General features: G+C 43.3%; 1 protein-coding gene across 1 annotated transcript; it reads right to left on the bottom strand.

Moving 5' to 3' along the window:
• Window positions 1–15,526: 15,526 nt before the first annotated feature.
• On the bottom strand, window positions 15,527–118,156 carry Maml2 (mastermind like transcriptional coactivator 2). Its single transcript, XM_036192368.1, has 6 exons — window positions 118,127–118,156; window positions 117,756–117,791; window positions 111,314–112,936; window positions 27,996–28,199; window positions 22,859–22,970; window positions 15,527–18,094 (listed from the first exon to the last, which is right to left on the bottom strand). Exons 1-6 carry the CDS (start codon window positions 118,154–118,156, stop codon window positions 17,082–17,084), a joined length of 3,018 nt encoding a protein of 1,005 aa, XP_036048261.1. The 3' UTR covers window positions 15,527–17,081.
• Between the last annotated feature and the right edge of the window lie 3,740 nt (window positions 118,157–121,896).

Genomic DNA, 121,896 nt, shown 5'->3' with positions numbered 1-121,896 from the left:
TTGAAGCACCACTTCATTTGAATCTTAATTCTTTTCTAAATCAGTGTCAATTGCCAGGCCTTACTTAAAGAAAGGTCAAGAATAAAAGGATGCTAATTAAAAAAAACTTTCCACAGGAAATGAAAGGCTGTAGATTCCTTCAAAATTAACAAAGACCAGATTTGATTGGGGGATACTCCCTGAAAATCTTGGCTACAGACAGAAAGAAATAAACCTAGAAAAACTATAAGACAGGTAACATATATGCTGATCCCTTGACATGGGAACGACTCTGAGACTGGATGAGACATCATAAATCATGTTGGTTACAGAGTCCTTATTATTACATACCAGCCTTTCATATGGCATGGACAGAGGTTTCATTATAAAGTTGACAGATGTCTTTTACCTGCTTAAACATAAAAGAAAAATCATCTTTGGCTGGCTTGTATGCACAGTCCACACTTGTGTTAATGCAGACATGTATCTTAACCTTTGGCTGTGTGTTTTCAGAAGAAGGGGACAAGACACCAATGACAATGAGTGGCCCAGGTGATCCAGCCTTTCAGAGTGCCTCTGTTGCAGTTTCCCCAGAGTTCTACATTCAGAACAACTTTTAGGTTGCTGAATGAGAGGTCCAGCCTTCCAGACTGTTCTAGCCAGGACTTCAGATAAGGCCTACACTTTCCCATTGCACAGAGAACGGACAACAAATGTCACAGCTAGCTCTCCCAGGACTTGACCACTATCACAATTTTCCCAGGATCCCCTCGGGATGCCATCACCTCCAGACAACTGGAAGCAGTCTAGACAACACAATGCCCATATTCCCAAGAGGTGGTGTGGGTGGTTTTTGGTCACTTGGTGGGTTATGAATGCTTATCATCATTACTGGGGATATAGGGATATAAGATAAAAAGACTGATGAGGGGCAGGACCAGCTCTCCCACCAGCCTCAGGCATTGATGGGCTATGGGTTGGGGGTGAGAGGGTGGGTTGGATGGGTGGGGTGGGGGAGGGTATTTCTCCCCTGCCCATGGCCCATGCTGCCACATGATAGATGAATAATGGGGACTGCTCTCCCATGCTCACAACTTTGGGGCTGGCTCACCACACCTCAACCAACAGGATTGGCTCTATAGACAGAAGGATTTTAAAAGTCTAGTTCATAATGTACTGTTGTAACTTAAACTGAATTTTTAAGATCACATAGTAGTTGACTGCTGAACTTAAGCCGGAGTTCATTGCATGTACAGTTCCAAAAAAAAAAAAAAAATGCCTCAGCTTCTCTTTGCCTCAGTTTCTGCTTCTGCACAAAAGGAGGAATATTTGTCTCATAAAGTCTCGGGAGAGCAAATGACTCAGAGCACACCATATGCTTCCAATAATGGCTGCCACATCGAATGTGGCATTAGTTGTTCTAAGAATGTTAGATGAGTGATACTTAGTAATGTGTCTGCTTAACATATAACACATTTTATACTGCTCAAATGGATTTCCTATAGATATCTGTAAGCTCAAAAAATTTCAACATTAGACAGAATGAAGACCAAAATCTTCTAAGGGAAGATGGAAGGGTGGACTGAGAAACAAGAAAGAAAGATTCAAGTAGCTTTGGCTCCTTAGGATGAGGGCTGCCCTCAGCTTCTGCTTGGACTACTGTCAGGCACCTAACAATTCTCAGGAGCAGAAGGAAATAGTGATGATATATTTATGAATAAAAAGATCATGCAAGCTAAGTGATTGTTGAGATTCTTGTTAAGCAATATAAAAGAAAAATACAAGAGACTGAGACAATTATATGATAAAATGGGGTTTAGGGAATAAAATGGAAAAAATATTAAGAAACATTGATATAGAAAAAATGATTACAACTAGGTAAACAGAAGGTACAAGTTAAAGATAATAGAATAAGTGGGCTGGAGAAACAGCTCAGTGCTTAAGAGCACTGGATGCTCTTCCAGGGCCCCTGGGTTTGATGTCCAGTACTCATATGGCAGTTCATAACTGTCAGTAACTCTAGTCCCAGGAGGTATCATGTATGCCTTCTCTGGCCCCTGTGGACACCAGGCATACATGTGGTGCACATACACAGGCAACACACACATACACACACATAATAAAAATAATAAAATCTTAAAAAAATTGAAAACTGAACCCATACTTGACAGGTAAAATAATGTCCATGTTGTATCCTTGGACAGTGTTGGGGCTGTAACAGAGGGAAGTGTAAGTAGATAGACACCTCTGAAACTTCCTACAACCTTTCTCAAATGACAGGGACCCAACAGCCTCTTCTGGCCTCCAAGACACCAGGCACACTGTAGTACACAGACATACATGTAGACAAAACATCCCTACACATAAATGAAAATGTATACAATAGAGTAAAAGTGGTAGGAGTGTGGAAGCAGCGCTTGGCAGCTGATTTCTCCAGTATGGAGACAAGAACATATGCTGTTTTTTAAGGAGGAAATACATCCACACTGACAGTTAAAAAGCTAGCGAGAGATCTCAAACTAAAGTAGATGTCCAGAAAATGTCTTACTTTTGTTCTCCTTAGTGTCCCTCAAAGATTCTTTTGGCTTAGAATGGGCACCAGCCTCCCTCCCTCTCTTATGCCCTGAGTCTTAAGTGCAGCTTTCTAAATGCCAGTTTTCAAAGCATGCTGCCCCAAGCACTTCCTCCCCATCCCGGCCCTTTCATTTAAAACTTTGATTTCTTGATGCCTTTATTACCGGAAACGTGTCCCAGGGCTGTGTGGAGTGCTCTACCCTGCTCTGAGATTCAGCAGGTAAACCAAAGCAAACTCTGGAGAGATTGATTGGCCTTGAATGCAAACTGATAAAATTTCAGTTTTTAAACTTATGTATAAAATGTTGTTTCATTGCAAATACATCAATGCTCAGCATTTTATTTTTTTAAAAAATCGTATTTTCTAAAAGGCCACTGAGAATACATTCTTATATTAAATGACACCAAATGGTATTTGTCTAACTGTACCACAGACATCCACTTTTCAACTGACCTAGAAAATTTTAAGTGTTAAGAAAAATTCCCCAAGCAGAAAAATTCCCCAAACATGGACCCTCGTATATTCAAGATGATGGTCAAGTGGTAGGACCTGAATTCTTAACCAAGGCCCTGTTCAGGCGTCTGCACTAAGTGGCTGTTGGGAAGAATTCATCAAGGCACCTCCAGAAAAGAAACATCTTCTTTGGAGAAACTCTAGAACTAAATGAATTTTTTAAGAATTGGACTTTCTGAACAAAGCAGCATGCATTCTAACTTACAAACTTGAAATTGTTCGAGCATGCTTCTCTGAGGTGAAACGTACCCTAAAGTATTCTGAGCATTTGAAATAAAATAAATACACCTGTATTTGTTTCATAACTCACTTCTGGTGTCAGCTAACCTTAGACATCTAAACCCTTTTGGAGATAATTTTGTCTGTGTTCCCTAATGAGATGCAAATGACTTTCTGGCAGTGTGAATGACATCCTTAAATGTCACGGGATGTCTGTGTATAGTCAGAGTGGAGAACACACTGGTGTATATTATTTTATATGTCTGTTATTTAGCTTTAATACCCTGTAATTATGGGATTTAGAAGAAATGAAACTCCCTTTCCAGATGTTATCCTCTGTCTTTGAAATGCTAAAGAGACAGGCTTTGGAAGGAGCTTTGGGGATGGTCTTGAATAACTCATCACCATAGCCATGTGTCACTCAAATCAACTCACTCAGCCTCAGGCCTTGCACAGCTGTGTCTCTTCTTCTGCCCTCTCATTCCCAAATGTGATACTGCACTAGGATGTCGCTACAGTGCCACTCTCTCCATATAGTTTCTGGGTTAGAAATAAGAGATGGGGTATTCTTCCATAATAAAGTGGTCATCTAACTTGAGTTGGCAAAATCTAATCCTCACAAACACCATTGGCATTTGGTTTTATACAATGAACAAAGCTATCAGTTTTGCCACTCTCCAAGCAGGAGTACAAGCATTCTTTAAGCCACTGAACATCCCAAAGATTAAGAAAAATGCCCTGATAACTTTAACCAAAAGACCACATAGAGAATAATAACCTGTCATCCCAAGAAATGATAACAGGCAGAATTATGCAGGCAGAGACAGACACACGTTACACAGGATGGAGTGATCTTCGTTCCCTGCTCCATTTGCTGGTTCTGAAATGCTTTGAGGCAACACATGGCTTTAAAGTCACTATAAAACAAGTAAGAAGCAAACACCGCCTCAAAGACAATTTAATGTTATATTCATTCATGTTCCGTATAGTCTTTCTTAATACTTAAGGAGAAAATCTACTCTTAAAACATGGGGCCTCCACACCATTCTAACCTCACCTCCCGTTACTACTGGGACTGTGTGAGAACTTCATTTTCTGTTTGCAGATATTTCAAAGCTATATGCAAACTTCAGCCTGCTTATTATTTAATAAAACAGATCCCCTCCTGTCTCTCACATGATGTGAACAGGAGTAATAGCAAGTTAATTTAAGAAATAAAAATAAAACTGGAGTTACTTATGTTTTTACACGCATGGTATAAAAATAAATTTATATGACCTAAGATGTTTTTATTTAAAACTTTCTTTTTTGTTCAAAGCTTATTAAGTACCATTATTCACAACTGTTGAGACTTGTGAAACTGGGACCTTTCTTTTAGCTATGGCTTTAACTCTCTGATTCTTTCTGGTGTGGCCGCATTTTTCTATTATTTCAAACACAGGTTTTTATTAAAATGAATGAACACCCAAAGACACTTAAAACAATCTGAGTGCAAAATCTTTAGTGATTGAAATATTAACTTATTGCAATCTCTCACCCTATTTTTCATCTATATAATAGCATTTGATAGTATTTAGAAATGATTTCTTGTGAAATATGTCAGACATGCACAGTGTATATGTACAATTTCAGGAACAGTATGACATGGTGGAACACACTGTGTAAGCTTCTATGACCAAATGCCTTACAAGAAGCAACTCAAAGGTTGTGGTTCAAGAGATGTAGTCCTTTGTGGCAGAGAAGGCATAGCCAGGGACCTGCCCCTGCCTATGGCAGCTGGAGCCAGCTCACCAACAGAGCCTGCTCACTCACTTTAAATGCTTTCCCATTTTAAATTTTGGCTCTTATTCTTATTTCTTGCTGTTGAGCTTTTGGGGTTCTTTATATATTCTGGCTACCAATACCTTGTCAGGTATATCGTCTACCATCTTTTCTCCCATTCTGTAGGCTGTTTCCCTCTGTGGACTATGTCCTTTGCGGCCCTGAGGCTCCCTCATTCAACACAGTCATCCATGTCTGTTTTTACTATGGTTTCCTATGCTTTAGGAACCTTGTCCCCAAGTGTCTGTCTGTGTCCATCACCATGTCATGGAGCATTTCTCTTATATTTTCTTCTATGTATTTCATAGCTTCAATCACTTGAACTGATTTCTTTTTAATTGGTGAGAGCCATGTCTCTAGATTGAATACTGTGCAATGGCCATCCAATTTATTCAGCAGTGTTTTTTTAAAAAAGAATATTTGTCAGGTGGTGGCAGCTGTGCATGCCTTTGATCCCAGCACTTGGGAGGAAGATGCAGGTGGATCTCCGAGTTTAAGGCCAGCCTGGTCTACAGAGTGAGTTCCAGGACATGCAGGACTACACACAAAGAAAGCTTGTCTCAAAAAAGTATATATATATATATACCTTATCTAGTCCATGTTTCTAAGGATGCATCATTGTTAAAATTAGCTGGCTGTAGATATGTGGGCTTGCTTCTGAGATCTCTGTTTTGGTCCATCAGCCTATGTCTGATTTTATGTCAGTACTATGCTGTTTTGATTATAGACATTTGCAGAAAGTTTTATAGTTATACAGTATAATGACCCTTGCTTTGTTCTTGCCTCAAATTGCTTGGCATTTTGGCAGTTTTTCATGGTTCCATATAAACTTTCCATGAACATTGTTATTGGTATTCTAATGGGAGCTACATTAAATCTGTAAGTCACTTTGGGTAGTATGTATTTTTTTTAAACAAAATTGCATATTTCAACCCATCAGAATAGTAGCTCTGATCATGAGTCTTCTTTAATTTCTTTTCTCTCCTTGCCTCTTCCTCTTCTCAGTCTCTCTCTTCCTCCTTCAAATCCTTGGCTATTGTGACTAGAACAATGTCTCTTCAACATGTTTTCATTCTTTGTGACTCCTCCTCCTTTCCTTCCTCATGCTGGGGATTGAACCCAGCAGGCCAGGGCTAGGCCAACACTTTCCCACAGAACTTCCACGTAGCAGCTCCTCCAGATCACACTCCTGCTGGGATCAGCTGTCCCTAGCTGTCCCCTGTCTTGGGCCATGAGTTATGTTCAGCAACATAGGCCTGAGGCCAGGCCTAGCACTGTGTTGATCTTGCTGGGCTCAGGTCATGATAGAGTTTTGTTTATTGAGGGCTGTGGTTTCACCTACCCTAAGAGCTTGGGGCTGCTCCCTTCACAGAAACCACCAGATCGCACAGTTCTGTTGACAGCTTCCTTAAGTTGGAAGATAACTGTTGGAGACAGTCCTTTGTCCACAAGGCTGACACAAAGCTGGAAGCACCTGAGACTTACCAATGCTGAGAGCTGCAGTCTCTGGAGGAGGGTACAGGTCTCTCAACCTAATGTGGTCACCAGTCTATGTTTGCTGTCTGTGAGCCCCAGTCCTATCATGGGCTTTCTGTTTGTGCTGGGTGCTTTGCCTTGCGTTGTCAGGCAAGCTCTGAACTCCACCACAGTCCTGTGCTGACTTTTGAGTGCTTCTCCCCAGCAGGTGGCGATATGCCTGCTACTCTGGAGCCCAAGGTTGAAGGAAGTGTGGTGGAAGTGACCACAAGCCTGACTGAGTTAGCTGCACTTGAGTTTCAACTGCAGGAGTCTGTATGGTCTGTGAAGGAGGACAGGTGTGTCCCTGGCATGCTTCAGGGCTAGGAGGAGACTGGGCATTGGTATGCCGGCAGGGGATACCTATGAGTTTACCTATCTCCGGTTTTCACCATGGGGGACCTGGTGCGGGCTTTCTGGTGTGTTCCTGGACTTCAGGATTTTTGATAAGGGATGTGATACTGGTTATCATTAAAGCTTTGTAGGGATGTCTGAGCCTGCTAAGAGGACTGGTGCTTATTTCTATGCCAGGGAACATTTCACGTACAATTTTCACTCAGGATCTATTTTACACACAAAATTCACTCGGGATTTTGCTTATGGACACATACATTTTTAATGTTTTTATTCTTTGAGATTTTTATATGCATACAATGTATTTTGATCATATTCATCACTCAGTCTTCCCCTAACTCCTCCCAGATCCACTCTACCCCCTCCCAGCTTCATGTCTTCTCTTCCCTCCCTCCCTCCCTCCCTCCTTCCCTCCCCATCTTCCTCTTTTTCTCTCTTTCCCTTCCTCTCCTCTCTCTGCTTCTCTCTTCCCACCTACGTGACAGCCCACTGAAGGAGCATGGACTCAGACTCACATGAACGTGTCTTGTGGTCACATGACTTCAAGGATTTACTTCATTTTCACTGTTCTCGGATGGCATACTGTGGAATAGCAACCCTATTCTGTCTCTAGTGTAATAGTGCTGGGTTTCCACGGGGGTCTTAGTATTGCAGCTCCTGTCTAGAGCAAGCCCTCCATGTACATCCTACACATTGTCACCTGTGCGGTTGCCAGAATGCAAGTTCAAGGCTTCCCAAACCCAACAGTCAGGAAGAAGCATCACTCACGCTTACTTATTGCACATTATGGGGTTCACCTCATCTCTGGGCTTGCCATATCTTTACTTCAGTGGCTGTGTTTGTAGAAACTTTTTTCTTTTTAGAACAACTTCATTGAGTTAAAAGTCACAGACCATAAGCATTTATCCCTTTAAAGAACACTATTCAGATAGTTCAGTGGGTAAAGTGCTCGAGAATCCAAGTTCCACCCATGCACCCACTTAAAAGCCAGGCTCAGGAGTGGACATCTCTAACTACAGTACTAGGGGGGCAGAGACAGGAGAAGCCCTGGGCTCATGGGCCAGCCACTCTAACTGGATACCCATTCCTAGTGAAAGACTCCATCTTTAAAAAAATACAATTCAGTGATTTTGAGTATTTTTCAGAATTTTGCAACCTTTGCCATGACAGAATTTTAAGACATTTTCTTCTTTCCCAAGAAACATCTAGAAACTATTTTCCAAAGACTGTTTTGGTTCCCTTGAATTGCCTTGGTGCTCTACCAGAGGTCAGTTGACCATAAACATGGGTTTTCTTTCTGACCGTGGGTTTATGCTTGCATAGTACCACACCATCTTTGTATCTGCAGATTTTCAGGAAGCTTTTTTTTTTTTTTAATTTAGCATTTTAATTCTTTCTATTAGAAGGTGATTTTGTTATCTATCATCTTCATATTGTTACATGTTCAAGATGCTAATTCTTTATTCACAGCAGACTGCTACAGCAAGAGTTCAGAAGCATTTGGCTCAGCTTTGTTCTCATTCCTCATCCTATACAAAGGCATAAAAATATACCAGCAGAGCAGTCTTCTTCCGGTGGGAAGCAGGGCAGAGTTCTGTTGCCTGGTTCTGTGTGCCCGCATCGCATGGCTATGTATTCCTTCACAGACTGTCAGTATCTAGAGTTTATGGTTCTCATTCCCACTGTGTCTTTATTCTCTCATTCACAACCACCTGCCCCTTGTCATTTTTTTTCTATAGAGGAAACAACTCTATATACTTACCATTCAGCCTCTCCCCAAAACCCAAAGGCCACAAAACAGCCGTGGCTGAAGAGGTCTCTGGACTGGCTGTCTTTCCCAAATGAGAAGGCAGAGGCTTGCTACACACAACAAATTTGTTCTGCTGTTCATAGTTTTTCCTTTTCCTCTCTTATGTAGGTTCAAATGCAGACTAGAAGCTGGAGCAACCGTGTTGTCCCCATAAGGTGACAAGAAGGAGGAAAAGGCTCCTGAACATCCTCATGGTGATAACGCCTCCTCACGTCAGCATTGTCTGAGTGCTACAGTGAGTCCGGGTTGCCCCCGAGAATGCTTGATACATCAAATAAATATTGCATGCTACCAAATCAAAGATGCTGTCTACTGTAAATCCATCATTGTTCTGTTAAGTCTAGCTCCCACTAAGAATGAAAAGGAGCTGACCGGGACACAATAACATGATGCTTTCCCTCACATGGGCTGGACGTGATGACTAGCTCTGTAGAATACACATGGAAAACATGTCTTCTTGGAGTCAGTGAAAAGAAAATGCTCTTCTTGGAACCATTATGCTACGCATGTGTGTGTGAGGGAGTGTCATGTACTCACAACTGGTTTTCCTAAATGATATCATTTTATAGTAATAAATAGACTGGGATTAACTGATGTATTCAAAAGCACAGAAGGCGTTTTCTCAGCAGGCTTTGCTGAGAAAGTTAGGTTTTGCTCTAGGTCTGCAATCCAACTGGACATCAGTGTCTGCAGGCTCCTCAGGCTTGTTCCAGGCGTGTTTCTTTGTAACAGTACACTCTTGCAGGTGATATTCCAGTGGAGTTCAGCACATGAAATGAGTTTCCTGAAGAGTGGAAGAAGAAAGTTTGGGATGGAGGTGACATTGCTTCTCCGCTGCCAGTGACATCTTCATTAGCAGCTGAGACTCCAGATGCTGCTGCTGCATCTTCTCCAGTGATCCTGGGTTCCTCTCCTTTTGTCCTTCCTTTGTTCAGATAGGGTGCTCTTATGTGGCTGGGGCTGGACTCGCACTCACTATGTAACTGAGGATGACCTTAAACTCTGAATCTTCCTGCCTCTGCTTTTCAGTACTGGGGATCAAAATCAGTGCTCCATATGGCTAGGCAGGTGCCCTAGCAAATGAACTCCATCCTGGGCTTTTTGCCCTTCTCCCTCGGGAATTGTAATGGCTTCCTCCTTTGTCATGCCTGGGTAGCCCTCCCTTCTATGGCTTTCCAACCTGCCTGTCACCCGAGTACTCAGCTTCTTATATTAAAACCACTCTGCCCCCTTGAAGCAGTGATGGGATTTTGTTTCCCTTAGCAGAACTTTGAAAAAGGTTGTGTGCTGAGTCTCACGCTGGAGGTTATTGCCCCAAGCCAGAGAACTGGGAATTCTACCAGAGGATGAGTGAGGCTGGAGAGACGCGGCTCCCTGGTTGCCCCAAGTACAGAATACAGTGAAGTGACGGGAACATATAAGGAGACAGTAATTCCCACTGGAAGGCAGCTGGCATGCACCCTAAGCAAATGGGGGTGGGAAGGCTCAGTACTTCCCTTTCCTGGATGTTGCTCAAAGGCAAACTAGTTCAGGGGGAGTGGCTAATGCATGTTAACTTCTCATCTGTATCAGCTACTTTTCTGTTGCTGTGATAGAACACCATGGGCAAGGCAGCTTACAGAAGGAAGTTTATTTGGGTGTATGGTTCCAGCGGACATGGCAGGGAAGCAAGCAGCAGACAAGGCAGCAGGAAGCTGAAAGCTCACCATCCTCCACCATGAGCTTGAAGCAGAGACAGAAAACTGGAAGCAGCAGCGGAGGCCTTTTGCTCTCAAGCCTGCCCTCAGGGAGTACTTCCTCCAGCAAGGCCACCCCTCCTAAACCTCCCCAAACAGTGCTGGCAGCTGAGGTCAAATGTTCAGAGCCTAAGGCTATAGTGGACATCTCATCCAAACCACAGCACCCAACTGCTCATTCTTCACACACCCACATGCCTGCTGTTTACACTGGGTGTTCAGACATCTTTTGGGCACTGGTTCATCTCAGCCTGGCAGAAGACTTTGCCTCCCCCTGATGTGCTGAACTTGGAGATGGATGCAGCAAATAGATGAGCATTAGAATACCTCTTTCTGGTGGCATTCTGAAGGGGGTGGAGCTGTCAAGACTATCAGTGAGATTTCGAAACTGGAGTGTGTGTGTGTGTGTGTGTGTGTTGGGGTGGGGGGGTTGTGAATGGAAATGGACAGCCAAAAAGAGTAAATTTTGTGATGTACATGGTTTTTTGTTTTGTTTTTCTGGTAGGAAAGCCTTGACCTTCCTTTGTGAGGAAGGTCTCCTACTCTCAGCCCACACAATTTGGGTAAGGTAAACGCAACCCTGTTCATGGGAGGAGACTCAGCCTAGTCAGTCAGTGGGTAGCCAAGGTAAACACTGTGCAAGAGGAAAACTCTGCCTTATCTGTGCAGACGTGAAGATGCAAGTGTGGAAATTCTATCACTCATCCTTGCCATCAAGAAAGAAGAGCAGTCAGGCTGTGTGAGACCCAGGAAGCTAGCAGTCAGGTAAGCAGTCAGGCTGTGTGAGACCCAGGAAGCAGAGTGAGAGAGAGCATCAATGCCCAGTGACAGTGTGAACTGCTGCATCAACTAGGCCCCAACCCAGGACTATCTTCTAGGAATTTCTGTTGTGCCTCCCAGTAAACCCTTTTCTCTAAGCCTGTCTGAATGCATTTTCTCTCCTTCTCTTTCTCTCTCACACACACTGAAAGATTCCTATGGGGGACATCTCTGTGTTCACATAGAGTCATTCATATATATCATTTTTATCCCTCCCTTCCTTCTTTCTTCTATGAAAAAATTGTAACCACTATTAAATACATCCATGTATTCACACACATCTTGGCACTGGAAAGCACTTACACTTGTCAGATGGGACACTTAAAATACCACTTGCATAACTGAAAGTCCTCTGTCAGTCAGTGCTGCATACAGGCTAGGGGTGGCAGGATTTGGTTTCAATACGCTTTCTTAATTTTCATAGTACAGGGTGTTAGATACATCATTAACTCGAATCTGATTGGTTCTAGGGTACTACCCATACATATGAGGAACTTAGGAATGATATTCAAAGATTTTTTTAAAAATCAAAACCAAAAGAGGCTGGGAATGTTGCTTAGTTGGTAGTCTTTGTTTAGTATGCACAAGGTTCAAGGTTCAATCTCCAAAACTGAGAAAAACTAGATATAGTGGAGCATGCCTGTAATCCCAGTATTTCCAAGGTGGAAGCAGAAAGATCAAAGTTCAAAGTTCAGGGTTATCCTCTGCTACATAGTGAGTTCAAGACCTAACTGGGCTACAGACTTGGAACAGAATAGAGAATAGAATAGAAATTGAAAAAGATTACATGGTTGTTTAAAACCCCCAGACACTTATTAATATTTAACTAGTGAAGTTTACTACTCAGAATGTGTTGGCAAATGTCTGACTGTCACATAGGTTGGGCTGAGAAGCGCCTAGGACTTTATTTAGCAAAGCTCACCTCTGGGTGAGGATGTTCAAGACTGGATAAACAAGGAGACTGACTCATCCTAAAGGCTGAGGCTTGGGAGGAGCAGGAGGGAAAGGGGAAGCAGACGGGGCACTCTCCTCCGGTGCTTCCTGACCGCCATCTGTGAGCCATGCTGCTCCCGCGGCCTCCTAAGAGATGGAAACCTCTGATCCTGGGAGTGAACAACGCTTTCCTTCTTAAGTTGCTCCCCTGGGTGTTTTGTTATGGTGACGGGAATCCGGAATCCGACGCTTTCCGCTCCCTAGTAGCCAGGTTCCCTTGAGGAGATTCTGTAATCTCATAGGACAAAGTGCATGGAGCGCCTCCTCTCACACACGCCTCGGGGCGTGGCCAGTGGGCGTGGTCAGTGGTGTGGGCATCAGTACCGGGTTCCTGTTTCTCTGCAACCTTGAGCTGGCCTCCTCCTGATGCATTCTTGTTTATGATTCAGCCTTAAAGGAGTTGGTTGCTGTGCTGACTGACGATCTGAAATTTTCTTAAAGAGCAACTGATTTTCTTCGTCATATAAAGGATGCTCCTGAGTCTTTTCAGTGGACTCTTTAGTTTTGTGAAATAACAAATAAGCCACAGAGTTCTAGACTAGGGATATTTTGTTTCAAACTCAAGCATGCTCCAACTTCCTTGGGCGATGAAACACAGTTACATAAGTATACAATGGGCATTGTAGATAAGGTGATGAAAAACTGTCCCTGCCTTTAATCCCTGTCACAAGAAGAGTCTACTGTCTGTTACTGTACTTCCACTTTCTCTACAGATCCAAGGCAAGAGGCTGGAGGTCAAAGGCAAGTTCTGAATGACATATTTCTTTCACCTCATGTACACTGATGTTATTCATTCTTTTTTATTCCCCTCAGGGCCTATGTAGCCCTGGCTGTCTTGGAACTCACTCTGTAGACCAGGCTAGTTTTGAATTTACAGAGATCCACCTGCCTCTGGCTCCCAAGTGCTGGGATTAAAGGAGTGCACCACTGTGCCCATATGTTATCCACTCTTATTGGTGTTGATTTTGTTTTCCATCCAATCATTCAGATTCTTTGAGATAAGGCCACATAAAATATCAATTTTACTATGATTCCATTGATAAAGTAGTAAAAATAGCTGTATTATACACTTCTATTTTTGGTGAGGGGAAAGGACATGGACCCCTCCCAGCATGATTAGGAAGGCAGGAGAAATGAGAGTGGTTATTTTTTCTTAGCCACCTTGGTTCTGCAGAAGGCTGTGTAAATCTATATAGTCAGATGTGTTTACTGAGCTGTGTTCACACAGCCTGTAACCAAAAAGGGCAGAAAAATGACCAAAGTGCCTAAAAATTAATCAGTCTATCCCCAGCATTTAGTGAGAGTTATGCATTTAAAATTTTATTATTTTATTTTTGTGCATGTGTGTGTATGTGCACTTGTATGTGTGTACATGTTGTGTGTGTGTGTGTGTGTGTGTGTGTGTATGTGTAAGCCTGACAGTGACCTCAGATATTCGCTGTTCACTTCTTTTAAGACGGGCTCCCTCACTGGTCTGGAGCACACTAGCTATGCTAGGTTGACTGTCTGCCTCCTCAGAGCTAGGATCAGTGGCGTGAACCACCAGCTTCTCACAAGAGTGCCGAGGACTGAAATGTCCTCATACTTTTGCCACAGTCATGGCTCCTGAGTCCTGCGCATACAATTTCAAGCATACAAAACACAACCTTTCTAGGTGAATGGAAGAACACTGAAAAGAGACGAGTCTGCATTCTACAATTATCTAAAGCTCCCTGCACAACAAGGTCTCACAGGGGCTGGCAAAATGGCTCAGCAGCTAAGAGTGGTACTCGCTGCTTCTTCAGAGGACCTGGGTTCTGGTCCCACTTCAGTTGGGTCATGACAGCCTGTGACTCCATCTCCAGGGCATCCTCCAGCCTTGGCAGGCACCAGCACACTCACATCCACATCCACATCCACACACATCCACATAATTAAAAAGTACAAAATAAATCTTTAGGAAAAGAGTGATTTGTGTGTATGTACCCATTGATATTAACATTGGTTATCCTAACTGTAATGCTGTATGACTTCATACAAGAAAACCACTTCTGAATTTTTTAACTATTTTTTTTTACACATGGAATTACACACAATACAAAATACTTGTATTACAAGTTGAAATCTTTACATTTGTGGATTCAGAACAGCAATGCAGGCAATGCCAGCACTTCACTTGGTGACTCAGTTCATTGGGTTGAACACAAAGCCAAGAAGGAATTATTTGCCTACATTACTTTCTTGTCTCTGAATTTAAAAAAAGAAAGAAAAATGACTCCTACCTTCTCTGTTATATGTCAGAATGATAAACAATGTCAGCAATTAAGTAGTCTGGCATTTCTGTAAATGGGAGTTTGGATCCCAATAGCTCTTACGCTGTAAATCTTGAGGCGCTTACTAAGCTTGTCTATCAAATTGTCATTATCTCAGCTTTCAGGAAAATTACATCATCTTTGGTAATAGGCTGCCAACAAACAGAAACTATAGATTACACCATCCCCCCAAAGAATCCTGTATTTTAATGAATAGCTGAATAAATAGACATTAATTATGAAATTCACATTAAGATAGAAGAAAAACCAACCATTCTGTTTGCTTTGCCTCTTTGTGAACAACTGGACAGCTGTTACAAAATGTACTACTCGTGTTAGGGTGAAAACAAGCTGAATTATGGGGGCTGAAACTGAGAAATCCTGCATATATGTACAGTAATCTGGAGACGCTACAAAATAACCTGTTTATATACACACTGTTTTCCTCTCTTTCTGCATGGAGAAACATTGTTTTGTATAATCAGCAAACGCCCAGAAGAGCACGTGTTAAGTGTTACGGGGACTGATACAATATGCAAGCAGAATAATCAAATAAGACGAGAGAACTATGGGCATAATAAAGAATTTAGAGCTGGAAAACACACCAGCAGGGAGGGATGGAAACCTGGAATGCTTTCATATTGAGGTTTCAGAACATAAATTCATCTCACAAGCCTCTTGGTAGTTCTTAAAAGTTTCCACTCCATCACCTATGGTTTAAGTGTAGAGCTAAAAATAAACCATCATATTATACAAAACTTTGTATATTAGCATACAAAAGGTAACAATTTACTTTTTGTATAAAATATAACCTTTTGATAGTATATTTATTTCACATATGTATAAATATAATCCAAAGAATATGTTTTAAGTATTTCTACCAAAATATTCTTTACAAAAGTTTACAAAAACAAGTAATTTATTAATATTTACAAATCAGCACAGGAAAGATTCTGGGCCAGCAATATTGGTGCAGCAGAAAAGAAGGAGAGAGACTAGAAGAGGGCTTCATGGAGCTTTAAAAACGTGTTCCTTTTCTGAACAGATTTGCGAAGATTTGGTGCTTCAAATGACTTGAGTTAAATCACACTTGATATTTAAGTGTGTGAATGTATATAACTCAGAGGTTGAGAGTAGCCTTTGATTCTCTGGATTTAGGAAAGTGGTGGTGGTATCTTAGACCCATCTCAAATCTGTACATCTCCACCACTTTGCAGTGGACATAGATGTGGGCACTGAGGTTCAGTGACCCAACAAAAACCCATGCTGTGCTATAGCACTCAGCCCTGAGGGAGGAAACCTGGGTAAAAAGGGCCCAGGCACCATATGGCAAAGATTCACCATATCATGAATGGAGTGAGTGGATGGCTGCATACAGACCACACTGGGCTCAGCTGTTGACCCAAGTACAGGTACTATGTCCAAGTAAGGCTCTGTTGTCTCAGTTATGACTTCCTCTAAACTCTGTGAAATAGCTCTGGGCCAACCCTCATACCCTTCTCGTGTTTCTTATCTCCAGTCAAAACAGGATACTCTAATCTTCTCACTCTGATCCAAACTTTCATTTTTTACAAACAAGTCTCAGGCTACCAAAAAATAGGAGGATAAGGCTCAATTTCATTCTGCTTGGGAACAGGACAGTGGGCCTCAGTCACAGCTAGAAACACCTCTAGGTATTTCTGCCCATGCTTGTCTCCTACATGACAAGGTTCGATTTTTTTTGGAGTGAAATTTGATGTACGCAACTGTGCACTGATATTTCAGTGTGGTCAGGGCAAGTCTTGGTTCTCTGCAGAAATCGGTAGGGAAGCCCCATTCAAGTTGTAAGCCCTGCATTCCTCTTTTATCTCAAGACACAGCATCCCACCAAAATACAAAATGTGGGAAAATTACAAAAATGAGGAGTGCATCTAGGGAAGAAATCATAGAATCTGCTGGATGGCTTCTAGGTTCTCTGGTTCTCTCTTATTCCAAACAACGACATAACATTTCAATCTTTCCTGCAGGTTTTAGGAAATGTAAATGGAAAGATAGTGGAGAAATCAAAGCATATTTATCTACTAGAGCAGACGACAGTCTGCTGCTTGTTGCTCAGAACAAACACCTGTCTACAATATGAGATTGAAACAAGTCTCAAGTTCCATTATATTTCCTTCACTGGGAAAAGGAACTTGGGAAGACCATTTTACAGAGTTAATTACACATCAACATCACAGCTGTGTTTGGATAAACTAGATAACACGTCCTGATTTTCAGGCAGGGAAAAAGGATCCCAGTGTTTTAATATCAGGCTCGAGATTTTTTTAAACAAGCACATGAACCAGAATGTTTATCATTGTGGTTACTGCCAGCTTTCTATTTTGATGCCTGTAGAGCACCCGGATGTCAACAGTTTGGCATTACAGTATCCTTGGAAAACATTGCTTGAAGCCTTGCAAACCACCTTCCCTTTCTCCTTAGGAATTGCTTCCCAGGATTTCATCAAGGTTGATGTCTTTCATCCAGTCATCATTGCCAGGCTCTGTCTTCAGTAAAGAATCGATGAAATCAGCATCACTGTTTAGCGCAGGGCCCATGCTGTCAGTCTGTTGGCTGAGGAAGTCAAAAGTTAAATCGCTGCTGTGGTCAGTTCCTTGAAAAGCCCTGGAACTTTGGTTGGATGAAGGAAAAGTGTTGGGCGTCAGGGATGGTGGCTGGTTGGTGCCTGTCCGCGGCTGATTTAGTCCTGTTCCTGGTGGATTCATATTAGATAGACTCTGTGAGCCCAGCTGGTTAGGTCTGAGGTTCAAACCCCTGAGTGGACCAAGTGTTTGCCCATTTAATGTCTGATTCATTTGGTTCATAGGTCTCATTTGCACTGCTGGCGTTAATTGGTTAGGGGGTGCCACTGCTCTCTGGGAAAATGGCTGGCTCCCCACTCCTGGTTGCAATGACTGGTTTGGGGTATAAGCTGCAGATGTCCCTGTTGGGAAGCGGGCACCTGTGGATTTGAGGGCTTCCTGTTGTTTGGCTGTTACATCTTGGGAAGCCCAGTTTGCTGCTGTAGTGTTAGATGTGATCATGACAGTTGATGACCTCTGGGCTGGCATACCTGCCAGACTGTGGGCCAAATTTGGCCTTAGTTGTTGTGAGCTGCCAACAGATGCAGCTCCAAAGGTGGCCACACTGTTGCCATTATTTGCCCCTAAGGGAGATGGCCGTGGCATCAGAGGGTTGTTCTGACTCATCAGCTGGGCTGTGTTTCTCTGTTGGGTCAGCTGATTCATTGCTGAAGTGACATTGTAGGTGCCAGGCTGGTTACAAGGCAGGTTTCCATACATCCCCATGTTCTGAACTGCTGTGGATAACAGTGGCATTCTCATCCCATGAGACGTAGACATGAGGCTGGAGTTTGGAGTTAAAATGGTGTGTGTTGAAGCTGGGTTTGTCAGAGCCTGGTTAGAGTTTAAATTCACTGTGGAGGAGCCACCTAAGGCAGAGAAGAGAATACATTCATTCATGACAGTATGGCATCTCCTGGCGCAGCTTGCAAGAACTTATTGTTAGACAAATAGCATATGAAACAAACTGTGTAAAAAGAACACAAGAGACTTGGGAGAAAACATTTCCCTAGGCCACTCCTAGGTTAAGAGTTTACACATCACAGAAAGAAGACTGAAATAGAGTGGTTCTATTTTATAGTTTTTATTTTGTCTTCTGAAGTCATTAAGGTGATAAGCATTCTTTCATTTTGAATTACTTTTATTATGTTCCAAGTTTGAAGACTACAACTTTGATTAGCTAGCTGTCATGAAATCCAGGTTACTCTTCACCCCGGGGTCCAAATGAGAAAGTGGGGGATAAATCCTATTCATGACTACTACACTAGTATTCCTAACTCTCGGCCTGGAAAATCATGTCTCCTTCTTTATCTGCATCATTCTCATTCAAGAAGATGCTCTGAGTGGCTTCCCTGCGTCCAAAGGGCAAAGTATCATCTCTTTAAGAATCCTGAATTAGATGTAATCTGTGCTCTGGTGATTGTTTCCATATGGGAAGCCTGCTGGAAGGTGTGCACTTACTACTGTACTGTATTTGAATACCCCACCAGCCACCTTTGTTCATCTGTCTCCTGCTCCCATGATGCCCCTTACCCCCCCCTCCAACCCCTGCCCCAACCCTATATTTTCTTCCGGCTAAGCCTGAACCTCTCATTTGAAGTTTTTCCTAATATCCTAGTCTCATTTCTTTGGAGGCCATTTTCTGTTTGATTCTTCTATTGACCACTGATGAAATCCACCAAGCCTCAAGAGAGCTGCCAGTTAAACTGATGCCTGTCAACAATTGATTGAATATGGGGCAATAACTGGATCCCAGGTTGCTGAACAAGATGGCTCCATACAACAGACAGTGACTAATAGATGCACTGAAATATCCCTGGCTCAGTAAGGTAGAAGTCACCCTGAGAAATCAGCTTGAGAGGCAAAAATGGAGGGAGAAGTTACCTTAGATGAGAAACTCCACAAGCGTAGGCATTTCCTCTGGTTTTTGTTTACAGTTGTATTCCAGGTCTAGTGGCTGACAGACCTGGTGTTCAACTCAATATTGAATGATTTAATGAAGGAGATTGAAGGAAGGACAAAACCCAGAGAAAGGTAACTCTCATGAAGATATTGAAACAGAGCTACACACACATGTATGAAATAAAAGTTAAGTGAAGAGCATGCCCACAAGTGACCACTTAGGATATCCCCTGTTGTTACGATGCATAACCCAAAGTCAAGGCCAAACTAACACTGTAGCTTTTCTCTTTACGGCAAGAAACATCCTCAAAAAGATCACATGCTCGCCAAGGCAGGAGAGTCTCTTGTACCTCCTTTCACGGGATCCTCTACTGTGTAGTGTACATAAGTTTTAAGTTTACAGTGGAGGTATCATTATGGATTTCTGGGGACCTCTCTAGCACTTTGATTATTCCTATTCTCATGTGGTCTTCATTTATCATGGTCTGTTATTCCTTGTTCTCCTTCTCTGTCCTTGATCCAGGTAGGATCTCCTGCTCCCCTAAGCTCTCTTCCCCTGGAACCTTGCCCTTCATTACCCCCACTCACGTCCAGGTTGTTCATGTAGATCTCATCCCTTTCTCTGTCATTGGGAGGCACCCAGGCAGTGGGACCTGGACCTGTCCTTGGTGCATGAGCTGGCTATTTGGAACCTGGGGTTTATGCAGGGACACTTTGCTTAGCCTGGGAGGAGGGGACTGGACCTGCCTGGACTGAGTCTGCCAGGTTGAGCTGAATCCCCAGGGGAGTCTTTGCCCTGGAGGAGATGGGAATGGAGGTGCGGAGCTGGGGGGAAGGCGGGGTTGGGGGTGGGAGGATGGGGGAACCTATGGCTGATATGTAAAATTAAATTAAATTAAAAAGAAAAAAGAAGTTTCAATTTGGAGATGTAGCTCCATGGGAAAATGCTTGCCCAACACAAGCAAGACCCTGGGCTCAGTCTCTCTCCCCACCAAAAGAACTATTTCTGGACTGATGTTAAAATTTAAAGGAATATCAAAGAGTTTGTTTTGTTGTTGCTTGTTTTATTTTCAGGGGGCATATGAAGTAAAATACCCCAGAGCAGTGACTCTTACCACTTGGGGTTGGCAGCGGTAGGCAGACTTTTCTCAGGAAATGCACATTTTATTTGGAAGGAGCTATTTGGGTATCCTTGTCCTGTCCCTGTCTTCCTCCGAATCAGAGCCTCGATATTTACAGCAATGTGTCCATGTGACAAAGCACAAATCCTGAGTGTTCTTGCTGATGGAAAATCCATGGGAACACATTCTGGCTAGAAGAAAAATGAGTGGGCAGGAGTCCCAGAAGTCTGCTTTATAAGGGGTCGTGGCCCCTCCAGGAAGCTACTTACCTTTTCCCCTTTCCTCTCACTGCCTGAAAAATGGACATGGAAGTTCTGGATGTGGTGGCTCCAGGGTCACCCTGAGGATGGGAGCCACGTGCTAAGGAAGCAGGAAGAAGCCTGGACTCCGGTGAAACTGTGGAGAGGTCAGTTCTGGACTCCCATTCTCCAGAGTCTTGTACAAGAATGGGGAAAGAAACCTTTAACTCCTACCTGGGGATGTGTATACTATTTCCAAAGGCTCCCAGGCTCCCTAAGGCCTGTTGATTGCCCATGGCATGAGTCCATGGTCCACATCAGATCTCGACTGTCTTTGAGGACAACCAAACTGAGAACTCAGTCTTTGCATTCAAACAAAATTATCTCAAGAGATGGAATACATACTCCCATTTCTAATTTCGTGGAGAGAGACAACCGGTTGCACTTTGAGACACTTGAAACAATTACAGCAACCTACTTAAAGTGTTTGTAACAGGACAGAAGAAAGGAGTGTCCAGAGCCTCTCACTTTTTAGAGAATATTCTTGATGACATCTTGGACAGATGTAGACATGTAAAGAAAAGAAAAGCTGGGAAACTGAAGACACTACCTTACTGTAACAAGATAAATCAGAATCATGGGCAGCAGTGTCTGGAATAGTTGCTCCACAGGAAGGAGCAGGAACAGCATGGGCTGTTTGAGGAAGGTTCTTTGGGGTTTAGAGAAGAGAGATTTTACCACAAGTACCACCCTGTGTCATGAGAAAGAGAGTGAGTGAAAAGCTCTGTTTTGTGACTTAAATAGAACAGAAATATGATTTGCTTTTAATTTTTCCTTGTTGACAGGGTGATTTGTCTTTCCAGGAGAATACTTGGGGAGATGGGTTCAGAGGTAGAATGAGGAAAGATGAGGTTCTATGCAAGTTTCCATGTGATGTTCTGAAAGGAGCTATTTCTACTTAACCTTATACTGCCTGGGCCAAGGTCACCATGAGGAGGAGGAGGAGGAGGAGGAGGAGGAGGAGGAGGAGGAGGAGGGGGAGAAGTGAACACAGCAGTTAGAAAATCTTCAGTTTTTTTTTTTTTTAATTCTCACAAGTAATTGGGAAAATAGTGAACATGTGAGCACAGAGCATAGAGAGTCGTGAACATGTGAACACAGAGCATGGAGAGTCATGAACATGTGAACACAGAGCCCAGAAAGTCAAGAACATGAGAGCACAGAGCACTGAGAGTCATGAACATGTGAACACAGAGCATGGAGAGCCATGAGTATGTGAACACAGAGCACGGAGAGCCATGAGTATGTGAACACAGAGCATGGAGAGTCATGAACACATGAACACAGAGCATGGAGAGTCATGAACACATGAACACAGAGCATGGAGAGTCATGAACATATGGAGACAGAGCATGGAGAGTCATGAACACATGAACACAGAGCATGGAGAGTCATGAACATGTGAACACAGAGCACGGAGAGCCATGAGTATGTGAGCACAGAGCATGGAGAGTCATGAACATATGGAGACAGAGCATGGAGAGTCATGAACACATGAACACAGAGCATGGAGAGTCATGAACATGTGAACACAGAGCCCAGAAAGTCAAGAACATGAGAGCACAGAGCACTGAGAGTCATGAACATGTGAACACAGAGCATGGAGAGCCATGAGTATGTGAACACAGAGCACGGAGAGCCATGAGTATGTGAACACAGAGCATGGAGAGTCATGAACACATGAACACAGAGCATGGAGAGTCATGAACACATGAACACAGAGCATGGAGAGTCATGAACATATGGAGACAGAGCATGGAGAGTCATGAACACATGAACACAGAGCATGGAGAGTCATGAACATGTGGACACAGAGCACGGAGAGCCATGAGTATGTGAGCACAGAGCATGGAGAGTCATGAACACATGAAGACAGAGCATGGAGAGTCATGAACACATGAAGACAGAGCATGGAGAGTCATGAACACGTGAACACAGAGCATGGAGAGTAGTGAGCATGTGAAATGAACATGTGGGCACAGAGCGTGGATGAGCAAGAACTCATTACAAGACTAAGTGTGGCCTTTTTGAGGGTGAAGGGATAAAGACAGAATCTCACACCATAATCTGGGCTAGCCTGGAATTTACTATGCAGCTCAGGCTGGACTGGCACTCACAGTGGTCCTCCTGCCTCAGGACTGCTGGGATTATGGTGTAAGTCAGAGTTCTCGATGTCCTTTGGATCTGAGTTATGGGGGGTTAGTGGAGGGTTTGGCAAGATGGATTACCCTGATGGGGAGAGAAATAGTAGAAGATGGAATAGTTTTTCTTTTTCACAGTTACGACTTGCATCAGTTTCGAGAACTCTTACCAGAGTACTGTGCAGCCGGAGGCAGGCTGCCTGGGTTTCTTCTTTGGTCTTTGTAGTCTGGGGGTGGCCTTGTCAGATGCCGGCTCATCTGGTCCTGAGGGGAAATTTTCTCCTTGAAAATAGAAATGAAAATGTTGAATTGGGTAAACACTTTTTCATTTATAGAAGTCTGTACGACGCTCAAAAAGGTACAAATACAAGAGCAATTTTTTCTGGGCATGGTGGTATGCACCTGGAATCCCAGTACTCTGGAAGCAGAGGCAGGAAGGTCATAGTTTGAAGCCAGCCTGGGCTGTCTAGTGAGAACTTGCCTCAAACAAACTGAGCTATTCTGCACCGTGGGTTTCAGATTATGATTTATTTGGTAGTGAAAATTCAGAAACAGATCTTCCGACTGGAATCACTTCCATTGTTTTGCTCCTCCACAGATTTCAGCACCTGCTTTGTGTCTACTGAGCATGCTCATCTCCTTCCTTTTGTAAATAGACTTTAATTATAACGAAATGTCTGTGGGTTTGGGGGTGGCACTTCATGTTTTATGTTGTAGCATGTCTGATGAGCGTTGGCATCTATATGTAACTCTGGCGTCATAGACTTTGGAAAATAGTTTTTGAGATAAAATGGAGAACACCTTTCAGTGATTTGATCTGGCATTTCTGCCTCCTCTCGGAAGAGATATTAGAGACTTGCTAACCTTCCAGGCACTGGAAGTATGCACAGCGCTTCCCTTCTACCTGTGCTTGACAAATCTTTGAAGGTAACTGTGATTATTGTCATGTAAAAAAGGACATGCAAGTTACATTAGGCTAAGGAACTTGCCCAGAGTCACACAGTAATACAACAGATGCCAATTCCAGAGCTAGGTCCTTCATGCCATTCAGTACAAAGACCTTCTCAGTGTCCTGTGTGAAAAAAAGACTGTTCCAGAATCAGCTACCTTTAGATTCTTTTATAGGTGAGTTTGGGTGGTAAGAGAGGAAATAGGGACATCTGTTTACTTTGGCCAACGCCTTGGCTGACCTTCAGGAACATCCCCTCTGCTGTCATTACTTAGAGCAACAAGGAGCAATGAGAGCCACAGTTGTCTCCGGAGGGCTGTGCGAGAGCCGGGTGACCTAGTGAAGTGGGGTCTTGTCCTAGACTGATGGAAGTAGCTGTTACCCCCTAGCTGGAGAGGGGATCACACAGTGACCTTGCTTGTTTTTAGATAAAATTACAAAGCAGTCTGTTTGGTCTTAGTTTATCATGACATCAGAATAACCCTGTCTAAGGTTGGCATGTGTTATGACTCGATGTTATACAGGGAACAAGATGCCCGGCCATGCCCCTCCTACCAGCTCGCGGTAGGGATTCCTGCTTTTTCTCTTTCTTGGTGTGCTTTGGAAACTTTCTGGAATGACTTCAGTGTAATTCTGTATACACTATAAAGCAATATCCATTTTTAAAGATAAGAATAATTGGCATAGGTAGATACAGAGGACTGTAATTATAGGGAAGTCAATACACAAACAGCTGTAACGGACAGATGAGGCCATTAGCAGGAGCCAAACGTGCGTTTGAACCATTCAAACTCCTCACAGCAGCCGCCCAGCTCTGAAATTGCCTAGTGGGATGTGTGGTCTCTAAAAGGGGCGGGAAAGAGCCTTAAAATAACCACAAACCAAATCCATTTCTTGTTTTTAAGAAAAGACAAACTTGAAAGACTCATAGAGTGTTTTTGAACACCAAGTAATTCATATAAAACATAATTTTGATGAGCTAAGCATAAATGAATCAGAAACATATGGATTACGTTTCTTCTTTTAAACTTGGGTTTACAAATTAAGGGAAAAACTGGTCAGTGAAACTCTTTTTTTCGGGGAGGTGTTGACCAAACCCTAATTGTTTAAGAAAGAGCCTGGGATCTTCCACCAATCCAGTGTGGCTGTGAGCAAGCAACCTTGTTGTAAACACTTGTGTAAACTGACAGTTCTGATTTTTAAGCCAAGAATGGGACTTTGTGAAATCTCTTTTCCAAGAAGCATTTTTCACGTGTAATTAGGTGTTACTACTGTTTGTATGATGACAGTGCTTGTGCGTGTGTGTGTGTGTGTGTGTGTGTGTGTGTGTGTGTGTGTGTGACAATTAGTCCTTTATTTCCAATCACACACTGTATTTCAAACCCAGGTTTACTTAATATATCTTAAGCAGTTCACCTTCTCTCTCTCTCTCTCTCTCTCTCTCTCTCTCTCTCTCTTTCTCTCTGTTTTTGGTTTTTTGAGACAGCGTTTTCTGTGTAGTTTTGCACCTTTCCTGGAACTCCTGGAACTCACTTTGGAGACCAGGCTGGCCTCTAACTCACAGAGATCCGCCTACCTTTACCTTTGCCTCCCGAGTGCTGGGATTAAAGGCGTGCACCACCACCACCAACCAGCTGACCTTTTCTCTTTCCAACAGATCAGTTGATTTGTTCAAAGCCTTAGAATATACATCTCTGAAAGCCTGAGTTTTAATACTCCATGTTTCCAAGAAAATTAGATCAAAGAACCTTGCCTGTAGATATAACATAGACTTGTCACGCTACAGACCAGTGAAGTCTGGACTCCAGCACTGAATGGAGGATGCTGCAATCAGGCTCCGGTGTAAATTCACACCTATCATGGAAATCACCTCTGTGTAAAATGAAACAAACTTTTCATCATGGCCCAGCCTCTCTTGCTTCAGTGATATCTGTCTTGCTTTCGTTTCCTTAGCCATAACAATGTAACATTTAGAAAGTTCTAGGATCTCTTCATATTCCTCGTGTAAGGATGAATCCTTTATTACTGCAAAAGCTCAGCATGGTGCCTGGCACACTGGAAGTGTATAGTATGTGTTAGTAATGATGATCAGTGTAGTAACTGCTACTCATCTCACTCGTGTGTGTGTGTGTGTGTGTGTGTGTGTGTGTGTGTGTGTGTGTGTGTGTGTGTTTCCCTGGTGGGGGAATGGTAGAGAGTAAGTCTAACAAACTTTTATAAAAAAAATACGCTTCTATTTAGGTGCCCATCTGGCCTTGCCAAGGCCTTGAATGACTACAAAGCATATGCTAATGTAAAGGGGCATCAAAGATTCCTTCTTCCTGGATATGCTAAGGAGCGTAGGCACCCTCAATGGCATCCAAACAAAGAGAAGTGTGGAGGCTTTGTAACAATCACAGAAAGTGCAGCTCCCTTCACATTCATCTCCCCACTGCCCTTTGCACCTGTCCAGTCAACAGCGGCTCAGTGGGAGCCAGACTAGCACCATTGCCAGGCCCCCAAGAATGTGTGTCTCACTTTTAATCAGGGGCTTTTAATTGAAGCAGAAAACCTGGAAACTCCATCTTGTAAAACTAATCAAATTTGCAGTGTCAGTGGGAATAATAAAAGTCTTGCCAGGAAGTCCATTTGAAATGGCACGTTCTTTCCTCTTCACCCTTGTTTCTAGGCTATTCGGGTTATAAAGATAAAAGACAGGGAAGAGGAAGGAACAGGTGTGACCATAGATTTCAGACACCTGTAGCATAAGTGCTCACACTTGTCTTTCCTTTAAAGACACATGTGACTGCTACATTTGTTATTAGTTTTACCTAAAACTAACCAGTGAATACAAACCAGGGCTGCCTCTCTTGGTCTTTGGTTTGCTCTCTGCCTAGAATGGTGGACTCTATATCAAAATACTATAGTCTTACCATGACAAAGCCAAATTTTAACTCATTTTGGGAGGTAATTTGCCAGGTTTCCAAACTGGAGCTGACATTCTCTCCTACTGGCCTCTGTCTTTTGTTGGATGCAAATCTGAACACATTGTTTCTTCTTTAAAATCAGTTGCCTTTTAGGCGATGTGACTTAGCAAGCCTCTTCCTCTGGCCTCCGTGTCCTCCACTCCTCCATCCTTGGCCACACTCTGGGCCTTGACAGTATGTCTGTTCTTTGTGTACCTGAGTCATGAGTGTGCTGATCTCTGGGCCAAGATGACCCCCTACTCTTCCTCCCAACTCCCTCCGCACCTTCTGATCTTTAGTAGATGGAACCTTTTCTCTGACGCCATTTCTAGCAATTCCTACAGAATAGCATTTCAGCATACACATTACAATAGTCTATTTATTTGTTGTCTGCAGTGGATTCTGGGTTCCATTAGGGCAACAAGAGGAAAAGGGACTATCTTGTTTGTGGCTTGTATCTTCATGATCTTTCAATATTCACTGAAAATTCATGGTGTTTATAACACTCGACATTTCTGGCTGTTTCTAAAAAGGTTCTTGAGTATAAAATGATTTGGTTGACTTTTCTCATCGTGCAGTGCTAGGGATCAAACCCAGGACCTAACGCACGCTGGGCAAACTCTCTAGTGCTGACCTTGCTTCCCCTTCCCCTTGGGTCTCTTAGCCTTCGATGTTTGGCTTTGTCCCTTTTGGTTTCACTGGGCTGCAGAGTGTGAAGGGAGAAGGTGCAGCAGTCTTAGTCAGTGGAGTTTGGGTTAGATGATGTCTGAGGATCCGGAGGAAAGAGTAGATAAGGACTGAAGCAAGGCTAGAGTTTGGGTGGTGTTTGGGGAAAACAACCTTGTGGTTCTTAAAAGGTCAGGCCAACATGGTGAACATGGAAATTTATTTAAAGTGTCTTTTTAAAAACAGACCGCCCATTCTGAGATGCTTTGATTTTTGGGAAGCCAAATCTTGGAGGTGAAACCCTGTGCTTGCCTTTAAAAATTCCCTTTAAAACTTGTGTGCCTCTACAAATCACTTTGGAGCTGCGGTGATTAAAGTGCAGTTCACTCTTTCCACCCCTTGAGGCTGGGAACAACAGATTTCATTTGCTACATTCAAATGCCCTGCTGGCCACAGACATTCCTGGACTGGGCAGGGCTAGTCATCCAGGGGCTGTGTACTCCATATGCCTAGCAGCTGGTAAGTCAGGTTTTTTGTTTTGTTTTATTTTTTGTTTGTTTGTTTGTTGGTTGGTTTCCTCCCCTGCATTTTAAATGGCTAGATTTAGTTTCTCTTGCACCCACTACATCCTCACTGCTGTCACATAAGTAGATGAAGAGAACATAGCAAAAAAGAGAAGGGCAAAGAGACACTTTAGATCTCCAAGGTCAAGAAGTCCACACCATAGAAGTTAGGAGATAGCTTTACCGAGTCAGCCAGCATCTGCTGCTGCAGGAGAAGCTGCTGCTTTGGCTCCATGGCTGGCCTCTGCAGGCTCTGTTTCTTCCCCATCATTTGCTGATTCAACAAAGACTGCTGGGAGTTCATGTAACCACTTGCAGTGTTTGGATTTGAGCAGGAGCTGGGACTTGGGCTGGGGCCTGTGCTCTGGCCTACCACAGCGTGTTGATCCTGCAGAAGAGAAAGGAGCAGGGAGAGCCACTGTGAACCACATACGACACAGGGAGCACAGAGGTGTTCGAGCCTAGATGCCAAATACTTTTGTCCTGTTGGCGATCAAGTTTGGTTAGTGTGTTGCACATCTGAAGAATTGGATTTGAAATGCAGAAGAAATCATTGCATAACATGCAAACAGAGCAGGTAGGTGAATGGTGGCCATTGGATACATTCCCATCTGACCCTTAGGGTAGAGTCTCCTCATTCCAGAAGGTGTTTATGGAACCTCATAGAAAATTACCATGAAGATACACAGTAATGCCCTCAACTTCTCAGAAGCAAAGGCACCACATAGTAACACCATTTGAAGTCAGTGTGCATTTGTAATTTCTGATCCTACTACAAAAATGGCATTCCAAGCATGTTTAAGTGTTGAATAGGTGTTCTAGACAGGAGGTACGTGTCCTCTTCCTCAGAGACTCATGAATCTCACACCAGCTGTGCTAAGGGGCCATGGCATTCACTGGCAATGGTGAGGAAAGTCTTGTCATATACCAAGTAATAATGGATACTGGTGAATTACCACTCTGATCTGAGGACTCTACTAGTTTTTCAACACTGATAGATTAGAACCCTGCAGGAAAGGGAGCTAAACCATGTGAAGCATCATTATTTCCCAATGAAGTATTCAGAGCCTGTACTACTAGGGCTCCAAGAGAACCAGAAAACATGGTCTCCTTGGAGATTCACATCTAAACATATGGAAAATGCTCATATGTACAAAGGTTAGGAATTATAAAATGAACCTGGGCATAGTGACATATTCTTGTAATCCCAGCTCTCAGAAGGTGGAGGCAGAATGACCATGGGTTCAAGGTCCTCCTTTGATATATAATGAGTTCGAGGCCAGTCTGAGATTCGGGAGACAAAGTCTCAATTAACAAAATATAAAACACAACAAACAAAACATTATAAAATAAAAATTTAGATTATGTAATAGAAACTCAACATCAAAAATCCTCATCCATTGATGACAGGGATCTGGGAGGTGGGTCACTTTGCATAAGTGCCAGCTCATGCTCATGGTGCCTTTGGGAAACAGGAAACATGCAGAGGCCAGACAGTCCAACTCTTCCCCCACAGCAGACAGCATGTGCTTACTGCAGATCAAAACAGGGACTGTCATGAAGCCTGAGTACTAGGGTAGCACACTGTTCTTGGGAATTATCTCCTCCTTTATTCCATTTTGTAAAATGTTATCCACTAAGCTCTTTTTAAAGGAGGAGAAAGCTGCCAGTCTGAAATCCAGTGCAATTGGGAACCTGATTGTAATAGCTGTCTCAACAGCAAAGGGATCTAGGATAATCGTAAGGACAGCCAGATGCCAAAACTTAACCCACGGACACTCGCAGCACTCAGGGCTTTCTGACATTTATCCAGTCCTCCCCACAAATGAGCAAGAACTTGTGTTTTCATCTCAGTTTTGCAGATGAGATATCTGAGCTGAGGAAGACCTTGGAGCTGTAAGTGTGAGAGTGGAGGAAGGTTGGAAGCCAGGTCAGTGGGACTGAGAATGCCCCTCTCAATTACAGGGTGCTGCTGCTCTAAGCTGAGACAGTAGCCACTGGAGAAAGGACTTTTATGAGCCATGTACCCGTGCAGTCATCTTCCTGTGACCTGCCTTCTAGTTGAAATCCACATGGCCCTGGGGTCACTTACTGCTAAGTGTCTAACAAGCCGCTAGGAACTCGGACTTGAGGACAGGTGCTTGAGAATCCCTGGCAGAGTGGCATAGGGAAAGATCTGTGAGTTGAGTGTCTGGGGGGAAAGCAGAGGAGGAAATACATGGGGGATCGAGGGCTGAACCTTGGGGCTCCTCAGATAACGGAGAGGGAAGCAGAGTCTCTGGTGGGAAGAAGGAGATAAGGCTGAGGAGTGTTAGGACCACTGGAAACCGCAGTGGAAGGAGTCGAGCCCAGAAGAAGGCGGTGAAAGCAGTCGCTGGACCTCTGCTCTCTTTCACCCTGAACCATCTAAGACATAACCTGAAGTTTTATGCAAGGCTTTGAGAAAAAGTATTTCATGTTTAAAAGAAATGATTGGCAAACAGATAGAAAAGCCTGCAGAACTGTTCTGATCACTTTGAATGGCTGTGTGGTGGACAACAGCAGGAGCTCTAGGGAGCAGCTCATCCCAGTCCTGGGGTGGTTCGGCCACTTATTAGGTATGAGGTGCGGCAGAAGCGAATTAGCCTTCCTTATCTGTAAAATGGGGACAGGGACAATGATGATGGTACTGAGGTGGTGACATCACAGACTCTCTGTGAGAACAAGAGGGTGCAATGGCTGGCTCCCAGGAAGTGCTACCAAGATGCCCACACATAGCTATTAATGATATTTCAAGAGTGCATTTTTATTTTTATCTCTTTACTTTTGAAGCAAATAAGTCAGTCTTCATAGGTCACTGAAAGCTATCTGTGACAACTTTATTGGAGATGCAGAGTTCAGTTGAAACTGGAAGGGGACACATACATCTGCATCCCCAGCTCACACATGAGCTCACAATGTACACTGATAGGTTGTCCAGACCTCAGTGCAGGGCCCCTCCCCCATGAACAATGGCAGCCCTAACTGGACTCAGAGGGTTGTTAATAACACAAAAAGGAGAACATGGAATTGGGAGGGGCAGGGACTAAGTGGTAGATAGATAGGATCAAACTACATTGCGTTAATGTATGAAATTTTCAAAGGATAAATAAAATGTGATTAAAAAAACTAAAAGAAAAGAGATGGACAGTGTGTTTGGTGTTGGCAGAACTGGTGAGCTTCAAAATAATTTCCAGAGAAATCTGGAACAGCACCCATCTCTGAGATTTATAAAGGATGTGCATGCCAAGAAAATGCAGCTCTTTTTCTCCCTAATCAAACAGATGGACTGTTCTAAAATTAGTTTCATTCCTAGACAATACCAAAAATATTCTAGGACCCTTTTCCCTAGAGTCTCAAGTGTTGTCCAAATTTGAAATTAGTGCCCTGGTGTGGAGGGAAGGGGGAGAGATAAATCCTTTTGGAATTTTGTAGCTTTTCCCCTTTGAACTTGTAGCTCATAGGCCTTACCGGGGTACTCTTACACACTCCTTCAGTTTGTGACTGAAGTCGCATTTAGCTGCTGTCACATTTTCTGCCCTTATGTTAGCTGTGTCTATGTGAAACACAAGACACCTCCTTCACAGACATGCCTTCATTGCCAAGATGTTGTGCAAACTTCAGTACATAAAATATTTTGAAAGAAAAATATGCTCCAATGCAGTGGCTCTGGGTTCCACAGCCAGCCTTACTGCTTCCCCAGACTCAGCCACAAGAACTCAACACCATAGAAGTCACCTGGTTCTCCCCTGACCCAATGCAGCCTTCCCTCTGGAGGGCACATGAAAGTCATGGGGAAGTTGCCCTCAGCTTCCATGGTACCGTGTGTGTGTGTATGTGCTTGAGTGACTGTGAATAACTCATGCTATTTCCATTGACATAGTGCTTTCTACTATAGAAAACCCGAGTCTAGAGAAATTGGAATCAAAGATTGATTCAGTAACAAGCAACAAACACACAACTGATTAACATAGTTAAGTCCAACTTTCATTTATGATTTTTCCTGTTTTCAGCTCTAATGTTTGATGCTAGCCCACCCTGTCTTCAATTCCTAGTCACAGGTTTTCATATCTGTGGTGTACATGTATGTTGAGATTATTATAGTTGTGCACTCCCACATCCCGCTTTAGAATATATATGTGTGCGTGCGTGTGTGTGTGTGTGTGTGTGTGTGTGTATGTATTTAATTTTCTACTTTAATTTTTTGAGATTATAATCTAGTTACAGCATTTCCTTTGTCCCTTGCCTCCCTCCAAACTCTCCCATGTACCCCTCTCCACTCTACTTCAAATTCATGACCTCCTTTTCAGCAATTGTCATTGCATGCTTATATGTATTTGTATATACATATACGCTCCCAAATATAGCCTGTTGTGCCTGTGTAATTTTCCTTGTGCGTATATTTTCAGGCATGACCATTTGGCACTGGACAACTAACTGGTGTGTTCTTTCCTGGGGAGACAACTTCTCCCACCCCCAGCTTGGCTCAGTTGCATGTAGTTTGTGGTGTAGGGTTGAGGCTAGGCTGCAACTTAGAATAAATACATATTCAACGAAACAGTTTGTATGAAGAAAATCTTAGGATCAAACGGTAGAGGCAAAGCTTGGCAAATGGATCTTACTTTAGCAAAGAGTTCTGTCCATTGTGGCCAACACATGAGCAATTTTTTTTTTTTTTTTCTGAGCTGAGGATTGAACCCAGGGCCTTGTGCTTGCTAGGCAAACACTCTACCACTGAGCTAAATCCCCAAGGAGCAATCTTTCTAAAAGATGCTACAAGATAAAAATGATGTGCTTAGTTACTCGTTTCCATGTGAAACAAGGATCCTGTCTGTCAGGGAGGACTGACTTCAGCCAAAGGCAGCAAATACAGGAATCCCCCATTTCCTTGAGAGACAGTGGAGATGGGAGGGCTCATTGGATTTAATCACTGCCAAAACAGTGTTGTGAGCTGTACAGACACACAACAGCATTTACAGAGGACTCAAAGTTTGAAAATATGTTATTTAAAAAATAGCTAAAGAATATTTGTTATTCTATGCATCTGATCAAAATGGCTTTCTGTGTCTCTAATTTACAAGGAGGATATTTAATGATTTTCCCCTTACTAACACGAAATCCTGCAAGTTACTAGAGATCCCTGGGAGTGCTTTGGCTGGGATGACTACCCTTTCTTTTTCTTGGCTTCCAGAGCTAGGCATCTGCAATTTGCAAAACAAATTCAAGATAAAGTACCCAGCTGGGCAGGACTGTACAGCAGAGCTCACAAACTGGTTTGCTGTTCAATCCTTCTTTCTTCTCTCCTCCCTTCTTGCTTTCCATGTCTCAATGAACTAACTGCTCAACTGTTCCCTCAGGCTATTCATCTTAGGCACTGTCTGCAGATAAAGCCATTTATTTATCTCTCTGCCTGAGAAACAAGCTGCCTGAGCTGTTCTTTCGGGTTCCCTCTCGCTGGCAAGACTTGTTCCTTCAAGTCATTTATTTGGGGTTTACGTGGCATGGTGGCTGCGGGCAGCTGAAGTGATTAACTGGCCCGAGTTTGACACAAGGACAAGGGCTGCAGAGCAATTTGTCAGGAGACTACCCGGGATGGGGTTTGGAAACCGAAGAACCAAAAAGACAAGACACTCCGGTCTCAGGCTGGGGACTTCAGGACTCAGTTTCAAGGGTCAGCAAATGACACAGAGGGCACCACAACCCACTGGCCACCCTTTTCTTTCTTTTTTTTTTTTTTAAAAAGTAAATACAATGCCACCAGAACAGGGCCCTCCACTTTCAGTCATATATTGTCCATAGCTGCTTTCACGTTATAATGACAGAGTTCAAGAGCTGTGGCAGAAACCTCATGGCTTACAAAGACCCAAATATTTACTGTCTGGCCGTAACAGAACACGTTTCCTGCCCCTGCTCTACTTAGCCAAGCTATGCTAGAAACTGTGCTCTTTTACATTAAATGGGGGAGCAGGGCAAACTGAGTAAGTAACACTATCATGATATGTGTTGCCATTAGTGACACCCTCACCCGCCCCTAGCACCCATCGCACATGTTGGGAATGGAAGAAACTTACAAAGCCTTTGTCCAACTCCACATTTTAGATGAAGATTGTGTCCCAAAACCTTAAGGAATTGAGATACACAAGGTCACAATCTAACCAAAAGATGAAGAAAGCCTAAATCCTGGGAAATGTATTACACAAAATACCCACCGGCTGGAGAGATGGTCCAGTGGTTAAGATCACTTGCTGTTCTTGCAGAGGTCCTGAGTTCAGTGCCTGGCATATACCTAGTTATTCACGACCACCTGTAACTGCAGCTCCAGGGGACCTGACACCCTCTCTGGTCTCCATGGGCACACACATGCACATGGGTGCATGTACACACATGGGCACACACATGGTACACATAAACTCATGCAGGCACACACATGCACACATTATTATTTTTTTTTTAATTTAGGGAAAAAATTCATTTGCTTAAGAGGTCTGCAGCTTGCCTGATATAAATGACTCTTTAGGTGTGTGTGTGTGTGTGTGTGTGTGTGTGTGTGTGTGTGTGTGTGTGTGTGTGAGTGTGTGTGTGTGTGTGTGTGTGAGTGTGTGTGTGAGTGTGTGTGTGTGTGTGTGAGTGTGTGTGTGTGTGTGTGTGTGTGTGTGTGTGTGTGTGTGTGTGCATGTGGCAGGGTGGGCATGTTGGAGGAGGTTGACAAGGAAGGGAAATATATTGAGCTTAGCATTTTCCTTTGTCCTCTGATGTAGTTCAGGAGGTGGATGCTTCTCCTCTGTAGGCTCCCCGCCCCCCCCCCCCCCCAACCTGCTCAGCAGGAAAGTCTGAGTCTGCACGTGTAGTCTCCTCGGTTCCGTTATGGGTATAAGGCTTCCTTCAGATATTACCTAATTTTCAAGTCACCAGGACACTGCATCTATTCTTAGCCTTTGGGGTGGACAGCTATTATGGGTTGGCTGTAAGAGCAGTTCCATGAGGAGGCTTTGGGATGGACTTTGGCCAGGAACAGAACATCAGTGGGTCAGGGCGGAGTGGGAAAAATGTGGTCACTCGGGAAGGAATGAGACATTTTTCTTAAATGAGAAATGCTTTAGCTTTAGAAGGGCTCTTTGTGGTGGGCCTGAAATTTCTGCTTTGTAAGTTGGATTTTGGTGCTCTGTCTCTAGAGCAGTGGGTCCGAATGTGTTGTTTGATTATGTTGCCCTGTGAAGATCTCACAAAGCCACCAGCTCTGCCCCTCTCTCACTGCCACAAACACAGAAACCAACAACAGTTCTATTGTTTCAGGATGTTTATACATTCCTTAAATGTGTCCAGACCACCTTCAGACCTCAGGTTGTGAAGTGCACCCTCTGCTCATTAAGTATTTGTTTTTGAGCATAACGATACATCTTACAGACAGAGCCACCAGCCAGGGACTAGGTATTTAAATGCAGAGCATAAGGGGGAAATTTCTCATTCAAAGCATAATGGTCCTATCTGTCTGGAACATTCCTCCTCTGCTTCCCTCTCCCAGCTGATGCTGATTTTTCCAGGGCTCAATTCAAATGTCTATCGGGAGGTCCCCTCTGCCTCCTCAAGGCTGAGGTAGGGGAGGTTTTTCTGTGGCCGAGACAAAGGGCACTAGCCTGGGCCACAGTACTTGTCACCCAGTAGCACAATGATGCCTTAGTTTATGCCTGTTTGTCTTCTAGCAATGCTTGGATGGCTGTGGTATGTTCATCAGGGTAGTCCCTGGGCACGGCGGACTCTCTTTCTAAAAGGTTCTTGATTTTAAAAAAATGTATGTGAATGAAGAAGGAACCAGTTCATACAGAAACAAGGGCAGAATTCCCTGTCATAAGATCTAAGGTGGCCCTGGGCTAATTCTCCTCAGTGACCCTGTGGAACTAACAGAGAAGGGAAAGTCAAGGGTGGAGACAATGTTTTTTTTTTTTTTAATTCTTCAATAAATTAAATTTTAATTTACAGTTTTCCCGCCCTCCTCTCCTCCCAGTCTCTCCCCTAACCCCTGTCTGTTCCCACCCTAACCCCAATCCACTCCTCCTCCATTTCTGTTCAGGAAAGGGCAGGCCTCACATGAGTGTCAACAAAACATGGCATATCAAGTTGCAGTAAGACCAAGCACCTCCCTGTGTGTTAAGGCTGGGCAAGGCGACCCAGTGTGAGGAGTCGGGTCCAAGGTCTTAATTCCAGTGTTTACAAATGCGTGTGTTACCACAGAGAACCCCTGTGGACAGATGCCTGGGAGGGTGGGAGGGAAGGTAGCTCCTGTCCCTACAGCAATGATGTCAGTGATGACAATGGAGGTGGTGTGCAATCTGATACAACTACTCCCATTAGAAGTTGTCAGCGTTTGAAAATTAGAAGCCCAGGTCATGTATCAAAGGTCTGACATCTCATTTCACCTCTATGATAACTACGTTTTCATTATTATTCCAATTTTAAAGATGAGGAGATTAAAAAAAAAAAAAAACCTTGTTCTAAAAGGCAAATGAGCTTGATAATACACAGAATATTTAGAAAATATTCCTATTTTCTAAAAGCAGTTTGAAATATGGGCAGCATATGTCATTGGCTGAAATCCCAACTCCACTTTTCAACATGCTGTATGGGGTTAACAATATCACCAGGAAATTTAAATGACCAAACAGCACAAAGTGAGTAAAGTTCTTAGGATGCATCTAACTTTGGATAGACGTTAATCTCTCTGCTTAAATTAACCTGATAGTTACTGCACATCATTTAGCTACATGACAACCAACAAAACGATATGGAGTTGATATTAATTCCAGATATACACCAATAAGCAATGATTACTCAATCCCTTTCACTTAATATAACTAGACATTATTAACACTGCTTCTACCAAATGAAACAAGACTGGGAAGTTGTATTTGTGGACAATTTTATCATTGGTAGACTGTATCTCGTAAGTGGTACAGACATTATACCTTAAATAATGGTGCCTTGAATGATTGCTGTGGGGCTCTATGATCACATCAGTTATAGCCTTTGCCTCACAAGGAATGTAATGTTTTGGGAGAGGTTTATTTGTTTTCATTTCAGTCTATGTACGTGGGTGTTTTGTCTGTAAGTATGTCTGTGTGCTATGTACTTGCAGTACCAGTGGAGGCCATTGGATTTTCTGGGACTGCATTACAGATCACTGTGAGTGTGGGTGCAGGGAACTGAACCTAGGTCTTTGGAAGAGAGCAGCTGATGCTCTTAACAGCTGTGCCATCTCTTCAGCCTTTTTTTTTTTTTTTTAAAGCTGGAGTCTCATATAGCCCAAGCTATTCTCAAATTTACTGTGTAGCTAAAGCTGACCTTGAACTCCTGACTCTCCTGTCTCTACCTCCTGAGTTCTGGGTCATCACAGATGTGTGCCACCACTCCCAGCCAGCACAGACAGTGTTTGCTCTGGTTGAATAAAGCTCTAAAGCTCACACTGAAACTTTGTCCTTATGCTGGTATTAAGACGTTGGGTCTCTTGAAAGATGATGGAGTTCTGGGGCCTCCACCCTGTGAAAGGACGAGAGTCCTCTTCTACTTTCTTCTGTCTGCCTGAGAGAAGATGCCACCCACAGGAGAGGTCTCTGCAGACAGCCATGTTGGTACCTTGACTTTAGAGGTGCAGATCTTCGTCTCTGCAAGTGATGGGGTTGGTGGTGTTTTAACACTGCAGCACAAATCCACCAGGCATTGAGGAAAGCTAACATTTATCCTTAACTCTTATCAGCTCACAGTTTATATATTTGTATATATAAGTACATTCTTTTAGGAGTCTGTTCCTGCAACCTATGAACCTTGCTAATTTTAGTCTTTCTTTATGACCTTATGTTTTCCAACTTTAAGATGTGAAGTTTAGATTATAATCTTTAAATTTTAATCTGACAGAATAGTTGAAATTCCATTTGTACTTCATTAAGAGAGCAATAAATACCATTGGGAGAAAACAATTCAACTTTTATTTCTCAGCTGAGTCTAAAATATGATTTGACAACATGGTATGTAAAGCTCCTGACTCTATTGGTGGGAAGTGGTAGTGCATACCTTTAATCCCATCATTCAGGATGCAGAAGACAGAGGCAGGCAGATGTCTGTGAGTTCAAGTCCAGCCTGGTCTACAGAGTGAGTTCCAGGACAGCCAGGGTCTACACAGAGAAACCCTGTCTCAAAAAGTCAAAGAAAAAAACAAAGACCAAAGGGGGAAAAAACAAAAACAAAACCAATCCCCACAAACAAACAAACAAACAAACAAACAAACAAAAACCAAAAGTTCTGCTTCTAATCAAGTAATAGGTTGATTCAGGTGGGGTGAAAAGAAGCATTTCTTTTCTTTCATAAATGAACAGAGGCTTGCAGCGAAAATGCCGGAGAAATGTACTGAATGCCAGATATATTCACACACATAAATGCCAGAAAGCACAATGTAGAATTGTGTAGCTCTGGTACTAACTTTGTTGTTGTTGTTTTTTGGTTTTCCGAGACAGGGTTTCTCTGTAGCTTTGGAGGCTGTCCTGGACTAGCTCTGTAGACCAGGCTGGCCTCGAACTCACAGAGATCCACCTGCCTCTGCCTCCTGGGTGTTGGGATTACAGGTATGCACCACCATTAAAATGTGTAGATTATTTCATATTTGTTTTGTATATTTTAGTACAGAATAGAGAATCAAGACTTAAAAGCTATCCCTAGAAAATTGTAAGGGATTTTTGTTTGTTTGTTTTGTTTTGTTTTGTTTTGTATTTTTTGCTTTTTTAAAAATAAAGAACCAAGGAAAAGATAGACATTATAGATATTTTTAAAAATCACTGAAACAAAACAAACAAAACAAAACAAACAAAACTGAAACAAAACAAACAAAAATCTCCTACAATTTTCTAGGGATAACTTTTAAGTCTTGATTTCTATTCTGTACTAAAATGTACAAAATAAATATGAAATAATCTGCACATTTTAATGTATTTCCTCTTAAGAGAAATGGAGGACATATTCAACATTATTGTCATGTTTACTGTATGGAACCACAGAGGGACAGACCATGCACACTGACTGGTCAGCATCTTCATGTTCATGATGTCTTTGATAATCTTTGAGTGTTTTACTCTAATGGCCACACAGGACATTAGGAAAGAGCCATGTGTTCTGTTACCCAAAGCACTAAAATTTCCCCTGGATTAGCAGACAAGCCACTAAGTGCTTCAATGGGACTTCAAAAAAGCCAGTTCTCCTTAAGCCTCTAAGGGATATGCTGCCAAAGAGTAGAGATTTCTCTTGAATCAGTTCCCAGAATATCAGGTTATTTACCAAATCTTATTTATGCAAATTATACAAATATATTTTTAATCTGCAGGGTACAACAGGAGCATTTTAGACAAAGAACAACCGTGAATAAAAAGTCCACTCAAACAATAAGGAAGGTCAAGGCTTTCTTGGTTTTATATTTTTAGCTACTTTGACTAAATCGGTGGCACCACTGTCTACTCTGCTGTTACTTTGTAGCTACAAGTCTAGAAAGAATAGGACGAATTTTAAGATGCATTCTGTTGAGTAACAGGATTAGGGATCTCTCTCCCACTCTCTCAGAGAGAATACTTCACACTTGAAATTATTTGTCCAATAAGTCCAGGAACAGGTAAGTATTTGATTAAAAATCAGATAAACTTCACTTCTAGCACAATTCACAACTACCCAAATATTAAGAAAGTAACATGAATACTGAAAACTTTCATTAAAACTTCAAATACAAAAGTTGGTTATCACATCCAGTGTCTGAACTTGGAATGTTGGTTGTTGCTCAATAAAAGATCCTAGAGACATCTTTCTGCTTACTATGAAAGCCTGGAATGTAAATTCCGTATTACAGATGGACATGAACTTGTAACCCCCGTTTCTCAGCAAATTTGGGTAGGTTGGTTCCATTGGGTTCTGAAACAGATTCTCGATAGGAATGGTAACTGTCCAGTCATGTTTCAGTTGGGTAAACATTTGTGGCTTATGCTCCTAACTGCTGATCATGAGAGAATGCATGGAGACTGATACACTGTGTGATTTCCAGGGTTTGCACTGTCTTATGCTTTCCAGCCTCGTGTGTCACTTCTAAAAAGAATATACATCTGGGGCTGCTGCAACTCCTTGGTGACTGGGTAGATTCAAATAACAGCTCATTTAGTATACAGTTAACATTTAAATCAAAACTATGACTAAATTTGAGCCAATTAGATCCTTTTAGAGTTTAAAACTATTGCTATTCAGCTATCCTGAGACAGAAACAAAACAAAAATTAAAAGCAACTTCCCCATAAGATCAGCAGAGCTTGGGCCAAGCATATGAAATGCCATATTATTGAACAACATGGAGCTTAATCTCAACTATTACTGTACATGCATATTACCAAAAAATGTTGGTTTGAAAAGAATGTTTAAAAAATTCATCAGCTACTGTGGTTGTTTTGGCATCAGTAAGACACAGCTGGATTATCTCACCCGAGGGCCTGATTTGCTTAATAGATTTTAAGCCGAGGTTCATCATGTTCATCTGATTCTCCCACAGTACTCACTTCTGCTTTTGTCTTGTAGAACGGCTTCATCTACACCACTGGGTATCAGCATCATTTTTAAAAGTTGCCATTTTTAAGGTATCAGGCCAGCTTTAGCACTCTGTGTTTAAAAGGTGGCATGTGAACATTTTGAGAGTTAACTAAATCTGTGTGTTTTGAGCTGAGTTGATACAAAACAACACTGCTAGACACGGTGATAATGTGACTGACTTCTTAGTCTTACAGTGTTTGGAAGAGCAATTCAGTTGGTTTCAGGTAAGTAAATGCCACCGAATGTGACAATGGAGGGCCTGTGGAGGATGTAGTCCTTCCGCAGTGAGATGCCATTGCTGCCCTTCACCTCCTGGCACAGGATGAACATTCCACACAGTTTCCTTGCTCTCTGCCTTCACCAACTTTCTGGCAGCTGGATTCATCATCCCACCCCACCCCCCGGTAATCAAGATGCAGTTGATCTCAACGCTTTATCACGTCCTTAGATTTTAGCTTGTCTGGCTCATAAGAGATAGAAGGATGGTCACTGTTTGCCTGGGAAAAATACTACTCTTCTGGATAAGTTAGGAGATTTCACCAATTTTATTGTATTTATTATTCATACAATTCAAAAAGAGGCTATTGGTATGTGGGGAATACATTTACCAAGTCAACTTTAGTATTAACAGAAACAGCTATTCCTCTTACAAGCCCATGAGTGTTCACAGGCTAGAGGGAATCATGGACTTTGATAGATACAGTTACTTCTTAGGGAAGTCAGGAGTGTGGTCGTTTACCAAGGGGCATTTGTCACAGGAAAGGAAGGATGTAGTGTTTCCATTTAAATGCAAATAATAGCTCACACTGTTCTGTATAAAGTGATTTATTTCGATACATTTTCTAAATCTCCTAAAGATTTTAGGTGAGCTGCTTCAAAATAGTGGTCAAGGCCACGTGCTCAAGGACCAGTGTTACACAATGGTCAAGCTCCTTCATGTAAATATCTATGGCCAAGGATAGGAAATCAGTCAGGCCTACCAAGATTTATGAAGTGCTTGTTATAGGAAGCCATTCCCTGAACAAGAGCAGGGACATAGAGTAGCATCAGGGGTGATCTATCCTCTGCCAACTATAAGGTCTTAATTTGTTACAGTACCCATTATCATTGCATAGTTTTCTTAATTTTATTATCCCACCATAACATCAATACTTAATTATGACCAGAGGAAAAAACCTATCTTGCCTCTCTTTACTTATGGACATGTATTTGAATATAGTCTCAAGATAATGAAAACTGCAGTGCTTACAGGTTATGAATATTTTCTGAGGAAACGGGTTCTATTTAGATATTTAAATGAAAAACTAATCTTTTCTGTTTGAGGATTTAGAGTAAAACTACTGGGAGACACTGGGCCTGTTTGCTCTCTACATGACTCTGGGTCTCTGTGATGGTTAGAATCTAGTTTGATGTTAAAAGAAGAGCTTGTGGTTACCTGTGGACCAGGTAGAGACAAGGAGTACCCCAGAGGCTGCATTTGGATGGTTTGGAGGCCTAAACAGCTTTTACTCAACTTCTTTGGTCATGCTTTAGGTAGATTAATGGGTAGGGATTAGCGGTACCTACACACTAACAATTATAATCAAGTTATAAAACACAATATAAGTTGCATTTTACAGACATATAAAAACAACAGTAACCAGATCTGTATGTTGAGGGAGGGAGGGAGGGAGAGAGAAAGAGGAGTGAGGAGAGATTGCTTTGTCAGATTTCATCTGGAAGTATCACCTACACTTCTAGATAGTCTACAGCAATGCTTTCACATAAGTATATCTCTTAGAATAATGATGCAATAATGCTTATAAAAATTTCATAGTTTTATAAGTTCACTTCAACCCAGAAGAACAACTTTTTTAATTTAAAAATACTGTGTTTTCCTTCCTTAAAATGCTTCTTGGTAGTAAAACAAAGATTTAAAAATCCCAATATAAAAGTCTATAAGCCAGCTAATCAACAATAGAATAGATACAATTATTTTTCCTTAACTTTTAAGAAAACCTCATCCAGGCAGTGGTGGCACACTCTTTTAATCCCAGCACTCAGGAGGTAGAGACAGGAGGTCTCTGAAAGTTCGAGGCCCGCCTGGTCTACAGAGTTCCAGGACAGCCCTGGATACACAGACAAACTCTGTTTTGGAACATAAACTGAAAGAAAGTAAGAAAGAAAGAAAGAAAGAAAGAAAGAAAGAAAGAAAGAAAGAAAGAAAGGAAGGAAGGAAGGAAGGAAGGAAGGAAGGAGGAAGGAAGAAATAAAAAAGGGCAAGCAAGCAAGGTGAGGGGAGGGGAAGAAGAGGGGAGGGGAGGGGGGAGGGAGGGAAGAGAAGGGAGAGAGATAATGTCAGGACAGACACCAGCCTCTTATGGAACCTGGTGAGGAAGAATTTGGCTTGAAAAAAATCACAATCAATGTCTTATTGATAGATGATAGGACAATGTCTTATTGATAGATGATGGGAAGAACAGTGACATCAGTTGATAATTTGATTTCTGACTAATGAGCTTGCTGAATCTGAAAATGGTGTGTGTGTATGTGTTGTTTGTTCATATATATTATGGGAATATGTCTTTATCTATTCTTTTATAAATTACCAATTTCACTTATTGTCATATTTTTAAAATTTGTTAAAAATTGCATGTCAAAATGGAGTCAAACCTAAGGCTTGATTAACTGTCCTTTCTTGGATGTGATGCTTGGGAGCAGATCTTCCCAAGCCTCTCCTGCACCCCTAGCAGGCACTTTCAAGTTAGCCTCACTCTGACAAAAGAGCACCTTGGCTTCCAGCCACTGAGGATCAGAGAACGAATGCAATCTCATAGCAACAGACACAGAGCAGTCCCTCACTACAAGCCTTGTCCAACAATCATGTCTTTAACCAGAACAAAGGTTGACAGTGATTAATCATTCCGTGCTTCCTTGTTCCGGGCTGCACGTGTCCCTTCAGCGTAGGCAGTCTGGCAGATTTCCTGTCTGTGACACCACTGTGCCATGCCTGAAGGGATGCTCAAGCAGCCTTCTCTCAGTTCTCATTTTGAATGATCGAGGCATGTACAGTTGCTCTGTACACAGTGTCCTGACTCTGATTCTGAGCCTGGCAGACCTTGAATGGATACGGGGAGCCCCACAATACGCTGTTCACTTCACGTCTGCATACTAGTTATGCTCAAGCATAGTTGAAAAAATTGATTAAGTAGTGTTTTCTCCAACCTTGGAAATCTGTTCTCTTTACCTACCACTGCTGAGCTGATAGACTTCAGTCGTGAGGTTGGAGGACATCACTACCTTCAGTAACATTTCTGTATGGAAACAGTCAGTAGGCTGTTAAAGCATCATTTAATCAAAGTAATCAAATCATTTTCAGGAATCCTCTTTCAAGTATTATATTTCACAAGACAGTAGAGTTGGAAGGTGAGCAAACATCATAGTGAGTGGCCTCAGGTAACGTAATGTCATAGTGACATCCTGGTCTCCTTTCTGTGTTTCTGGTCCTGGGCTTAGGCACTGTTCATCTGTCTTGCTAGGTCATACTATGAGGACTTGAAGAGTTGTCCCCCCTCACTTTTAACATGTAAATACAACTGATGTGACCATGTTCCATGTGAGCTGGGGGTGAAATGAGGTGAAATGATTGATCACAAGACACGGATTTCTGAAGGATGAGGGACAAAGTACGGACATAAGGGCAACAACAAAAATGAGCAAGAGGAACATACTGCTTTTCCAATAAACAGTGGCATCTAACAATGAAAGAACACGACTCCTAAGGATTTTTATGTCTCTTCAGTTCTCTTATCAAATTAAACTAGAATTAAGTAGTGACAGATTTCCAGGAGGTGAAGTAGATTTTCACACATACACACACAGTGTAAAAGCTAAAGCAGGACACCAAAAAGCAAACTGTCAGTCATGTACTTGGCCCTTGAGTACAGAGCTGTGATGTGACCACACTAGTCCAAGGTCAAGCCAGTCATTGCTCCAGCACATATAGAGGAGGCATTCATGGGACCCACCCTTAAGACCCTTGACAGGTGATGGCTGCTAGGGGAGGGAGCATCTCTTTTCTTCAGGGGTGTGGCCTCTGCTAAGTTGCTCATGCTGCCCTAGATGGCCCTACACCCTTGCACATACACAGAGCACTAACTGAACTCAGTGGGTTAACCAGAAGAAGAAGGAGTGTTAGGAGGTAGTGTGGGGTCTGGGACAGGAGCGGGATGTGGTTATGATCTAAATACATTGTTTCACATGAGAAGTTATCAAAAAATATATCATTAAAAAGGGAAGAAATCAAACAGAAGGACCACCTTATTACAGGAAACTCAAGTAAGAGGGACCACAAGACTCATGAAGACCAAAGCAGTCTGATGAAGAGCTCTTTCAGAAAGCAAACCTCTTTCAACCAGAGCTTTCCATAACCCATCTTTAAAACCAGTGACCTTGGAACTGTGAAGAAAACTGAGTGACTTTGGAACTGTGAAGAAAAACTCAGTGACCTTGGAACTGAAGAAAACTGAGTGATCTTGGAACTGTGAAGAAAAACTTCGGAGTAGAGGAGCATGGGTTTAGGGTTTGAGATGGTCACAATGGTATTGTAAAACTATCCAATCTGGGTATTTTGACTCAGTCCAGCTATCATTTTATGTTCTAACTGGAATAATGTGTCTTTCTAGTTAAGGCAGATTGGCTTCATATGAATGTACTTTAAAACAACAATTGGATTGACCCAATCTCCTTAATTTTTTTTCCAGTTAGAACCCGAGGTTATAATATTTGGTGGCTGTGATGGTTAATCTTCAATCAACTTGACTAGATTTAGAATTACATGGTGACACATTTCTGGGTGTGTCCATGAGGGTATCTCTAGGAAAGTTTAACTGAGAGAAGAACCACCCTGAATGTGGGCAGCACTATCTCATGCTTTCCAGTTCTGGAACAAGTGGAACAGAGAAAGTTTGCTGAGCACCAGCATCCACCTTTCTTTTCTTCCTCAATGCAGACATGAGGTACCCAGTGCAGCCCAGGCCGCTGTTAGGCCTTGCCTGCCAGGTTGGACCTGGCACTCAAACTGCCAGCCAAACGACACTTTCCTTCCATAAGTTTCTCTTGTCAGGTGTTTTTAAAATAACAAGAACAATCACAAACAGTGGCTTAAGTCAAAGTCTTCAAACAAAGACCTCCATCAACCATGACGGAGACTCTGAAATGATGGGGCAGCCAGCACAGAGCATTAGAGCAATTACTAAATCATTAGCAAGCAGATCTTGCATTCAAATACTGGTTCACTTGAGCGGTTTATCCATAAACACTAGTAATGGCTATCCTGTGTTGGGGATTTACAGAGAGTTGCTATTGACTCTTACAAATGATCCCACTGCATAACTTCATAGAGTCTATGCCAATGCCCCTTTGCGTAGCTGAGAGAAGTGGTACTTGGGATGTTACTCCAGTCACCTAGTTAGCAAGTATCAGGTCAAAGATGCCAACATAGGCATCCCTGTGCTGGGCAGAGCCCAGAGCTGTCGTGGAAGATATAAAACGAATCCAGCCAAAGTCCCAGTTATGTATCAGTGGTAGACCTACTTGACAGGTACATACTGGAAATACAGAAATGTGAAACAATGATGTTAAGTGACTGTAGATGGGTATAGTCTGCCTTCCATACTGGAATACTGCAACCCTGAGTGGCTGCTTTGCTTTGCTGGACCTTAGTTTCTTTATCTGCAAAGGTAAGACGATGCTTTAATGTCCAGGTGGCAGCAAAACAGTTTTTTATTGGTGAAATTATTAAGGCCACTCCACGTAGTTAAAAGGGAGGTTTATTTAGTGGCATAACTTACAAATGAATGGATAGTTAGGTTACAGGGTCTGGGAAAGGCCTGCCGCAGTCTGGCCATGTTCTCTAGAGAACTCTGCTAGGTCTACCTCCAGCGTCCAGAGTCCAAGAACCAAAGAGAGCCTCTGCATCCAGAACTCAGATCTTCAGCATCCTCTCTCAGCACCGCCTTGTAAGCGTGGCCATTACCAAAGCCTCATTGGGGGTTAAAACTTCCAGGTCAAAGCTGGAATGGCTGCCCACTACAGTTTTTCCCTCTTTCTGTTTCTTTTGTGACTGAACCCTGGGTCTCTTGCTTCATGCAGCAGAACAGAGCTATACCTCAAACTCAAGCACTGACTTTTAATTGAGACGTTATCCACAAAAATGAAAAGAGGCATGTTGTAAACACTTCTCTAGCTGGTTGTTCATTATAGTTTCATGAGAAAATGCAATCATGAAGGGGCTGACAGGCTTTCCTATTGGGTCAGTTCAATAAATGGAGATGGGCACAGGGCAGAAAATGAAAGCACAGGGAAAAGGCAAGTTCTGGAACCATCAGTGAGGACCTGTGAACACTTTGCACAACCAGGAAGACACACCAAAGTGACCCAAAAATAAGTGACTAAGGAGCTGGAGGACAGGGATGGAGAGATGACTCAGCTGTTAAAAGCACTTGGGAGGGAAGGGTGAGTAGATCTCCATGAGTTCAAGGCCAGCTAGAGCCACCTAGTAAGACTCTGTCTCAAAAATAAAACAAAATAAGAAAATCAACAATGAAGCCAACAAGGAAAAGAGTGTTCTTGTTCTTCCAGAGGACTAAGTTTGGTTCCCCACGTGCATCTACAGCAGCAGCTCACAGGCACCTATAACTCATTTCCAGGGAACCTGATGATTCACTTCAGGCCTCAAAAGGTGCCTTGCACACATGCACATACACACAAAATTAAAAAAAAAAAAATCCTTGTTTTTTTTGTGAAGAATCTGCAGCATCCTGGCATAGGTGTTAAAAAACGTAGACTGCAAGCCAGATGTGGTGGTGCACGCCTTTAATCCCAGCTCTTAGGAGGCAGAGGCAGGCAGATCTCTGTGAATTTGAGGCTAGCCTGGTCTATAATGCCAGTTCCAGGACAGCTGGGGCTACACAGAAAAATCCTGTCTTGAAGAAAAAAACAAAAACAAAAACCAAATGAACAAAAAGACTGTGGATTGCATTTAACCTGGGTTTCAATTCTGGGCTGCTCAGCTTTAGAGCTTTAGAGCTTCTCATTAGGGAGATGGGGTCAGTGACTATGACCACACAGCTTCAAGGTGGTATATAGGAAGTGCTTTATGATGACTATCATTGCTTAATTCCTCAGTCATGGCAGTGTGAAGGAAAGGATGTAACTTCAGGTGAGGTATGCATGTGAGATCATAAGTTTGTGGCTTCCAGTATTTTGGTACCTAGGGAAGATATTCAAAAGAGGTATTTGGAACTATCTTTAAACAGATCATTAGGGTTCTTCTGGAGTCATTTTGTCCGAAGCATAATCTTTATTTAAAACAGACTGATCATAGTGAGAGGGCACATATCATACTTGAAATTGGGCCTCTGTCTATACCCAAGTAGATAAACCATTTGATTCGATAATATACAGTCCAGCTCTTACATGAACTGCCTCCGGGAAGACTGCCAACATGAGAGGAGACACTGTCTGCAGGCACGCAGTGGGATGGTGACTAGTACACGGGGAAAGAACAGAGACCAAAAAACTGCAGTCCAGGAAAGAGACCGACTACAAGATGAAAGCTGGGTGTGGGGAGGAGGAGGAGGGAAAGGAGAAAGGTCAAGAGGAGAGAAGATGAAGAAGAGGGGAGGAGGGTGGGAAGGAAGAGGAGAAGGAGGATGGGTAGGGAACAGAAAAGGAGGAGGAACAGAAAAGGAAGAGAGGAGCAGGAGGGAGGGAGAGGTTTGGTGGAGAGATTTGGAAAAGGATGGAAAAACCTTATAGGTGGTTGTCAGTTCAGTTTTTAATTTGAACAGTAAGATAAGCTATTAGAGGATTTTGAGCAGAGTGTGACCTGGTCTATTTACATTTTAAAAATTGCCCTGACATCTGGTGTGACCATATTATTGTATGGGGGTGGGAGGGTATATGGGTGATTTGGGTCAAAAAGGTGACCTTGGAAAGTGACTGGATTTCACCCAGATTCAAAGGCTAAATAGTGACTAACCAATGCCCTGGATGTGGGTGTGAGACAAAAAAAAAAAAAAAAAAAAAAACAAAAACAAAAAACAAAAAACAAAAAACAAAAACCCCCCAAAAAACCCAAACAAATAAACAAAAAAAAACCTGGTAAGGATTACTTTTTGTGTAGCAGTTTCCTAGAGGATTAAAACCTTCCATCTTAGAGGGAAGTTCATTAAAACACTGGATGTTAAAAAGGGAAGCAAAACAACAGTATGTTTTAAGGGCGGTGGATGGCTCTGTCCCGCAGGGAAGGTCCTTCAGCATAGGAAGAGAACACTCAAAATAGCAGCAGGAAGTTCCAGAAGCTGAACAGATTCATTAGGCCCCTCCCTCTCAAGCAGCTTTAAGCATATGTATAAGAACTGCTCAAAGATCCTCAGACAAGCTGAGCAGCATAGAAGAGGCTTAGACCAACTGAGCTGCTTGGAAAGGACACTCTAACCTACTGAGCAATCTGCAGGTTGTGTCATGGGGCTTTGCTTAGGGCTTACACTTTCAATGTCAATTGCATTTTCTCACACATACTCACCACAAAAGATCACTATCACAGAGTTGAAACTAGGAAAACAATTAGCTTCATAACCTCTTTCACTACTCTTTTGTTTTGCATGCATCCTGACCTTCTCTGTCCCTAATACTACCCATTGCTTAAGTCTGGTGGATACAGAAGAGACCAGCTGAAAGGGTGTAGACAGGATCCCTGAACATCCATGGGAAGGTCATCAGAAGATGGATGGAGTCAGCGGTGCCTAAGGATGGAGGAAGACAATGGATGGGAAATGAACTTTGAAATCAATGCCCTGGCTTTGGCAGGAGCCTTTTTGTCAGATTGGAGACAAAACCATGTTTGCAGTAGGGTTGAGATAAAATGAAAAGGTAAGTGTGGGGGAAGAAGGAGTCTGGGGTAAATTTTTTAAGAAGTACCAGTGAAAAGTAATGTAGAAAAATGAGAAAGACAACCAAATATAGAAGAAGGGTGTTGTTCAACTTTAGGACACGAGGTAGCTTCATAGGCTTACGACAATAACTGAGAAGAAATGGATAGTATTTTAGTGATATAAATTGTTACCCTTATTTTATCTGCCTTATAATATATTATAATATGTTATATCACTTACATACATATTTGATAATACAACAAGTAATATTAATAAGTGTGACTAGTGAAGTCACAATCATGCTGGGGAATCTTGGCTAACACTCTCCTCATAGAATCTGTGTTGAATATAGGACCTCCAGATTTGGCTGGTAATGCCTAGCAACAAGGAGTAATCATTCAGTGGGAGCTTCTCTGGATAGAAGTGCCTATTCAGTGAACTCCAACCATCACAGACACATTTTCTATTGAATAGTTAGAGCCACATAGGCACCATGCTATGGGGAGAGTCCACTTACTTTTGAAGTAGCTCTTGGCATATCAGATTTTCTTTGGGCTAAGGTAACATAACTTGCTATGTTCCCATTACACTTACTTCATATGTTAGAGATAACATATGTAAAAGCAGACACTGGGTTGATAAGCTACTGGAGACAGTCTAGCTGAAGGCATGGGTCACATTTGGAAGATGTGACTCCTAAAACATTTGATTGTAACGTTGGTTCATCTTAAGAGTAAACTTTTGTTTAAGAGAACAATCCAGGGCTGGTGACATGGCTCAGCAATAAGGGTGCTTATTGACAAGCTTAATGAGGTGAGTTTGATCCTGGGATCCTACACAGTGGAAGGAGAGAACTAACTCCTGTGAGTTGCCTTTAAACTTCCACATCTACATCCCTGTTGTGGAATAACATTTTTGTACACTGTGAATATATGCCTTTGCCAAGGCACCTTCTGATTGGTTTAATAAAGAGCTGAATGATAAATAGCTGGGCAGGAAGAGGTTAGGCAGAACTTCCAGGCAGAGAGAAGAAAGCAGATGAATCTAGGTTGGGAGAGATACCCTAGGAGACAGAGAGGAAGCAGGACATGCAGGAGGAGAGGCAAAAGCCATGAGCCACATGGTGGCACATAGATTAAAAGAAATTGTTTGATTTAAGTTATAAGAGCTAGTTTGAAACAAATATAAACAAAGGCCAAGCTTTCATAGTTAATAATAAGTCTCTGTGCCATTTTTTTGTGAGCTGGTGGCTCAAAGACAAATTTGTGTACAGCCCCCCCCCTCCCCCAAATCCACCCACAAATAAATGGGAAAAAAGAGTAGTCAAATTGCTAGACTGTAAATTTCTCTCCATATTTGTGGCAAAGGAGCATAGAAGTCACATGGTTCTTTATAACGTTCTATGCCATGGAACATTCTCTAGTGAACAGATCTGTTCTGTCCACAGCCAGGCTTGGAGGGATGAGTTGATGAACCCCTGAAGGAGGAGATGGCTTGAAACTCAGAATGGTAAGATGAGCACAGACAACATTATCCTTGAATTCACTTCACTGCCAAACTCCGACAAAGGCCAGCTAAGTTCAGAAAGACTTCAAGTGCAAGTGGGTAGAAGGCAAGCCATGCCTCAGTACCCACTTGCCTGTCCTCATGACCCTGTACCTTCCATCAGATCCCCCTTTCTCTGCCCCATACTTTAGAGTCTTTTGTGTGGTCTGATGCCTTATCAGGACTACATTACTCAGATTTATAAAGGTCTCCTTTTCCATATTAAAATTATCTCTTGCTCTGGGCTCTGTCGGTCTCTGCTCCTTAATCTTTAACATGCACATGAAACAGTTTGCCATCTTATTATAAGGCAGAGTCTTATCTGATGGGTTTTGGTGAACAGAGTGGCTGGTGCCCAAACCACTGATTGTTTGACAAGCTCCCCTGCGATGTTAGTGCTGATGCTCTGCAGAGCACACTCAGGAGATGAGACACCAGCACTAAAGCTAAGTGGATGAACTCCTGAAAACCATGATGCACGAATTTACCGTGTAACCACTTTCCAGGGTTTAAATGTCAGCCAGAAAAGTGACCAAACTTCTGTGTTTCAGATTCTTAGTGGTGCTGGGGATTACTCCTAGGGCTTTGCCCATTTGAGACGAATGCTCTACCACTGAGCTATGTTGTTCCAGAAATCACCTGCCCTGTGTGCCCATGCCTGCTGGGAGAGCAGTCATGACTCCAGTTTCTCATCCACTCTATTCATCTATGGCTCAGGACACCTTGAAGAAGCTCTTACATTTCATTTTCCTGACCAAATTGTCCCTCCTCCTGGGTGTCTGTCCCGGTGGTCTCCATCTCAAGCCCCTGTACTGGATCTGTCTGAAGCCCTGGCTGCCTGTGACCGTGAGGGGATGTGTCCTTGTTTCCTACCTCACTCTGACCCTGTCACTGCAGTTAAATGGGCCATGTGTGTCTGTGTCCAGATAGAACAGATGGCACCTCAGGATTAAGGTGCAGAGAGCAGGAGTTCTAGAAGGATTAGGCTTTTCCCCTCAGTGGGGCGGGGTAGCAGAGGACAAGGGGGACCTGATTTGACAAGAGTCACTTGGCTCTGTCAGCGAATGTGACAGTTGTTGGATTTATTTCACTCTCACTGTCCCTCACCTGTTGGAAGTCCCTGTGAATATCTGCAGAGGAAAGAGCTCTAGAGTGATGAGCCAGGACAAGGGTTGGAGTGCAGCTGTGTGACCTCAGAGAGATCAGTTAACCTCTCTGTGCCTATTTGCTGAGGTGTGAAATTAGCCTGGGCATCTAATGTTATCTACAATGAGAATGGCAGGACCTCACAGAAGAAGTTTTTAGCCTATTAGCAAAGGCTTTAACTGAATGAGGTCATGTGATGGTAAGAAGACCAAGTAAAGCCATGGGTGGAAGGACCAGGCTGGTTAGTATTATGTTTAACCTTAAAATTGAAGGTAATAGTCTCTTTGCATTCAACTATAACCAGATAATCATCACATCACAGATAAAGAGTCAAGAGACTGTGCAAAGGACAGGGAGATGGTCGAGCTGCATTTCACTGGTGAAGTAGAACGTTCTTGAGAACCAGGTAGGCTAGGATTGAGCATCCTGCAGAGGATGCCAGAATGCACTTTGGGGGGCACTCAGCACTGCTCCATCCCTGTGGAGTAGGTTTCCTTCATTGCTTCCCTCCCAGTCTGCAGCCAAGAAGGCAGACTACGTAGGCCCTACTTGGTAGGGAACCAGCTACAGATGACAGGCTTTGCCTCCTGATGGGGTCACTACTAGTGTATTTTGTCTTCAGGTAGTCTTCAGGCACCTGAAGAATGGTTTTCCATTCATACCCATGTGCCCACTCATCCGTGCCCACAAAGATGTAGCTGTATAAGTGTGGCTGACATGTCGTCCCATTGGCAGCCTAAGCCACCATCCCTCAAAGGGCATTATTATGCTAGTGATTTAGCAGGACACACATGGGCACCCCTATCAGTGGAAGGTGGGGGGCCTATGGGGGAATGTGATGGTTAATCTCAGTTGTCAACATGATGAGGATCTAGAATCATCTATGAATTGGACATACCTGTGAAGGATTATCTGAGGCCTGCTGGTAGGGAATAATCTTGTTTGGGGTGATTATGGTGGGAAGAGCTGCCCACTGTAGGTGGTGCCATCCCCAGGCTGGGGATCTTGAACTGCACAAAAAGCAGATAGTAAGCCTGAGCACAGTGTTCCTTGCTCTGTGGCTCTTGAGTGGGGATACAGTGTGACCAGCTACTTCTGGTCCTTGCTGCTTGGCTCTCTCCACCTTGGACTCAAAGGTAAAATAAACTTCCTGAAATTCCTTTGTCAGAGAGTTTATCAAAGCAACAGAAATCCACTGCGCTGGGCTGTCAAGGATGGGCAGGCTGACGCTAAAAGCTCTCACCAGAGGCTCCAGAGTACACAGGTGGCCACCATCACAAGGCTGTGCCTCCTAAGTCACTAACACTTGCAGGCTGAGCACCAACAGGGTGTGGCTGTTAAGCCTTGAGAAGGGAAGGGGTTGGGAAGGTGCAGAGGAAAGGTTGGGTCCCTAAAGTGAGGTAACTGAGACCAAGGCCTGAATCACATTGAAAGGATCTGCCTCCCTCAGGAAACCGACAGATTAATTAAACTGCCAACTCACTCTGTTGTTCAGACTTGAGAAGACGTGGGAAGATCATAAAAGCAGATGGTCCAGCTATCAAAGGCGCAGAACAGCTGAGGTGAAGACAAAAGAAATACGGCGTAAAGGAGATTTTCAGGTCTGCGGAGGAAAGATGGCGGAAAGAAACTTCCAGGGACAACTCGCTGGCCTGGAGGAGTGCGGGGCCTCCACCAGCACAGCCCACCGCACCTGCCCGTTCTGTGGTTACCTTCAAATGTAGCTTAAACACCCCTTTCTCTGGTAGGCCTACCCAGTCCCAAAGTTAGGTTTAGTACCCTACCAGTGTCCGCTGACTTCCTGCCCTCATGGCATTTCTTATTCCTTTGCCCTTCAGGTATTTGTCTCAGGGGAGCCGATGCCTGGTTTTTGCCTCCCACATCCTCAGAGGTCACCAAGGTATTTAGAATATAACCCACACTCAAATATTTATAAAATGAGTAAATGAGTTGAGGGATTATATTTTTCTTTTAAAAGAGAAAAATTCAATACTCAGATTTTTTTTTTTTAAATCTAGGCAGTAGAATTAGAATGAAGAAGGGAGGCACAGCGAGAGAATTTATGTAGAGGGGGAAACTACAAAAAAACGACATATTGGAAAAATGGCCTCGGCCATTGTGGGGACAGCGCTTCATTAGCAGCAGCTTCCACTCCTGCCCATATCAGCACTCCATTTCCATGGACTCCAGTACGTGGGCCATTTTTAAAGGTTATAAAGATGTTATTCATCATATTGAGGGTAGTATTTACAAGACGGATGGACTCTGAACACAACAAACAGAGGAGAAATCCTCAAGCTAGGGGCATGGTTTGTCCAGTAATTTTTTACTGAATTTTACATTTTTAAGTGGATCAATTTTTCATTTCAATCCAAAGGCTCTTGTCTGTTTCTGAAATTTGTAACATCTGCTAGGGAAGTGATGAGTGAAACAATTTTTTAAAAGATCAAGTAATGAAAAAATTTCTCTGTTGAAGGACTGTGGATTTTCAATTTGTTCCACATGAGACCATTTCAGGAAATTACCTTTTAACTGTTTCTCATCTTGTTTGTGCAGTTATATTCCCCTGGTAGAGATGGACTGTGATCGAAGAGAATTTTTATACTGGAAAAATTCTACTGGTCTAAGGACAATAGCCAGATTTCTAGTGTGGCCTTCTGTGGACTCTTTGCCTATGTGGAAGATTAATTTTTTTTTTCAATTTTTAAAATGGGCCATAATTAAGACAAAACTATGCTTTCCTGTGAGCATACTATAGTGGATTATTCAGAGCATGTAGTTCATAGCTGGAAGACAAAGGTCAAGGATGGAATGAGAGAACAGTTCTCAGAATGGACTGTGTTAGCACCATTGCCCATATCTCTGGTCCCAGTTTCTCCGTGGATGGCAAACTCCCGATGTTACTCATTCACTGGTTCAAAGCTCTTGCCTTCTATTTTCAGTGGAAGCTTAGAGGCTGGTAATGGGCTGTGGGGATGAAAGACTTCAAATTAAAAGATGAGCTTGTAGCTGAGACCCAAGCTCGGGTCATCCCTGCAGACAGAAAGGTCACTGTGAGTTCTAGGCCATCCTGGGCTATGTAGTGATGTGTTACAGAGAAACATTCCCCTCCCCCCCACAACTCAGAAGAGAAAGAAAGAAGACAATCAAGTCTCATCTACTTGGGCACACACAAGAACCCCACTTTGTGTCTGGAGGAAGTAGAGTGTGTTCAGGCAGAACTACAAACTGTTTCTGAAAAAAGGTTTGCGGTTAATATTTTTAAACAGTCTAAGATTATTAGAGAAGAAATAAGTCCAAAGATAGCCTGATACCTCCTGAAAAAAATAGAGTAAGAAGGGGAATGATTATTACCAGCATTTTTAGTAGAAGCCACTATAACTTATTTAATGTGAGTCATCTTTGAGAAAAAATGAGCAGATGAATATAATAGCAAATAATCTACACTCCAGATATAGGGTCATAAATATCATATGCGACTAAGGAAAGACCAGTCCACTAGGGAAGAACAGAATGTGTAACCATCCCCATCAGGCACCCCTACAGAGAACTACCCTGGGAGAAGCTCAGCACCCCAGCTCTGTAGGCAGAAGACTACATGCAGTCTCCAGAGTGCTCTACAGGGTGCAGTTCTGTGTGCAGGTGAAGCAGTTGACTAGCCAGAGAGCTGTGTGGAAATGCCCCCACAAAAACCTCATTGAGGCTGAGATGTGAATATAAAGCAGGACCCAAGGACACTTGAGGCCAAAGGTTCTGGTGTCAGAAGCACCATAGATCTTTTTGAATGAATGACCTTGACACTCATTTATGTCCTAAAAGGGTCAACAAGTAGAGGTCTATCACACACTCTGTCCACCCTTCTTCTGAACCCCACAATACTATAAGTTTGGGGAGCAGAGTCAACCAGAGATGAAGACTAATCCCACTCTGGACTTTGTTATGGATCGGATGCTTTCTGTGGCATGGGGACAATAGTGACGTTGACATGGCCCAATGTTATCGTGAGTACTTAGCAAGATGATCTATACAAAAAAAACATAGGTCAGTATTCAACAGTGATGCTGTTATCACCATCCTGCCTTTTCTTCCACATTCTATTTTGTAATGTTTACTTTCTCTGTCTTCAACTAATATTTAATAACTGCTGAAGATATGACCTTGTATCTCTCATATCTCATCCCACTGACACCTCCTAAGAACCTATGAAATGGGTGTTATTTTCCCTGTTCACACTTGTGTATGTATATGTATGCATCATTTTCCGTGAAAATACTTATTACTATTTTGAAAGCTATGCAATAGAAAAAAATACCAGTGTCTACATTGTGGGCCATTTGAGGACCATCCATTTGTCAGGGTGGGTGTCTGAAAGGAATGACTATTACTTAATATATTTGATAACCAAAATGGTTCTTAGTGATTTTTCTCAGAATATGTAACTTAGGAAAATTACAAAAATATTCACTAAGTAAAATGAGTGCTTTGAGCACAGACAAGGCATTTGACAGCAGTTACAATCTTAAATGACTCAGATCTTTGCTCATCAATATGCTACAGTGGAGAAATGTCACTTCTCTGTGTAACATTCCCAAAGATTAAGAACATCTGGAGTTGGCAGTGGTGATATTCATCTCTAATACTGGTACTTAGAGGCTGAGGCAGGAGGATTCTGAGCTCTAGGTCAGCCCAGGCCATCCCAGTGAGACCCTGTCTCCAAATCCTCCAATAATAAAGGCTACCTGGACTCTTCAAGCAAGTAGGTAGGAAAATGAAATGGTGCAACTTTGGAAGTCTGGAACTTTCTATAGGGTTACATGTATAATTACTATATGACCCACCAGCCCCACTCTTAGGTATTTAGGTATTTACTCAAGTGAAACAAAAATTTGTTTCCACAAAGCTGAAATTGGAAAGCAAGTAAAGTATCGTCTAGCTGCTGAATTGATGAACGATACATACTCTCAGAGTAGAATATCTCCATAGCAAAAGGTGCTAAGCCACTGGTGTGCACAACCACAGGAGTGAACCCCACAGGCCCTGTGTAGTGACAGAAGCAGGATACACACCCTCATTCCACTGTGCACAGCTCTACACAATACTGTAGTACTGTCTCCTACACTGGCCAGTGGCTGAGGTCACATGACTTCCTAGGAACCTGGGAACGTACTGGGTGGTGAGAAAGGTCTCTTACTATATTCTGTCTCTAGCTGCACGTTTGTACAGGTAGAAACAATACTTGGGAAACAGCATTCTCAAATGGTGAACTTCATAATATATAAATGATAACAATTTTTAAAAGTAATGGAATGCCCCTAAATTATCCACAAGTACATTCTAGTTCTAAAGATAAAAATGAAGATGCATTGTGCCAGCACTTTCTTCAACTGGCAAGGACTATCAGTGTAGTCTGAGTTGTCTGCTGTTCAGTTTTCTTATTCAAACCTTTCCATTCTCACCTGTTCTGAAGGCAGTTCTATCTGCCACCACTTCTGTAACACTTACTCTGTACTATCTTACACTGCAGTGATTTCTGCATGGCTTATCATCTGCAGGTTGTGAGTTCTGGACCATAGAGAACCATGTCCTCCTGCTCCACTGTGCTGCCTGCCAACATGTCTAGTAGGAGGGTGACAGAGAGAATGTTTGATAATAGCTGCCCTTCTAGGAATCTTTCAGGTGAGCTCCTTGAAGACAGGGATTATAAGTACATGATCTTGAACCAGGTCATTGCTCAAGAAGGGGTTTTGATAACATGAACCACAGGGGATTGTGACTATGCAATTCTGTTTCGGATGGTGCATAGGGAGAGAAAGTAGTTGGGGGCAGAGCTAAGTCCTAGTAGAGTCAGCTGGCCAGGATGCCCTGGGGCACTCTTAGAAATGCTGGCGACAGAGGGCTGTGTCAGCCTCCAGGTTTTGCTGGCTGAGTCCCAGCTCTTATCACGGGTGTTATTTAGAGCACTTGGGAGGGAGATCTTCAGTTTGAATCCAGTTGGAATCACCAGCAGGGGATGGGCCACAGCCCGGCAAGTTTCCAATTGTTTCTTAGGCTTGACACTGTTCCCAGAATCAAAGATGATGAAGGCTGCATTTGTTAAGCAGAAGAACAGAAAACCCATTGCAAAGGGTTTAAGGCAGATCTTTGCTCCATCACTGTTCTTAGCCCTGTGCCCTCTGTAGTTGACCCTCCCTTGCATTTTCATCTCCTTGGGGAAGAGCAATATTCCTTATTAACCGTTTTTCTTAGCCCAGGCTAAGGGTAATCACTTAATCTACTTTGCTAAATGCATTTATGAACTCTTAGCGTAATAATTACAGTCAAATAACTCAAGGCCCCAAATGCCCTACTGCTTTAGAGTAGCCTTGGGGTAGGGATGGGTGGTGTTGGCTTTGGGATCACACACTGACCACTTGGGAAGCCAGGTTTATCCTCCATCTCATGACTAACACTCTGGCTCCAGGAAGTGCAGAGTCCATTTGCCTTGTGTTCCACACAGTCAGCAGTTGGAGCAATTGTTCAAATGCTCACGTGTGTGTGTGTGTGTGTGTGTGTGTGTGTGTGTGTGTGTGTGTGTGCACTCACATGGGTATGTGTTTTCTTCTGTTTTAAACGTTGACAAATAATTTTTTATTGACCTGTTTAATTACAACTTCTTTCCTTGCCTTCCTCGCATTCCTTCTCTCTCATTGAACACAAAAAGGCTTTATTCAAGTAGAAAATAGAAACACAACCCTCAGACTCTTCACCAGTGCCCAGAATTCCTTCCACCAGAATCTTTTTTGATACTTAAAAATTTAAAAAATGATTTAAGCATAATGAGAAGCTGTAAAGGCTTGTCCTAAAGGCACAGTGGATGGTACTCTCTAGCACTGGACTTGGACTGTTCTGAATTGTCAGTCACTTTGGTCTAGAGTGTCCGGTGAGTGGAGCTAAACAAGGGGCAGTTCCTTTTGTTCGTGTTTAATGTTTGCTGTGGGCCACAACAGGGACTGTTGAACCATCCTCAGTGGCCAGGATCTGGCTTTAGGAGCAGATTCACGCTGTGAGTGAAGACACACACCTTGAAGAAGCACTGGTCAATTTAAGTCCCAAATAATCAAAGGAGTTTTCCTGGCAAGAGTCTCAGAATCTTGTGCTAGCCAGCAAGAAGACATATAGTTTAAGAACAGGGAGGTCAAGAACATGTAAGCTTCCACCACTGCCAGGTGTGGAAACAGAAGCAGGCTGGCAGAGTCCTGTTGCAAGTGTAAGTAACTCAAAGTTTAACAAGTTGTTTTGGGCATGCTCACTACCTCCTTTTGGAACAGTGTGCTCTGCTGAAGCAAATAAAGTTCTTCCATGGAGAGTGTGGATTTTATGGGAGATCAGAAGGCTGGGTCTATCCCTGGCATCAGGGCAGCTCACAGCTCTGCATGGGCTGAAGTCACTGGGGAGAAGCTACAGATGCCCTTGGAGAAGCAACTTCAGCTAAGAATAGAAGACAATGCCCCCAACCCCTATTATCTCCAATGTTTGTGTTTTCTCAATGTGGAGCCCTCATAGACTCTATGTATTCATTGAGGAAATCTTTCTTTACTCAAGAGAGCTTGGGGGGTTTCATTTGTCCTGAAACCCAACAGAGAAATGCAAGGGAGAGATACAAACTGGCATCAGAACACCCCGGGTAGGCTGGGGAAGCAGCTCAGTAGCAATGTGCTTGCCTCGCTGTGTTCAAGTCCTGGCTCCAGCTGTGACTATGAGTAGGTTTCATGGCCTCTCTGGTCTGCTGTTTTGCAATTTTAAAATGCACATTCCTTAGCAGTCACAGGGATGGTCTAAATGTGGAAATAGTTGTGTTATGTGTGTGAAGCACAAGGAACCATCAGAAAAATGAACGATCTGAATACAATAATGAATCAGGTTGTATGGTGATATGCCCTTGGGATCCAAAATTCTGAAATAGGAGAATCACAAATTCAGGCTAGCCTGGACTACTTAGTGAGACCCTGTCTTGAAACACAAACATGCCAGTGATGTTTTTCTGTCAGTTTAGTGGCTGCACATGACTGTATTGATATTTTAATAATTGTCCACGACTTCACGGCCCACAGTCAACAACCTGCTGGCCAGAAGGTTCTGTGGTCTAGCTCTGCTACAGCCAGCCATGATATGTAGGTTTAAACCAAATCTCTATCATTCTAGTCACCAACAAAGACTCAGAAGTCAGATGTGGGGGTGAAAACTTGCTAGATCAGAGAAGCTGAGAAGCAACCAGCTGACCTTGGTTTTTGTCCAGAGACACCACCTTCACTGAACCCCAAACTAAAACCAAATGCCAAACCCAAGTCCCCTCTCTTTTCTTCCTCTGTGTCTACTCTATTCAAATTGCTGGCTTCTCTATGGCTACTTCTGGCTAGCTAGTTGCTCTCTCTGCCCCTTGATTCAAGGGAAACTTTATTTAACAGTCTCAGAGTGTCACAGTATGTATCCCACAACATACCAGGAGGGAGTAGAAGGAGGTTCCACCAAAACTAAATCTATATATGAAAATGGCACAGGAAATCTGCAGAGAAACAAGAGCAAAATTCCAAACCAAATGAGTAACCCCTACCAAAAACAACAACAACAAACAAACAGAAAGCACCTCAAGTGGGCCAGCACCGCATTTTTCTCTTTGCTTTAATACAGTATTATGCTTGTCTGAAAAATTTTGTGGAAAATGTAGCTATTTCTCTGAGATGGTGCACATGGTAGGAAACAGGTAAGAAACAGCACATCTGTCACTGAACAGGTGGCTGAAGCCCTGTAGCATGACACATCCACTAAGGAAGCACACAGATGTGTGGTAGAGTAGTTGTGTGTGTACCGTATGGCCACAGAAGAAGGAAGTTATGCCAAGGCACTCTGGAGGCCTTCGGTTCCTCTCACGAGATGAGTGGTGGAGCATTCACTCATCTTAAACACTTACAGGACAGCACTGGCAGAGAACACAGTCATCACCCTCACTCATGTCTCTGGGATTGCTTGGGTCACTTGGCTGGTCACAGTGGCAGTGGTGGTGAGAAACCCAAGTGAGCACAGGAGAAGATTTTAGGTGTCTGTGACAAGGTTGCAAGAAGTGGTAGATTTGGGGTCTAATATGACCCCTTTCTTATTGTGTCAGTGAGCAGAGAATTCCATATCAAGATTCATGAGTATGTTGAATCACATAAATTTGAGTTAGACATTGACCTAAGAAGTGCAGGTGTAAACACAACGCAGCTGCTATGGCAGCAACCCACAAAGCTGTAAGCCTCCAGTTTTTCTCTGCCCTGAATTGAAGCATCTATGCTGCTGTTGCCAGTTTCAACCCAGTAAACAGCTTCTGTGGTATTTCCCAGCACCAAGGGACTAGATTCCCACCTCTATTCCCAGCCCAGAAGACTGTACCCCTCAACACAAAGTATGGTCGTGGGTGAATGAAAATTGAGCAGATAATTCCAAATCTGATTCTGGAAATTCAATCAGATCCCAGCATCAGCTGGGTTATTCCTGCTCTTGCAAGGAGCTGAGCTACCTGGGCTGGTTCCAGGATTCACTGCCTGCCCAGTTGCCAGCTGCATGCTGGGATATCTCTGCCCACAAACCAAACTCTGGCTTGTTTTTCTTCACAGCAACTAATGTCTCAGGGGAAAAAAAATTGGCATTGCACTTTCTCTGTTGCTTTTAAACCTGTAAAGCTAAACGACACACCCACAATAATGTAAGAATCATTGCTCTTTTTTCTTTTTAAATCACCACTGGCTACAGAATCTTTGGCTAAACTTGTCTGAAGGCCCCGGAACCCCGTTTGACTGCTCTCTCTTGTACACACATGCATGAGAAGCAAAGGCACATTACACAAGATTGTAAGACAGAACTTGATTGGATAGCTGCTTGCAAGTTTAGCTTTGCTGCAGAAGCATGTATTTCTATCTCCTGGTGGCTGAAAACCAGAGAACAAATGCTTTAGTTCATCAGCCAGGGAGCAAAGACCCACGCACAGATTGATGCGGCCACTTCCCAGTCTTAAGGCTCTGTTCAGTCACACAGCACAGGACAGTTTGCAGAGTACACCGGAGGAAGAGACCCAAAAATCCAGCCAAAAACAATAATTTGCATAAATCCTGGCTTCCAGAGGGAGTGCCGCTCCGCTGTAGTTCATCCACAGAGCCCAGGCTTATTACTATCAAGATCTCTCTGGGCATCTGAACCCTGTTCTTTGATAAACATTTGTTTATTGCAAACTGTATAAAGCCACCCCTGGATATTTAAACCCCCAGTCCTAACATGACAAAATATCCCAAGAGGCAGCTTGGTTAGCAATGTGAAGATCATTAGATTAGAATGAGCCAGGGTGGGATTGTGGAAAAGACAGTAACTGGGTAAAGGGAAGGGTGGAAATCTGTGTTCTTAGACACTGACTAGTGTCTAGATTTTACTTGTAAAGCTGTTAGAGTCTAATAACACTTAAGCATTCATGTAATAGAAAAATAAAAGAATTTGCGGATCATAGTCTAAATCGAGTTCTACAGGACTCCACTGTCTCAACCGGTAGTAATTTGTGTCCCATAGGAAAGGGGTGGGGGTGTGGTTGTAGTCAGAGATTAATGAAATGGAATTTCTAAACTCATTTATTTACTTTGCTGAGACATGACAACATCTATATTATGTATGTATGTATGAATATGCATGCACGCATCCTTATAGATTCCTGTAGGATGTGTGTGTGTGTGTGTGTGTGTGTGTGTGTGTGTGTGTGTGTATGTGTGTGTGTATGTTATAACTGGATTTTGTACAGTTCTGTTCAGGATGTATTCTCCTAAACATACACTAGACAGTGATGATCTAAGGAAAATATAAGACATTAAAATGTAACTAAATTTTGGATAAATTCAATGTTTAAACTTGGTCATTCCATCATTCCAGACTTTCTCTGTCAAAAGGAATGTGCTAGTGACCGGAGCTTCTCTTGAAATGCACACCCCAGGTTTGCTTTGCTGCAGGGTGCCTGCTGCAGCTGCTGCAGCTTGCTCTTGCAATTCTTCCTATGGGCCTTATTCTGTGTTTCTCTCGAGGTGTTTGCAAGACAGAGGCTTCCTTCATATCTTACCATGGACAGGAGACCATCATTCTGACTTGGTATCTTGCTCAATTGCTTTCAAACTAGCTCCAAATTTTTATATGCAACTCTTTATTAGCTTATTTATCTCCCCAGAACCATATGATACAGCCCAGTAGAAGATATGTGTGTCTTCCTCAACCTTGTATATTCAGCACTGAGAACAGGACCTAGCATTTTCTAGGTGCTTGATAAAAATGTGTTGAATGAGGGAGTGAATAAAAAGAATTCCTGGAGAAGAACATGGGCTTCATGGAGAAGATAGTATTTGAATTTGGGATTGAAGATGCAAACATTTCAAACACCTGGTCTAGATTAAGAAGAAGGCTTACACTGGGTTGGGGAGATGGCTCAGCTGATACAGTGCCTGCAATGCCAGTGTGAGTACCATTCCCAGCACACACAGGGAAAAAGCAGGCATGGTGGCATTACCTATAATTCAAGAGCTGAGGAGCAGAGAGGAGAGGGAACCTCGGGATTACATATGTATGCTACCTCACTTGCCTTTATGTGGCTTCTGCGGACTCAAACTCAGGTCCTCATTCTTGTGCTGCAAGCGCCTTCCCCACTGAGCATCTCCCTGGCCCAAGCTTGCTTTTCCCTGAAGTGATTTCTCCATGTCTTTCCTTTACCCAAACCGCAAAGCTCAGGTAAGCCCTGGATAATGCAACGCTCCTTATCAGCTAATTCTGCACATTCTGCAGTTCTGGGCAGCCTTTGACTCAGGGCTGGGTCCTCAGGGTTCTCATAAAGACTTGTTCCTTGGATTGACTACCTTATTTCTTCACCTTCACTTTGACCTCAGAGGAGAAAGAGCTGCAACTGGCACCAGTGTCCTTTTACAAGCAGGGGCACGAAAGTCATAGATTCGAGTTCTAACTAACAGATCTTGCTTTCTCCCACAGAATCAGAACAATGACGAGAAACTATGGACATAGAGGTCCAAGCAGAATGCCCAAATATCTGTCCAGAAACAGGGAAGTACTTCCCGAGGACTGGGGCTGGAGAATTAGCTCAATGGGTAAAGTCACAAGCCATGTACATCTGACAACTTGAGTGAGATCTCCGGAACACATCTAGAAAAAGGCAGATGAAGTGGCTCATACTTGTAGAGGTAGACACAGGACCATTGTCAGGAATATGTAACAGCAGCAGAGACAAGAGAGACCCTGACTCAAGAAGGTGGATGGTGAGAACTGATTCCAGAAAGTTGTCTTGTTACCTCTACATGAGTTTTGTGGCACACCTGTGTCTGCACACACACACACACACACACCCCTCCAAAAAACACATGCATATGTATTGTTTTAAAAAGGGAATGACATGTCTGGGTGGTGGTGGCACACACCTTTGACCCCAGCACTTGGGAGGCAGAGGCAAGTGAATCTCTGAGTTCAAGGTCAACCTGCAGAGCTAGTTCCAGGACAACCAAGGATATATAAGGAAACCCTGCCTCAGAAAACAAATCAAAATCAAAACCAAACAACAACAAAACCCCCCAAAACCCAAAAGGTGGGAGGATGACATCAAGAATCCTTTATGATTCTCTTGTGGCAAGAAGGAAAATAAACATTGCTAGCCAGGACACTGAGGAAGAGCCACAGGGAGGTCAAATGGACTTTAATGGCCATTGGTGGAGGACCAGGTTTCCCATATAATGGGAACAAACTCAGGAGTCCGTGTGCTGCACAGATGGTGAAGTAATTGGTGTGAAACACAGAAGTTTCCCAGCCAAGGAAGAACAGAGCCGTGAGAAATCCCTCTAACTGCTGGGGAAAACAACAGACACCACACAGACAATCGACTGGCTGGCTGGATACTCCAAGTGTGAAGAGATGTCATAGGGCAACTGTTGCACACACACTGTACAAGGCAGAAGCAGAGCCCTGGGTTGACAGAAGCAGAACGCCTTCTTTCTAGGAACTCTCAGTTAAAGACAGTATTGAGACACACAGTTAAGAATCCTCAGGAGGAAAACAGGGGAGGACTTCCCACGGAGGCATGTAGCTGGATTCTCTAAGCATCTTTGTAACTGTGGATTCTCTGTTTAACATTCTATGTGTATGTAAACCACGGACTACGGACTCATAGCAGACAGAGGGGACCATCACTGTTTGTGAACTAGTGATAAGACAGGGTGATAGGAAACAAGGATGGGTGTGGTGTCCAGAGGGGACTTTCTGAAGTAACACTTGTGGAGTCTGAAGGCTTAGGCCGAGGTAGAAATTCAGGACAGTGTCGCTAGCCAAGGGCTAGATAACACAACAGGATGCAAAGAAGCCTCCATTAGGGGGTGTCTGGGGAAGAGGGAGGCCTACTGCATCGGAAAGAATCCAGAGATGCTAGAGGTGTCTGCATCAGTTTTTCATGGGGTTTCACTGATGGCCTGGGGAATTTCAAGAAGTGAGGACCTGGTTAAATACACATGGCTTGTCTGCCTTTCAGGCCTGAACTCCATCATTCGCGGGAGATCGACCTCCCATCCTTCCCTTCTTTTGTTCTGCACTCAGTTATCAAGTGTGTGCAATGCTCCAAGCACTGAGCTAGGATTGGGAATTCCCATTAAATTTTAAATGCCTCAGAAAGAAAAAAAAAAAACAACCTTAATTTTGGTGTACATTGGGTTTTCAATAAGAATAGTTGGATCTAGAGAGGGTGTGTCTAACAGCCAGGAGAGAGCAGTGATATAGGTGGTGTTATAAAGCAGTTAGTCAAGAAAAAAATAAAATAAAAGATTTGGCAAGTTTGTCTGTCTGCAGACTTGTTCAGAGTTGAATGTGGCTGAGCACTTTGGAGATAGGGTGTTGAGAGCAAAAGAAAACGGCCTCAGTGTCCCTGAAGATGAGCCTGTGTTTTCCCTCTGGTCTTCATCTGCTATAAACATTCATTCCCAGTGTTTGATTGGCAGGTGTGTCTGTCCTGGTTGACATACGGGTACCTCAGGACAGAAGCATGGGTGTTGCCCACATAGGAGCCCCGGTCCAGGCAGCTGAGCAATATCCAGCCTGCTCTTCATCAAGCAAGCCTCGCTGCCAGGCTGGAGGACAGGGACTGGAGAGTAGGTCTGCACTTAGGAAGCAAAACCTTCTGGCTCTCTGGGGAGAACTTCTAGGTGAATGACTTCCAATTCACAGGACTCAGCCAGGCTCTGCAGAGCTGCGCCTACAATGTCAACACAAAAAGATGTGTGTGGGAATTGCAGGGTGCCTGCTCTGTGGGGAGAAAACAGAACTGGGCACACCCAGACCTGGCACTTTCTCAGGGTGTGACCTGGGGCCTGTCATGCAGCCTCTGCTTCTTCATCTGGTTCCTCACACCCTCAGGTGTCTGAGATTCTCCTCTCATGCCATCAAAGATTGAGACCTCCCCCTTCAACACCCTGTTCTTGTCATTAATAGTCAGTTTCAAAAAGAGATACCCACCAAATGACACCCTTCACTCCTGAGGGATAGATAAACCTGTCCTGTGTAGATGGCCTGAGAACTTACCTTTCTAATTATTTTGGAAAGTAACTCAAGGATGAAATCGCTAGTCGAAAGCTACCACATGAAAGGAAATGAGGGGGGAAAACTGCATCTGGGAAGCATCTTTTGGGAAACAACAAAATTATTTGAATTCATACACAATACCCTGGGTAACAGAACTAGCAGTGTTCACCAAAAGGATCGCCCCTTTCCCATACCCCAGATAACTGAAGGTCCTCTCCAACCAAGTAACCTTTCTTCAGCTTAAAAGATAAATCAAGACGGAAACGGGTGTCTCAATGGAGCTTCGGGGTGGTCTAGAGTGAGAGTTCCCCATCAGCTTCTCCTGTCAGCAAACTTCAGGTTTTCCGTTTCTGTGGGTGTTCTTGGTTTGCCCTGGGCTCTGGACGCCCTTTCTGTTAGAGGCTACTGCCTGGATTTAAGAAGGAATAGAACCCTTTCCTTCTCCTTGGTCCTCCTGTCTAGCAGCAGGTAGCACAGCTTGATATGGGCAAAAGGAAGGGAGCCAGGCAGAGAGGAGAGGGGCAGGCAGGGGGCCAGAAGAGCCCAGTCCCCAGGACAGGCCCAGGAGGCAGAGCCCAGAAGCACTTGCCCCCAGCTGGCTGAGCCCTGGGAAGTGCAAAAATGTGTTTGTGCTCTTAGTGAGCAGCCAGCAGAAACAGGCCAGCTACAGGACAGGGATGGAAGATTGCTTTGTTTTTAGAACTCAGGCTTAAAAATACATTTTTCTTTGTCAGCGAAATATTCTCATTTCAAAACTATGAATGGTATACTGCCTTTGCCAGAATCATGTTTTTCTTTTCACCTTGAATTTTGAAACCTCCCTTTTAATTAAAGCCTAAGGCTTCAGCTCTGCAAAGTGATCCGACTTAGATGAAGCCTCAACTTTAATACAAAGGACATTTCACCCCCTGGATCTGCATAAGCAAATGTTTACACAAGGGTGTGTATGTATGGCGGAGTCCCTGGAGAGGCCAGAGGGGCTCTAAGCACAGGTCCACCAAGACAGGCTCCTTCCTTCCCCTTTCCTTCCTCACTGACCATCCCCCATATTGTCTGTCTCCCCAGATCAGTTGCAAAATACCTTCTAAGTGAGAGAATCTGTTTAGGGGAGATTTTAGTGGAAAATGTGACGCATATCAAGGCCGACACCTGTTTTGTCCTATCCTGTCCAGTCTCCCCGCCTTCCCTCTAAGCTGGGAAGGCTAAAGGAACTTCATTTTAGAGCCTACCCTCCTGCTTTCTCATCAAACAATGATGTTATTAGGTTCTAATCGATAAAGCGCTTCGGCTGTGACAAGGACTTTCCAATGGGAATGTGAAGACCCTGTAGAGAACCCCAGCAGATGGGAAGCCAAGCTCCCATGTGGCACCGTGGGTGGGCCTGCTTGTTAACTACTGTTCACTCCTGCTTCCCTTGATGCCTGCCTGGCACAAGGCTGGCATGAAATACCTAACCAAACATGACAGGTGCCTTCTCCTAAGTTTCCTTTCACTCTACTACTTAACCAACTCCCTCTCCCACCCCCATTCCAAACCCTAATCAATCATATCTCAAATTCCTGCTCTACTACTTAGATAGGAAACCCTGGACAATTCATCTCCATCTCAGAGCCTCAGACTTCCTGCTTTACAAAGATTAATAAACTGGCTCTACAGATATGCTTTGGGGATTCGCTCTAGGAGGAGCACTTGCAGAAAGGCTCACCCGGTGCTGTTGGCTAGCTCCTCCTTTATCCTGGAGATGTCTCCATCAAGGACCGACAAGTGATTTGTTACATCAAATAGTGATATGGTATGAGAAGAATGAGTTGAGTCTTTCATGCCCATTGTAGAAAATGTTGACATTGTGGCAATATAATTTGAAAATCTGGGATCTTTCAGAGTTTCTGACCTATTCTGTGAAACCTCAAACCCCACATCTGGTTTGGAACACCCTCAGCATCCCAGGATTCTGGACCAACTGTTATTACAAAAAGGGGTCCCACCTAACAACTACTTTATTATTATGATTATGTTGTGTGTGTGTGTGTGTGTGTGTGTGTGTGTGTGTGTGTGTGTGTGTGTTTGTGTGCGTGTGTGTGCGTGTGTATGTGTGTGTGCGCATATGCTCACATGCAGGCCTGTACCTGCCATGATGCACATGAGGAGGTCAGAGGGCAACTTTCAGGAGTTGGTTCTCTCATTCCATTCTGGGGACTGAACACAGGTCATCAGATTTAGCAGCAAGCACTTTTACCCACTGAGTTAACTAACTGAACACTTACTAAGTTATATATACAGTGTATTAATATTATTTTACCTTATTTAATGGGCAAGTCAGATTAATTTCTGTAAGTTAATGGAAAACAATGAAATCTGGATTGAGGAATAAGAATGTATAAGGGAAAAAGTATGCTATAAAATAATACCATCAAAGAAAACAAAATTTGTAAATGAAACTCTGATGTTTCAAAACACACAGTTTGGGAGGAGGATGCTGTTCTGATGAAATCCATTTCATCTTTCTGAGAAAATCAGTCTTTTGCACTTTAATTCAGGCAGCTAAATTATTTTAAATATAGTTTTTGCACATGTGGGTCATTTTATTCATGCGGCTATTTTCTGAGAGAATGTGTTAAGAGGAGCTGAAGGAAATGAGGTTGATTAAATTTTTATTACATTCACCTTCACAGAATAATTACAAGATTGAGTGCATTTCTTCAAGTTTCCTAAAGAAACAGTTTCTATCTGACAGAGCTGGAGTTTGTTTTCTTTTTACCTTGTCTTAGAGATCAGTGTGGACTATAAGAAAATGTACATTTATAAGTCCTGAATGTATCATGCCTGAGTCTCTCTACACCCCTTATGCAAGTTTTAACATTTACTTGACAAATAAACTTCCTAACTTAGAGCTTTGCTTGCTAGTTTTGAATGCTTTCATGGCACAGATATCTGAATTAATCAGAAAGAAGTGGGAACGTGCTAGCCATGGTGGAAGGATTTTAGTTTCATTTTTTCATCTTGGCAGGAATATGTGTTTAAGAACGTTGTAAGTAGACCAAACATATAGCTGAAATTTTTGGAAAGGCTATTAGACTTTCCGCTACAATGAAGCAGCGATGTGTCTAAGATCTCAAATGCTTTCCACCAATTTGGAACCTATCTGGGCACTATTCAGTGTGTCTTCTAGATGGGTAATGAGTTGTAATTACTAGTTCCTTTTAAAGGGCTATGGCAAGACAGGGTACAGCACGGGGACTCCAGAACCTCCACGACAGGCTCTATTTTCTTCTTTTTGTATTTTAGAATCTTTTGGGAAGAGTGTCATTCACATTACAAACTCCATTTTAGAAAAGGTATTAAAATAAAGGGGAGAAATTTCAAATGAAATGAAACTTTGTCTTTGTCTTGCCTGCCCACCTTTCTGCCTTCTTTTCTTCCTCCCTTCCTCCCTCCCTCCCTCCCTCCCTCCCTCCCTCCCTCCCTCCCTCCCTCCCTTCCTTCCTTCCTTTCTCCCTCCCTCTTCTCTTTCTTCCCTCCCTCCCTCCTTCTCTCCACCCCCTCTCTCTTTCAACAAAAGGCAGTAAACATACTTGTTAAAGCCAATGGGGACTCTGCTGTGTTTACAGATGGCATGCCTGGGATAATGTTCTGCTCATTAACTGTCTCTACAAGGGAATGCTAGAACAAGAAGACAGGGTTGCAACGAACACTGCACTCATGTACTCTTGTCTCTTCCAAAGGCCCCTGGTGAAGCCAGTCAGGACTTGTGGCTTCTGTGAGATTTGATTCCCACTGAGAAATAGAGTTGATTCTTCTTGATGGGCCAGACTTAATGGAACATATCTGCAATCCTAGCACTTGTGAGACTGAGGCAAGAGGATTGCTGTGAAATTGAGTCTAGCCAGGGTTACAGAGTGAAACTGTCTCAAAACAAACAAAATATTGGGAATACTTGATGGTCAGTGAAGAGAACCAAGCAAAACACTGCATGCTGGGAAATGATTTGCCTCTAACACAAATCTCTATCATCTCAGGATGTTCAGACCACCAGATAGTTTGTGTTTCTCATTTTGGAGTTCTTGGTAAAACAAACAACAACAGAAAACTGTCTCTAATTACTTACAAAGATACTCGATTGCTGTGGATATCACTCTGTATAAATAAAATGCTATTTGGCCAGTGGCCAGGCAGGAAGTATAGGTGGGACAAGAGAGAAGAGAATTCTGGGAAGTAAAGGCTGGGGTGGAGATATACTGCCAGCCAGCACCATGACAAGGAAGGTGTAAGGTAATGGTAAGCTACAAGCCACGTGACAAAGTATAGATTAATAGAAGTGGATTAATTTAAGATAAAAGAAGTAGATAACAAGAAGCCTGCCATGGCCATACAGTTTGTAAACAATGTAAGTCTCTGTGTGCTTACTTGGTTGGGTCTGAGCGTCTATGGGCCTGGCAGGTGAGAGAGACTTGTCCTGACTGTGGGCCAGGAGGAAAACTCTCTAACTACATTTGATGGCCAATAAAGTCAAGTGAGGACTTCTTCAAGCTTTTCACTATGTCAGTTGGATCCCAGCCAACAGCATTTGGCATTCACTTACACATTATCAGAACAGTTAAATCCATCTTAGGTCTTTTTACTGGGTTCCTTTCAACGTTCTACCGTTTTGCTCTCACCCTCAACAGCATGTAAGAGAGGAAAGGACTAAAACACCCTTGAGTTGTGAGGCTCGGGCCTGAGCTTCTCGGCTCAGATCAAACAGACCAGTGAAACGCAAAGCCACTGTGTTTTCACACACATGGATATGTGCTACAGCAGTCCCTAGTCTGTGGATTTTCATCCCTGCATATCGGATATTCACATTATGATTCAAACAGTAGCAAAATTACAGTTATGAAATAGCAATGAAATAATTTTATGGCTTAGGGTCACCACAACACGAGGAACTGTGTTAAAGGGTCACAGCATTAGGAAGGTTGAGAAACACTCTCCTAAGGAATCAGCTACTCTTGGGCTTTAAGGATGGGGTGCTGTTGAGAGGAAGGGCAGGCAGCGTTCTAAGCATTACTGAGCTTCACGCTTGGTTGACAGGGGAAGGGTACAGACTGGCAAACACAAACGTGCCCATGCCAGTCTACCTGTGGACATATTTGTGATAGATATAAGATGAAGAGTGAATTCTTCACAAGGACTCTTGATGGTTTTCTCAGGTTGTTATAAATAGCTTTCAATAATTCTAAACATAATGGACAAAGAGTTAACAAAACATCTTTTTATTGGTTAACTTCTTAGTTTGGTTGTTCCAGAAACAGAAAAGATGAAATGTGTCAACTGTGTTACTAGGCAATATTGAATGTGGTACAATGGACCCCCTGATGGAATACATCTGGATGGGGACTACAGATGAACTGTAAGTCTTGATGGGGACGCTATGCTTTGAACTTCACTGTGTTTAGGAAGTCTCTAAGTAGCATGCAGAGAGGACTCTGCAAGGCATACATTTGGATCTTAGAAGAGTTTGACTGTGAGATGTAACTTTCTTAAACAAAGCCAGGCCTTTCGCCTGCCCAATAAAGACCTTATCCTCAGGCATAAGAACTTTCAGGGCTCTAACTGTAGATGGGCATCTGATGTTTCTGTCTTGGACTCTTGTGTTTCTATGCTTGCTCTTCTGAGAAGGCTGGTATCAAAGGTGGGGTGCAACAGTCTTGTCAATATAAACAAAAAAGTGAGCCCAATGAATTCCCTTGCTGGATGAGATGGGTGCAGTGTCATGTGATTTATATCATGTAACATGTGAGGCAGGAATCCTTGGGAAGGACATTAAATATTGGAGTTTCTACAGTGCTTTGTTCACTAAATTAAAATTCATTCATCCATTCATTTATGTATCCAGGATTCAATACATTTACCTGTTCATCCATGTATCCATTCACCAATCTATCCTTGAAGTCATCCATACATTCACTTACCCATACATCTTTTTTTTTATTTGTTCATTCACCCACCTATCTGTTCAACATTTTTGTAGGACCTACAATATGCCAAGAACCATAGAATACTAGAGAGAAACAGTTTGAAGCCCCCTTTCTCATCTAGTCCTTGGAAGGAAAGAGATGGACTGGGTGTGACTAATAAAAGTAGATAATATTTATTAAACACAGGATACTATATTATGAAGCTTATGTGCATCATCTCATTTAATCTTTTTCAAGCATTCTGTGAAGTAAGTCTTACGGTCTGCACATCACAGCCTCTGAAGTTGAGTTCCAGGGAGACTGCCTCAAAGCAGCCCTTTCAGTGAGTTATCTCAGCCTTGGCAGTCTGAGTAGTTCTGCCCTTGACCTGCAGTTTTGATGTGCTTTCCCTAGCATAGGCTCATGCTAAGGGAAGTGTCTGTGAAGGTATTCCTGCCAACTCATTCTTATCTTCTACATGACAGTGTTTTAACAAACAGTCACTTGAGAGCATCAGGGGAACCAGGAAGGCACTGAAGGGTAGGAACATGGCAATATTTACCTAGTCTGTGTATCAGTCCTGTGCCGTCTACTCTCAAAAGAAAAGTCACAACTACCCTCTGCCTAAGTCCATAGCATCTTTTTCTAGCACCAAAGGATTAAGCTCACCAGGCAGATGTGAGCTCTTTGGTATTTTATATTCATGTAGTATATGTGAAGTGACCACAACCTTACTTATCATGTCTTAAGCACACTGTAAAGAGTAGGTGTAATGCTTTTCTTTCTTGACATATTATTTTTAAACACACACACACACACACACACACACACACACACACACACACACTTCTGTGGATGTAGCTCAGTGGTACAGTGCTTTCCCAGTGTGCTGGAGGCCCTGGGTTAATTGTCTTATGTTTCATTCCTGTTCTTGAGATAAAATACTCTATCAAGGCAGCCTAAGGAAGAAGAGGTGTACTGGTTTAAATGGAATTGGACTCCATAAATTCATAGGAAGTGGCTCTATTAGGAGGTGTGGCTTTGTTGGAGTGGGTATGGCCTTGTTGGAGGAAGTGTGTCACTGTGGAGGCAGGCTTTGAGGTCTCATATATACTCAAGCCATGTCCAGTGGCTCAGACTACTTCCTGTTGCTCCCAGATCAAGATGTAAAACTCTCATTGTCTCCAGCACCACAACTGCTGTCATGCCACATGTCCTTCCATGATGATGATGATGGACTGAACCTCTGAAACTGTAAACCACCCTAGTAAATACTTTCTTTGCTGTGGTCACAGTGTCTCTTCACAGCAACAGAAACCCTCACTAAGACAAAGGGTTAATTTGACTAATATATCTTGAGACAGACCATCAGTGTGGGGAAGTTGAAGCATCAGGAGTGCGAAGCAGCTGGTCACATTTCATCAAGAGCAAAGAGCATGGAATCAGTGCATGCGTGTTAGCGCTCCCCCTCTTTTTCCACTCTTCCACAACCCAGAATTTTCTATCCAGCAAACAGTTCCACCACAGTCAAGATGAGTCTTCTTTTGTCAACCAATGAAGTCAAGACAATCTCTCAGAGATAACCTTGGAGACTTAATGTAAACATTTCTCATAGATGTGCCAAGGGGCATGCCTCCTAGGTGTCCAGGTAGCAAAGTAACCACCATGTCCTATACCATAAAACAAGACCAGCAAGTCCTCTGGAAAGTGCCAGAAGATTTTTCAGTGCCTTCATTACTGAGGATTCTTCTGTGCAGTTTTTAATGTCTGTCAGGAGACTCTGCTAAGTACCTGCTGAGAAGGTCAAGAGAAATCACGGAGGACCAGAGTTGGGATCATCAGGACATTCATGGCACATGTCGCAGCACATACCAGGAGGCTGTCCAAGCCTTAGAATCCCCACAAGAGGCACGCACCTCACAGAAATGGTCAGCTGACCAGAACTTGTTCCTACTGATGAATTCCACACTATTCACCCTTCACAAGTTTGCTCAGAAGAAAGCAAGGTGACCAGGAGTGGACTTCCTCTTTGCCATACTCTAGAACCTCAGGTATAGCTAGCTAACTGTCCCACTCTGCCTTTTTTCCAGTTTTTCCTAATCGTGGCTCTGACTTGTGACCAGGCAAACAGAGGCTGCTTTGTTGTTGTTGTTTTTCGAGACTGGGTTTCTCTACATAGCTTTTGGAGCCTGTCCTGGAACTCACTTTGTAGACCGGGGTGGCCTCAAACTCACAGAGATTCACCTGCCTATGACTCCAGAGTGCTGGGATTAAAGGTGTGTGCCACCACCCCTGGCCCCAGAGGCTATTTTGATTACATCACATTGATAGTGAGGTGAGAGCCATTTGGATCTTCGTTGGATGTGCAGTCTTAGATGCATATCCTGTGTTCTAAGTGTCTTCCATCCCTTAAAAGAACCAAGAGATGCTGACTCCATGGCTGCTTGGGTCTCTGATCATGCTGATGTCCGTGGCTGCTTGGGTCTCTGATCATGCTGACATCCATGGTTGCTTGGGTCTCTTACCATGCTGTCTTCCACAGCTGCTCCCATCTTTCTAAAGCTTTAGCCCTATCCTGACTCTCCTTGATAGACAATATGAGATGGTAGAACATTGACTTTCTTCTTTGCTTTACCTAGGAGAGACCTGAAGCTGAGCATGAAACAAGGTGGTTCCTGACAGCCAAACAGAATTCCATACAGCTGTCTATTCAGGCCAGCCAATGAACCCTGACTGAGCAGGTCCAGTGCTAAGTTGTGAGAATAGGAAACCCAGGAAGATAAGTCATCTTCCCTTGAGGAACTCCAAGTCATTTATTGTTCAAGTGACCCAGAACACATCTACCCTTTCAACAAAACGCAGAATGCTGATTCTAAAACTCTAATAAAAGGATTGGTCACTACTTTCTCTAGCCTAGAGTCCTAAAATGTCTAACTCAGTGAAGACCATTGGTGGCTACTAGAGGCTTCTCCAAGGAGAATTCTCCCACAGAGGAATGCTGGATATCTCAGAATTCCCTGTCATAAATGGAAGCAATATAAATAAACATAAACAAAATTAAGCTTCTGGGACTCAGTTATAAATTGCTCTGCATGACTGTGGTCCCCTCACCCAGGGCATAAGGAAGTTGGTCTTTGTGGCAAAGAATAGACTAGCAGCTGTTGTGTATCCTGCCAAGAGCAGAGACACTTATTATAAATAATCACCAACAGTGTGTCCTTTGGGGCCGGGCAATGTGTGTGTGGGTGTCTGGAAGCAGAGGGTGTTAGTGGGGTGGAGGAGCGTCCAACATGGCAGGGATGCACTAGGAGAAAAGAACTCTATCAAGTTTTCCCATGTAGTTATGCTTCTATTACCTCATGGGGAGGTGATGGGACGTGACCCCATTTATAAGGGAAAAGGAAATAAAGATAGCATACTCATTAGCAGTGGCTGGTATGGAACACTGACAGACCAGGAAGTCACGTGGACATGCAGTCAGCATGCTTGCGGACATCTTTCATTTCTTTCTGCATCCCTTTGGTATTTTGTCAGCTCCTTGCCTCCTTTAAGACATATATGTGGAAGAGAAGACGGAGCTTGGTGCCCCCTTTTAAGGGCTCTTCATGGAAGAAGTGTATGGTGTTGATTTGTATGGTTTTACATTCTATTATGAAGTGTTTCTTGAACGAAACTATATTATAGCGACACAAAGGTCTCTCGACACTTCCCCTGGCTCAGGTCCACCATCCCCACAGGACTCTGCAGCCAGATGAAGGCTGCAGTTCTTGTTTGCATTTTTTAGGCTGTTCTTCTGCAAGTGGAGAAATACAGTCCTGCTCAAACCTAATTCTCAGCTGCAGCTCAACACAAGTATATTTTAGAGGGTCAGAGGGGAGCTGCCCAGGGAGAGGTTATTAGTTAGTGTCTCATTAAAAACTTGTTAGTGTGTTTGTCTGTGTGAGTGTGTACATCTGAGTGCACACACTAGTGCATGTGTGCCAAAAGTCAACCTCGGATGTCTTTCTCCAGTATTCACTTTGCTATTATTGGAATTATTTGTTGTTGTTTTGTGTTTGCTTGTGATGGCTTCATGCCTCGAACCTGGAGTTTCTTGACTTAGTGAGACTGGCTGGCCAGCAAGCTCTAGAGATCCATCTGCCTCGGCCTTCCCAGTGCTGGGATTGTGAGAGTATGCCACCGGGCCTAGCATTTCCGTGGGCTCTAGGGTTCACGCTCAGGTCGTCACGCTTGCACAGCAAGCGCCTTACCAGCTAAGCCATCTTGCTGGCTCTGTTTCTTACATTTTTAGTAGCTATATTCAGACAGGAACATTCATCCTTTTGCCGACAAGTGGGGAGATAAAGTCTCCAAAATATGAAATGATTTATTCAGCCATCTAGGGAAAAACCAAGGCTGGGTTAAGGCTTAAGAGGTGTTTCCCCCAATATGACTATAATAGACAATGCTAAGACAGGCCTAGGAAAGACATTTACCATGACTCTGTAATGGGGGAGCACATAGAGAGTACAGAGTGTTAACCAGAGATCAAGTCTCAGAAAGGGGCTCTCAGGGAAAGAAGTATCTGTTTATCTTGTATTTATTTTTACATATGGTTTCAATTTTATGTTTGTCCTTTATGCCTGCATAATCCTATTCTCCCTCCATGTTATCTCTCTCCATTTTCTCTGATATTGCCTCCAGCTTCATTTTTATAGGCCCCTGAGTGTGACTTTGCAAAGTTATTCTTAGCAGTAATCTTACCTATGTTCTTGTGCCTGCACACTAAATGAGGAGTTCAGGGATCTAACGCTGAGCACAAATAGAAAAGGAAAAGCTTTATTCTAATTAGAAAAATAGACTTCAAATATTGACACTCCCAACAGTAGGCTATAAAGCTTGTAGTCTGTCTTAGGTCATGGAAGTAATATTTACTTAAATTAGCTATCAGGCTAGTCACTGTTGTTTTCTGGCCTGAGTTGCAGTATCTTAATTCTCCAGCAGATGGTGTCTGCTTCAAAACGCAAAAATTTCATTTACATTTTAGGGCAAGCAGGGAATAGACACATGGAAGCCTCGCTTCATTGACTCCTACACTCACTACTTAGAAAGGGCTTCTGGAACACTGAGGGTAGAAAATATAGGTACTGCATAGTAAGAACTATTTTCTGTCCATGCCTGTGGATGTACCTCAGTGATTTCAAAGGAAAGTATAATCAGAATAAATCCTGACAGGCTCCCCCAACATCGACAACCACCACTCTCAGTTATGTGCCTTCAGTATGAAATAGGAGCTGGATATTATTGGCAGAGTAGGGTGTGTGTGCTAATCTCAAACATTTCACAACGGAGAGACAGGTGAAGAAGGCATAACAGAATCTTCAAGGAGCCAGCTCCTGGCTCCTCTGAGGAGCAAGGGCATAGCCCCATGATAGATGGTTCTCAGAGTGTTTTCCTTCTCATTTTGTGTGAACAGACGGATGTGGAATGTGATTGAACGACTTGTAACGTTTAATGACACCTCTGCTCCGTAGCTTTGTAAAGCTTACACATGAATACACTGATCCATATCCAGATGAGCCAGGGCCCCTGTCCTTTTGTGTGGAGCACAAAGAAAAAGGCGCGTGAGACAGAGACAGACACAAAGGACAGTCCATGTAACCCAGCGCCAAACATGGCTTAAACAGCCGACTCAGTAAACATCAATTCTCGGGCGTGTTCTGTGAATTGGAGTCAACCTCCAAAGGAAACCCTGGCCTTGTTGAAAAGATCGCTTCTGCTAAAGACAATGCCAAGTTAATCTCCATGCAGTAAGTCACCTCCCTGGAAGACGCTGACAAGACAAAAGGTTCCAAGTGAAAAGGTGGAAACGGCTCATTTGAAACAGGAAAAAGGAACTGCATTGTAGCTTTTTTGTGAATACTCTGGTACCCCTGTTTGACGTTGAAAGAGATCAATATGGCTTTGAGAAGAGAGAGGGGTTAGAAACAGAGAACCTGTGTGGCTTGCTGTGTGTCCTTCTATGAATCACTTTACATCCCTGGACATCAGTTTCCATCCTGGTCACATAAGAGGGTGGAAGCAAAAGACTGCTCTGTTTTTCACATTTTTATGACCAGGTACCCTCTTCACAGTTGTATACAAGTGTGAGTCCCAAGGCTGGGCAGTGGGAGCTTGGACAAATGGGGTCTGGTGCCAGTTTCCAAAATGGAACCGCTGAGAAGGCACTCCATATAAAAAGTATCTTGGGATCCTTTGAGCCTCTCATTTTTTTATGGCTGTCTTCTGAGAATAAAATAGAAGCTCTGGTGTGGAAGGCAAAGACCCAGAAATGAATCTGTTTTGTCTTCAATGTTAGCTTGCAAATAAGGTGCATTTTGACTATTTGCTTTTACATATGCATCAGGGTCCATGGACCTTTCTAAGATTGGAATTTTGAACTGCATGAGGTTTCCTGCCTTGATCACAGTCAAAATACATAACATATTCCTCAGAAGTCTGGACCTAGAACATTCAGAGAAGCTGAATACTGAAGGCTGAGTGTGTACAGAACTAACAAAATGTATCTTTGATATCTTGGCTTCTGGAGAAACACATTTCCTTTGTTCATTCACAAGTCTATTTATTCCCACCTCAGATTTAATTATCTTCCCAGTTCTCATTTGTGTATGTGTACGCTACCATTTACAATATGCCAAGTAGTACACATGGGGGCACAAAGCTTTCCATTCCAAAAGTTCAAAAATAAATAAATAAATAAATAAATAAAAAGATTATGGATAAGTTGCTTTGCTTGCTACAGTGTTCTTAAAGAGCCGTGCCCCACCCCCAGCAGTGTCCTTGAGATGAAACATGCTACTTGGTGTATAGTTCTACATTTTTAGAGTTCTATTGTGTGCCAGATACATCAGAGAAATGAGCTTCTTTTCTTAGATGCCATAGTCTGTCAGAACTGGGAGGGACATTACAAAACCAAGTAGAGTCACCCCCTCAATTCACACATGAGGAAAAACAATCTCATTGATGCAAGGTGGGCAGAGATTGTCCAGCTTGCAGGGTTATGTTAGGCTGTAACTTATTATCCCTTATTTTCTCCTATAATTTGCATGCCCGATTCAGATGCATGACATGATTAGCCTGATCTCAGCATCTCTCTACTGTCCTGAATATTTCTGTTTTCCAGCCTGGCCTCAAACTCCCCATGTCAGGGAAGATGACCTTGAACTTCTGATCCTCCTGTCTCTACCTACCAAGTTCTTGGATTGCAGCTAACAAGCCCTTGTATGTTGTGCTGGCGGGTGCATGCCGGCCAAGCACTCTACCTACCACTGGACTTACAGCCCTCACCTCACAAATGAATTCAATAAATTTTTCTTTTAGAAGTTTAGACTCTAAGTGACTAGAAGTGATGCCCTAGATTCAGGACATCTCTCTTGTTCGCCTCTCTCAAGTCCTTTACATTCCTTCTGGGAATGCGAGTCAAGATGGCCTTGTTATAATGCATTGATTTTCTACTACTGGTCTATTCAATTTGCTGTCCACTCACTCATTCATCCAAACATCTATCCAGGTCCCCACCTAAAGCCAATGACTCTGGAGTGTGGAGTCCTCATCTAGATGTTGTAAATGGAACTAAGCACCCTTGTTCCTTAAAAAACTAGCAATATGGCTGTCAGTGTTCCTGAAGAATCTTTGACATAGCCTACCAGTTTAAGCCAGTATTTTTGAATTGCTTCCCATGATCACAGCAGATATGCCACTTTTCTTATCTTCTAAAGGCAGAGTGACATCTTGCTTCTTCAGCATCAGCTGAACACGAGCTGCTGGTTCCACGAGAGTGAACTGAATTCTATGGAAACCAAAACCTTTGAACTGAGGTCTCCTTAAAGTACATTTCACACATAGCCAGGACACCAAGCCAAATTTTAACTCCGTTTGCTTTTAACCTGTCCCAGCATGAGCCATCACACACATCTGTGATCACACTAGACAGAGGCATGATGCAGCGTCTGGTTTTGCAGGTTCTCCTTTTTAATATCAGGTAGTTAACACTCCCAAGTGTGGGTCTTCCTTTCTTCCAGCAAACCTTTCCTAGTTCTTCTTATCAGCAGACTGAGGAACTGCACTGGGAAATTCATTGAAAATGTCTGGAATGTGTGTCAGAGCCAGTATGTTTTCAAGGAAGGGTGTAGGAACAGTTTCCAGGGCTTTAATAGGTGGGTTTGGGGATACAAAAATCTGTACTTTCTTCTGATTACTTCTGAATGTAGGCTGAACTAGGATGTGAGCAAGCTTGGCTTGAGCCGCCGTCAGCCTCAGCTGAGAGCTTCCATGTAACCCCAGAGCAGAAAGCAAAGGTAAGGACAGCTATGTCTGGAAAACTTTTAACAAGAGTGACTGACTGCCCGCTAAAGGGAACCCAATTCTGTTCATGGCTATTGGCTAGAATTTGTCTGTCAGTCTTTGGAGTTAGAGTGCAGCAGTTCCTGCTCTGATGATTTACAGCGCTACCCTCTGCCAATGCCTGGACCACCCTTCACATAACAGGGTTTCACACTTTCTCCAGAGCAGCTCAAAGAATCAGATGCCACTAGCTCATGTCAAATGAGGCCCCGAGCTTGGCAAAGGGAGTTTAGACCGTTCACTTCAAACAAGTTTGTGACCAGGGAGCCAGGGCTCTTAGCTTGACCTTGTCACCCACTTCACGTGTCTGCTGTGTGGCTAGTTCCTGTAAATGGAAACTCCCTTCTGGAAGGAAGAGAGAGAGAGACCTAAGACCCAGGAAGCTAACTAGAAAAGTCACAAGATGCACAAGGTCCTGCCCAAGGTTATATAAGCAACAAATGCTAGCCAAAAAGGAAGAGCTGAGCAGGGAGCTGCAGAGATGAAGCTATGTGAGCTGCCACCCACGGAGTGGGTCTTTGGTGGTGCAGCTGAGCCATCCATGCTCCTGTAAGTAACACTAGCAAACTCAGAGGTTCACCACTCTAGACTTAGGCAGAATCATTTCTTTAGTCTGTTACTGGGGTCCCATCTAAAGAGTCATTTTCTCTTGTTCCTCCAGGAAGTCATATAACTGTCAAAGGTGACAATTTTATGAAGCTGTGACTGAAACAGATGAGTGAATTTCTTATTCTAAACATGTTCTTGATAACGGCACTAGGTTATGAGCTGCACGATCACAGCTAAGGAGGTAAACATGGCCAAGAGAATATATGAATCTGGATTTTAGCTCATTCCTTGTCAGTTTTCCAGCTTGGTTCAGGTATTTACATCTCTTACCTCCATAATCCCTGCATAGGGTTTGTAGTGGATGGTAATGTCAGAGAAAGCAAAAACACACCCAGGTTATAAAATGGGCAATTCTACTCAGTTTCATGCATTCTAGTAACATTTGTCAGGACTCAGAGGAAGGACAGATATTTTCTAGTCACTGAGGACTTCACTGCTGACAGTGAGGCAGAGTCAGCTCACAGTAGGGTTAGCTCACACGTGGCAGTAAGGACAAAGGACCTAAAGTGAGAAACCGCAAGTTGCCTACTTATGCCACAGTGAGAATGGATGTTAGGGCAAAACAGTGAAGCCAGACACTGAGGATGAGAGACAAAGATACCTGCAGCTGACAGACAGTCAAGCAGACCTGGCAAGAGACAAACAGACTCAAAGGAGCAAGGCCAGCCTTCCCCACAGGGAACATGCTGGGCCTTATTGCTTGTTACATATTCTTGCCCTTAATACATTACTTGTCATATACTTATTATAATAGACTAAGTTGTAAGGATGATTTCTAATGAGTTTGCCTCATTTCAGGAAAGAGAGCACACACCAAGATGGCCACTACCACTTCTTGGTAGCTGTGAGAACAGAGAACTTAATGTAATTAATGACACAGGTGATACCTTCGAGGCTGGAGAAAGCAAGACCACCCAGTATCTAACGGCTAGTGGATAATGGGAGTCAGCAGTAACCAAAGTACAAGTCAGAGATGGGCAAAGTGGGCTTCTGCAAACCTGACTGGGTGCCCAGCACGTGATCAATCATACCCCTAGCGGGCTGGGGGCATGCCTAGAGCCTGCAGGCCTCAGTTGGTGCAGCCCTGTGCAGCCTAGAGAATGAAGCAGTTGTGGAGATGACCTCGCCTGTGTCCAGTTTCTGCTGTTGCCCTGTAAACCCACAGACAAAGGGAATTAAAAAGCTTTGTGTCTCCCCCCCCCCACTCCCCCGTCCCAGGTAGGAGCTTCTCTCTTTGTTCAGATTTCCACCTTTTCTGTAGCGATCCTTAACACAGCCCGTTCTGTGCATCTTCACTTTCCAGTGGTGTAAGAAAGCAGACCCGGAGCCACTGTCACAGGTTTGGTAGTTGATGACAAAAAGTCCATTATCTTAGGTCCTTGGGTCACATACAACTGGGCCATGAAAGGTCCATCACTCTCACCCCCTCATTAGTAGAGAGTGGCCCTGAACCTGCACATCACAGGGATAGGTCTATGGGAGAGACAGGATAAGCCACAAGTGAGGCGAGCATCTTACACACTCACACAGGAGTCTAACATCTAGCCCCACTGTGGGAGAGGATGATGGAAGACTGTGATGGATGGAGCTAAACCGGGAGGGTGGGGAAGTATTCCACACATAGCATGACACAGAGGAACGAAGGCTTCCTGGGGCATTCTGCAGGTGGAAGCCATGAGCTGGTGTGCTGAAACCAGGTAAGAACTCCATGTCCTAAAGTTTATAATAGTTTTGTAAATGATCCCACCACAACAATGACACTTTTATGCATGCAATAACCAAGTCAATGCATGACTAAATTTCCTGGCATGGATCTATGTAGACAAAACAAGCCATTAAATTTTTTGGAAAAAGCGAGTAAAGTTTACAGGACAAAGAGCCAGCGATGCCGCTGCTCTACCAAGTGGGATTCAGATGACTGGAAAACTTCGTTTCCATTATTTAACGTGGCTGCCTCTGTTTACAAATTTTGGTTCCTGCATCTCTCTCAAAAGATCTGAGCCTTTTAGATTATATATGTCTGAGTTTTGAAAGAAAATTGCATGGTTTACAATATTGTCCAGGGCAAAATCACCTACACAATCATTTTATGACTTTTTAACTAGAAACAACATTGGTACAAAGTCACCCAGTCTAAAGGGAAAACAAAGACAATGAAAATAAAAGGGGAGGGGATGGCCTGGTATTGAGTTTTCCTAGGAGTATCAGTTGGCTGCAGTTTGTTAGAGCAGAGGGAGGCCCTTTCAGGAAGCTGCAGTATCATGATCAGTACCTGCACTCCTCAGAAGGTAATGGGGCACTTCGTTACTGAAACCCCTAATGTCAAGGCTAAGTTTTCTTTTATGGGGTGGCTATCTTGTGACTGGGATCAAGAGAAACTATTTCTTTCAAAACATTGACAAAGTCGTAGCCCAGTAAACAATGCAGTTGTTTATTGGAAAACAGAATTTTTTTAAATAAATTTACTTTGTGTATACATGCAGAGAAGAAATGCAATGATATAAATACAATTCCCCACTAGAAGTATCATTCAAATAGAAACCTGGAGGAAGATATGTTTTTCTGGGATGCAGGTGTCAGAGCATCAGGAAGTTAGAGCACAGAAGGGGCGAGATGGGGTACAAGTCATATACGAGAAGCCACTTGTTTCCCAGGTGGAAGATTCCCAAACATGAAATTCAGGATTTCAAGAAGAAAATTCCTTCTGACAAAAAAAATTTCCATTTCTAACAAAACATACCTTAAATTTTTTTTTTCTTTCGGCCTCTTTTTCCTTTTCTCCCTTTAAAAAATTTTTCTGTGTTAAAGCATCTCAGCTTATCCCTAATTAATAAGTGTAACGCAAAGAAGGGAAGGTCCAGATCACCTTCATTTTTCTGGAATCTTTGTAGAGAAATGTCTTTGCTCTTAGCCTGTCCACTCTTCTGTTCAGGGCAGCAGAGCAAGCATCCTAAGGCAGATGGAGCTCTTTCTGATTGACTAACTGGTCTATCCTGTGACAGTAGTGCTAACTCAAAACCGCAGGGCCAGCACATGCCCCAAGAACAGGAGTGTCTTCAACCAGCATGGCTCTCAATCACTGAAAGCCTGCCATGTTCTCAATAAGGTAAACCAGGTGTCATCCTCAGCAGGGACCAACAAAGAAGGACAACATGACTCAGAAGAGGAAAGTTCTGCTTGTAGCTTTATTTACAGAAGAACTTCTTATTCAAAAGGAAGGTGACAAAACAATCATATTTTTGGGGAAGTTCATCTGCATTGATAGTCTTTACTATCATAAATTTAGTAAAGAAGGGTAAAGTGAACAAAAGGGTAGAGAGGGTTGGAGCTGGGCAGGCTTGCACCATACACAATGGACTTAAAAGGAACAGAGATGTGCCACACTGTGATGTGGATTTATAGGTGGCTCAATGGCACGCTGTCCAGATGCTCGGCGATTTTAACTGCTAATGCCATTGAGATGAGGTAATATTTCCTGTACTGTTTTAGCTTTTTGATAAGCATGCAGACATGGCAGGGGAGCCTAGGTAAAAAGTTCACAGTTGGAGGGGGCGCATGCATGTGTGCTCTGCATGCTCTCAACACAGGCAATGGAAATGACCTCGCAAGAGCAGAGAAGGGAACAGCACATGGAAATAATTTGAAACTTGCAGAAAGAACATGGATTTTAGGGGCTGTGAGAGGGTGGCAGAGGTTTCCCTCAAAGGAATTCTGGAATAGGCAGTGACAGGAGGAAAGGGAAATGTAACCTCTGGTTACCATTAAGTTCGGAGCCCTTCATGCGATGCTGGCTAATTCTACCTACAGTATCCAGGAGTACTGCTCTTTTCATCTGCACCGAAAATTCCCATAGCTGAGCTCGGTCAGTCTCAGTGCTCTATCAGCTGGCTAGGCTTGTTTCCTTTGCAAAAATTCTCACCCATAACTTCATACCTAAGAGCATTTTTCTTAGTGGTTTTCTTTAGCTGTGTGTTTGTCTTGGTGACTCTTCCCTCATCTATTACTTAAGATGGCAACTGTCTCCATGCTAAGGATGGTGTGTCACTCATCCATAGTGCATGGAAACCAAACATGATTATGCTGCCTCCCCCAGCCTTGGCCTGGAAGTTCCAACCCCCACTGAGGTTTCCGTAATGGTCACACCTACAAGGCGGGGCTGAGAGAGGACGCAGAAGACCCAGGATCAAGAGGAGAGGCTTCTCTTGGTTCCAGGACCCTGGACACTGGAGGTAGACTGAGCAGAGTTCTCCAGAGAACACTGCTAGACGGTGCCATCCCTTTCCCAGATTCTGCAACCTATCCCTTCATTTGTAAGCTACCCCACAAAATAAACCTCCTTTTTAACTATGTGGAGTGGCCTTAATAATTTCACCAATACATTCCAGCAGGACACCTTTCATCAACTTCTTAGTTACTTAGGGGAAAAAGCCCAAACTCTCTCCATACCAACCCCGCCACAACTGCTTCCACTCAGAGCCCACTCCACTGTCCTCACTGATCTTTGCCTGCCAGAGACTCCTGGTCTCCTGCTGGGCCTGCTCCATGCTGTTTTATGGCTCAGGACAGCCATCTGTTCATCTCTACTTCTGTCTGTTTGTCACTGGCACTTCTCGGGGATCCTAATCTTCAGGGACCATTCTCTTGGTCCTAAGGGTTATGTTCCCCATCCTTTCTGATGTTTCCTACCTCACAACTTACCCTTCATGTTTTCTTATTTGTTTACTGTCTGCTTTCTCTGATCAAGTGTAAATTCTGGGAATCCAGGACTCTCTGCCTTTAATACATGTACCTACAGGGCCAACATTGAAGCTTGGATGCCTGGTTCTCCTAGAGAACACAGTTTATATTTTTCTAGTATGTGAATGAACAGTTACTGTAATAGTAACCACATCTAGCTATGTGTCAGTCAAGATGCTGGCAACTTTGTGAGCACCACACCACCAAATCATCACAGTGATCCCATTATGTCCTGTACTATAGACTATCATTTCTGTTTACTCATAAAGATTTATCCACTGTGCCTACTCAAAATGCCAGGCTTTGGGCTCAGTGCCTTTTCAAAGCCTACGGCTTTTTTGAACCTCATAATTTCTCAAATAGCCATTCAATCAAGAAAAAACAACAGACAAAGACCACTTGGAAAAATCTTAGCTTCTCTCAACTTATGATTCTCTTTCAAACTGCATTTGTTTTGAATTCATGTTATTAGAACGACCCCTAACTCCAAAAATAAATGTCTCCAAGTTCCACATCTAAACGCTGTCTGTCTTAATCTCCTACCCCACATTTCTTATCTTTTACCAAAGGCTTCCAAGGCTTTGATTGTTTTTCTAAATACACATGGCTTAACATGGAGCTAGGTTTACATCAAGGAGTCCAATTGTGGCAGTATGCACACCATCATCATATAGGGCTGGAGAGAAAGCTCACTGGTAGAGTGCTTGGAAACCAGAGGACCTGAGTTAGAATTTCAGTGAGAGACCTAGTCACACAAAGGTGAATAGTACCCAAGGAATGACACTCAGGCTTGTCCTTGGGCCTCCACCTATGTGTGGATGCACATTATCATCTATGCGAGAATGCACAAATGCATGAGTACACAGTATACACCACACACACACACACACACACACACACACACACACACACACACACACACACATCAGTGTATTAAACTTTAAACCAGGCATCTGATTCCAATTCTGTATGGATTGTCTATGTTCCTGGACAGATGGATGAGAGCATAAATTAGGCAGCCACTGATCAAGTTCAGTCTAGAAAATAATTTGTACATTGGTCAAGTCTATTCTAGAAAATGCTATTTAGAAAAGAGTGTCTCGTTCTTACATTCTTTCTGCCTCCTATTCCACAGAGTTTCCTGATCCCTGATGGGAGGGATTTGATGGAGACATTCCATTTAAGGCTAAGATCTCCAGTGTCTCTCACTGTCTGCATAGTGGCCATTTGATGGTTTCTGTATTTGTTACCATCTGCTGCAACATAAAGATAAAGATGGCTGAGCAAGGCACTGAAGGCTGAGTATAGCAGAATGTCATTAGGAGTCATTTTATTGCTGTATTTTTGTTTTGTGTTTTTTGATAATGTTTGGAAGATATTAAGAAAAAAAGGCCCCATAAAATAAAAATAAAGGACATATGACATCACAGAGGCTGAGCCAGCATGCACAGGGCCTGCACAGGTCTACACTATGTCTTTGCATATATATTATGGCTTCCAGTTTAGTGTTTTTATGGGATTCTTTGGTGTACAAATGAATTGTTCTCTGTTTCCTGTGCCTTCTCATGTGTTGTTTTCCTTTGTTTGTTTTGTCCAGTTCTGATGTGTTATTTTTGTTGTGTCATGTTATATTTAATAGATTGTATTATAGTATGTTCCACTTTTAGAAGCCTGCTTGTTTTCTAATGAGAGGCAGAAAAGAAGGATATCTGAATGTGAGAGAAGGTTGGGAGGAACAGGAAGGAATAGAAGGGGAATTGATAATCATGATACATAATGTTAGAAAAAAATCAATTTTTAATAAAAGGGAAAATATGGTAGATTGGATTATAACATTGTGCTAAACCAATATTCACTGATATATTAATTGTAAATACGTAAGTATTATCCATTACCATGAAAATTATGATTATTTTCCATTATTAGCATTTTTTTTATAAATGGATATATTTTATTTGTTTGTAATTTTGCATTTCTATTTTCTTTTTTCTTTCTTTTTTTTTTTTTTGAGCTAAGGATTGAACCCAGGGCCTTGCGCTGCTAGGCAAGTACTCTACCACTGAGCTAAATTCCCAACCCCTAATTTTGCATTTCTTGAGTTACAATTATACTGGAAACTTTAGTAAATATTTTAAAGTGATGGGAATATATACTCAATTAAAAGGAGTATAGACTCAAAAGAAAAAAAAGAGTGTCTCTTATATTCCCTCAGATTCTATGGGAAGGGACATTTGGTGAGATGTGGGTATGTAGGATGCCATCTAAGTCAGGTCCTTTTTGCCCTTGTAGCTAGTGCTGTGGGAAGATCTCTGGCCTCCTTAAACTCCATCTCCCCATTTGTATCATCAGACTTACTATTCTACTTGTAGAAGGTAATCCGGGGACTGGGGGATATCTGCCTGCTCAGTGTAGCATGTTTGTGTGAGTGAATTGCCCTCCCTGCCCTTTAGTGTGTTGTGACATGTGGCAATAATAGTATCTTCCTCAAAAAAGTGAGGATTAAATGAATTAAGAATGTAAACTACGTGGGACAGTTCCTGGCATAGAATAAATCTTCTCTTGGTTTTAATTATTACTGGAATGTTAGAACCAGCAGACTTTACCCCATTCTTCATCTAGGAGGTCTTGTACATACTCCATCACTGTTCATCATTTTAGTTGATTTCTAAGTGTAGACCAAAGTCCAGAGTTTAGAAATGATTAGAGCTAGGTGGTGGTGGCTCATGCCTTTAACACAAGCACTTGGGAGGCAGAAGCAGATGGATCTCTTGAGTTCAATGACAGCTTGGTGTACAGAACGAGTTCCAGGACAGCCAGGGTTACACAGAGAAACCCTGTCTTGAAAAATAAAACAAAATAATAATAATAAAATAGAAATGATTAGAATTCATGGCTTAAACCATGAAGCCATCATTTCAAAAGGGATTATCTTCTTAAGAAACCAGAAGGAATGTTTTGTGTCATAGTGGACAGGAAATAGCTATTTGTGCAACACAAAGCAACTGCCTTTAAAAATGGAAGATCTGGGAAATGCTGAATTACATGCCTGATAGGTTTTTAAATGCCCAACCACACTTTTAAAAATGTGCACATGTGAGTGAGGATGTGTGCCTGTGTGGAGGCCAGAGGCTGACATCAGGTGTCTTTCTCAATCACTCCCCACATGACAAGGTCTCCTACTGAGTCCAGAACTCACTGATTTGAATTTGGCTAGACTGGCTGGCCAGCAAGCCTCAGGTACCCTCCTCTTTCCACCTTCCCAGCAGTGGGATTACAGGTGTGTGCCGCTGCCACCTGGCTTTTTAAAGTGGGTTCTGTGGGGCCAAATGCAGGCCCTCATGCCTGTGCAGCAAAAAATTTACAGGCAGAGCCATCTCTGTAGCCCATTATTATATTTAAAAATTAAGCCCCAAGGAAGTTACTATGAAAATTGTCCTGGTTTTATCAAGTGTGTATGCCAAACCTAAAATAACACACCCAGGATAGCAACTGGTATTAATTCTCAGGGTCAGGCAGGGAAAAAGCATGATAGTTTTCATAGCATGCTTCCATGTCAGGCCTCATGTATAGAGTAGCATGTGTTTCTCCTTTGCTCGCACAGCCACACAGGTGCTCACACTTAGGAAAGAAAGTGAGGCAAAGAACCTTAGTTCCACTCCCAAAGTTCTTCCCATGACAACATAGAGACAACCATCAAAAAGAACCATGATACAGAGCACCAGTATCCATAAAGGGATGCCAAGTCTTGTGTGATTCGGGGAAGTTGCCATTCATTATGAACAACTATGTGCCAGAAACTGTGGTAAGTGCTTAACATAAAAGGCACTGCTTAAGCCGGATAATTACCACATGTGATTCTCATTTTACAGTGATGAATCCTGGAATTTAGGCACTTTGATGACAACCACTCAGCTAGAGACTGACAAAGCCAGGATTTGAACCAAAGTCTGTCTGCAAAGCTGATGCAGTTGGAGACTCAGAGTTGGCTACTTGTGTCTATGTTTGGCCTGGATACAAAAGGAGAGTTGGTTAGGTTGGCCCTTGACTAACCATGACACCTGATTCTATTTTCTTCTTCCTCCCTAGCTTTTTCCAAAATTAAAATGTAAGAAAAAAAAAGATTGAAAATTTACTCAAAGAGAAGAATCAGAAACCAAGAATCAACCAGCTATCCCCTCCTCCCATTGAGAAGAGCTTAAGGAGAAGCAAGCCCCAGTGGTCCTGTTTCAGAAATCTGGCCCACAGGAAATAGTGGGCCTTCCCATTGGCCATGCCCTGGTTCTGTCTGGCACTGCCTAGACCTTGCTGTTGGTCAGCAGTTCTAGTGATGAAGAATATGGACCTCTGTACACTGTGTATTGGAAGCTCACTGAGACTGGCCCACAGAGCTGCTGTAGGAGCAAGGCTGAGTTCAAGGAAGGGTCTCCAGAATTGGGAGTGGGTCAGCATCTACATCTTCACACAAGTCTCTGCTCATCTTTGGAGTCCCCTGTAACTCTGCTTGCGGTGGTCCAGGCATTTGACATGGTTTTCAAATGGATTGGACAAGATGCATCTTATTTAACTAGAGACACCCGTCTTTAGACACAGTGCCTGATTTTATTGATGATAGGCATAATGTTTCCTCAGATAAGAGTTGACCTCAACTGGGTCAAGAGTCCACAAATTGCTGGCACCAGACCTCTAGGAATGGATTCTATTAGACAGAGAGAAGGATGAAAAGTCTTGCATTTATTCAGTGAATATTGGTTAAACATTAATGATGTGCCAAATGCCATCTGCGGTGCTGGGTATGTGTTAGTGACTAATCTTAAGAAGGAGTCAGCTATCTTACATTCTAGCAAGGGCAGATTAACAGAAACAAAACCACTAGTAAGCAGAACACTCAAAGGTGGTAAGAGCTATGGAGAAGAACTAACCTACATAAATGTGGTGGGGTGGAGATAATGCAAGTGTATGGGCTCTGAGATGGACGTATACTTGGTGTATTCTGGGAAGGCAAGCATGCCGGGAGGATAGAGGTTAGCGGGCAGGGAGCACAGTGGAAGATGAGATTGTTTGGATGGTGTGTGTGTGTGTGTGTGTGTGTGTGTGTGTGTGTGTGTGAGAGAGAGAGAGAGAGAGAGAGAGAGAGAGAGAGAGAGAGAGAGAGAGAGAGAGAGAGAGAGAGAGAGAGAGAAACACAGAGAAACAGAGAGACACACAGAGAGATCATGGTCATAGGCCATGCTGACTAAGGTGGAGCTTCTAGGGATTCCTGGGGCTTCCTTTCCTCTAGATATAAGAGGGCTGAGATTACAGACATATGCTACTGTGTCCAGATTTTATGTGGGTTCTGCGTTTGAACCCCGCCTGCTTGCTTTATTCACTGAGCTGTCTAGCCAGCTCTTCTTGTTCTGTTTTGAAAGTACCCATTAATTCTATTGTTAGTAAACAAGATTTAGAATATGAAAATTGCTTTTAAAAGAACCCAAGGAAAGAGAACAAATGATATTTATTGGGGTCTACGGAGCTCTTTGGGCAGCGGTCACTTTAACACAGATGTCAGATGAAAAAGGGCACATTGACAATTGTGCCTCTTGACTTAGACTTCATTTCAAGCCCATGTTACTTCTATATTCCCCAAGAACAACTTCAAATACCATATTTTGCAAGCTCGTGGTTTCAAGTTGCTGCCTGAAAGGTCCTTGTGACCTCTGTACAGAGTTTTCACATTTTTTCCTGCTTTGCTGGCTTGAGGGTGTTGACAGATGCAAACATGCTCATAAACAGGGCCAAGTGAATCAAGAACTTCCTCTTAAGAAAGGGGTAGTTTTTTGAACAAAATACCTGCTGAAGTTAGGCTTTAAAACCAAAACCAAAACCAGAAAACCTTTACCTACTGCCATTTCTGGCTCAACAGAAATTCTCCTTCCTCTAGTTAAGCCTCAGCAGAAGTGTCATCCTTCTGCTGATGCAGGCACCCTGACTCATAATGACAATGCATACATCATTTCACTTAGGAAATGTCTTCTTCTCAATTACATTAGCTGTTTTTACAAGAACCTCATCAACCACTGGCGGGAAGATGGCTCTTCACTTGAGGGCTTTCTTTCTGCAATAATCGACGTGGGTTCCGTTTCTTCCGTTGTTCTAGAAACACTGACTTTTCAGAGAGAGAGGCCAAGTGGTCTGTGACAGTCCCTGTCCTGACAGTCCCTGTCCTGGCACCTGCCCACAGTGACCGTGCTAAGCTCTGGGGAATAATAAAAAAGTGCTGACCCCAACCTGGAGATACGCTGGTCAACTCACCCATCCCTTCCTCTTTCCCTTCGGCCCCTCTCCCCTGCAGGTGATCTCTTTTTCTCAAAATTTATTTTATGATATTTTTTTTGCATACAGGCAATAGACATGAGTCCACTCTTATGAAAGAGGACACAAAGCTAAGTAATTTTAGTTCTAATTCTGTCATGGATTTTTTGTTTGTTTCAATGGCAGATACATGCATAAAATATGTTTGATACTGAAATTCAGTATAAAAGTTAAGAAACTTCACAGTTATGTTTTGAATACCAATTCTAATTGAATGTAAGTTCATCAAATTGTATAGACTTTGGATTTGGCTAATTTGGGTGTTATGTTTTTATTTATTTGCAAATTTTTTTATAATAAAGTTTATTGAAGTATAAAAAACTGTCTTTAAGGCAGATATTTATTTGAGGTGTCTCTATTAATTAATTAAATAAGCAAAGAAAATTTCAGAGAAACCATACATTCACTTTAGGAGATATAAAAGCATAATAAATCACATAAAATCATGTCTCTCAGGAGGCAGAAAGGAGCATGAAAACAGCAAGGGCTGAGGAAGCCTGGACTACACAGTTAGCCCCTGTTTAGAAAAAAAAAGTCATATTGCTTCAACCAGTACTAGCTGATTAATTCAGATTATAGATTTATCTTGCAGCTGCAGGAGACACACAGCATACACCAGCGCAAGGGCAGATGTACTTCCTCTTTTCGCTTCAGGGGGCTAGATGGTGGTTTCTGACACTGTTGCTCACCGTTGTCTTCGCTGATGAATCTCTTGTTACGTCTGCCTCTCTAGTGTTGCTAAGACTTGAATGCACCTGCCCAGACAACCTCTCTCTTGGCAGCATCTGAGGGCTCAAAGGCCCCCTGAATGGAGAAGGCTGGTAGAAGCTTGAGCTGAACCCCTGGTTTATATTCAGTTACCTAGTCATATATTCAGAATAGTAGAGTCAAATGTAACTAAACATTAGGAGGGTTCCTGGGGGCAGTGGAGCTCCTTATGGAGAGTTTTAGCATCAAGTCTCTACAGGGTGATTCAGCAGGAAGTGGTCAGAGAGGGGCTGATTTTGCCAGCATAGCCACTGGTACTTGGGAGTGCTTTAGGCCCACCGGGTGATACCTAGGTAAGGAAAGAATGCATGGGAATGGGTGCGGCGCTGCAGGAGTTCAGGTGTGTAGCTCTCTGTAGACCTCAGTGCTATTGGCCAGTTGGAGTTTTAGGGCAGCTTGCAATGGAGGCTGGTGAACACTCACTGAGCACTTCAAACTCATGTCCTCCAGGACAGCCAGGCTGCTGCTGAGGGCTGGGAGCAGCTATGCACAGCCCTGGGATTCTCAAGGGAGAAGGCAATGGGCAGCTTGTGGGAGCAGTCTGATTTCGATGTTGTATGTGTACATCTTTTGTTCTGATGTGTTGGAAAGAACTGTGGGTATTTGTGCACACTGGATTTTACTCAACCCTTTTCATTTCCCAGGCACCAAATCTCATCTCCTCCACCCCTGTTTCTCCCATTTGTTCTCCTGTGCTTGCCTGACACACAGAGATGGATTCGAAGAGTCCGTCATGATGTACTGCCACTGGCCACTTTGAAGACTGGCTGCCCTCATGGGAGAGCAGTCCATCTGACCAGTCACAGCTGTGGAAAAATCACCCCTCAAGGCAGTTTCCTCCAATTTCATCAGCAGAATTTAAGTGAGGAGTCCTTTTCCCATTTATCTTGCCTGCTGGATCAAATATACCACATCTTCAAAAGGTATATACAAACTAAAAATTTTGGAAAACCAACTTAGATGGTAAGATTTTTGTGGGACATTTAGCTGTATTGATTTCTTCAGTCTTGAACTAATTAGGGGGTATGTGAGTATGTCAAGTAGTTACAGAATTTCTCAATTCCTCACTGGGTTTTACAATTTCCAATTTGTAAGGCTCTTGCTCAGCTTATGTGCCAAGGACAATTCTAGCTACAAAGTAAGGGCCATGTTCTGTGCAGTTAAAATGCACTTCAGGGCATGTGTTGACTGCTTGCTTCTTACACGGGCCCGTCAGTCTGTGCTGTCGCTGATGCCCAAAGTTTAGAAGCTCACTATGGGTGTAAATGGTTCAAACAGTAACCTGGAATTAGATCACCGCTCCAATCAAGTTGTTTGCAAGTGAATAGACTTATCTGAAGTATGTTAAAAGGGAGCAATGATTTTACTAGAAAAGATCTCCAAGACTCAGACTGGTTTAGAAATTCTGAGCCCAGATTCGAGCATTTAAATCTCTAAGTAAGCTGCTACTTGTACTCCAAGCGTCAGGGTTGAAGACAGCAAGGAAGAAAAGGGAACAGAGCAAAGGGAGGGGATTTTCCACAAGGTCTACCTCATCATAAAACTAGATTTGCTACAAAATGGGCCCTGAAAGCGACCAGGAGTCCTGTCTCAAGCCAAAGTTACTGTCTTTGAAGAAGTGGCTTTGGACCGTACTGCCAACGGAAATAAGGAGGTGGATGGGAGACCTTCGACAAGAGCGCCTCCACTTCTTCCTCTCACACGCGTCTCCAAGACTAAACTTGTCTTTCAGAGGCTCCATTTCAGTTAAGTACTCAAGACCTCAGTCCAAACTTCTTCTCTTAGGATTTGGCTCAAAATATTGATAACCATAAATTTCCATATTTATATCTCCAATCTGTGAGGACTTAAAAAAACTACTATGGAAAGTAAGTTCGATCTTGAGGAACAGACTGTATATTTAATTTACACAATGAAATCTGATTACAGCATTAATACTGTCACAACAGCAATTAAGTTAAGTGAACACTGTATTGTGTTCTTTAATGCTGCAAATCTCCTTCTATGTTTTGGGCAAAGCACATGGGTTCAGTCTTGCAGAAGATGCCTGTTGTTTTTGGTTTCTTGGCTGGTAGTTCTAGTACTACCCCTATAACAGCACAGGCAGAAAAGCCACAGAGATCATGTGATCTTAGGATGTTCACCAGACCTGTCTCCAGGCTGAGGATGCTGCCATGTGCTAGAGGGATTGAACATGGAACTGGGTTCCTGTAATGAACTTCACAAATAGTTCAATTTACTTATGGATAAAGGCCATGACTTATTCTGTGGTTATGATCTCAATTTTTAAAATTGCTAACAAGTATTTTCTCCCCTGAAATGGTGGTATGAGTAGGCAGTAGCTGTTTTGATTTTTGTTATGTTTACCTACAAAAATGAAATACAGCTCTCCTATCCTAGAGCAGAAAAGTGTAGTGAATACTGCTTTGGTTACCTACTTTGCTGCAAATTTAAAAACATTGACGCAGAGTGGTAAACAGTCACCCAAATATCAATGGCCCTGAAGCCACTTGGTTGGGGAAGCTCAGATTTCCAAAATGTGGAGTCACATGACAGACAGTACGTGCTGTGCTGCCGAGCCAAGGAGTTTGCAGAAACTATGCTCATGATGCATCCTCGTCATAAAATCTTCTTACATTTTGTTTTATTTTGTCATATGATCTTTTCAAAAGATGACATTTCAAAATGTAATTTCTCTCAAAGGAGAAAAATTGAGAAAAACGATTTACCTGTTCAATAGACTGTCCTTGGTGAGGCTATTATGTGCTCTTCCCGTGAAGGTCACAATGGTGGCTTCAAAGTCACCTGAGGTCATTCATTACTCTTTCATCGGACTCTATTTGGAATTCTATATACTACATAGACCCCTACTTCCATGACTTTTTTGTTTTTAATGTATACACATGTGCAACATGTGTATATAGGTGCCTACAGAAGCCAGAAGGAGGTGTTAGATCTCCCAGAACTGTAGTTACAGACAGTGTGAGTCACATGGTGTGGGCGCTGGAATAGAACCCAGGTCCTCTTTAACTGTAGCAAGTGCTCTTAGCCACTGAGCTATCTTTCTGGCTCCCCTTCACCCCCTCTCCCTTAAGCTTGTGACTATGGTCCCAGCCGCCCTTGAAGCCCCTCTGCCTCAGCCTCCCGATGCTGGGGTTATGGGCATGCGCTGCTACACCTGGCTGGGCTCGGAATTTTTGTCTGTGTTTAGCTTGGAGAGACAGACCTCTTGACAGGACTACCAATGGTCTAGTGCAGTAAAGATCTCCAACAGCTTCTTACACTGCAACAGCAAGCTGGATTCCTCTGAGCGAGCTTTCATGTTATCTTTCTAAATGGCCTCTAATTGAATCAGCAGCCCCTGGGGGAGAGCCTTCACTTCCTTCCCACTGTCTGTCAGGCAAGCATACCAAGGATGTTCAATAAGTAATGCCACCAGGGGCACAGGGGCCAAGGAGAGGGAGGAGCAGGATTGCTTTCGATTATTCCTTTGTGGGGCGGTTAATAGAGAGGAGCATTGATAGGAAAGGGGCAGCAGCAACGTAAGAAACACCCAGGCTGCTGAGCGACACATTCTTAATTTCACTCTTTGCTTCAAAGCCAACTATGGACTTGCACTCAGTTCTGAAATTTAGAGGCTCAACCTTAGTTGCCATGTAGTTGATAAATAGATTTCCCAAGAAGATATTGACGCGATTTTTTTGTGTTCCTCCTCCTACACTCTCCCACTTTTCCTAAGGGGAAAGCTCAGCCTGCTGCACCTGCTACCGTGTCAGCTGTCAGTCAGTGTTGTGAGACCCTGAGCTCATGGCAAACATCAGACAGGAGGAAGTAGGGTTCTATCTGCAGAATTAAGGAACCAGACGAGCAGCTGGTATTGCTCCCATTTTGTCTCTGAAGGGCTCACAATTCAGCCTTCTCTTCATAGTCCTTTAAGAAGGCTGTCCTCACAGGCATTGCAGGGCCCGGCAAACTGTAGAATGCCTAATCATTAGCCACCCGTCCCCTGCTCAGACAGGCCAGGGACTCTGCCTTGCTCATTTTGGTGTCCTTTAAGACCTGACACATATCCTCAGCACTCCATCAATTATTGATCACACATTTAAGTGCCTACAAAGTGCTAGGGGATGTGCTGGGGCCTGGGGACTGGGAGTGATGGAAGGAAGATCGTTCTGGACAGGATAATGTAATGAATGAGAAGAGCTGAGCCAGGGGAAGTCTGCGGGGTGGATCTGTCTGACTGGCTTCCTGAGGGAAGTGATGATTGTGGGGAAACCTGGCCGACTTGTAGGGCTTTTCCTCTGTTCTCTTTTTCTTTTCATACTACTGTAAAAGTGAATGAGGTTTCCGACAGGGAACAGAAGGATCAACATGTCTGCTATAATGGTTGAGGTGAAAAATGTTTCTACTCTCATTAACTGGTGTCCAGAGATGGGCCACTTCCCATAGTGTTCCCATGTTAATTCAGAGCTGATGAGAATGGTCAGCTCAGCTTGTGGGACCATGTCTACCTTTAGAATCTGTGTTGGTACATTTTCTTGACAACCTCACTATGATGCCAGACAGAAGGTGCTCTATAGGTTATTCCAACTCTCCTGCTGACCCATGTGATGTCCAAGCCTTTGAAATACTCCCTGGGCCGAGCCTTGGAGACGATAACCAGAGCAAAAGACATGTGTGTGAACTAAATCCACCTCATAAGGCATGAGCAGAGACTGATGAGTCATCACAGCCATGCCCCTATATTCACCTCTTAAGGCATGAGCAGAGACCCCATCATCAGAGCCACACCAATATCCTTTTTACTTTATTTACTGTTTTCTGCCTATAAAATTGTACATTGATTCCACATAAGCAATGTTAGGACTGGGTGAATTATATAATGTCTGTGTTTTACACACACACACACACACACACACACACACACACACACACACACACACGGCGCGGCCGGGGGGAGCCCATGTCTTAGAGATGCCTGCTTAGCTCTCACAGTTACTTCCTCCAGTCCCCCAGGGAAACCTTGGTCTCTGAATTTGGCAGAGAGTCACATTCCCATGGAATTCAGGGCTGCCCTCACACCCCAAGGAATGGCCTGGCAGGGTTCTCACACACTCGAGATGGGCTTTAGAGGGGTCTCTAGTCTCTGCAAGTCTGAGGATGAGGAGTGAGAGCCACATACACATTCACTAACTAGTTCCTCAGTCCCAATGGCTTGGCTGCAGAAGTGGTTCTTGGCAGCACTTACCCATCAAAACTCTTCCACTGGGGCCTGACCTTTGGGCCATGGAATCCATGTTGAATTCATGTCCATTTAGATGTGGCTCCCTTTCAAGCACTCAGAAAAAATGTGGCAGAATTTAACAAGAACAGAACTGGATCCTTCTATCCTCCACTCAAAAACATTGAATGTAACATAAAGAAGGAAATGGAGCCCTTTATGGGAATGGCTGACTTCATCTGGATCTGGAAACAGAGACGGGAAAGCCATCAGAGCTAAAATTGCCTTATAAAGTATCTGTGAGCAGGAGAAGAGTTGATCAGAAATGCACTTTTTGGCCCAAAATTACTTTTGTTTCTCTCTTGGGATCTCTCTTTCCTGCTTTTTGTGCTGTCTTTCTGAACCCCTGGCTTTGCTCTGCCTTTACATATGCAGGGACTCCAGTCACACCATCATATGGAAAAGCCTTCTCTCCAGGGCCATCTTGGCCATGAGATGACTGACCACTGCTCTCTCAGAAGTAGCCTTCCAGGCTTGATGTAGAGTTGAGTACAGCATGGGGATGCTGCTGGGCCAGGTGGCTGGGCAATGCATCCTTTATTGACTGCTCTTTTCATAAACTATGGACATAGAGTGGATAGCACCAAACCCCTTAATCTTGACAAACACAATAAATAAAGGGTAGTCTCCAACACTAGACATGCTCCCTTTTCCATAAGAGTATGTGAATGCCAGGCTGAGGTGGGTACCCCTGCCCTGTGGTTCCTCATCACTCTGTGCAAATCTGGAGCTCTCATTTCTCCCTATTCTAGAAGTCCCCACTTCACTAAAGAGATGGTGTTCTTGTCACCACCATGGTTCCTGGCTCAATCAATGAACACTGAACAAATCTTTAAACACTGAACATTCTAGAAAGCAGAGCACTCTAAAACTGTCATAGTTAATAAACTTCATGTAGGGCTAGCCTAAGGACTCAACAGACTTCCTTTTATGAGGTATGTCAGAGAATCTAGTTAAGAATGAGCCTTTAATCCCAGCAGAAGCAGGAGGATCTCTGAGTTCAAGGCTAGCCTGGTCTACAGAGTGAGTTGTAGGATAGCAAGAGCTACACAGAGAAAATCTGTCTCAAAATCCCAAAAACTAAAACCATAACAAACAATAACAACAGTAGTGACAACAACAACAATAAAAAGAAGCAGAAACTTCAGAAGCGAAGGCTGTCAGGCAGGGACCTGCTTGAGTTTCTGCCTCTGGAGGCAAAGCTGGAACAGTATCCAGGGCACTGGCGAGGCTAAGAGTGTGCCTAGCAAACAGTCCCCTTTCAGTGCTTAGTGAGAAGTGTGATGGAAAGGGGTCAGACGGCCTCAACTGCATGCTGCAGGAGTGAATTCCCTGCTGACTTAACTTGCTGGCTCATGAGAACCTCCACTAATGTACCCTTTAAACACAGCAGCCAGGATCCCATCTTCCTTCACCCTTTTAAAAATCCTGATGTTTCTTCTCCTGTGTACTATTTTCTGTTGTTTCCAAGAAGGGTATCAGTTCAGACTTGAAGGAGTGGGAGCCTGAGTGACCAGCTGGCTCAGTTCAGAGCAAGAATTGTGCACTCTTTCTGCTCAGTCACTTCCTCACCAGGAGTCCTAGAGGTCCCCTAAGCAGGGCCAAAATGTGCTTAATGATGGTCAATGAACCACCAGGCACTGAACACACCATTTCCCAGGGAGAAAGCGAAGACCACCAATCAATCCTTTTTCAGTTATAACAAGAGTAGGGTGCGACTGGCTAACACCTGAGAGCTAAGGGGCTGGAGAACATTAAAAACTGATATCTCTTTTGGAAATAATTTGGTTCCAGAATTTCATGGAAAAACATAACATAGAAATTTGATCCACATGGAATAGTTATTGAATTAGCCAGAGTGAAACACGTATACATTTGTACACACACAAACAGACACATACACATATACTTGCGTGTGCGAGTGCACACACACACACAGGCACACACACACACACACACACACACACACACACACACACACACACAGGAATTAAAGGGAGCAATAAAGTCGCAACTATTTGACCCTGCATTAAGGTCATGGCTATGCTAGCTTAAGTGCATGGATAACACCTTCAGGTGTTTTGGCTACAAGATGCCATATGTGGAGCACGGTCAAAACCAGACAAATGTGTATTCAAATTCCAGTTATGTTATTTGCTTACCATGTGACCTTAGGTAAATTAGCAGGCTACTTTGCTCTTGAAGTCTTTGTCTGTTAGGACAACAACTGCTCTGGGTTCCTAGGAATGTCTTGGAGCATGAATTGAGCACACAATGGCACTCTATAAGTGAGGGTTGCCTCCTTCTCCACTGTTCTGCGGATTCTGCATCTCTGAACATAGAGCTATCATGATGTCTATGCTAAGTAGTTTCTCTTCTCCTTCTCCTTCGTCTACTTATCACCTCAAATGGTTTATAACTTCTCTGAAGTTTTTATTTTTTTTAACATTTATTTTTTTTTTATCTGCGCGCACCTACAAAGATCAGAAAAGTGTCTCGGGTCCTGTGAGATGGAGTGACAGGAGTTTTGAACTGCCTGTCATGATGTGATGTGGATGCTGGGAACTAAACTCTGGTACCCTGCAGGAATCACAGGCAGGATGTCTTTAACTGCTGAGTCACCTCTCCAGCTTTTTATTTCTATTTTTAATTAAAAACAATTGTAAGTGCTGAGGCTTCAACCCAGGGCCTTTCACATGCTATGTACTGAACAATAGCCCCTGCCCTTGGAGTTTTAATGCTTCTCCCATGTGCCCTTGATCAGGAAGCTACCAGCAGACACAGTCCACCAAAGTAAGAGCCTGTTCAAGAGGCAGAAAAATCTAAGAGATCCAGAAAGAGGACGCCCTGTGGAAGAAATGCATGAAGGGGTGCTGGCCGTGGCAGGAAGTGGTAACAGCAGCTCTGTCCTATGAGTTGAGAGAACATTGCTGGGGCACTGTATGAGACCAAGGGCTGCTCTGGAGATGGATGCAGGGGAAGAAATGGGCAAACAGATGATGAACTAGTCTAAGAGGGAGTCAATTACTACACAGAAAGTGTGTGAGTCCTCAGAGCTTCAGTGTGCTGTACAGAAAGGCTTCAGCTAGAGATTCGAGGACTCTTCACTAATGTGTGGTGGTATTCTACATTTAACTCCTGGATAGGAATTGTAATTGTGATAAGCTCTTATCTTAGTATTCAGTACTTAACTGTCAACTGAAAATACTGATGAAGGCTTAGTCAACATTTTGATCTACCCACATTATGGCAAACGGAAGGAGCAAAGGTTGCTGGCAGAACGAAAGAACTCTTACCTGTTGTAATGGGACGTTACACACATTCCCTAAATTAATGAATCCCGGAGTATCAGGTATGGGTGCATCTGGAAATATGATGGCAAGCATCATGTGGAGCAATCAGAGATGATGGAAGTGACATCTTTTCTGTCTTTCTCACCTGCTCCTCACATGTTGACAGTTTATTTCAGATATCCTATTAGCTGTTAGAGGTAAACTATAAAATAAGAAAACACCTAAATAACATATAGACTCTAATCTCTAGGATTTTCAAAGTCTTGTTTGGAGCTAATCTATGGATTTAACCATAATTGAAGGTAGAAGTCAATGAATGTGATAAGAAACATGGCATGTTTTGTTTAGGTGGAGAAAAAAATTCCTTAATCAAATTTCTAGAAAATTACAATCCAGTAGAACAGAGACCTAACTAAAATGATAGTACTGTATGATAAAACTCACTGAAAAATTTGCATATTCTGGGCACTGGCAGAGAAGGAAACTAAGCCAGATTCACATTTTGGGGAGGGGAATCACAGCAACATAGAAGTCTCTGGAAAGGGTGAGACCTGTGTAGAACCATCTAAGATAATAGACAGGTGGCCACAGCTACTAGTGATCGATCAGGCAGTGCTTGGGAAAAGGCATTTCTAGGGAGGGGAGCTGCTGTAGTAACGCAGAACCCTAGGAGAGACTGTCTTCAGGGCAAAGCTGGATTCCAGCTCATAAGGAGACCAGGCCAAGTTTCAGACCTAATTGGAATCCAGCCCTGAGGGGAATGGAGCAAGGGAGAATTGCTTACTCTCGGTATACTGTTGAGAGGTATACTATGGTTGAAGAGAAGGAGGTTGAAGATGGAGACCATTACAGAAAACACGACCAATCAAAATGTAGAGAACAAGTGACCAGTGTGGTGCCCACCCACAACTGATACATCTATAATGCAAGTCTTGCACCTAAGGCTCAGGGAACATTGTGGAAGAGGGGGTGGAAAGACTGTAAAAGCCAGGGAAACAGGAAGTTTGCTGTGAGATTGTATTTCCTAGAAATGTCAGAGAAGCTACATTCACCTACTTGGCTGCCTAAATAAGTCCTGAACAAAGATGATACCAACAGAAGGCATGCTAATGTGAAAGGGGAAATCCCCCAGGGCCCCAGTCTGGGACAAAGAACTACAGGAAACTAAGGAATGCTGAGATTAGGAGAAATAGTCTTCTCCAGAGAGGGAAGAGCACACCCATTGGTTATTTGACACCAAGGAGTCAGCCCTGAAAACATATGCATACAACCAACATTATATGGACTGAAAAGGTTGTATTTATATACTTTAGAAGGTATGTTTGGGGGGTTGGGGGTTTAGCTCAGTGGTAGAGTGCTTGCCTAGCAAGCACAAGGCCCTGGGTTCGATCCTCAGCTCTGGAGGAAAAAAAAAGAAGGTATGGTTGTATGTGTGTGTGTGTGTGTGTGTGTGTGTGTGTGAGAGTGAGAGAGAGAGAGAGAGAGAGAGAGAGAGAGAGAGAGAGAGAGAGAAGAGAGAAGAATTAAAGAAATAGAGGCCATGAATTTGGGGGGGGTGCGATTTATGGGAAGGGTATATAGAAGGAACAGGAAGAGGGAAAACAATGCAATTATATTTTAATTTTAATTAATTTATTGATATATTAATTTAATTTTTAATTCTATATTAATTTCAAAAACAAGAAAAATATTAAAAAGGAGGCTGGGCAAGAATTGCAATAGCATGTGGACAATAGCAGTAACCAGATGGTCATGGCTGTACAGTTGCACAGCAATGGCTAGTATTCTGACTCTCATTCAAAATGAAGTTGAGAGGCAAAGGACTGATAAAAAGTGGGTTTCAGTGGATTTGGTTTGCCATCTGTAAAGACAGATCAAAATGACAGAGTAAAGACATCAGACACTCATGCTGATGAAACCAGCTTTCCAGAATGACAACTGGAGGCCCATTGTGCTGCAAAAGGAGGGTATGAGGGCCAAAGGACAGAGTGAGGGGGAGATGACTGAGTTAGTAAGTGCTGCCCAGACCCACTGCAACTGCACATCAGAGTCTCCATGATGCTCCTGGCACACTGTGACTGTGAGATCTGTGTCCCTGGCTCAAGCCCTTCTGGGGTCCTCTATACTATAGAGCTATACTGAGAGCAAATATGAGTCAACACTTAGGATCTGCCTTGTGAGGAGTACAAGTTATGGCTGTGTTTACGGACAACCCACACGATTTTTCCTGTGACTTCTCATTTCATCCAGTATGACAGAAAACAACCTCTTGAAATATCCTGATAAAATCCACCTAGTTGGTACTTGGGTATAGGTGGGTCCAACTTTCATCAAAAGCTTCCCGTTGGAACCCTCACCCCAGCATGGCCCATGGGACAGCTGAGAGGGAATGCTATGCTTTCCAGCTCTGAAAACAGGAACTGGAAGGCTAGGACTGTGGGTAAAAGGTAGATAGGTTTAAAGGTAACTCAGTGTGGAAGAAGATGCAAGGGCCAGAGGTTCTAACCTTCAGAAGGCCAGAGGGTCATGTACTATCATCTGTGGCTATCCAGAACAGCAGAAAGAATGATCAGTCAACTGAATGAATCATTGTTTGGGATCCCTATAGCATGGAAGGTAGGTTAGGGATCAGAGTAAAGGGATGAAAGACATAGTCTTTGTTTTCAATAGCTTGCAGTCTAGTTAGGAAGGTGTTGATGAGTCAACAGAGATGAAGGATGGTGTGCACTAAAGGACAGGAAGTAGAGGGAGCAACTAGAGCAGAGGGGACGGGAGGTCAAGCACCCTTGGGTGGCCAGAGGTGAAAAGAACATTGGGGCAGAAAAACAGTGCAGTGGAAAGGAGAGAAAGTTCATCACTTTAAGAGTCAGGGGACACTCACTAAGGAATGATCAGAGAGCAGAATATAAACTTCAGGAAGATGGGGGGTGAGTGGGTAGGTATCAAGGGAAGAAGTCTTGGAATGGAAGCTGTAAGCCAGGAGACTTTTGGAAGAGTTGGATCCTACAGAGCTTTGGAAGCAACATTAGAAATTAAGATTTATCCCAAGAAAATGAAGACCATTTAGAAGTTTGTAAATTTCAACTACCACTTTAAATGCTTATGCTGTATATTGGCAAGCCCAGGAGGAAGCAGGTATGGATAAATAGCACTTAGCAAGAAGGGCGATTGGCCAGGAAGTATTCAGGGTATGTATGCCCATGGGCGTGTTCATTTAGCATTCATTATTTGTGCCTGAGCATTGTGGGACACGGTGGTGGGCTGCCAACAGCTCAGCTTCATGGCTTTCCCTAATATGGATCATCCACTAGGAAATATCTCAACCTTTATTGCCAATAATGAGTCCATTGTCTGTCATCCCTTCCCCCTGTACCTTTCTAGCATTGCCTTGGGGAAGTCACAGAAGAGTCCAGGCCAAAGTTGCTCAATAAGAAAAGGGTGAAAGAAAAAGTAGAACTGAGGAGGATGATAATTGGACAAAGATCCAGAGTAGAGATGCAAACCAAAGCTGAGATCCCTAGGCATGCACACTCTGGCACTTACCCATGAAGACCCATGGAGCACCAAGGAGGGGCTACCAGAGCTCCCTGTTTGCCAGAGGCAGAGCTGAAGCACAGGTTCTGTGAGAAGACTAATGTGGAACTTGATGTGATTCAGGATGGAGGGAATTCACAGAGGAATGGAAGGGAAAAAGCAGGTCAGCTGCCCCCTCACTTGCATCCTGGGAGGCCTTGAAAACTTGATTTCACAGGTCACAGAGGACAACAGCTTTTCACTATTACAAATCACTAGATTTATTGTTTGGAGAATACAATTCAAATTCATCTCACCAACTTCCATCCGTGTTATACAGTTAGTGTTTAGATCCCCCCCCCCCCGCCCCGCCCTGTGTGTGTGAGTGTGTCAAGAAAATGCACATGTAAATTTGATCTTCTGTGGTGAAATACAATATAAAAAAGTAGAACAGTAAGATGATCTACTCATGTGACACCTCTCTCATCCTAGCAGGCTAAACATTTGTATAGCTTTTTTTTTTCTAATTTGAAATGCGTTATTGAAGAAAGCTTCTAAATCTCATATGTTTGTTACTGCCTCCAATGAACCATGACTGTGCAAATTTACTGATTAATGCTCTAAATGTTTTTTTTTTTTCTCTCCTCTTTTACTTCTTTGGATCTCATCAAAAGAAACCACAAAGCCCTATAAACAAATAATAACTGACAACTGGTTAGAAAAAGCAACACTAATTAGAATAGGTGCAGAGGAGGCTCTTGTTACAGGAATGTCTGTCAGGTTTTCCATTAACCTTCCTGCATTTCCATCTCTAAGATCAAATCTATTTCTTAACCCTACATCCTTTCTTTTCCTAGTTCAGAACTTGGTGTTCAGCAGGCTAAATGAGCCCCTAATGCACTAAGGCTCCTGTGAGTATATGCCACTCTGAAGGCCTTCAGATGAGAATAAAAGAAGTGATTTCCCTGACTGTAGAGTTGAGCCTTGTGTATTATGATTCAAGGCTGACATCCTCCCCTATTATTGTGCTTATTTCTTTATCAATGGATACAGGAGTTGGTGCTCTATGCTAATACGTACCATTTTATCAGAATAATATAATAAAATTGAATAGAAAATGGGTACCCGGCAAATAGATCTGTTCTGTGAAAGGATATACCAGCTAGCATGTTTAAGAGTAATTGTGATGGCTTAAGAAATGTCTCTGTGGCTTTACACATGATGGATTGTGAAGGATTGGGACAAGGTCGGGTATGAGTCTAGTCCATAAAGCAGGGCAGATGCTAAAAGCTCCTCCAAAAGCTCGTTGATGGAGTGATCTATACCTTCCTGAGAATTTAGACTAAGTACATATAAAGAGGGTCTTTTGATCTTTAATTTTCAGTTTCTCATATATTGTAGGTGTTTGACATGTTTTCACTACATGAACTAATGAATGTAAGAATTACAATTTTATCTTATTGTGAAACTGGGAGTGACTCTGAATAGGCACTTAAATCCTCATGGATGAAGCAAAAGGATGGAAGAATTTTCTTTATAATTTAGAACATCTAACAAAACTTCACAATCTTTGCATTAATAATTAAGTCCTTGGCTGAGGAGACAGCTCAGTTGGTAAAGTGTTTGCTGTGCCAGCACAATGCCCTGAGTTTGACTCACAAGACAAACCTAGGTGTGCTTGGAACACCAAAGCTAGGGAGGTGGTGAGAGGGGGGCCCGGAGGCTTCCTGGCAGGCCAGCCTATGTCAGGACAGGGCCTGAGGAACAACACCAGAGGCTGACCTCTGGCTGCCACATGTATGTACACTTGCACACATATCCCTACACACATGTACCTGCACACACACAAACTGTTCTTTTTTCATCTTTATCTGGGATGCAGCACATGAGCCTAGCAATCAGAGAAGAATATGCCTGTAACATGAAGGAAATAGTTCATTAAAAAATTCACCTGTTTATTTAATTTAAGAGAGAGAGAGAGAGAGAGAGAGAGAGAGAGAGAGCTGTATAAGCCTCATCACTGATTCTATACTTCATCTTTACTGTCAGCTGTAGGATCCAAATCCAGAACTGGGCATGACATACAGCAGGCACTCCATATTTTTTGAATTAATGGGTGCATGAATTCAAGGTAGTGTCAATATTAAGAATGAAGCAGATCTGAGGTTAGCCTGGAATCCTTGACTCTAGACTTCTGGAGGGACAGACCAGGAGACTGAAGAGGCCCATACCTTTAGAGAAGGCAAATCAGTGAATTCCCCTGAAGTTCTGAAAGTTCAAAGCACTTGCTTGGAATTACAGCTTAGAAATTGATTTTGTGTCTTGGTCTAAGCATTAGTTTTATGAAGAATTAAAACCAAAATTTTCTTTGTAAGCTTCAAAGATAAATGATAAAACAACAAAGATAAACTGAAAATATAAATGTAATGCTTCTGGCCTGCCAATGATAGCCCATAATTAGCCTGTATCAACTTTTTTTCTTTTTGGCAAGACGTAGGCAAGGTACTTCATAACTGAAGTCACCAAATGGCCACAGGCCCTTTCCAGATTTCATACCCCTTACATTAACTTTTGGCCATAGGCCTCTTACTTCTGGTCTCTCTACTGATTGCTTCCTAGGCTGTTAGCTTTTTAACTTCTTTCTTCCTCTGACCTGGATCTTGTCTCTAAATCTAGCTCCTGTCACAGGCCCAGTTTGATGACCCTTCAGCTGACCTCCAACCTCCAGCAGAGGCTTGGATGTTATATTCCATAAAACTTTGGATTCAACATGATTTTCCATTTAGAAAAGAGTTTTATCTGATTCAAGACTTCTATCTTCTGTCTGCACGTTCATCGGCTAGTAATGCTTAGAAGTATTGTCAAAATACCAGAGCTAAGCTGATTCTCCTACCAGTACCTAGTGCAGCTTCAAAGCAGCTCTGGGTATTTGTATTTAAGGCATATGCAAAATTACTATAAGAAGGTGGGAAGGAGAGCTGGCTATTGCTTGATTGACACCGATGGTTGATAGGAAATGTGGAGGATCCTCTTGGCTAGGTAGGGAGAGTGGGATGAGGCTCTTGGGATTTGATTGAGGAACTTGGCTTTCTACTAAGGGGGAATGTATAAATTTGTGTTTCAGTCATAACAAACCATCCATTCACTGGCTGAATTCCCTTCTAGGAGTTTCAGACATGGAGAATTCTAAACCAAATATAGAATCCATTTGAGTTTCATAGATCCAGTGTTAGGACAGAAATATTCACACTTTCAGGCAACTGGCCATATGGCTTTGAAAAAGAATGCATTTTTAGTTCAAGAGGGAAGAGTTTTAGAAATAATAATAATAAAAAAAACCATTTTGAGTCCTGATAAACCAGTAAGTCAAATGAACCATGCAATGGGAGCCTGTTGGCTGTTGTGAGGAAAGACAGACCTTTAGCCTGAAGTGCTCTCAGCATATCTGCCCCTTTTTAAAGGTTGTTTTTAAAAGATGAATATTTTCTTGGCATACTCATTGACAAATGTAGAAATGGTCTTGACCATTTAGAGATGGTTGCTGATTTGGCTATCAGCATGCATTGGTGTGCTTGAGCCCTGGAAGCTGGGAAGGATGGAGAGATGTGGATGAAGAGGTGTGCACAGTTGGTGATACTAGTAGTGGGTCTAGGAATAAAATGGAGGATGCTGTTGGTGAGAGCACCATATGTATATTTCCTGTTGGAGACTGTGTATTTTGTTAGCTGCACAATGCTTATCACTAGGAAGCTCAAGGATTTACAGATTTAAAAAAAATCCTTTTGTTAACAGCTCTGAAAGCTAGAAGAAGTCAGAAATGTTCTGTCCCCAAAGACCTTAATCTTTTATGCAGATTATTTTACTAGGGATTAATAGCAGAAAAATGTTTCTTGACGGTCCTTCTAATGATCTACTATGGAATTCATTTCCCCGTAAATCCTACCCACAAGCTGTATTTCCTTGTGGCTGGACTCAGTGGCTCTGAAGCAGACCATGGGACTTCTAGCTTGCTTTTAACCATCAGAGTTTAGAAAGATGTTGAGCTTGTCTGTGCCTCAGTTCTCTGACCTGTAAGATGGGAATAATTAACCCTTATATGGGTGAAATGAGGTGCTTCACACCAGAGTCAGAATTCAACCTCCCTGTAGCGTAAGTTATCAATGCACACATTTAATTACTATGTCATCATTGATTGTTTCCATGGCTGTAAATCTAGTCAGAGAAATTGACCTGTTACATGCCTGAGGCCGTGTTAGGCAGCTGAAGAACTAACAGCAGTTGTCTTTTATTTCTGCAGTACTGTACCTGTTATAAATCATGTCTTTAGCATGGCCTGTGTTAATCTGAAGCCTCCTTTTCACGAGCACTTGCTTCCTTAAAGGAAACATTTTGATTATTTGTGGCACTTAACACTAGAATGAGGATAACCCTCACTTACTGTGCGGTCTTATTTGGGAATCACCTTGTTCCACTCTGCATACCAGCCCAGCAGACCCTATTTTTTAGCACCACTGCTCCACCATAGCTTGAGGGGCAGCAGAGAGCATCTGCAAGTGGCTTATGGAGGCACACAAGGAGTGTCGAGAGAGAGTTTGGACGCATGCTTATCCAGGACAAAATGCTTGCATGTGGTGTTGGAAGGAAGTACTCTGATATATTTTTAAGTCATCTAAAATTGTCTGTTTTATAAAAGAATTATATGACTATTATGTCATATTAATGTTGTAAAGTATACACAAGTCCACCCAAGTCCATTCCATGGCTCATAATTAGAACACACACATACACACACACACACACACACACACACACACACACACACACATACACACACACACATGCATGGTAGGGGGTGGGGAGAGAGGGCTGAAATCTTTTATCCTCCCAGCTGGCAATCTGCAGTTTTTCATTCTCTGCCATACAACTTGCTGTCCCATGGTAATGCACATCTGCCAACAACATGAACAATGCAATATTCAAACTTCTTCCTTCCTTTCAGGAAGAGATTGCTCTACTGAGTTTCCTGGGGATCAACACCTATTCATCAGTATGTGCTCTGGGGGAGTGACCAATTTCTTAACACTGTTTATCAGGGTAGAATTAAACCTCTATATAATCTAAAACCAAAGGACCTAAGACAACTATGGATTTATTTCTGTTTTTAGTTTCTTATTTTGCTATCATCATGATTACTGCACCCTTTATCATTACCCCAGGCATAATTCTTTATGGGAGCCATTACTGATTCCTCTTGCTTGAAGGCCTTAGAGTTCTCATGTCATTGCTCTTTCTATGCAGTATTAGAGTGGTAGTTGAAGGTATTTGGCTCTGTCTCTAGATGGTGCCTGAGATTTCAGGCTGGTGGACAGGTTGTGAGCATGGACTCACGTGGATCTATAGGAGAGGCTGGGGAGTAAATGCAACAGTTGGCCACATCAGTGACTACTCTCACATCACCTCTAACCTTATTCCAATGCTCAACCCTAACCACACTGTCTTCTACATAGTAGTGGTCAATTCATATTGACCCGATTTTCTGGTTGGATGAATGAACACCAAGCACATCATGATCTGATTGACAACTGGATATATCACCAAGGCAAGCCCCAAAGCAATGACAGCATATAAGAAAACATTAGTGCTCACTCTAGATGTTATGAGAGAACCAAGCTCCTATGAGCCCACTGGGACCGATGGGTTTCTGGTATTAATCATGTCTCACCACAAGCATAAGAATATTCCATAATAACCAAATTAATCATTTGTGGGAGCTCTGGGGTTGAGTAGCAGAGCCCTTACCTGTCTGTGCTGTTGAGTGACTTGATATCCCAGGCCTGCGATGGACTGATTCTGCATTTTCTGAAGCATGAGCTTCTGCTGAAGTGGTAAGGGTGACCTCAGCAAAGGCTGGCTTGATAAAGGTTGGGTGGGTTGGGATGGTGGCTGCTGCTGCTGCTGCTGTTGCTGAGCTGCTATTGAGCCTTGCTGTTGGTGTTGCTGCTGCTGCTGAGCCACCAAAGAGCTTTGTGGCTGTGGCTGCAGCTGTTGTTGCTGCTGCTGCTGCTGCTGCTGCTGCTGCTGAGATGCTATTGAGCCTTGCTGCTGCTGCTGTTGCTGCTGCTGCTGTTGTTGTTGCTGCTGCTGCTGCTGCTGCTGAGTGTAGTGCAGAAGAGAAGGCTTGCTCTGGGAAGGCAAAAGAGAAGGCAGCTGCTGGTTTGTTTGGTCTGAGTTAAAATGGAACAAAGGCTTGCTGTTGCCATGTCGGGCTTCCAAGGTTGGGTGTGGGTTGTTAATAAAACTTCGACTGAGATCCTGAGGCTTTTGCTGCAGAAGCACATCCAGGTGTCCAGCCTGGGCTGAGGGACTAGCCTTGTATGTATAGTTGGCCACTACTTTGGACTGGTTGCTGCTGCCAGCTACCCCAGGCATGGGTGATCCCTGTGGGCTGAATGGCTGCTGGCCAAAGGAAGGACTAGGGATCTTTTCCTGCACAAATGCCCCTGGGGATGGCCCAGCAGAGGATGGCAAGGCTGGCCAGCTGGGAGGGGTTTGCTGTTGTTGCTGTTGCTGTTGTTGTTGCTGCTGCTGCATCCGAGCATGCTGCTGGCGGTTTGCAGCTATCTGCTTGAGCTGTTGTGCGTGGGACACTTCTTGCCAGCTTGGTAGGGCCCTATTTGCTCCTGATGCTGTCTGAGGCTGAGGCTGACTCTGGGGGACTGTGGGGACTGGGGATGAAGTGGAGAGAGCAGAGTTGGCCAAGGAGAATGCAGGGCCAGCTGATGGGGGCCTCAATTGGGGAGAACCTGCTGTGCCTTGTGTCAAACCAGGAGAATATTCACTTTTGATAATGATCTTCTCCATGGGCAGGGAAGGTCTAGGTGTACTCCGCTGGTTTTGCTGCCCCAAGTCAATGTTGAATGGGTCATCTTGCTTAATGGTGGCATTGATCATGTTCTCCAGCTCCAGGTCACTCATGGGAGGCACTGATATGTTGGTCAGCTCATTGAACAGTTCCTGCAGCTCAGGGTCCATCAGTTGCTCTCCAGGGTCATCTCCAAACCTATTAGTAAAAATACTCTCCTGTGTCATTTGGTCATCCACGTGCTTACTGCAAGACAGGGCTGCCCCCGGTTCTTTCTTCACCTCCTTCAAGCCCATGTTAAACACAGTGTTGCCAGGAGAATGTGTAGGAGGGGGCAGAGTGCTAGTCTTCCTCAGGGGTGCTTGGCTCATGGTCAGGGTCCCTGGCATCATATGACTTTGTCCATTGTTTACCGGGAAGGCCCCCTGACCTGTGGAAAGGTTCTCCCCAACCCTGATCCTTTTGACATCAAGGAATGAGCCATCGGCAAAGCCATTGGGTCCCCTGCTGTTGGCAGGAGACAAGTTGATTATTTGTTTTCTTTTCAAGGAGCCCTGGAGCTGAAAGACAGAAAGGAAATAAAACAGACATGTTTAAGATTTCGATTCAATTACAGCCAAGAGCACTGTTATACTTTATTTTTTAAAAAAAGGCATTATAAGGGCATTTATTTATTTCTATTTTATGTGTTCAAGTGTTTTTCCTGCATGTATGTCTATGTACTACCTGCATGCCTCATAGCTGAGGAGGCCAGAAAAGAGTATCAGATCTCCTGGAACTAGAGTTAATGATGGCTGTGAGCCACTATGTGGGTACTGTGAATTGAATCCAGATCTCCTAGAAGAACCCAGATGCTCTTAACCCTTGAGCCATCTTTACAGCTTCTGTGCATAATGTTTAAACCTTTAATTAAACAAAAAAAAAAGACTAACAAACTTTATTTTGGTTCCTGGAGGCAGGATCTCATTTATTCCAGGTTGGTCTCAACCTTGCTATATAGCTGAGGGTACCCTTGAACTTCTGATTTTCCTTCTTTGACCTTCCCAGTGGCTGGAATTCAGGTGTCTACTACCATACCCGGTTTTTGTGGTGCTGGGTATGGAACCCATGGCTTTAGCATATGAGGCAAGCACTCGGCCACCTCAGTTAAGGTTCCTGCCTACAACACCAAATTTAAATATCTGCTCCCTCAAGGAGACCGAGCCTGGAACACAATAGGATGCACAGAAGAAAATGAAATTTGTTTAGCGATAACAGCAGTCCCCATAATTAACACACAAGTTAATAGGGAAAGGATTCTTCAAACACAGGAGGAGTTATTCCCAGTACCTAAGCATGCTTCCTTCTTTTACTGGAATAGAGAAAAGCATCTCTCACATATGCACACACTGTCCTAGACAGCTACATACTCAGAGTGCTCACACTTTGACCAAGTTGGGAAACACCAATAAGTTTAAGGAAGTACAAAATTTCTAGCTTCTTTTTATACTCCTTCCAGAGTTCAACTTTACCCTCATTGGTATCTTCTAAATAAGTTAGAATAGCTCTCAGGTCAGGAAGACCTTCTGAATATCATTCATGAATTTTTCTTTATATAATTCCATCACTTTGCATTTAGGGCTGTAATGGGTTGTATAACAAGAAGGGTTATTGTCTGGACTCAGCCTTTTGCCATATCCAGGCTGTTCCCAGATCCTTCTTCCTCACTTAAGATCTAGGATGTCTGGGCCCTTTCATATTGGAAGGGACAATGCCATGTGGAGATGCGTTTATTAAATGAGACCTTTTTCTTCTGCTGCTGTCTTAGTTAATGTTCTATAGCTGTGAGGAGACACCACCACCACTGCAACTCAGAAAAGAAAGCATTTATTTGGTGGTGTGCTTACAGTTTCAGAGGGGTTAGCCCATTATCATCATGGTTGGGAAGCCAATAGGCATGGTGCTGGAACTTTGTATCCTTGTCTGCAGGCCGCAGGAATAGAGAAGGACACTGGACCTCAGATGGACTTTTGGAACCTCAAAGGCTGGGTAACACATCTCCAGCAAGGCCATGACTCCTAATTCTCCCTAAATAGTTCCACTAAATGGGGACCAAGAACTCAAACATATAAGTCTCTATGGGGAAGCATCATTCAGACACCACAGCCACAAAACCTTGCAATAAAGCCAGGGTGTTGAGGAGTAGCATTGCAAATGCATTATGAGGAAGGGTGCTGGGAGCAGACTGAGCTAAGCTTCTGTTCCAATGCTGTCACTAGGCAAGTCAATTGTCCAAGTCTCAGTTTCCTAATCTGGAAAAAATTCTCATCGGAAGGAACACAATGCTCACCATAGTAACTCTGTAAACTATAGTTTATAGGACGAGTCAATGGCTCACTGTTTTTTGCGTGTCTCTCCACAGCAACATGTCTGTGCAGGTCACAATGCCATATTGCTGCATTTGCTTACCCAGTGAATAGACTGAACTCTGGGAGCAATGTTGGAGAACCATGGAGCCATACCAATACATGTTTTAAGAGGATAAAGCACTCATCATTGCTACCCTGAACAAACAGTGAGTTGGTCTCTAAAGCAAGAGCTGTACTCACCACAGCGTGGCTTCTATGACTCTGGCCACAGACCTAAATTATTTAATGTCCACTCGGGATAATTGCAAAGAAGTCAAGGTTAAAATGCTCTTCAGAAAGTTATACCACTTCTCTTCCTCCCCTTCTTATTTATAGACAACCACTCTGCCTCTTGGAGATTTCTGAGTTAAGGAAAGAAAATTCATAGAACTATGTACACCTTATATGCCAGGGATTTTAAACATGGTGACGTCATTTCCCAGCATCTGCCTAACCAATCATTAGATATATATTAGGTATGCATTTTATAGATAAGGAAACCCAGGCTCATAGGGCTAAGTTCACTTTTCAAGGTCATAAAGCCAGTAAGTGGTAGGTCTGTTTGGGTCTAAAGCCTCCCATTTCCATCCTGTTATATTTCAGAGAGCTAGTCTAGGATCAAGGTTCTCCTGGTTCCATGAGCATCGTAGAACTTGGACGCTGCCCGTCAAGTGACGGTGAGTATAGAGCCACCTCAGAAGGTAGGTACATGGGGCAGACCTTACCCGTGCTGGGCCAGTTGATCATCCATTGAGGTTATAGACTGTGGAAAGTGAGACCAGAGGCACTAGTCTGGCTGCTTAGTGAGGCACTGAACTTGGGAGCTGTTACAGAGGAGGCACAGTGGAAGTCTGGTTTAGAGAGAGTGGAAGCAGAGTGCAGAGGGTCTCTGGTTTCTCTGCATTCTTTGATATACTGCGGCATCTTTAGAGTGACTTCCTGCCTGCTCAAGTTAGTGTGAATGACGCTTCTGTTACTAACCAAATGTTCTAACCCTGTCCCTCCAGAGTCTTGATGTCCCATTAGTGATGAGCAAATTGCAGCCAAGGGCAGCGTTTCCCCAGCTCCTTTGCTGTCTGTCTTCTCTGATCAAACAAGAATGGCAGCCAACCCCACAATTAGCAGAAACCCAAGGCGGCCACTGTGTAGGGTAGAGAAGAGGCCGGCCTAGAGAGTCAGCCATGATGCTTGTGCTTCATTTCAGATGCACAGCAAAGTGTCTTTTATCCAGTCATTAACAATGGAATCCATTCTTCCTCTAGGTTTGCATTTTCACCTTTGGTTTATTTTCCAATACTTTGAAAAAACAAAAACATAAACCACTAAAAACTTGTTCTGCCAGATTTTTCTGTTGCTCCAGACACCCCACTCGAAGTCTGCACACACTGTAGGACACAGCCTGTCCTTTCTCTGTGGACAGCCAGCATCACAGAAGCAAGCTCAGAAGGAGCAATTGCTACCCTGGATCTGGAAGTAGCAACACCAAGGGTCATTTATTCAGGATGTTTGCACCAGACATTGAACTAAGCAAGCTCTTCTGGGTAAATAATTCTTAGAGCTCTCAGATACTTCAAAATAACTCTTTTTAGTGTTCTTTCAGTTCTTATACCCTTCCCATCTGTTTCCTAGATAAGAAAAGGTGAGAATTCAGTCAAGTACTTGCATGGCAGAGCTTTCTCTCAGACGTAAATACTGAAGGGCCAGGCACTAAAAGCTGATTCTGACATTGACTCACTTTGCCAGCTCAGCCTAGACATTTCACTTTTCTCCTCTACAAAAAGATTTTCTTTGAGGTCATTTCCTACCCAAACTTAGAGACTAGTAAACATAGGGGAAGTAAGGTTTGGTGGTAGCTACTGGCCATAGCTGAAGCAATGCCTAAAGATGGAGATGAAAAGGTGATGTGTGGTTCCATGAAGACAGAGATGTGCCACTAAAACCCCATTGGGCTTAGGGATGCAGCTTATGATAGAGTGCATGCATAGCACACATGAGAGCCTGATTCTCAGCACACACACACACACACACACACACACACACACACACACATACACACACACACACACATACACACACACATACACACACACACACACACACACACACACACACACACAAACACACACCAAAAATAAAATGCCTTGAGGCATGACTCTTTATCAACAGTATTTCATGGAGAGATTGTGTTGGAAATAGGCTGTATCCTACTTTCTAGAAGTTTCTAATCATAGCTGTATCACCAAGATCCATCAAATGTACAACTGTAGTAGACATGGGCTGAACTACTAGGACACTATAATATAAACAATGTTCAAAATTTACATCTTTGAAGTGTTTCCTTTGCTGGAGTAAAATTCTTCCACCCAGACACATAGGTTTAAATTATGGTATAGAGTCTCTTAAAGTTCCTAGTCAAACACAGCTGAGAATGGACAGGTCTAGTCTTGAAAAGCTCCATGTGAAAGAGTTTCTCAGAAAACACAATGTCAATTTGGCAAAAGAAGAATCAGGACCTAAGAAGACATAGCCTGGTAGTGGGTGACTAGTAGTGAGGATGTGACTTTAAATGTAGAATGATGGAGGTCAGAACAGAGAAGCTGAGGGTTACACAGTTGGATCTTTGAGTAACTTGGGTGACATGGGACTGGAGAAGGGAGGAATATAAATATGCTACAGTGCATGTCCCGAGATGTAGAGGAACCAGTAGCTTCCAAAGAGAAGTTCATTATATTGACAACATGGAGGAAGGGCTTCCAAGATGCATATTGAGGGCTAATAGACACAGTCACAATAGCATTAAGGCCCAGGAAAATTTGTTAGTTCATTTGAAAATGGAAGGAAACAGTAAGCTTTTAACTATATAAGTGTTTTCATATACTGTGATGGTTAGCACTGATTGTGAACTTGACAGGATCTAGAGTCATCTAGACCACAAGCCTCTGGCCTTACAACTAGTATTGTCTAGATTAGGCTAACAGGTGGGGAGGCCCACCTGAATGCGGGCAGCACCATTCCATAGGCTGAGGACCTGGGACAAATAAAAGGAGAGTGAGCACCAGCGTCCATATTACTCTGCTTCAGTACTGTGGATACAACATAACCAGCTACCTAAGTGACTGCTGCAGAGCCTTCCTCAGCCTCACAACCACACCTGTGACTGAGCCTGTACCTTCCTCAGCCCCACAGACCACACCTGTGACAGTGAGCCTGTACCTTCCTCAGCCTCACAGACTACACCTGTGACTGAGCCTGTACCTTCCTCAGCCTCACAGACCACACCTGTGACTGAGCCTGTACCTTCCTCAGCCTCACAGACCACACCTGTGACTGAGCCTGTACCTTCCTCAGCCTCACAGACCTTACCTGTGACTGAGCCTGTACCTTCCTCAGCATCACTGATGAGACCTCTAACTGTGAGCCAAAAGAATCCCTTCTCTCAGGGAAAAGTTTTTTTTTTTTTTTTTTTTTTGAGTTTGTTTTGTTATTGTTTGGTTTGGTTTGCTGTTTTAAAATTTTCTTTTGGGGTGCACTGCAGGGGTGAGGGAAGGATATTGGAGGACTGGGAGGTGAGCAGAATTAGGGTTCATGATGGGAAATTCTCAAAGAATCAAGAAGGAATTGTGTTTAAAAAGACCCTTCTCTCCTTCAGCTGCTTCCGCCATTGCAATAACTCAATAGGTAATACATACCATTACTAATTTATTTATCTTATGCAAACTTGTTGCAAAATGAAAGCTTAAATATTTTTTTCAAGGAAGAAAGTGCTCTTAAAAACCAAGAAAGAGCCTACGAAAGCCTCCCATTTGATAAAAATAGCAAAATAAATGCCAGCCTTCCCCCACTCTCCTCTCTTCCTGGTAGGGCTGAGGATGGAGCAGGGCCTTGTGCATGCCAGGCAGCACTCCACCACTGAGGCCCAACCACAGCCCTGCATGCTCTTCTGGACAGGGATTCTATTGAAGAGTCTCACTGCTCTTATGTAAGAAACCATGGCTCCTGTCATTACTATTACATAGGACTACCCAGGTGTATAGTGCACACCTGTAATGCCAGCACTCTGGAGGCTGAGGCAGGAGGAGTGTGAGGTAAACACCTTCCTATGCTCTACAGTAAGACTCCCTTCTCAAACAGACTGTACTGATGCCACAAAACAGTGTGCCAGGACAGGCCTCTCAGTTGCTGATAAGCTCCTAGTTCTCTTTCGGCTTTCCCCATGCCTCAGCTACACTCTTCTGGACACAGTGTGGAGGCAGCCAAGAAGCAAGAGCACAAGGAAGATATACAGCATGTCCAGGGCACGGGTAAGGACATGCAGGACCCCAAGGATGGATGGCAGGGAGAGAAGGGTGACAGCATTGGTTAGAGGTTGATCGAGAACCCTCCATATGTCGGCCTTGAAGCTCCAGTGTGGGCGAGGGACCAGACAAGAGGTGACTGCATCAGTGAAGAAGATTTGTTAGTACACAGGGAAAACTGCAAGCCACATCTTGTCTTCTCACTCAGGGCTTAGAGGAGACACTGCAGATGACAAGGCTGGTGACAGACACACAGGCCTCGAGTCAGCCAGCCCCTGACGTTTTATGCTTCTTTACTGTCTATGGCCCGAAGAGCATTTTTGAATTTTTTTTTACAAGAAATCCAAAATTGCCGTGCTGATTTGTGAGGTTCTGTACCAAAGCACACCTTGGCTGGTCATCCCAAGGGCTTCTCTGGGGTGTGGCCTGCCACAGCAAGTCTAGTCTGGTTTACATTCCACAAGGAATCCTGACTTCTGTTGTGATCCAGTGGCTGCTGCTCTTCTCCTGTCCTTGTTGGGTGTTCTCTCTGAACACCCCAAGCCCTTTGAGACATACAGTCTCTGCTGGGGTGGGCACAAGCCTGCTTAGGCTAGGGAGAGTCTACAAATGGTGACCTATCTTCCAGGGCTGGTGTGGAAGTCCTCAGAACACTTATGGAAGGCTGCGACCCATCAGTAAACAGCCCTTTACACAGCTGGGCTGCACTCTTCCAAAGGCCTTGAAACATAAACTTCCTGGAGGGGTTTGAAATCACCAGGGTTGCACAATCCTCTGGTTTCTGTTTCTTCCCCTGCCCCCATCCTTTCCCACAAACTAAAAGCACCCTTTGTCTCCTGTACTGCCCTGGAAATAAGGAATGTACCTCACAAAGGTAAGAATTCAGCCCATAGGCCACAGTCCACTCCCCCACCCCCAAAGTAGATTCCTGTCCCTCTCAACCTGGCAAATATGCAAGAACAAAATCTGTAGCTCTGTGTGTGTGTGTACGTGTGTACGTGTGTGTGTGTGTGTGTGTGTGTGTGTGTGGTGTGTATGTGTATGTAGTATGTGTGTGTGTGAGTGTGTGTGGTGTGAGTGTGTGTGTGTGTGGTGTGTGTGTGGTGTGTGTGTGTGTGTGAGTGTGTGTGGTATGTGTGTGTGTGAGTGTGTGTGTGTGTGGTGTGTGTCTGTGTGTGTGTGTGGTGTGTGTCTGTGTATGTGTGTGTGAATGTATTTGTGTGTCTGTGTGTGTGTCTGTGTGTATGTGGTGTGTGTGGTGTGTGAGTGTGGTGTGTGTGGTGTGTGTCTATGTGTGTGTATGTGGTGTGTGTATGTGTGGTGTGTGTGTGCGGTGTGTGTGTGTTTGTGGTGTGTCTGTGTGTGTGTGGTGTGTGTGTGTGGTGTGTGTGGTGTGTGTGTGTGTGTGTGGTCTGTGTGTCTGTGTGTGTGTGTGGTGTGTGTGTGTGTGTGGTCTGTGTGTCTGTGTGTGTGTGGTGTGTGTATGTGCAGTGTGTGTGTATGTGGTGTGTGAGTGTGGTGTGTGTGGTGTGTGTGGTGTGTGTGTGTGTGTGTGTGTGTGTGTGTGTGTGTCTGTGTGTGTGTGTCTGTGCATGTGTGTGCTTACCTGGATCCCACCATATGTGAGCTTTCCTCACAGTCCATTAGAGACGGGATTGATGCTAGAAGTTAGAGACCAACCCAAAAGATCACATGTAATTTCTCACTGGTTCTTACAGTGAGATGTTTGGCATCTTGGAATAATACCTTTGAGCTCATTACAACTCTGGAAGGTGAGAGTAACTCCTCCCTGCCTCTCACTTCCTCTTAGAAGAGTCACTTCTATCATCCACCAGAAAAATCACTGGAAGAGAGAAGAAACTGGAGATGAGGTCTTCCCCAAGGATATTAAAACTCCCTTTCAGCTGGACGGTAGTGGCATAAGACTTTAATCCCAGCACTGGGGAGGCAGAGGCAGGCAGAGTTTTGTGAGTTCCAGGACAGCTTGGGCTGTTACACAGAGAAACTCTGTCTTGAAAACAACAAAACAAATCAGTTCCCTTTCCTGTAGAACTCTCAACTTCTTTGTGTGTTTAAGTGTCGTGGATCGAATATATCCAACCAGACTGAAAGCTCTCTAAGTATGGGCCTTGGCTCCAACACTTTACTGAGCATCTACCTGCCATGATGCTTGCTGAGGCTGAACTGCTTCCTAAAATAGTTCATGTGTTTGTCTTGTCCCCAGGACACTGAATCCGTTAAGCCACTAAGCAGCCAAACAATAGCAAGAAGCAGTTTGTAGCTTGTAAGGAGCTCTGTTATGCTGACTCACACTCCCCAGCCATTTGTGTGATCATGTCTCCATTCTACAAATGTGAAGCCCTGAGGACTGCAGCCAGGAGGGAGCTGCACAGCATCAGATGAAACAGAACTGGAGGAGGTGGGAACATGGCGATGGACTTGGGGCTGAGGTGCACCCCTGAGACAATCCTGGCTCTCATGCAAGGCTCATCCTGACTAACTCCATGCGGGAGATGCAGAGCAACAAGACACACTTCTGGTGTGAATTTTAGACAGACTTTGACTCCTTTGAGAAAAATTGTGGGGCATGTGTTGGTTGGGGGCTCTGCTGTTGGTAGACCGGTGGGGAAAGTACACTAGATGTGTCTAAAAATTCTGTCCCTAACTTTGCTCCCAAAGACTCAGACTCTGAGTGACTTCATCATTTCAACACAATAGCCATTCTTTATAAAAGCCAAGATAAAGTTGAAAATTCTTTGCTTATTCTTAAGACAGGATTTCAGTGTCTGCATACATGTACACATATTTATGCATGTATGTATATATTATATATGTGAA

Source organism: Onychomys torridus, chromosome 7 (genome assembly GCF_903995425.1).
Source record: "Onychomys torridus chromosome 7, mOncTor1.1, whole genome shotgun sequence".
Taxonomy (NCBI): domain Eukaryota; kingdom Metazoa; phylum Chordata; class Mammalia; order Rodentia; family Cricetidae; genus Onychomys; species Onychomys torridus.
The sequence above is the reverse complement of the archived record's forward strand: the minus strand, read 5'-3'. Positions and strand labels throughout refer to the sequence as shown.

Coding starts and splice junctions, on each gene's coding strand:
- Maml2 (XM_036192368.1), bottom strand. CDS start 118,156: ATGCTGAGGAAGGTACAGGCTCAGTCACAG. Junction 28,200..111,313: donor TCACTCAACAGCACAGACAG/GTAAGGGCTCTG, acceptor TCTCTTCTGCAG/GATCAACACGCTGTGGTAGG. Junction 22,971..27,995: donor AGCAGATGCTGGCTGACTCG/GTAAAGCTATCT, acceptor TCTATTTTCAAG/GAGAAAATTTCCCCTCAGGA.